General features: G+C 34.2%; 1 protein-coding gene across 1 annotated transcript; it reads left to right on the forward strand.

Moving 5' to 3' along the window:
- The first annotated feature begins 20608 nt into the window (after window positions 1-20608).
- On the forward strand, window positions 20609-86206 carry LOC120593779 (ankyrin repeat domain-containing protein 26-like). The gene is made up of 26 exons (XM_039851708.1): window positions 20609-20908; window positions 24363-24477; window positions 24641-24814; window positions 26517-26623; window positions 30821-30891; window positions 38231-38264; window positions 41613-41685; window positions 46449-46488; window positions 46872-46933; window positions 47353-47446; window positions 49832-49860; window positions 49959-50031; window positions 52285-52542; window positions 54811-54893; window positions 56132-56269; window positions 57676-58632; window positions 66686-66805; window positions 69230-69300; window positions 69621-69714; window positions 71444-71556; window positions 72738-72867; window positions 75659-75949; window positions 76515-76732; window positions 78322-78544; window positions 84907-84952; window positions 86088-86206. Exons 1-26 carry the CDS (start codon window positions 20658-20660, stop codon window positions 86204-86206), a joined length of 3984 nt encoding a protein of 1327 aa, XP_039707642.1. The 5' UTR covers window positions 20609-20657.
- The last annotated feature ends 30520 nt before the right edge of the window (window positions 86207-116726 follow it).

Genomic DNA, 116726 nt, shown 5'->3' on the forward strand with positions numbered 1-116726 from the left:
TTATCTCTTGCTCCTTACCTTATTCTGCTCCTTTGCTCTAGCATCTAGCCAAACTGGACTACTTCTAATTCCACAAATGTTTTCCCTCATCACTCATCTTTGTATCTACCTCTTCCCTCTATCTTACATACTATTTCTTGTCCTTCAGTTATCAACTTATATATCACCTCCACCAAAAAGATGGCACAATACTGGAATGTTTCTTCTGTTTGTTCCAATAGTGTCTTGTTTTATGTTTGTCATGGCATATATAACTCTGAATGAAAATTGTCTGATCATCTGTTTTTTCGGTTTATACTATACGATTGTTTAGGTGTAAACCATGTCATCGTCATCTCGTAACTCCAGTGCTTGTCGTACTACCTTAACACACGGTTGTTGAAAAAATGAATGAAGGTGATGAAACCAGCTCTGACACTTAAGAGCAATTAATTCAGTGTGCAACCATGAGCAAATTATATTTAATAGTAATTTCATACTGTGTATTTTTTATTGTTTTTAACACTTAAACTTAGTCATATTTTAGATAACAAATATAGTCATTTTTCTTTCCAGCAACTGCTGAATTTGGATCTGAGTCCCATAAACCTTCTCCTCTACAATCCACTGGTGATCTACATTTGAAAGCCTCACAAGAACATGTACAAATCTTGATGAAAAATTATATGATCTGAAACATAAATAATAAAAATGTATTTACTGATCTGTTTATATAACTTTTTAATTGTTGCCATTAACCATATGACATGTGAACATTTTTATTAAAGGAAAATATTTGTGTATCATATGTGGATGTTCCAAATTTATATAGTATTTAAAACTGTTTCTTGACATCTACCTAAATTTTCAGCAGATTTTGTGAATGAAAACAAGCCCAAATACCAGCTGTTTAAGCAAGACCCAAATGGCCACATTTTCATGAGTACTTTTATGGTGTTCAGTGATAGCTCTTTCGTATTTTTCAACATTTTAATTTTTCATTGAATTTATTGATGTGACATTGGTTAATAAAAGTATATAGGTTCCAAAAGTAATGTTTAATAATATATCACATATATATTACATTGAGTGTTCATCGCCCAAAGTAAAGTTATCTTCCATCCCTATATATTTGACCCACGTTACCCTTATCTACCTCCCCCCACTCTCTTTTCCTTCTGGTAACTACTAGACTGTCATCTGTGTCCATGAGTCCCTACTTGTTTCTCTTGTTTGTTTAATGCTTTCAATTTTATATCGCATTTATGAGTGACATCCTGTGGTTCTCAATGTTTTCTGTTTGACTTATTTTGCTTAGCATGATCGTCTCAAGATCCAACCATGTTATTGCAAATGGCAGTATTTCATCTTTTCTCATGGCGGAGTGATATTCCATTCTATATATGCCCCACTTCTTCTTTATCCGGTCATCTATTGGAGGACACTTCAGTTGTTTCCAAATCGTGGCCACAGTGAATAATGCTGCTGGAAAGATTGGGGTGCATATATCTTTATGAATGAATGTTTTCAAAATTTTGGGATAAATACCCAGAAGAGAGATTGCTGGGTCATATGGTAGTTCTATTCTTAGATTTCGGTGGTACCTCCATGCTCTTTTCTATAGTTGCCGTACCAATTTACATTCCTAGGATTGTTTGCTTTTATTGTTGTTGACTTGTATGAGTTCTTTGTTTATTTTGGCCATTAGGGCCTTATCAGAGATGTTGATTGCAAATATATTCTTCCATTTAGTTGGTTTCCTCTTTGTCTTGTTGATTTTTTTTTCTTTTTTCTGTGCAAATGCTTTTTTAGATTGATATAGTCCCATTCAGTTATTTTGGCTTTATTTCCCTTGCCTTTGAGGTCAAATTCATAAAATCCTCTCTAAATCCAAGGTCCATGAGTTTAGTACCTATGTTTTTTTCCATGTAATTTATTGTTTCAGGTATTATATTTAAGACTTTGATTCATTTTGAGATCATTTTAGTGTATGGTGACAGAGTCTAGTTTTATTCTTTTGCATGTGACCTCCCAATTTTTTAGCACCATTTATTGAAAAGCCTTTCCTTTATCCATTGTATGTTTTTGACTTCTTTGTCAAATATTACTTGCATACACACACACACACACACACACACACACACATACGTGTGCATGTGTGTGTGTGTGTGTGTGTGTGTGTGTGTGTGGCTTATTTGTGGACTCTCCATTCTTTCCACTGGTCTGTGTCTGTTTTTCTGTCAATACCATGGTATTTTGATTTTTGTCACTTTTTAGTATAAAAAGTCAGGCAGAGTGATACCTCCTGCCTCATTCTTCTTTCTCAAGACTGCTTTCACTATTTGGGGTATTTTTTTAATTCCTTAGAAATCTGATGTTTGTTTGTTCTTTTTCTCTAAAAAATATTAATAGGATTTTGATGGAGATTGCATAAAATCTGTATTTTGCTCTGGGCAATAAGGTTACTTTAACTATTATGATTCCTCCAATCCATGAACACAAAATATCTTTCCATTTTTTGTGTCTTCTTTAATTTATTTTAATAATGTCTTATACTTTTCAGTGTATAGGTCCCTCACATACTTCATTATGTTTATTCCTAGGTATTTTATTCTTTTTGTTGCAATTACAAATGAAATTTGTCTTCAAGCAGCCATGCTTTGTTTGGAATGCAGTAAATACTGTGCAAGCTAACGTAAGCTCCTAGAGGAGAGAAAACTTGTCTTATTCATCTTTTTATATTCTCTCACTACCCTCCTCAATAACTACTTACAGAATTAAGGATTTTTACACCATTATCTAACTATTGATATATTGCATGGGAAAAACAGAAAAGAAAAGAAAGGAGATACCATCAACCATTTGTTTTAATAAATAGGTTTTATTGCTGGCTCTGTCCCTTGCTTATTGTTTGTTGTTGTTTTTGTTAAATCACTTGACCATTTACCCTTGTATAAAATTAGAACTAGAAAACCTCTACTTCTCAAAATGGTTAATATGATCAAACAAAAAATGCATATGCAAAGACTTTGAATATGGCAAGATGCTAAAAGAATGAATCGAAGATTTCATTGTATTTGTAATTTAAGTTGGACATTAGATATCAGAAAGGTATGTTAGTGGATTAAATGCTGACACTGGCCACCCAAGAAGCCTGTAGTTAAAATCAACATTCCTACTATCTTTAAAATAGAGATCATTTTCTCTAGATTCGTATAAATTGAAAAGGGAGCAACTAGATAAGAAACCTTCGTAGGTTTTTGTCAGTAATATAGATTCAAGTAGATTTTAAAAATTAAGCTAGAATCTGTGAATATTCATTTAAAAACAAAACTGCATAGGGCTTTTATAAAAGTAATTAAGGTTACATAAAGTGATCAGAGTAGAGCCCTAATCCAGTGGGATAAATGTCCTTATAAGAAGAAAAGAAACCAGAGTTCTTGCCCTTTCCTTGCTCATGCACCAGAGAAAGGCCATGTGAACATGCAAAGAGAAGGCGGCCATCTACAGGTCAAGAAGAGGGACCTCACCAAAATCCAACCAAGCTGGCATCTGGATATCAGATTTCCAGCCTTCAGAACTGTGTGAAAATAAATTTCTGGGCTTTTTTTTATGGCAACCCAAGTAGGCTTATACAGGGTTTTAAATAATAGAACCTGAGTAATTAGTTTTGAAGGCTTAAATAAAATCTCTAAGGATCACATTAAAGGTGGATATTTTCAACCATTGTAATGCTTTGAAATTAAGTACTCTGTCTGGCTGGCTTATACTTGCCTTTTGTTCTGTTTTGTTCCTCTGCTCTCTCCAAAAAGTTAAGGAATAGCAAAGATATCTGCTCATCTGTGTTCCTTCCTATCCCTTTCTGAACAACACAGCTCTATTACTAGATGGCAAAAATATTTTTCTAAGAATCTTTTACAATCAATGGTAAAGAATTTGAGGGAGGCAGGAGAGACTCTCTGCTTGGAAGTTAGGGGAATAGTAATCCTTATAATCATTGCTACCTTTTATTAAGCATCTACAAAGGAAAAGACACTTTTCTAAAAATTGACACACATCATTTTTTACTTACAAAACAATACAAACTAGATATTTCCTTTCCCTCTTTCTTTTCATTTACTCTAATTTTTGCAATATTGATGTTATTTGTTTTTACATAAGTGGAATGTGATTGTTATTTTAAAATTTGAGAAATTATAATAAGAGAGAAAAAACCATTCTTAATATACTACTCAGAACCAACCTCATTAATGCCATTCTAGTATGCATCTATAGAAATAGATGATAGATATATACACATATATACATGTATACATATTTTATACATACAAACAGAAAAAAGGTAATTATATATATGAATAACATTAAATTGACTAAAATTTAATAGAGAAAAAATGAATTGAAATAGCACTGGAGAAATTCATAAACTTAGATAACATTTCTTCACCAAAAGAGAGAGTAGTTCTTAAATATTCTACATAAAGTCACCTTAAAATAAAAACATTTTTAAAAGAGATTAATAATTTGAAGTCATATTCCTTATTATTGATTTTCCACTTTAGAAATTACCACACTCATACACTTCCTCTCCCTTTTCTTCCCTTGTTTTCTTGGGCATAAAATTCTTTACTTTCTTGCATCGTATTTTCTTTTTTTCAGATCTTTTGTTTTATATTGCTCTACTATCTTCTCATATTAAGTGTTACTGTGGTCAAGTCTGACCCAAATGATTTGCCTGCCTCAAATATAGCCTGTTTCTCTCTCTTTTCCATTTTTATCTCTCTATAATACATCCTTTGCTTAAAAGTTGAAGTGAGCTTTTGAAGATGTAAATCAAATCATGTCTTCCCTGCTTAAAGTTCTTCTATTACATCCCATTTTACTGAGAACATATTCTAAATCTTTTCTAATGGTCTTCAAAGAATCCCATGATTCCATTAGTCTCACCAATCCCTCAAACTTCTATCTCCCTCCCTCTAGTGGCCACATTGTTCTTTCATTTTTTATGCTTCAGCATACCTATCTCTTCTTGTCTAAGGGCCTTCACCATCTTTTAGATCACCTCTTTCTTCCAAGAGGCTTTCTCTGACCACGTTATCTCTCCTACACCACCGACCTCAGACTCATTCATATTGTCCCATTACCCAGTGTCCTTCGTTTTACTCTCCACTCTGCACCCTCTGTCAATGCCCAACTCTGGACTGAAGGCAGGAAATCAATCATGAGTTTGTGATCATCTACCATCATTAGTTCATGCATAAGCTCTCTTTTATTTCATTGTATTTTTTGCCTCCTTTCTCATCCTCAGTTTCTTCAAGGGTACCTGTCCTTATGATATATTATGCCATATATTCTGTTTCTTCCTTTTCTTTTTATTTAACAGTATGCTTTGAGACTTATCTGTAGAGATACACATAGATCTAGTTTATTCATTTTAAGTGCTATGTGGTATTCCATTATTTGCATGTCTCACATATTTATTCTCTCATTGATAAACATGGGATCTTGTTCCAATGTTGTTATTCTAAGCAACATTGTAATGAATATCCACATATATGTCTCTGTGATTGCTGTGAAGACTTTTTGCAGATATTTACTTAAGAATAGAATCACTAGATTGGTGGTGTGTGCATTTGGTGTGTGCATACTCAAATTCATAAAAAACTTTGAAATTGTTCTCTAAAATGCTACACCAGCTTGTGTTCCTACTAGCAAGTGGGCCAAGGTTGTGTCTGTCTTAATTCCATTTTTTTCTCTGTTAACATTTTATATTGTCCAATTTATACATTTTTACCAATCTAATACTTATTGAGTGGACCTCATTGTTGCTTTAATTTATATTTCTCTATTTTATGGTGAGGCCGAGTATCTCATAAGCAATTTGACTTTCCATTTCTATTTGGCTCATTCTCTTTGTTTTGACTTACAGTTTCATGTATGTCCTATTTAATAATCCTTTAACTGTAGTTTAAATTAGAAACATCTTCTCTCAGTTGGTCTCCTATCACCTTTTTTGAATAAAAATTTTTCATATTTCTTCAATGAATTCCATCAATTTTCCTATATAACATAAATTTTACATGTTATTAAAGAAATAATTCCCCAAAACAATGACACAAAAATAACCCCCTATATTGTTTTCTAATAGGTGTATATTTTGCTTTTCATGCTTAAAACTTGAAACTATGTGGAATTAGTTTTGTTATATTTTAATTTTTGTACATATGTTGAACTAATTTCCCCAGTTCAATTGATTTAAATGTTAATATTTCCCAATGGTTTGTAATTTCTATATTGTCATATATTTTATATTTTTTATATATATATATATTTATAATATATTATATATATTATATGATCCATTGCTTTAATTGTTTGATCATTTCTCAACACTAAATTACTTTAATATTATGAATTTGAAATATGTCTTAATATATGATAAAATACGATCCCTATGAAGATCTTTAGAATATTTTTTGCTATTCGTGGGCTTTTATTTATCTACAAAATTTTAAACAGTTGGTCTAATTCTCCTAAAGCTACTACTGGGATATCAATGTGAATAATATTGAATATATACATTAATTTCGGGAATATTAACATAGTTAGAATGTTAAATATTTCCATCTTAAAACATTCTACATTTCTCCATTTGTTTAGGTATTATTTAATAACTTTCAATAGTTAAAAATTTTTTTTCCTTATAAATGTCTTGTGTATTTTTTGTTAGTACTAGAACTATCCTTCCATTGACAATTTAGTTTGCATAATGCTTTTGTTTCATATTTGCAAGACATATATTTTTCTTTATAGTTATAATTCACTTAATCAATAACAAACTTGAAATTTTAATACTTGGCTAATTGCTCATTTTCATTGCTTTTTTTCTTGATTTATTTCTCTTCTTCCTGGTTTAATTCCTCCAAAGCTCTTTCAGAATGTCATTAAACATTTAGAGTTGTAAAATACCTAAAAATTCCTTATTTTACCCTTGCATTTAAATAGCAGTTTAACTAGATTTAAAAAATTCTAGGTTCAAATTTTTTTTTTTTATGCTGCGAAACTATTACCTCATTAACTTCTTTCTTCCAATATGTTCTTAATAAGGATTGCACTTTCCTGTTTCTGTCTGTCTGTTAGTCATCTTGCTCATAGTTTTGTATTATTTTGAACTTTAGGTAGAATGACCCTCTTTAGTAGTACCTGTAATGTAGGCCTTGTGGTGGAAAATTCCCTCAGCATCTGTATGTCTGATAAAGTCTTTATTTCTTCTTCATATCTAAAGAACTTTGCTAGATATATTATTCTTGGCTGGTAATTTCTCTCTTTCAGTTGTATGAATATTTGATTCCACTCCCTCCTAGTTTGTAAGGTCTGTGCTGAAAAGTCAAATGATAATCTTATGGGGTTTCCTTTTTAGGTTGCTGTCTTCTTTTCCCTGGCTGCCTTGAGAATTTTTTCTTTGTCATTCATTTTTGACAGTATTAATATAATGTGTCTTGGAGAAGACTTTTTTAAATTAAGATAATTAGGTGTTCTGCTTGCTTCTTGGATCCAGGGCTTTCCATAGGTTAGGGAAGTTATCACTGACTGTTTGTTTGAATAGGCTCTCTGTTCTTTTCTCCATCCTTCTCTTTCTGGTATAGCCATTATTCTGATATTGCTCTTTCTAATGTTATCAGATAGTTCCTGCAGAGCTCTTTTATTTATTTATTTATTTTCAGTCTCTAATCTCTCTCTTCTTCTATCTGTGTCATTTCCACATTTCTGTCTTTCATGTCACTAACTCCTTCTCCATCTGGTCAGCTCTATTTCTTATCTTGCTATTTTATTTTTCATCTCTTTTACTGCATTCGTCAGATCCAGAAGTTCTATTGGGTTCTTTAGTGTTTTAATTTCCTTGGTAAAGTATTACTTTTGTCACTAATTTTGTTTCTGAGGTCACTGAACTATCGATCAGCATTTTCTTGTATCTCGTTGAGTTTTCTCAAAATACAATCTTGAAATCTGTCATTTAAGTTGTATATTTTTGTATTTATATGTTTATTTTTTGGAAATTTTTCATTTTCTTTCTGAGCTGCCTTGTCACCATGGTTGTTCATGGTGTTTGTTGGATTATTTCTTCGCCTACACATTTATGGAAAAGTACTCTGCTTTTTTTTTTTTTTTAATTATTATTATTTAGCGTGATCTCTCTTTAGCAAGTTGATAAAAAGAGATTTTTTTATTTGTTTTCCAGCAGGAGACTCCCTAGCCTCCTGCACTGTGGAGGCCTCCAGGATTTTTTCTTTGTGGTAGAAAAAAACATGCCCTTTATTCCCTGAAGAAGTGTGTGTCTCTTTTATGTCCAGATAGCTTCATCCCTGTACTCTACCATGACAGCAGAATGTGGAGGAGATAGGGATCCAAGCCTCCGAAGAGCCTCTGAAGAGCCCCTGAAGTCTTGGTAAATTACCCCAACAGCTTGATGCAGTTCTGGGGCCTGCTATCTGTTCTGATATGGAACAGTGAGGTGCACTCTGGCAGGGTGGTAGGAGACGGCCACGCTTTGTGACTCAGCTATTGACTGCAATGGTGGTTGCTAAAACACAGCAGTCCACTTCCAATATTTTGTCTCTGCCCTGTTCTCTGTTCACTGGTCTCTGCTGCATGGAATATGTCAATCACTCAGGCAGGACTCCTCAGAAGCTTTCAAAGACTATAAACCACCACCTAAGTCCTCCTTCCCCTGCATCCTGCAGGGAGTTCAGGGTTGCATTCACAGCACCAGTCTCCAGTGCTGATCTCTGCTCCTGTCCCTTTCTTCTTCCTTTACTCATCCAATTGCTCTCGCTCAGGTGTATTTGTGTGCTGCGCTGGGTATTTTCTTTGGATTGTAGCTGTTCAGTGTGTTGTAATATCAAGGGGAGAAATCAAGGGGGATTCTTTCTTCTGTCATGGTTCTAATGCCACTCCCTGGTAATTCTACTCTTAATTTTTTGAAGAGTATTTATACTATTTTTATGAATATATATGAACCTAAAGGTTTAGACAGACATCATTTTGATGTCTGCTGCTATGGCTACCATCAGTGTTTGGATGTATTACAATTGTCATCTTGCCATAAAATATATTTTATATAATCTGAAACACTGATTCCTTGATATTTCCTTATGGAGAAATAAGATTTGCCTAAAGCTTTTCACTTTTTACATTGATTGATTGATTGAATTTTTGGAAATAGCCTTAAAATTATAGAAAAGTTTCAAGTTTTAATACAAAGAATATTTTCTTTCCATGAGCCATTTGAGAGTAAATTGCTGGCATTAGGCCATTATCCCTGATTCCTTCATTTCCTACAAGCCAGAACATTCCAGTTAGCTACCATACCACCTTCACAATCAGAAAATTAACAGAGATACATTCTATCATTTGTTTCTCATACACTTTTCAAGTTTTGACCCTCATCTATGAAATCTTTTACAGCAAAGAGATCCTGCTGAGATCCATGGATTGTATTTAGTTGTTGTGTCTCTTCATGTCCCAAGTCTGGAACAGTTCCTCATTCCTTCCCTGACTTTCATGACTTTGGATCTTTCAAGGAGTAATTGCCAGTCATAGAGAAAGTCCTCCAATGTTAATTTTTCTGATTTAATAAATTTAATTAAAAAAATTTATCCTAGCTTCTAGGAGAAAAAATAGAAATATTCGGACTTATAAAAAAGTTGCAAGAAGACTATCAAGAATTTCTGGGTACCATTCTCCAAATGTTAACATTTTATTATAGCTGCTTTATGCTCTCTCGCTTCTCCTCTCTTTTTAGATAAATATCAATATAGGTATATAATATATATAATGTATGAACCATTTTAAGTTGCAGACATGATACTTCTTTAGTCCTTTAGTGTGTATTTCCTTAAAAAAAGGAATTATCTTACATAACTGTAGTATAATTATCAAAATTGGGAAATGAAAATTAGCTCAGTATTAATATTTCATTTGTGGACCTTATTTAGATTTTTTCAATTATCTTAAAAGTATCCTTTATAGGGCAAATAAAAAATAAAAAAATAAAAAGATAATGTGTTGCATCCAATTGTCCTTTTTCTTTAGTCTCCATTAACCTGTGACATTTCTTGAATCTTCCTGTGCTATCCATGCAATTTACATGAAGAGTATAGGTTGTAGACTTTCTCTCAGTTTAGGTTTGTGTGATGTTTCCTCATAAGAAGCTTCAGATTATGCCATTTTGTCAGAGGTGCCACCCAAGTGACGCCAAGTTATTCCCAGTGCAGCAAATCTGAAGGCATGTCTTTGGTTCCGTTATTGGCAATGTTGACATTGATCTGGGGTTGAGAAATGTCTGCAGGGTTCATCTACACAGTACAATTACTATTTACATGTTGTATTTCACAAATGTCTCGTGTGGATATACTTTGAGATTCTAAGTATTTTGTTTACTTCTCAAAAATCTAACGCAATAGAATGAGCATCTATTGATGATTCTTTGCTTGAATCAATTATGATAGTGGCTAAATGAAGGAATTCTATCATTCCTTCCACGTTTAAAATTCATAGAAACAAGCCAAACCAACAAATAAATGTAGAAGAAGGGAAAGCTTATTAATTTCATGTTTAAATTGTCCTTCATGGTAGCCGTTTTCAAGTTGACTTCATGTCTATTTAACATGTCTCCATTTTTCTATGAGTACTATGTTCCTCTCTATACAAGATGTTCCAAGTTCATCTTGCAGTTTTCTGCCCCAGCTCTGGAATCAGACATTTTTTCATCGAACCATGATTCCTTTTAGGAGACAGATATTTAGAAACCAAGATCTGGGCACTAGTTGTGGTTTCTGTGCATATTGCTACTGGGGTTGTCATTGCTCATGGGTGCCCTCAGAGAACAGCGGGAAGTTACAAGTGCATACATAAATACACATACAGGCATGCACGCATTCATCTACAGTTCTATATCAAAATCTATTGAAAACCATAAATTTTTAACAATTATTCCAGTTCCAGTCAAATCCCACATGGTTCATTCCAGCTTTGCCCATTCAGTGTTTGTTAACACCTTTTATAGTGGTAAGCTGACTTCCATCTTCACTGTCATTATTTATTCGTTCAACCTCTTTTTATGCAACTAAGCTTTGTTGTTTCCGTCCCTACGCACATATCCTCTTCACTACTACATGGATTCCAACATGCACATTGGGGTGTCTCCACTATTGTCTCCACTGTTGTCCCTCCCAGTATGTGCCCTGTCCACCCCATCCCTTCTCAGATATCCTGTGCCAGGGTACCTCTTCTGCAGATGATTTACCCCCATTGGGCTCTGAAAACCCACACTAGGCTATCCTGCTGCCTCTGTGTGGATGTCTCCTGACCTTGTTGATTCTTTGGTATGTCATCCTCTGATGCTCACCATTCTGGGATGCTCTGACTTGAGCTCCAACACTGTGCCAGGTAGCCTTCCCACACTTTTATCTTCCTCTTTCCATTCAGGCTCCAATACCTCACTCTGGGCCACCACAGCTCCCTGGTTTTGTCCCCACGCTTTTGAACTAAAATGTTTGGGAAGAGAAGAAGAATTTAGAGGACTCTATTAAGTAGTGGGCTTTAGAACATGACTATATTTGGAATAACTGCCCTAGGAGTTTGAGAATTGTTTTATTTTATAAAATGTTTTAATGTGGAAAACAATTGCTCTGTAATTGTTTTGAATCAAAGCTTGCTTGACTCCTTAAAAGTGAGATGCTTAGCTGTGAAAAAAACACAATTTTGATGCCCTGAGCTGCACCTGCTGCTGACTGTGTCTGCTAAGAATGCACACCTGAAAAATTCATCCCACTGAAATAGAGCAGAATGAGAAGTTGGGAGAATGACTTTAGACTTTAAGTTGAGATTTAGGACTTGACCATCTTTGGATTAATAATGCACAAGGAAAGCAGAATTTTCTTTATTTTTTATACTTTGTTGCCTTTTAATTTAGCTGAAACATTTTGGATTTTAATTTTTAAGATTTTAATCTTTAAATTATATCCCTGAGAAATTAATGAGAGGGGATTATATTTAATTTTGGAGTACTACTATATGTTGACATGTGATTCAGGGAATATTTTAATTTAATTTGGAGTATTTACTTTAATTTCACCCTTTGAATTTTGTTATTTAATCTCATTGCAGAAGCTCTGAGAGGCTGTATTGGGCAATGTGGTAGGCAGGACACAATCTGGGACAGGAACGATCTTTCGATTCAGAATGGCTATTGAGATCATTCCGTTAATACACTACTCTGTCCCATTTCAGAGCTTAGAGTAAAATGTAATTTATTCAGCAGAAAGAACTGTTCCAGAATGTCTCCAAAAGACCCACAAATTTGTATGCAAGAGCAGTTATTTTCTTATAACTAGTATTATCTTCAGTATGTTAAATGTAGTTCTATGCTAACAATGCCTCCTGGGGTAATCTTTTGAGGATGTCAAAAGAAACAAGTCCCACATTTAGAATACGATTTTTAAAAGTAGCACAAGACGGACTTGGGGTCATGGGCCTGCTTCTCCTCCTCCTGGCGCTTCTTGTTCTGGTCTTGGCATCTGCTACCCCATTTCCTCTGGCTTCTCCCTCTGCTCCTCATCTTCAGCGAGTTCTCGCTCCTGTTCCTGCCTCTTCTGCCTGCGTTCTTCTTTCAGTTGTCTGTCCCGGGCCTGCACCTTCTTTGCTCTTCTTCTAACCAGCGACCTTGTAGTGGGTTCCCCTTTCCCTCACTCTTGGCGCCCTTCTCTAGTCCCGAGGCCTGGGCCAGAGCTTCATAAGAAGTTTGAGCCACCTTGAAAATGAGCAGGAGGAACTCATCAGCGGCGACAAGCCCATTACAGTCACCATCCTTAAGTTCCAATCAGATCTACCATCTCAGGGTCACATGGTCTTATGAAGAAAGGTGAAAACAAAACTTTTACCATGTCCCATTGACAGGCAGTAAACTTTCACAGACAAGGTACATTTTATGATATGCTGACACAAGATATTACCAGCAATTAGGAAAACCCCAGTGTGTATTGACTTTTGTCCTCCTGTAAAATGCAAACATCATGTTATGGCATGCAATTGTTGGAAAGTTTTGAATCTTGTAATTTAACACCAATCGAAAGAACACAGGTTCTCTTTAGCTGGATGAATATGAATGCACTCATTCTCAAGAGAGAAATGCAGTAGAAATTTATAAAGATTGGAGCAGCCATTTCTACCTGAAATAACCTATGCTCCGATTTGATGTTTATTCCACGTTTGAAAACAGAACAAAATACTTATGATAATACCCTTTTACTAGAGAACAGGCTGATTTTAATGACTGAAATTTGAAAGTACATTTAAGTTTGTTCCAAGCGTAGTTTGCTCTGACATCTTTGGTGATCACCTCCCATGAACAGTTCATCCACGCTGACATCATCATCAGATATGTGAAATACTTGCTAGCAACTTCTTTAGTATTCAGATTACAATGCCAGTTAAGTACCTTCAGAAATAAATGGAGTGCAGAGCTGTCGAGTGTGAAGTGAATATAAAGTCACCAGTCCTGGCTCTGGTCTCTCCTGAGAAGAAAGTTCATAACCCTAAATCAATAGAGAGATTTCCTTCTCTTTTTCTTTCTTACCCAAAGGACAGCTCCAAAGTCCCTTCAAGGAGGTTCTTCAGGTCCTTTGTGGACAGTGCTGCCCCATCACAGTCATTGAAAATGTGTGGTTTGTTGATTGAAAATTTCAGTGATATCGAAGATGCTTTTCAGAAGTAGAACCATTTTATTTCTTCCTTCACGTTCACTTTCAACTAGAACAATAAAATAGTAACCGGAATTAAAACCCTGTTTCTTATCTTGGAGAGGCTACAGCCACACTGTTTCAGGCAGATTCCTAAATAATGTGACCTCACAACAGTATTTTCAGCCTGGGCTTCTAAAGCACTTTATCTGTGAATACTGTACTTCGAACGGGCTAGAGAGAGCCTGAGAAATTTCAGACCAGGGAATCATCTTCAAACTATCTTGTAGGCAACTTTTGACTGTTCATCCTTCTAGATTATCCACATCCTTTCCTTTTCTGTCTTCCTGCTTGCTTGTCTATTTCAGATAGGACATACTATGTAGGAGTTTTTGAATTAAGCATTTAATTTCTGTTATTTAATTTCTATAACTCTGTGAGATATGAATTGTCTACAGTTTATAAATAGGTTCCATAGATGTACAGTTTGATTATTTGCCCAGGGCCATATGATTAGTAAATAATAGGGCCAGAAGAGGAGTCGGACCTCTAAAAGTCCAAAGTCCATGCACATTTACATACAACAGGGACATAACTCATTCCTATGATTTGGGGACTGGTATACATTAGCTGTGCAGATGAGGCGAGGGTGACTTCAGTGACATCAGTGTAGGCATGAAAAAGAAGAAAAAGAACAAGAAAACCCCAAGAATGGGCAAGCCATTTCTTCCAGAAACAAGAAACTGGGCTAGAAAAGTAGAACTGGAGAATTTTCCACAGCAACAATGTCTAATAGAACTTCTTTTGTTGAAGGAAAAGTTCTATGTCTGCCCTGTCTAACTCAGTAGCCAGCAAGCACGTGTAGCTATTGAGCACTGATAGTGGGGCTGGTGTGACAGAGGAACTGTGGTTAGTGGCTACCATTTTGGGCAGGACATTTTTTTTTCCTGAATCTATGCTGAGGTGTCACTTTGCCTCATGATGGCTGTCCCAATGGAAGATTTACTGATTTTTTTCTTTTAATAACAACTTTATAAGTCACACATTTAAAATGTAGAAAGCAATGGTTTCTAGTGTATTTATAGAGATGTGTAACCATTATCACAATAAATTTAGAACATTTTACTTATACCCAAAAGAAACACTATGCCTGTTAGCAGTGACTCCCCATTTCCTCCGAAGCACCACTTTGCCTAACCTCCACTCCCACCTCCAATCCCCCACTTCTGGCAGCCACCAATCTACTTTCTGTCTCTATGGCTCTGCCTACTCTGGACATTTCATATGAATAGAATTATACAATATGTTTTCAAGGTTCATTTATGTTGTAGCATGTAATGGGACTTCGCTGTTTTCATGGGCAAATAATATTCCATTGGATGCGTGTACAAAATTTTAACTGTTCATCATTTGATTCATGTGAATATTACAATTCTATAAACCAACTAATAATAACAGAAAGCTGTTGGTAGTTGGAGCGCCAGAAGAAAAGGAGGGAGACAGTGTGGCATAAAAACATTTGAATTAATGAATTTCACCAAGTATGGTGAAAAATATCAACCAGGATGTACTAAACCTCAAAGATAGTCTAAAAGGTTGAAGAGAAAACCCACCATATACAACCAAATCATAGTCAAATTGCTGTGGACCAATAAGACAGAAAAAAAATCTCAAAAATAGCTAGAGAAAAAGGGCACATTCTATAGAGAAGAACAAGATAACACGGAGTCTGAATTTTAATCCAAACATGGCATCAGGAAGACAATGGAATGACATTTTTAAAATGTCTGAGGGGCCTCCAGAGTTGCTCAACCAGAAAGATTTTTAAAATGTTGAAAGAAACTAACCCTCTCAACCTAGAATTCTATGTCCAGTCAAAGTAGTCTTTAAAGAGGGAGAGAAAATAAAGGCGTTATTTGATCCATGGTGGAAAAGGAAATCACAAGGGAAATGGGAACTTATTTTGAAATGAATGACGATGAACACCTATCATATAAAAATTTGTGGATACACTGAAAACTGTATTTCAGAGGAAATTTATAACATTTAAAACATTCTTAGGAAAAAATTAAAGTCAATCAAGGGCTTAACTTACCACATTAAAATGCATGAAAATGAAGATAAAATTAAAGTAGAAAACAAGAAGAAATAAAGAGTAGAAGTCAATGAATTAGCAGATATTGATAAAATAAAGAATACTAACAAAGCCAAAAAAATGCTTTTGGAAAAATATCATAAAATTGGTAATATCTTGATCGATAAATAACAGGGATATAATACAAATGAACAATATCAAGAATTACACAGGGAACATCACTAGAAAAATTTTTTAAAAGATATAAAATTAACCAATTAGCCACTTAAATAAACAGATAATCTTTTTTAAGACCAAACATACCAAAACTGTCAGGGGAAGAAAAAATCATCTGAATGGCCTTACATTTGTTATAAAAAAAAAAAAAAAGGAATGTAAATTTGAAATTAAAAAACTTCCCAGAAAAACTTCATGCCCAGATGACTTCACTGGTAAATTCTACCAACTATTTAAGGGGAAAATGAAGACATGATCTTAACCATATTATGTATTTCAGAAACTGTAGAGAAGGATTATTTACCAGCTCATTTCTTGAAGGCAGCACAGCCCTGATAGCAAAACCTGAGAACGACATTACAGGAAAAGGGAATTATAGACCAATATCCCTCACAATCATAGGATCAAATATCATTGACAAAATAGTAATGAAGCAAAGAGCATATATTTGAAAATAAAATTATGACATGACCAAATGTGAGTCATCCTAGGAATGCAAGATTGGTGTCATTAAAAAATCATTCAACATAATTTGCCACATTCAGATTAAAATAGAAAAATGACATGATAATCTTAAAAATGCACAAAAACTAAATGACAAAATTTAGTGTCCATTCTTGATAAGGCATCTCGCCTACCTAGGATTAGAAAAAAGTTTCCTCAAGCTGTTCGAAAGAGCTTTGAAACACCTCCAGGTGATTATTATATTTTATGGGATATGAGCATCTTTCCTGTTGACTTAGGAAGGAGGCAGTGATGTCTGCTTTCAGTATGTTTTCCCACATTTTTCTGGATGGTTTCAGCCAGTGCAATCAGAAAAGTAAGAAATAAAGATTATGCAGGAAGAACTAAAATGGCCTTTATGTGACCTTTACATAATTGCATAGTTAAGAAACTACAAAAATCTACAAGAACTAATAAGTGAACTGAACCAGGTTATATGATAGAATGTAAGTATACCAAAATCAATTGTATTTTATGTACTAGAAAAAAAATGTAAAAAAATTATTAGAATAAATATTATTTAAAATGCCATAATAGAATAGTACTTAGAAATAAATGTGCCAAAATGTATATGATATTCTTGACAGAAATTGAAAAAGACATCAATAAATGAAGAGGTAAACCATGTTCACGATTGGAAGATTCCATATTGCTAAAATATCTATTTTCCCCAAATTGATCTGTATGTAGATTCATCATAACTTAATCATAACCCCAGTAGGTGTTTTGTTTGTTTGTTTGTTTGTTTTGATAAATGGACAGGTGATTCTAAAATAAATATTTAAATGCGAGGAACATAAAACAGTAAAATCAATTTGGAAGAGAGAAAAATATTGAACAACTTACACAACCTAATTTCAAAAATGACTATAAAGTGCCAGTAATTATGGCACTGTAATATTGGCTTTAGTATAGACAAACAAATTAATGAACAGAAATCGAGCCACACATAAATTGTCAGATTTTTTGACAAAGGTGCCAAGTTAATACAAGCTAATCCAAGTTAATTAATGAAAGAATTGCTTAAGCACTAACCAAATAAATAAATGAATTGGATTTCAAAACTTTAAAATCTTGAGTAGTACATCAACATACACCATTAAGAAAATGCATAGAAAAGCCCGAGATTACCCTGTAAGTTGAACTTTTACATAATATTGAATATAGAGAGTGCAATGAAAGTAGTATTCCATTAATACTATAATATCCAAAATATTTTAATTCCAAGCATAAACATATAATGATAAAATAAAAGGAAAAACATAACTGGAAAGTTATTCATTATACTTAATCATATAGACCATGATAAAGATGACAACACTTCCTAATTTACTAAAGAAATTTTAATGTAAGAATAATTAATTTTCTCGAATTATTCTATATAACATTTTTAAATGAAATTTCCAAGCCAAGGAAATATGCCTTTAGTTTTAGTTTATTGACTATTCTTAATCATGCATTTTTTTTCAGGTTGAATTGGGACAATCGAGAATTCAATAATTAGTCTTTGATTTGCTAGTGAATATTCACACAAACTTTCTAAAAAAATACTGGAATGTAAATTAGATCATGAACAGCCCCCAAAACATAACAAGACACATAATCTTAATAAACGTGTTGAAGATGCACGCTTTAACTGCAGAGAAAACACACACCCCTATCAGTGTTGAAGTTGCACTTTGTAACACTAGCAGATACACTGTCTCAGTTGCTTTTTAGTTGCCTGAGGGCTTAGAACTGGAAACAAATGCTTAGGAGATGTGTGCAGAAAAACAGAAAGAAAACCCTCTACAAAGGACAAGATTATTCAGGACTATGGAATCAAGATTGACGTTCCAGAATTGCCATGAAACTCATTACTCTTATAGTCACAGAAGCAATAGCAAAAATTACCCCCCAAAAAACACAGTGGATGAAAAATTAGCAATAAAGAAACAACATATCTGATGATGCAACAACGATATTCTGAATAGTGTGTCCTAGTATTGCAGTATACTGATCAAAATCTAGGAATGCCTGTTCGTACCAATAGGGCAATGTCACACTTTTCGACCAAGCCTGGTAACTGGAATAACGTCAACTTCTTATTGGTTGAAGAGGAAGCAACCATGGTCTGAAAGAAAGCCTGGGAAGCAGTGATTTCCTGTGATGATGAAATAGTATCACACATAAAAAGTGGAAAAATCCATAAGACATTGGAATACTGTTTATAAAAGCATTCTGTACATGTTCATCTGGTCTCTTATCTTCCATGTATTGCACATATTCTCATAACCAAAACCCTGCAAGATGTGCATCTACATAGTCTCCCAGACATTTTCCCAGTGTTTGCCTAGCATCTCTATCCCAGTAGGCAAGGGTTTCAGTAACAATAACAGTAGCCCTGGGACCATAATCTGAAAAATGCTCTTCATCTCTATTAAAATATGGTGTCATGTAGGGATCGTCGCTTGCCAAATTTTGAAGGTCTAAACCTTCCTACCCTTGGAAACACTCAGATACACTGCTCAGGCTGTACAAGATGCTTAGAAGCACCTGCAAACACTTGGACTCGGTGCTTGTGAACAAAGGGTCAAAATAGTCTCTTAGAGCATCAGAAACACTTTCTTTTCATGTACATTTCTGAAAACTCGCAAAACAGAATAGCAACAATTGGATTCTTTCTTTCTCAAATGAGAGATTGGAAAGGCAGTGGGTACTCTTTCCACTAGATGGTATGCTTATATTGTTATTAAAGGGAAATGATTCCTAGTTAATAGCATTTTAGATTCAGATGAAAAGTTAAATGTATAAAATGTATGAAATGTATGAAAGTTAAATATATGAAAACCTAGTGGTTGTCTTCACATGTTATAACATAAGAGTTTCATCCCAAGAAAGTTTTCAAAGTTATTTCTAATTGATCTTTAATTTTTAGCTATAATCTTCCATTATTTATTTCTAATGTTTTATATATATTCTTTAATTTGATCCTTCACCAAAGGATTTTGATCAGAATGTCTAATGATGTCCATGTTTAATAATTGTATTATGTCAATATAATCTATGCTACCTGGTGTTGATAAATTCATTTTTATTTTTCCACCCAGTTTTAAAGGGCAAAAATATATTACTCAAATATTGGCAAAACCATTACACAGACAAATGTTGTGACACTGCCAAAAATGAACTATTAGTAAAGTTGTTATTCCTGAACTGATAAACATCATCCAGACTCACCTTTGGAAAAACAATTGAAGGATTTGAGTGACAGATTTAAAGGGAGTTACAAAATAAGTGTCTGAAAAACAAGAATCAGCTGTAATAATGTTACAGTTTTCATAAATAAACAAGTTAATAAAATACCACGTAAAAGAGTAGGCAGATCTGTTTTGGCCATACGGGATTGCATAAATTGGTGAAGTCAAAAGGCAAAAGGAGCAAACTTCCTTTTCCTTTTAACATATGTAGAGCAATAGATTTCTCTGAACTCAGGCCTGATTTAAAAAGCAGATAGATACAAAATATATTTTAATATTTTTAATTTGCATTTGTTCAAAGGTAATCATTATTCTATGTGATAGATTTTGAGGTTAAAAATAGAACGTTTGAACATACGAAAGTTACTTTTGTAATTAAGCTTTTAAATGCTTTTATAATTTAAAATTAAAATGAATAAATTTGGCATTTAAAGTTTTTTTATTAGTTTTCTCATTTATGGTTTTTGCTTCTCTTAAGATTCTGCCTCTTATGTATCTGCTTTTCTATTTCAGGGATCATGTGAAAGAGTAAAAACTCAGCCAAAATTCAGGGACATCTGAAGGGAACCAGGTGCTGCCCACCAGCAACCTCTGAGGTTGGAGATGACTGGGCCTTGCACACGTGCTGTGTGTCCTCTTGGCTGGTGGGCCTCTGTGTGCACACTCAGTGACTTCAACCTCTGACTAGCACATGCTCCCTCCTGTCTAGAAGTGTTGCTTGGTAACAGTTATGGCTGAAAGATTCTAAACCGCCAAACTGCCCTGCTGGAATGTTGTGGCGAGAGGCGGTTGGCTTATCTGGAAGCGCCTTTCGAGCTCAGGGACGGAGAAAAGGAGAGGAGCTGAGGAGTATCTGAAGCTCGTAGACTTGACAAAGACTGGGACATGAAGAAGATTTTTGGATTTGAGAGTTGGAAGGGCAAGTTGCCCTTTGGATCCCTAACCAAATGGCAGAGGAACAGCATCGGCATCAGTCCCAAGGATGGTAATAGTACCACCTCTTGGAACCGGTACCACATCCAAGATAAAGATCTCAGAAAGATCCACAGAGCTGCTAGCGCAGGCAATGCGCAAGAAATGGAGGAGATTCTTTTGACAAGTTTAAGGCACTTAAATGATAGAGACAGGAAGAACAGGTAATGGGGACTGTGAGGCCAGTGGGCAGGGGTGAACCTGGAAGAAGGGCTCGTCTGCCTGGGCGCAGCCAGGTGAAGCCAGCTCTCCCATCATGGAGGATGCTGGGCTGTCTTCCGGCCCTAAATTCAACCCCACAGTGCCTTGGCAGTGGGGACCTTACCTGGGGCCTAGCGCCCAAATCGACTTAATGAGCAGCAATAAGGAAAACTTTAAGACCCACTCGTAATTCTCCTTATCGAGCACTTTACTGATGATTTTAAAGAGATTTAACTTAATATAATAATAGAAAAAAATTAAATATGTATGGCATTTTATTTTTGACGTTCAGGTTTTTATACCATAATGTTGATATACTATAGAAAACTGTATAATGAGGAAAATAGATCCCATAATAGATCAATTTGTGGGCTAAAAACTCTTCAGAAAAAAATCCAATGTCCATTTTATAGCAGTGCACATCTATGGATGTGTGGTCTTTATTGAGGAACTTCAGAAGGGAACTTTGAAGTGGGAAAATGTCTGTGGTCTTGAATAGAAAGACTCATTTTCTCAAAATGTGTGGTCTTTCTACATTTATCATTCTTACATAAACCAACACTATCATGGTGTTAAAATTTTGGGGTTACACACTGTGTTTTTTTGTCTTGATGAAATTAAGACAAATTTTGTATAATAGACAGAGATTTGCCTTTCTAGATACGAACATGTGCTATAGATATCCAGAAATTAATTTGTTTACTAATAGCTGAAAGGACAGAAAAATGATTGGAACAGCCCAGAAAATGCCCAAATACCCAAATATATATATGTAAGTCTTTAGAACTGGTAACATTTCATGTTCGTAGGAAATACCTGGCAATAAATACCTGTTAAGTATTTGGAAAAATCTACGTAGATTTTTAAATCACAAAAATTAGTTCCAGATGGAATATAAGTTAAAATTTTAAACATAGAAAATGAGAAAAGTCCCGAAAGAAAACACAACTGCCTATTGATAACTTTTATGTTGCTAAGACTTCAAAAGCAAGAATTCTGAAGGTTGACTGAGCACTATGAAAAGTCAAAGCCCTCTGTATATCAAAAAAAAAATATATTAACAAAATGAAAGAAAATGTTCTTGCAAAATATTTAAAATGTAAGTGTATCAGAGAAAAGGTATATCTTTATTTCACAGAGAAAGCCTTGAAATCAATAAGAAATTGGAAACTGGACAAAACACTTTTTCTATACCTACAATTGACCAATAATCATAGGAAAAAATATTTAGTGTCACTGGTAAGAAAAGAAATTTAAGTTAAAACAGGAATAAAAAAGATGTCTCCATCCATAACGCTTGCGAAGATGAGGGGCCATGGTACTTAAACAGTTATTTAAAGTTCAAGAAGCTTTTCACTTTTTAAACAGGCAGTTGGGTGATAAGCATCACATTTAAAAACATATATTCTCTTTACCCATCAATTCCATTATTACTAAAGTATCTTCATGAAATAATTAGGTTAATTACATACAATTGATTTTTCTAAGCACTGCTTACCATAGCTATGTATTAAGATGAACTCATAGAAATGAATGATAAATAAATTGCAGTGCATCCACAGGATGAGATATGTGACTATTAAAGGTGGTATAGATCATAGATGTATGTTGTCAAGTAAGATATACTTTGGTAATCAGAAATGGAGAAAAAAATTGGTTTGATTATACTTACATCCAAAAAAGAAAATTTTCACTTATACTACAAATGCTCGGAAATACATTTTATCCCATTTTGCACATATTTTTGGCAAAATGGGATAATATGTGCAAAATGGGATGAAATGCATTTCCGAGTATTTGTAGTATGAGTGAAATTGTTCTTTTTTAAAAGACCTGATTTCTACAATGAACATGTATAGATATCCCAGTAAAAGTTTATTATTAATGAAATGATCCTGGGGAAGGGCAGGAATATGAATCTTGCATGGATGAAAATGATTCCTTTCTATTTTTTGAAGTTTGTTGATGATCAATATCTTTTGACAATTTTAATGTCTTCAGAAATAAAATAAATTCTTTCATCAGTGACTGTGGAGTTTATGTATATATTTCAGCATACACATATATATTTTTTATTATGTGTAGCTTTATTACATATATGTAAAGGATTGTAATCATTTTAGTTGTGTCCTTATGATAGGAAAAAATCAATAAGAGCACATATAAGTGATTACTACTAATGCAGAAGTATTGCTTTACTGTATAAACATTTCTTTATAAATATTGAATTCTGCAACTATAGTTATCCATTCTGTTGATCCATTAATTCATCAAAGATAACCTAGATACCTATTTGTAGTGGACATGGTCTTTTCAGGACCCTTTCAATCTGTCTCTCAGATCTTTTCATCCTTCAAAACTTCATGGTGCTCAGAATAAACCAAATGAGAAATTGAAAATTGTAGTGTTTAAAACTGAAGCTTTTCTCCCTCCTTTGAAAAGTATATCTGAAAGTAGGAAATTGTAAAAGATAACCATTACTGGTCCTTTTTAAAATGTATAATAGTATTAAATGTTAATATCAATCATTGGAAATATCTGATTTTCATATAACATCTATGTCTAACTATTGAATAAAATGAGCCATCACTATTCATTTGAATACTGAGCTCCCTTTCACTTAAAAGTTCTTGACAATCAAACTAAGAATTACTTGAAAAAAATTCTTTTCCTGTTTTGTTGTTTTAGTCATCTTTCCTTATAATACTTCTAAGAACTAAAATTTACTTCAATACCAACCAAATATCCAGAACTGCAATAGGTCTGTTGGATAGACCATTATTTCACTTAGTGTAAGGCACCACGGATTAGAATATGATGCCCACTATTTTAAGCACCAATAAGAGAGTGTTAGAAATGCTGCCAATTATGGGTGAAAAGCACCCAGAATTGTAAATTGCATTTTAGTGGCAGAGATGTTAAAATGTAAGAAAATAAGCATCTTAAGAAGCATTGAAACATTGTGTTCTTTCTAATTTTTAAGACACATTTGCCAATAAAAGCATAATGATAACATGTTACTAAATTGAAATGTTGTCTTTGTAAAGTAGTCATAATAATAATTATAATAATTTAACAATTATAGAGCTGTTTTGTGCTAGGAACTGTAGCAAATACTTTGCATAAGTTCCATTTAAGCAAACAACAATGTCCTGTGAAATAACCACTATTTTTATCCCCATTGTATGGATGGGGAAATTGAGGCACAGAAAGAGTAAGTGATAACTAATAAGTGACAGAGTGAAAATAGAATCAAAACGAAATTGAGCCGATCCCCAGGTCATGCTCTCTCTATTCACATAGGCTGCTCTTTTATTAATGTGGTGAGTAACATGAGCTAATAAATATTGTACATTCTCCAGAAGAAAACTAAATATTTGTTTCTCCAATTTCCTAAAACTCCTCTCACTTTTATAGGACTGCTCTACATTTGGCTTGTGCCAATGGCCATCCGAAAGTGGTAGCTCTCCTAGCAGACAGTAAATGCCAGCTTAACCTTTGTGACAATGAAAACAAGACAGCCCTGATTAAGGTACATACATAGTAGCCAACACTGTCGACATGAGATGGATTTGATTTAACTGGATAATTAGAATCATTTATCTCATTTAAATAGAACTAATTGGTAAAAGTTGTGTAAGGTTTCCTTTGAATTCCTAACACTTCCCATCTGTTTCTGGGCACAATACTGACAGGCCGTACAATGCCAGGAGGAGGAATGTGCAACTATTCTGTTAGAACGTGGTGCCGATCCAAATATAATGGACATCTATGGCAACACGGCTCTGCACTATGCTGTCGCTGGTCAGAATATGGACATAGCAACAAAGCTACTTTCATACAAGGCCAATATTGAAGCAAGAAACAAGGTATAGATCAACTAAATTCATTTATAAAATATTGGAAATACATGTTTTTTTGTTTTTTTTTTTTTTTTTTTTTTTTTTTTTTTTTTTTTTTTTTTTAGCCACAGCATATTTTTTCTAATATATATACTGTAAATTATATATCAGGCACTGACACCATGGAAAGAACTTAAAGCCAAGTCAGGGAGGGCTGGACAGACGTATCCACGGAATGAGCAAAGCTCTGTCTCCTGGTTACTGCCCTTCCACCCCAGAAGGAAGGACTTCCTGATAGTGCCTGGGAGCAGGTGATAGGCTCAGTACTCACAAAATACTGAGAGCCTGGGGAGAGTGAAGTGATGGTGAGGGCTGGCTACTGTGCAGGCAATGGCCTAGGAAGTGGGATCCTCTAGGCATGGGGGAGAGGAGGAATGGAGACCTAGCCCCCAGCAGGGAGAGTTGTGTGAGTACCAGTGGGAAGGGGAAGCAGCAGGCCACAAATCTTGAACAATCCAGAATCCCAATGTTCTAAAGACTGGGGCAAGTGGATCAGGTCATGTCTGGACCTTCGGCAAAGTATGCACTTGTGCTCATAGCCACTCTGCCAGCCAGTGACCAATTTTAAAAAGGTAGATATGCATTTGGGTCCCAAGATTATCACTATAATTTTACTTCTGTTTTAGATTTTGCCTAAAATATAAAATGTTTTGTTAATAGCAATCAAAATGAAACCAGAATAAAGACTAATTTTAATAAAAGTAGATACACATTTGGGTCCCAAGATTATTATTATAATTAAGAATAAAGTTTCAGATTGAGCTTTGTAACAGCTAAAGTAAAAATCTGTCATCTTATAATCTGAGAAAACCCATGGACCATTCAGTAATAAACAATCAAAGTTTATATGAAGTCCATGTCTTTTTAATTTAGAGTCCATTTTCTTCATGACTCTTTTGGAGCAGGGGTGCCTGAAACTGACACTTGAGGTCCTAATAGCATTGATAGAAGAGAATCCAGCAAGTTTGTACAATCTGGAGAAACCTTCTCTTCTGTTGGAAAGCTTTCAAAACTGTATCCCTGAGATAACATTTTCTCAAATGTTAATGTTTGCCACGAAAAAATATTGTCAAATTGGGATTTAGCTAAGTTAAACATTTCCTTAGGACTAGCCATATAAAGCACATTCTGTATTACTTCTCAAACACAGGTAATCCTTCTGGAATCTTTCTATCGGGGCACAGTATTTAACTTCTGGTAGATATTCTTTGGACTATGATTTGTGAAACACTACTCCAGTGATAATCATTTACATTATTAATTTAATAAAAATACTTAAAATGTTTACTGTTGTGATTTAGTGTTTGGAGCTACAGAGATTTAAAAAAAAAAAAAAAAAAAGCCCCTGCCCTCAAGAAGCTCTTGGTTTAGATGGAGAGCAATACAATAACTACTGAATATTACGATAGATACTTTGATAGGAGCCAGGATTCTTGGAGCTGGTGCTGTCAATGTTTGAAGAGAGTTTTGGAGAATGATGTTGCAGTTAATCTGTTGAAGGGTAGAGGAGGGTATTTTAAAGAGAAGGAGCAGCAGGTGACAGCCCAGAAGGATATTTTTAGAATTTCTATATTACAAGCTTAAGATTGCATTATATTTTACAAGTTTTAAAATTTGGGTTTGAGTTATGTAATTTCATAAGTTATTAATGGTTTTTGCTGTTTTACAGAATGAACTCACACCACTTTTACTTGCCGTGAGTGAAAACAAACAGCAAATGGTGGAATTTTTAGTAAAGAGGAATGCAAATGTACATGCAGTCGATAAGGTGAAAAGGTACCGATGTTTGTCTTCTTTTAACCTTATATTGTTCTAGAGTGTTAACAATCACTCGGGTCAGAAAGATAACTTAATAAGAAGAGGATTAACTTATACTTATGTAGTGAAAGTTATCAGGACATCATTCATTAGGGGAAAAAGTAATTCTGACCGGACAACAGGAAGAATAGGATACTGCAGTATTCATATTTGTATTTATTTACAATATTGATTAATGCCATTTGTAACTTGATGTTTTTGGTCATGAGATCTTATATTAGTCAAGGGGTTTCATATTAGTTTTATTCGTCATATATTGTATGGACTCTGACTTTTACTTATGATACAATATTGAAATTAATTTCACTTATAGTATTTTTAAACCTGTACTTCATATATAGTTTTCCTTAAAAGGTGCATATTAAACATAAATCAGAGTTGATTTTGTCTTTTGGATGACTCTTTGCTTTAAATTGTGATTTTTGATTAATACTGATGTTATTAGATTATCCCTATGAATTACTACTCCCAGATACTAAGAGTTCCTCACTTTTTTTCCTTTTTCATTTCAAGTATATTTTGATGTTTTTATTTCTAATTGGTATGGGTAGAAGGAGGAAAGATAACTTTAATGGAATGAATTTTTCCTTTAATGAAAACGAGTCATCGGTAAGTGATAAATTAAAAAAAAAAAAATGGGCTTTCAATTCACACAAGACTGGGTTCAATGCCTAGCTTTCCAACATGCCAGGTGTGTGACCTTGGGAATGTTACTTATCATCACCAAATATGTGTCCTGATATGAAAAGGAGGATAATAATATATCCTGCAATTGTGGACGTAAGAATATCCAGCATTTCATTTAGCGCTAGCACATACTTATCAGCATCATTAACTCTACGACTATTATTATTATAATTATTGTTAATGTTATTGTTTTGAACCTGCAAATAGCTATTATTACCTAACTTCTAGCTGAGTTTTGATACAATAAATATATCAGACCAAGGAAAACACAGGATTTCTTCATTTAAATCTTCAGCTTCTTCAGATAAGGGCCCTCAGCATAGTTTCTTATCTATTTAAGGACTTTAAATTGGCAACTTCCATGTAAACCCCAATTGGAGCAGGAGGCATCTTTTTGTCCCTTCCTTTTAGCCTTGTTGGTAATTTACAAAGATGAACACGTAAACATGTAAATGGTCAATTCTACACAGACAAGGACGATATGAACTCAGTAAAGTATATCAAATTAGCTTAAATAACTTTATTAACATTCTGAAGAGTGAAGTTATCTCTCTGTTATTTTAGAACAGCCCTCATGCTTGCTGCAAATGATCCATCTTCAGATATAGTCAGGCTTCTTCTTCAGCAAGGTGTCGATGTCTTCGCTAAAGATAACAATGGATGGACTGTAGAAGAACATGCTTTGAAGAGAGGTTTTAATTTGTAAGCATTTACATTAAAATGCTAGTTATCACAAAACTGAGGTGTACAATAATTTAACTGTTACATCTTTCACAACAGGTGAGATGTCATAGTATGGTTCAGGCAGTTTGGCAATGGCAGTGAGTTAGTGTCTATCCTCAGACAGAGACCAAACAAAAGGCTGGACTAGGCAGAAGTAACAATGAGCACAGATTCTTTATCCCTAGGGATCCTAGAATGACCTATTTTATTCCCAAAATAACCCCTGTGCCTGGGATACAGATAATGTCTCTTCTCTAATTTTTCCAATTAGGTATTTTGGGTCTGGAAATGTCAATTTAGTAGAAAATTCTGTATGGGGGGGCAGGGGGTAGAGGGGAGCTATCTTCTATACTCTTCCCCTTGAATTTTTCAAAAAACTAAGGAGTTCCCTAAGCCCAAGGGAAACAGTCCTCTCTCCCAAGTCAGATGGAGGGGTAAAGGAGGACATGCTAATCAGTCCGTTGTGTCCATTGATTCTATTGCTGCACAGTGGCTCATTAAAACTGGACCTGGGGTTATGATTGACCTTTGCTCACAGGTTGCCCTTGCTGATCTAGATTCCTCAGTCTTCATGGTGATCCACACTTGGACTTCCAAGTTACAACTTTTTTAGGTTGTATACATATGCGTTTTTGTTCAGCCCTATTCCAAAGGACCAGCACCCCGTTCTGGTAGCTGGACCTCCTAGTCTTAGGTACACACACCCTTTGCCCCACACTCGAAAACCTAGGTGGAATTCCCCTCTTAACCCAGACCTTCAGGGTGAGTTACCCTTTGAACATCTTGTTTGTGTTTTCTGCTAGCAAATGCTAGCTGGAAGCATTCTAAGTTGTCAGAGTGGTTCAAATAATGCTGCAGGAAAAGATCAGGCTTTCTTTTCCCCTTTGTTACCAGATCTGCACCACAAGGCCACTTGATATCCTGCACCTTTTCTTAAGTGATGGAGAGTTCCATAGTGCCCTCCCAGAGTAGCAAACACCAACTTTCCTAAGATTCCAGTATTAAGTTTGGCTCCTCAAGTGATCTGTTTTTTAGAATAATGAAAATCTTCCAATCTACCTCAGGGCTCAAAATAATTACAATTATGCCTCTTGTGGAAGGCAGTCAACAGAAAACTCTGAATCTAAAGTAGGTTATTTGGCATCAGAGTAACAAAGCCCCAACCATGACTCATCAGTATCCATGTGCAAATGTAGTATTAGGTAGGTAGGTAGTCAGGCATGAGCGACAGGAGCAAAGGCCCAGCTCTGTAACCATAGAAACCTCCCTTGAGGACCTTCCTTAGGGACTTCCCAGAAACACCTCCCTTTTAGGGTTATAAATTACCCTAAATCCTAGAGCACAAAGGCCATAAAAGCTGTTGGCTAAATCAGCTACAAACACATGTGCAGAAAATACCACCCATAACTTCAACCTCGTTATACCATCATTATAAAATCATGACTATACCTAGAAGTTCATGAATCTAATTATAACAGACTGAATTCTGGGTGAGCACGAGCGCACTAGGCAAAGTTATGTAGCAGCCAACTGTCAGTCAAAATGACCTCACATAGAGATCATCTAGGCCCTCCCATCATGGCCCAAATATAAACAGACCTTCCCATTTCTGCATTGTTACAGCTTTCCTGGCAGAAATCCACCCCTTCCTTTGGGGTGTAGTATCTTATCTCTTCATCTCCTAAATTCCACAGGGCTGCAGCCTTCCTTAGCATGGCCCTTCTTCTAAAATATATTTTCAATAAATCTTACTTTTTCTCAAACTCATCAATCTGTAATTCTTTGCTGCATCGGTAGGGAAGAACCAAGGGACAACACACATAATGCCACCATCCACTGTCCTCCACCTCCTCCTCCCAGATGTCACCTCACCCCAGCAGTGACAGTAGGGGTATATCTTCTAAATAATAGGGGTATATCTTCTAAATAATAGGGAGATTCAGCATCATTCTAATAAAGATCTGCTGCTTTAATGATTGAGTACTCGGAAAAGGGAAGTAGTAGTCCAAGCCAGGTCTTGACCTCTCTTAGGTTTCTGCCTTTGGTGTGATTAGCTCCAATAACAGAGGACACTTTTGTTATCTGATTTAATGAGGTAATATCTTTATAAATACATTTAGTAAAAATTATATAATAGACAAGATGCCCTGAATTACAAAGTATAAAGAAGGATAGCTAATGATCAAAATTAATAATGTTTTCTGAACACTGTAACATTTGAATATTAGCACCAATAAAAAACACATGGGGTTTATTTGGGATTCTAAAATAGTTTTAGTAAATAAAGTTTAAGAACAGCTCTTTCCATCGTCTTTTTCTTTCTGTGGGCATTTTTTTTGGTGTATGTTCTCATTTAATCTTCCTTGTAAAATAGGGCAGTAAGTTACTCATTTTGTAGTGGAGGACTCATAGCCTCAGAGAAGCATTTTGTCTGACAACAAATAGCTGTTGGTTTTAGATCTAAAACTTCTGAGATCAAAACACTTTCCATTATGTTGAGCTACGTCTAATTAATTAACTGAACTTGTGCCCTCAATTTATGACTGTTTGATCTTCCCTTTTTTTCTTTAATCACTTGCTTACTAATATGTTTGTAGAACTTACACATTTGAAGTGTATAGGGTAATTAAATATTAATGTTACCTCTGATATCATACAAAATACTCTAAGAATTTTATATATTTGGTAAATATTTTCAATTTAGAATAAAGATAGTAATGTTATTTATCACCTGTTTATACACAGCAATTGTAAATTAACCTCTGAGAATAAAGAAGAAAGGAGGTGTAAAGAGTCTTCTCAGAATAGCAATCCAGGTAAGACTTCTGATACTTCCTTACCCTTGGTGGTCCTACCATAGATAAAGTAAAAGAAAGGAAGTTTTGCAAATGACAGTGTGGTGAAAAGAAAAAAAAATGTGGAAATTGCATGCATATTTTATCTTTTTTCATTTCTTAATAGTCTAGTATTGAGAATTACTATGAGATAATTGTATGTATCTTAAAATGAAGACAGTATTGTGTGAAAAGAAATTCGTTTAGTCATGACCCTAGATACCTGTTGATATCATTGTGTAAATAATTAAATGATTTTTAAGTTAGTATGTCATATGTTTCCTCTATAATCACCTTGCAAAAAATTATACTTGTTATAAAACTTGATCTTTTGATGAATTTTTACAGCAAATGCACACATTTAAAAAATGATTACTTGTTATTACACAGTGATTTGTCTCACTAAAAATGTAACTAAAACTAGGACTCAACAATACCTTCCCAGTACCATAAACAGATGGCAAACAATAAGAACCACAAAACTTAGCCAGTATGCAGCAATCCCAAAGAGATTGCTTTTTAAAGATGTCTACTGAGAGAATAGATCAGAAATACAAAAACCTTGTTGAAAGCCTATATATTTTACACATTGTTATTATGCTAACAGAGTCTCGTAAAATTATCATCTTCATTTCTAGTAAGCCAAAACAACATGAGATATGTTAACTTGAAAAAAGATTTTTTTTTTCTTTTGGTTAGATAATTGTCATGATGCTGTAATTTCTTTAGAACAAGATGCTCTGTTGCCATTGGTCCAAAGATAATCCTGATAAATATTCACATAGCCTAAATAGGGACTCAACAAATTGTAAGAAAAGTACAAAAAAGTTTCACGATTACAAAAATGCTACTATGCTAAGTGGACGTGGTACCCATCTAGTGACTGTACAATCTTAACTGTATGAAGACACCTTTAAGTTAGTAGAACTTGATCAAAGAATCTCTTCATTTTACATGTTATAGAAAACACAGAGATGAAATAAAATTTTTGTCTTTAAGGTGCTTATTATAACATAGAGTCATCCCAGGTTTATTTCTGTTTTATTATTATTATTACTAACCCTTTTCCATTTAGAAAAAAAAATGTGCAGCTCACTGCTACTGTTCATTTAACATCACATGTAGGAATGCTATGTTTTCTAGGATTTGACATTTTCAGAGATTGAGAATTACTATGTTTTGTAAATGGAAATGCCATTATAAAACACAGAATACTATAAATAGAATGATGTCATATGTTTCCAAAGACTATCAACATCTGGGTAAGGTTAGGACCGTAATCTGTGAGTTATCTTGAGGTATATGCTGTAACCCCAAGCATGGTCGGGGAATATATCGGGGCAAACAGGAAAAGGGTTAAACAGAATTTTCAAAGAAAGCTCGTATTTCCTTTATTCATTTGTCTGTTTAATGGTTTGCTATTTAACTATCAAATGTCTTTAGATGCTGAGTTATTCTGATATGTTGCTAAATACAAATATTTTAAAAATACAGTCTGAATGATCTCCCAAAACTTGTTATTATTATTGTCATGTTTATTATTTATTATATTTATTCAGTGCTCACTAGGTACAAGAGCCCACTGGGAACTTATAATTATTATCTGTACTTTTTATTAGACTGTAATATATGCCAGGTACTTTAATTTTATAATGAAGAATTACAGTTTCAAAAATGTGGGTAGGATTTAAGGTAAGCATGAAGAGTGAGTAGAAGGTTACCAGGCAAAGTCCAAAGGACAATGTTTGGCAGAAGAACATCTATCAAGATTACACATTTGGCAGAAAGAACAGCAGTGCAGAGCATAGGGCGTACAAGTGAACTTTGCAGGATTTAGGAGCCATTCAGTTTCAATGGTAAAAAAAGTTTACCATGGAAATGGTTGGGAATGAGATGAATGGCTAAGGCATGGTTAAGAGAGTCTTTAGTACCATAGAAAGGAATAGAGCTTATCCTGTAGGCGTTGGAGAATGCATCAGATAGAATGCTTTTAGATACAGATAATAGGTGACCTAAGTAACACTGCGTAAAAACAGCAAGAACCGCAATTGTTTTGGTGATTCAATGCTGTCATCAGGATCCCAGTTGTCATCCTTGTTTCAGCTGTGAGGTTGTCAGTGTTTCATTTCTATCTCTTTTCCTGGCCAGCTAATGAGCTAGGACGCCAAGCATCATATTCTCTCATGATAATATCCAAAGTCTGGAAGGACTGCTTTTCTTTACATGTTTCTTTTTTCTAATTTTTTTTTTATTAAGGTATATTTGGCCTACAATATTATATTAGTTTCAGGTATACAACATACTGACTTGACATTTATATACCTTACAATGTGATCACAAGTCCAGTAACCATCTATCATCGTGCAATGTTATTACAATGTTATTGACATATTTCCTGTGCTGCACAGCACATCCCTGTGGCTGATATAGTTTACAACTGCAAGACTGTACTTTTCATTTACCTTCTTCTTTTTCTTCCATTCCCTCAACTCCCTCTTCTCTGGCAACCATTAATTTGTTCTCTGTAGCTCAAGGTCTATTTCTGTTTTGTCCATGTGTTATTTTCGTGTTTTTTAGATGCTACATATGAGTAATGCCATTCAGTACTTGTCTCTCTGGAGGTTTTTTTTGTTTTGTTTTTTTGTTTTTTTGTTTTGTTTTGTTTTGTTTTGTTTTCACATAACATAATACTCTCTAGGTCCATTACTGTTTTCACGAATGGCAAGATTTAATTGTTTTCTGGCTGAGTCATATTCCATTGTGTGTGTGTATATGTATATACACAATATCTTCTTTATTCATCCATCGAAGGACACCTACATTGCTTCCACATCTTGGCTATTGTAAATGCTGCTGCAGTAAACATAGGCACGCAGATACCTTTTCGAATAGGTCTTTTTGTTTTCTTTGGATAAATACCCAGAAATGGAATTGCTGAGTCTTATAGTAGTTCTATTTCTAAGTTTTTGAGGAATTTTTGTATTATTTTTCATTGGGACTATATCAATTTAAGATCCTAGAAATAGTGCATAGGGATCCCTTTTCTCCACATCCTCACCAACACTTGCTATTTGGTGACATTTTGATGATAGCCATTCTTACCGGTGTGAGGTGGTATCTCATTTTGGCTTTGATTTGTGTTTCCCTGATGATTAGTGCTGTTGGGCTATGAGTGTTTTCTTTCTTTCTTTCTTTCTTTCTTTCTTTCTTTCTTTCTTTCTTTCTTTCTTTCTTCTTTCTTTCTTCTTTCTTTCTTTCTTTCTTTCTTTCTTCTTTCTTTCTTTCTTTCTTTCTTTCTTTCTTTCTGCCTGTCTTTCTGTCTGTCTTTCTTGCTTTCTTTTTCTTTTCTTTTCTTTTTTTTTTAACTAAGAAGAAAACTGAATGGCTTGCAGTAGTCTTTCCCTAACATTTTATGGGCTGGGTTAGGTCACAAGCTCATTCCTACATCAGTTAGGGGTAAACTAGTTACTGTGATTAACTTAGTATAATCATTTCTCTTTTTGGAGCTGGCAACAGTCCACATTCTTTGTGTATTGGGACAATAAATATCCAAATGCAATTGTGGTTCCCTAGTGAGAATGAAGACTAAGGAATGGCCAGTGGGTAGGGAGCCAACACTAGTTACTGCAGGGATTCATTAGAGAGTTTTGAGCAGAAGCATGAGAAGATTACATTTGATTTGGTCACTCTGGTTATGATATAAAGCAGGGATCAGCAAGCTTTTTCTGTAAAGGGCCTGATTTTAGGTCTTCTGGTCTCTGTCATTTCTACTCAAATCTGCCATTAGAATGTGAAAGCAGTCACAGACAATATGTGAGTGGATAGGCATGTCTGTGCTCCAGTCAGACTTTATTTACAAAACAGGATGACAGGTTGGTTGGATATGACCTGTGGGTCACAGTTTGCTGACCTTTCACATAGAGGATAGATTGAAGAAAAATACAAAAAGAGACAGCCAGACGAAGAAAGCTTTTGCTTCCTTCGACTAGTATTGGTGCATTATAAAGTTGTCACCCATCCGTGCAGAATAAAAAAATCAAGAAGCTCAGTTTATTCAATTTAAAATGCTGATATTTTTCTAGAATTATGTCTTTCTCATTTGTGTTGCTGAAAATAATCACATTTATTTAAGAAATAGCAATAATAGTTGGTGGTGGTGTTGTTTTGTTTTGTTTTTTCCCCTGCAAAAGCCGTTGGTTAAGAGCCCATGTTTGACTAGGGTGGTGGCTGTGACAAAATAAAGCAGAGATAGAAAAGAGGTACAGTTAATATGATTTAGGATGATTGAATATAAAAAGTTAGCAGGGAGAGAGAAATCTGTGATAATTCATAAGTACTGAGGTGATTGAGTAGCATTTCACTTGGACATGAAGAATGAGTAGGACTTGTCAGATGAACAGAGAAGAGCAGCAGGTCAACAGGGAAGACAAGGATGCTTTTTAAAATACATGTTGAATTTGATGGAATATCATGGATAACTCATTACACGTTTTGGATAAAATATTTTTGACTCATCTTGTTTTGCCAACTTCTGCCTTTTAATAGATGAGGCATGTTTTTAGTTTTATAGGAAATTGAAAAATATTAGAAGCAAAAAGAATACTACCATTAGTAGTATATTATTATACTATAAATGATAGTTACATGTTTTCCTGTGGTTATCTCATTTACTTGATTGATTCATAACTATTTAAAAATGGAATTAAACCCAGTTTAGCTAGAGAAGATTAACACTGTAATCTCTTTATTTTCTGTTTAGAAAGTTATAGGACATATTGTCATTAATTTTTCAAATACTCATTAAGGTGGTTGCTTGTTTTACATTATTCTCTGGGACAGGTAATCTGTGAAATAATCTTCTGACTTTAATCATGTATAATATGTCAACACAAATAATAAAAACTTGATGTAATTCGATTTTTTTGAGATTTTTAAAACCACACCTAGCTTTCGTTACTCACTAGAAAACTACGAGACTCAGCATATAGTTGTACTCATGCCTGTGATTTATTACAGTGAGAGGATCAGGTTAAAATCAGAAAGAGAATAGGTGTATGGGACAAAGTCTGGAGGAAACCAGGCTCAAACTTTTAGGAGTCCTCTCTCTATGGAGTTCCCAGGATGCGCTTAATTCCTTCCATGTCCAGTTCTGACACCATATGTGAGACTTTGTCTCCCAGTGCCAGAGTCTCACTGGGCTCAGTGATAGGAATGCTACTCACATAGGCATCCTTCCCCTAGCATGGACCAAAATTCCAGACTCCCTGAAGGAAAGCAGATGCTCACATGAACCATCTTGTTTCTACAGACAGTCGAGGCTGAGTGAGCCACTCTTGTCAGTTAGGGACTGGTGGGACCCTTCCCCAACCAGGTTCCCAGACACCAACCATTCGAGCAGAACATTGTGAGGACAGCAGTCTTAGGCCTGCTGTATAAAATCTTCTCTGCACCACAGTAATAGCCCTGACTTAATTTTTGGTGTTGTCTTAACATTTTATTTTAATAACTATAATATGATGGTATAACATGGTGTTGATTTCAGTTACATCATCCATAATAAATTACAGTGCTGGTTACTTTTATGACTTTTGGTGAATATTTAACAAGTATTTTTACATAAATCACTATGGCAATGACTATGGTCATTATAATCTTTCCTTCTCATCTGACGAATCTTCCCATAACATTTTAAAATAAAATCTGCACAATGATTTCTGATTTAAAATTAGAAAAAAAAATTGTCTTTTAATTGTAGGGATGATTCAATTTTGATTCACGTTGCATTAAATCCCTGGTTATAATAATAAAACAAGATGTTCAGTCATATTTCTCAATTAGTTTCTTGCTTATGTATACAATTAAAATGATTTGCTTTTTTATATATTTTTATATGCTTCATTCAATTGAGGGAAAATACCCCTATTCTGATACTTAGGTCTATATCTTAAATTTCGAGGGGACCGTGTCTTTAAAAACAAGTTTAATATGTTAATATATGGTAATAGCAGATTCGTGGACACTTTATATTTGAAAAAAATAATAAGCCTTATTTTTTACAGCAGCTTTAGGTTCACAGTAAAATTGAATGGAAAGTACAGAGTTCCCATAAACCCCATATCATCATACACACAGTCTCCTTCATTGTTGACAGCCTGCATCAGGGATGTACATGTATTCCAATTGATGAACCTTCATTGATTCATCATCATCACCCACAGCCCATAGTTTACATTAAAATTCACTTTTTGGTGTTGCAGAGTCTATGGGTTTTGATAAATGTATCCATCAATACAGTATCTTATCAAATAGTTTCACTGCCCTAGAAATCCCCTGTGCTCTGCTTATTCAGCCCTGTCTTATCCCTAATTCCCTGGAAACCACTGAGCTTTTTACTGTAGTCATAGTTTCGCAATTTCTTCAAAGTCATATAGTTGGAACCATAGAGTGAGTATCTTTATGAAAGTTTAAAAATTAAAATTCTAAGGTAATCGAATGTAGTTGTTCAAGATATTCTTTGTCCATAGTAGATTTCCATTTGTTTATTATTGTTCATCAGCTTAAGATCTGATGACATAGGTCTTACAAGCTGAAAAAGCATGATCTCTATAAACATTTGCCACATAATGGGGGAGCTAAGAAAAATGTCATCACGCACCACTGTGCAGCACTATTTGGACCCTCCTGCTCCACGAGGCAGGACCAGACAGACTCTGTAACAATGAAAGGAAACAGTCCAAAGGGTTTTTAATTTATAAAGCTGAAATCACAAAGTCTTTTATACTTATTTTGCAACTGGAAATGGTCAGAAAGCGTCTGTTCCCTATGTTTTGCCATGCTGCAGAGTATAGTACCTATAGACTGCATTTCCTAAACTGAACAGGCTTGACTGAAGAGGTGGGGAAGGGGTAATGTGTTACAGCATAATATGTATTCTCTCTTCTAACTGCTCTTCGTGGCAGAGTCCAGAGAAATCATGCTACTGAAGTTTGACATTGTTAGTTTATGATACTACTAATAATACCATATTCTGTCAGTTTGCTTCAGTTTGGTTAGGATTACCATCATTGTAAACAGCAGTTCTCTCATAAGTATTGAATTTGAAAAACCCATTCTGTTTTTCTTGCATTCGATATGTATATAAAGAAGGGGAAGTAAAAGTTAATATATTGTCTGTCAACAGTATCATTAATATTTATTCACGTATCATCTTCAGATATGCTCCCAAAGGAATATCTCTTAACACAGCATCAGTCTGATACTTTTATAGTTCTTTATTTTACTATTCTTCATTTCAAATATATTTTAATTTTTTCTTTAATAGTGAATGAGAATTCTGAAGAACACTCTATAAGCAGGTAGGATTTTTATAGATTTTTAAAAATTATACATTTGGGGAAATACAGAGTAAAGGAAGTTACACTTGTTGAGTGTTCTACTGTGGGATAAACACTACATCTGTGCTTAATATTTATTTTCTCATAGTGTCATCACAATGGATTTGCAAAGTGGCAGTGCTATTATAGCCTGCTTTTTATCAATTATGCAACTGTGCTTCAGGACAGTCCATTCATTAACCTGTGATTCCATAGCGAACAAGTGGCAGGTCCCTGATTTGATCTTCAGCCTACTTTGCTCCCAAATCCATCATCTTGTCCCTCAGTCTATACTGATAAGTTCCTGTGCAGCACTGGCATCAATATATATAGATTCAGGTCAGATCAACTCAAAAAGCCTTCAATTTAATTATGTGTTTGGAGAGTCCAATTTAGTTATGTGTTGATGCTGACTTAGAGTTTTCCTACAAAGCCCTGTTAGTCTAAGCATTTATCTTAGTATACTGGACAGCTGCAGTAGTAACTAGTACCTTGTTTTACCATCAAAGAGTTTAGGGCAGATCTCAGTCAGCTATGGCCACAGAACCCTAGGTTTTACATAGCAAGGCCTAATTAGGCAAGCTTTTATCTATAATGATGTCTATTCTTTTTGAGGAGAATTAGTGCACTGTAATTGAAGAGTATCTATGCATAGACCTTACTATGTTAATTAAGTTCAGCATCTATTTAGAGGCTATTTGTAATTGACCTCTACTTACTGCCTTCCCAGTCTAGTTTTTTTTTTCCCCTCAGGCTAGTACCTCTGCCTACTTCAGTAAAGTTTCTTCTCTTTTTTTCTCTAGAATCTTATTTCCTTATTCTGTGAGTTTTCTTTTTTGATTGTGAATAATTATTTATTAGTCATGAGTGAATGAAAATGAGTGGACATCAACTTTTTTATTTATTTGAAAACAAACACCCAACTCCTTACAAAAGACAATTAAAAAAAAAAAGAAGTTATTTTGGCTAAGTAACTTGTCTTTAAGGGTAGAAAGTATTTTTGTTATCTCCTGAGATTTAGAATAATGCAATTGTGCAAGATCTTTTCCCAAATTATTCTTTTCTCAGAAATGACAGCTAGCGAGAAACACTTATTCTGCATTGTCATAGATCATTTTAGATGTTTTTCCTTCAGTAGAGTGAATCCTCGATGAAGGGAATTTACCACGTTGATCTCACTCTTCAACCACCGTCTTTACCAGTGTGGTTTTGGCTACATCTTTGGATGAATTTACTGAGCTTCCTGATCCAGAGCCCTTTGATTTAGAGCATGAGTTTCCATCTCCACCTAACAGGCACAGTAGGTCTCCATTTCATTTTTCAGACGGACCTGGATATCCAGGAGCTGCTCGTAGCCCAGTTTCTGGCCCTCGGTCTCGGTTCTGACCTGGTGCGGCTGCTCCTCCGGGGCCCGGATCTGAGCCCGGATCTGGGGCGACTGTGCACAGTCGTTGCCTAGGTCTCTGACAAGGAGCGCTCCAGGGAGTGTTTCACTGCCAGGAGGGACCGCAGCGCCATCTCCAGGAGCTGTAGAGTGCGCTTCTTTTCTGTCAGCTGTGTCCTGGCAGAGTTGGCTGTGCCAGTGTCCTTGGAGATCTGCCGCTGCATCGTGGGACTCTTCCCGTTGGACCGGGCCTTGAGTCCCATTGGTTCTGCTTTTGATTTTTTACCCTCTCTGCTCGTCTTGTTGTTTCTTTCATTCCGTTATTTTTTCCACTTCTGCCAGCTAAGAATTCTTCATTTTCTACAGACTCAAAAGCACACCGAATTTCAGAAATTTGAGGAATCTTAGCAATTAATTAATCAAAGCACCCTGTAGTACTTCAACCTGTGAGTAATATCCTGGCCAAGTGTTCACATGGCAAATTTGAAACTCAAAGAGATTAAAGTGATTTATTCCAATACAGTAAGTGACGGAAATAAGATTTAAAAACCTCAGGTTTCTAAGCCCAGGATCCTTCCTTCTTTCTCATCCTGCAGGTGAATGTTTTAATATTAGCAAAGTGGGGACAGTGGGTCCAGTGAACACAGTAGAAGAGGGTAGGAACTAAATAGCAGGGAAATCCAAGTTTCCAGAGCAACAGCACTGGGTTAGTATAGGAATAAGGACTTTAGAAAAGACATCAGAGATCAGATTAGGTAAAAGAGGTCAGAATATTGAGATGTATGACAAGTTAAAGATAAATTACAAGGACGGACACAGGATGTAAGGAGTAGCCTAGCAAGGCAGATTAAAATAAAGGGTTTAAGGGAGTCCCAAACTGGTTGCTGCTTTTTGGCTTGTTTTTTGATTTGGAGGAAATAGAAAAATTCATTCCATCAAAAGATATTAAAATAATTTGAGACACTGGAAAAGATTCTCTTTAGAGCACATAGGAATGTGGTATCATCTACCTCGATCCAGTTTACAAAGGGGGCTTAGGTATCCTCGAGTCCTAGGGGATTGGAGGTTGCTGAACTACTCAGATCCACGGACCAAGGCAGGTGTCTCCTCACCTCCACCTCTTTTCCCAATTTACTGACGTCCTTCTCATGTACATGGAGGTTTGGGCAGGGATAGGACTGGCTGTCAAATCAGTAATGGAGGTGAGTAGCTAGAAACATGCTTATGTAAGGGGTGGATGACCAAGACTCTATCAGCTTGTTTTCCAAGAGCAGGGAAATAGAGAGCCCCTATTCTTGGTAATTCGAGCCCATCCTTGTATCAGGCATCTTGCCTTCAGAGGCTGCAAATTTACAGGTTAGAGACTGCCATGGAGCCCTGTGGAAAAGGGACCTAGGAGTGGAAAGGGTAACAGCATATACATTTGTTCTTTGACTTTGTTACATTTAACTTTCCACCATTTCAAACATTTCAGGGAACTTTCTGTACTATCTGAGGGTAAAAGGAAGGAATGGGATTACCTTATGTAGTGGTTGCCATGCTAAAGAACCAAGACTGCTATTTTCGACTGCCATAGATTAGTCTTTGAAACAGGGACAAACAATGTGGAAAGGACAGTATCTTTTACTTTTTTTCGTCAGATTTGTTCTAGTTCAGGTTACAAAAATTACATCAGTCATAATCTTAATTTGCAATTCAGGCTTCAGGACTTTTAGCGAAAACAATGTAATCTCAGGCTTGGAAAATAATTGAATGTCTTTTTGTTACTGGAATTGTGTGTCTTTATAGAATATTTTGTAGATTGGGAGAACTAAAAGTTATTTTTAAAACAGGTTAAATTTAATTATATTGAGAATCTTTAATATACATGTAGCTCTTTTTTGTTGTTGTTCTTTTAAAGAAATGAACTAATTTACTTATTTTTGTTGTATATTTTTACTCTAAAGACTTTCTAGAAAAGCTGGCCTTGATGATTCATGTCCTGAATCAGACAACAAAGACTTTGTTTTTGCTACCAAGGTAAAGTTCTTCTGCGTGAAGTTAATTTTTCTGCTGTGCATTTAGTTTTGTGTAATATTTTTAAAATTTAGTGCTTTTTAGTTTTGTGTAATATTTTTTAAATTTACCTATCATTGTTTTTGATAGATAAAATAGAAAATTGGTCAGAACAAACCATTTTATAAAAATATCACTAATTCTGTGTGTATGTGTGAGTGTTTGTGTTCACTTTAGTAAGTCTTGAAAGCGAGGGCTGAAGATATGAATTGACTAAAAAATATAGTGATAGGAAAATTATATTGGGGAAAGTTTTCCCACAATGGAGGAGATATACGATTTGGTCAGCGATAAGAATTTTGAATGTGATTTTTAAATTATACTATTCTGACCTTTATAATAATTATACCTAAATAAAATCTGATTAAAATTATATTTATTAGTGTGACATTGGTTAAAAATTTTATTATTAAAATTTTTTTAATTTTTATATTAAAAATTGTATTTATATACATTTCAAGTGTACAATTCAACAATACATCATTTGTATATGCATTGTGTGTTTATCACCTAGAGTCAGATCTTTCATGGATCCAACTACTGATTGTAATAATCATAAGAACTTATCCATTCAGCCACCTTATGTCTTTTGATTGGAACATTTACTCCTTTTGCAACTAAAGTAACTATTGATAGTTATTGTCCTTTTGTTATTCATATTTTTGATCTTCTCCTTCTTCAAGACATAGCTTTCAGGTTTCTTGTAAAACTTGTTTAATGGTGAAAAACTCCTTTAGTTTTTTGTTGTTGTTGTTGGAACATCTTTATCTTTCCTTCAATACTAAATGATAGCCTTGCTGGGTACAGTACTCTTGGTTGTAGGTTCTTAATTTCATTATGTTGAAATATTTTCTGCTAATTGCTTCTTGCCTGCAAAGTTTCTATTGAGAGTTCAATTGACAGTTTTATGGGAACTCTTTTGCACATAATTAAATGCTTTTCTTTTGTTGCTTTTAAATTTGGGGTCTTTAACCTTTGGCATTTTAATTATAATGTGTCTAGGAGTGGGCCTCGTTGAGTTTCCTGGTTTGAGACTTCCTGGGTTTGTACATATGTTTCCTTCACCAGGTTAAGGCAGTTTTCTGCCATTATTTCTTGAAATATATTTTCAATTATTGCTCTCACTCTTCTCCTAGTAGTACCCCTATGGAGTAAATGTTGTAACCCTTGATATTATCTCAGAGTCCCTTAAACTATCCTGATATTTTTTATTCTTTTTTCTTTTTGCTGTTTCCATTGGGTGTTTTCTGCTACCTTATCTTCTAAATCTCTGATTAAATCCTCTGCTTCATCTAATCTGCTGTTAATTGCATCTAATGAATTCTTCACGTCAGTTATTGCAGTGCACATTTTTGACTTTTTTTTTATGTTTGCAATATCCTTTTTTAGCGTCACTATCTGTTGTTGTTCACACTGAGTACATCTATTCTTTCTCTAAGTTTATCGAGCATCTTTATAACTGTTTTGAACTCTGTGTCTGGTAGATTGCTTGCCTTCATTTTGTTTAGTTCTTTTTCTAAAGTTTTCCTGTTCTTTCTTTATTTTCTCATTTTGGCTGCCTCTCTGAGTTTGTTTCTTCTATGTATTATGTAGATCTGCTAAGTCTCCCAGTCTTGGCAGGGTCACTTTATGTAGTAAGTGTCCGATGGGGCCCACTGGCATAGCACCCCTTGTGTGAGTTGTTTGTGCTCTCCTGTTGTAGTTGAGTCTTGATTGCTTTTGGCACTTAAGTGTGTGGACTTGATTCTGTTGGACTATGAAGAGTGGCTTTGACTGCAGGCTAACTTTGTGGAGTGAGATTGGATGTAGCAGGCTCTAGTTCCTGTTGAGTCCATTCTTTGGAGCTAATTGAGTGGTGCTTTGGTGTGGACTGAAGCTGATGATTAGGTATGTTGTTTCCTGAGCCTTTTGAGAGAAGCTCTGGTACAGCCCCAGGTCAGCTGCTATTTGTGTTTGGACCAGGGCCACTTAGTAGGACATACAGAGTGATCTGCAGTTGGTAGTAGCCTGTGCTTGGTTTGGAGGTGCTGGAGAGCAACGATGCTGTGAACTGAGGCCAGCTTACACTACTGCCCTGCTGGGGGCTGCTTAGCAAGTAGTACGGGGTACACCAAGTCCAAGTGTTGCTTCTCTGGGGTTTGTGGACCTTGAGAATTTTCAGGAAGTCTGCAGTGTGGGCCAAGGTCAGATGCCTGTTAGTAACAGCTGCTGAACCAAGTTTAGGCCTGTGCATGAGTTGAGTGGAATGGGTTCTGCAGGAATCTCAAGGGTGGGATGAGTTTGATGGACACTCATGTTTGGAGCCTGCCTGGACCTGTAGGCAGGCAGAAGAGTAAATGTGCTCACCTGCCTGCTGTGTGAGAAGAGGCTCAACAATGAAACCATCCTCCTATTGGCACATGAGTTATTTATTTGGTCTACTATGAATAGAGCCAGTTTATTGTTTTGTTTTGTTTTATTTTGTTTTGTTTTGTTTTGTTTTGTTTTCCACTATAAACAATGATTCAGGGAACATCTCTAAGCTTCCTTGAGGGCAGGATGAGACTGAGCAGGGCTGTGAGGGGACACAGATTTTAACAGGTCCCCTCTCCACACACTTATTCTCAGCATGCCTAGCACAGTGCTTCAATTTAGAGTTTGTTCAGCAAGGAGGGACAAAAGGAAGAAACAAACTAGAGAAGGCGTAAAATGGGAGGAGAGAGAGTAAAGAGGACTGAGCAGAATGTGGTTCCAGCCTGGACCTGAGAGGTAGGCAATCTGACTTTGAGCCCACTCTGTGCCATTTCCTAGCTGTAAGACAATGGGCAGCTCCCCTAGCCTCTTCAAGCTAGAGATTCTGATTAATTATTTCTGAATAATATCTGCAATTAATAGACACATATGCACACATCAAATGAAATCACAATTTATGATTTTTTTTCTAATATAAATCAATTGTAATTGTAAAGTTATAAAAAAGGAAAGATTACCAACATAGTATACAAAATTATTGCTGCAAGATTATGTTTTACTTTTTAAAATATCTCCAGCAATGTGTACATTGAATAATATTCTTAAGAAATTTTATTAACTTTGGTATTCATAGTTGTTAAACCTAACATGACAATTCTTTCCTATCTAAAACTCAGACGTCTTGGTGACTTTATTTTTAGTCCATTTCTTCATTGGGTCCTGCTTAACAATCTGGACGTATTTGAAGACTTTTAAATCTTCAACTTGTATGAATATAGTTTTATTAGTTTTTTTAATAGATTTCTTTTCTGAAAAACTTTAACTACCATGCTAAATAGAATAGATAAAAAATTACAACTATTAGTGTGCTTTTCATAGGGGAATAAGAAAACCATGTGATATTAAAAATAGGGATTTGTTTTCTTTTCATACATCACTGAGTACTTAAAAATGTCTCACGATTCTATAGTCACATAAGCATTTCTTTTCTACAATTTAAAACTTACTTTTTAAAGTTAATTTTTAAACAGGACTCTTATTATAACATCGTGATTGCTGTTTAACAATAAAATATTTTCATTGAACTTAAAATGCTTAATGCTACAATATTCCAGAAATAAACATTTGCATATATCCATAAAAGGGTATTTCATATTGTTGAAACAGAATTTGAAAAATATAATTGAAATATATTTTCCCCTACTCTTATTTTTATTTTCAAAATTTCACAAGTTCTGTGTAGCTTTGCATTGCTTAATTTTATCAGTTTAGTACATGTTACAAATATCTATCTTAACATCTTATGCTTTTCCTGAGTAAGGTCACCTAGTCCTACTCCAAATGTATTTATCCAGATCTTTCTTCTAAGTCCCCTGGGTGCCTACAATTTGATATGTTCCAAACTGAATACACTGCCCCGACACTTTCCTTTTTGCTGACCTCTGTTACCTCCTCTGTCATTTGTTTTTCCCCATCCTAGTAAATCCACCACAGAAATACTGAAGCATGAAAAATCCTGGATTTCAACCATCCCTGAAATCACCATATCTAGTCACTCACCAAGTTTAATATTTTCACCTGAATTTAATATCTTATTGTAGTCCCTTTCTCACCTTCAATTTTGAAATACTCTTTTCTAGTTTTGCTGTCTTTATATTCATATTTACATTGCTGCCAGAGTGACTGCTCTAAAATATGCATGTGATGGTGTAACTCCTCTGCGTATTTAGTGGCTCTCCGTTACATGAGGGTAAAACTCATATGCCAGCATGACACTTGCCTTGTTCGCTGTGGCTCTGATTCTGCAGTTTTGTCTCTCCATCCCATTCCTAGTGTTCTAGCCTTACCACAGTACTTTGGTGCCCTCACTTACTGTATTGTCTTTTACTTCTTGTTTTGCTCATGCTGCCCTTTCATGCCCTTCACACTCTCTCTCCATGTATCTTTCACGATACAAACTTTGGAGCATTTCCCGAGCTTCCCAAGTACAAATGACTATTGTCTCTTTTGTACCCTTACTGTACTTTATTCACTTTAGTTATAGAAGTAGCAAATGATACCTTTCTGTTCTTAATTTTTTCATGTATCTCTACCCCTAATACAATAGAGGACAAAGTCTTTTATTTATACATCCAACATCTCTCAGTTTAGTGCCTGTGATTTGATAGATACAGCAAACCTTTGTTGTCTCCCTGACTGATTGTGTGAGTAAGCAAGCAAGTGAATGAATATGATGTTATCCAAAGTTAGGTTTTTGATTTGTTTTGTTTATATAGGAAGAAGCAACAACACCAGCAATTGGGAAGAAAGAAAATGGTATGGATATTATTGAAAGTGTTCCATGAGAGCAAACAAATAAGGACAATTTGACCTATGTTGATGGAGCACATAAAAATAATACAAGTGATAATTTAGTGACTATATATTTTTTCTGCTTACATGCTTGTCTAAACAAATCTAAAGTGAGTAGATACGAATACGAGATCTATTTCCTTAAGTATATATTTTTTGCTTTCTTTCTTCAAAAGTATCCCAAATGCCAATTTTTCTTCTTGCAAAAGCTTCAATACTCTGAAATTCATTTTTGTTATTACTTTTATTTCATCAAAATATTTACGAATGGAGATAGACTTATATATGTATTTAAAATTCATGGTAATAAATGTTCACATTAATGTATCTGTAACTACATTTTATAGTTAAAATGTCAGCATTAGAATTAGGAGAAGAAGAAGATGTAGAATCACATTCGGATCCTGAGGTACTGTCTTTTATTATTATTATTATTATTAATTATTATTAATTTAAATGTCAGCACTGAGTGATGTTAATACATATAAGGTTTGCTTTGACTTTCCTTTCTCATCTCTGCATTTGCCCATAAAATTTATTTTCTTATGTTTTTAAGTTATCATAAGAATAACTATGTTCTAAATATATTAATACTGCATAGTACAATTCTGCTAACTTGCAAGATTCCTTTAATGAAATCAGTGTACTATAATATAAGAAACTAAGGCTTCAAAGTCATAAGGAATCAGTTTGGGTTCTGAAGTTAAGTTATTCTACAAACTAGAGACTTATTTCAGGTCATCCTATGGCCACATGTATGATTTTGTGATATTAATATGGATGTGTAAAATACCTCATGCATCTCATTATTGATATAAATTTTAACAGCGTTTTTCTGCAAGTCTACCGCAGAAGCATGTTGATCACTTCTCTGGAGCTGCAGATCAAAGAGGAAAAAACATACCAAATGGACAAGTCGAAGGTAAGAACTGTATTTTGTAAAAAAGTTATTGGACAGGATGTTGATTTAAAACATGAAGCCTGATAAAGTCTAATAGTGAAAAAAAATCACCTATTACATTCATTGTAAAGAAAAAGTGAAGTGAAAAGAGATCAGTTGTATATCTTATCGGGTCTCAGGAAGAGATTAATTTGAGAAAGCCACTGCAGAAGCTAAATTATTTTGTTTCTTTCCCTAAGAAAAGTCAGGAAATAAAAAAGAGGAAAAGAATAAAAGAGGGAATGAAGAATAAGAAAGGCAGAAATTATAATCAGTAAATGAAGGAAAAAGAAGCAGGTATATATAGTGGAAGGTAGTAAAATCTTTTGAAAAAGGAAGAGCAGAGCATTGGAAATGTGGGAAGAATATAAAGTGAGCTTCCAGTACCAAAACTTGTCAGAGAAGTGCAGCAAAAGGTCCCTACTCTTAGTCTTTTCTCCACTATTAGGAAGGTGTTAGGGACTGAGGTACTTGAACACGTAGAGCTCTGTTTTATCTACCATAGATGCACATAAGTACATGTGGGCAGCTATAAATGTATATACTTTAATGTAAAATGGGATTACTTCATAGGAGAGTATTGTATAGTCAAAAGAAGAGCAGTGGAAAGCAGGAGAAGCAGCATCAGTTATGGGAGATCAGGGAAGCTATTATCTGAAAAAAGTCCATTAGAAGTTTATAACATCTAATGAAGTTTCAATTTTAAAGAAATGATAGCAGCAGGTCTGGTATTCTGCATTTCTCACAAGCTCTCAGGTGACTTCTGTGATTACTGGTCCTCAGACCGTGTTCTGAGTCGAGAGGGTATCTTCAGAGAAATCTGCATGAAGAGCCATTGAATAGTTCAAAACTTGAAAGGATCAAAGAACAGCATTATTTTGTTTTATTTCTGAACATATTTATAGCCACTATAAAGGGAAGCAAGGAGACGAAGCAAGAGAAATTATACATGTAAGATACTATGGCTAAAAAGCAAAGAAAAAGTCATGAGACAATCCCCAAAAAGAATGGAAAAGGGAAGAATCAAGGCCACAGCTCTTGAAATTTTGAAGACTAAGAAGGATAGTGAACAGAAGAAGTGAAAAGAAAGTTGTTAGCTAGATATTTTGGAGTTGATGAGGAAGTCGGGGAGACCTCGCTTTAGATGGCTTTAGTATATTTGCACTGAAACAGAAGATGCAATCATTGCTGCTCCAGAGAATACTGAAAGCAGTAGGAAGTGTAAGATTCGGGGTCAATTGTAGCCACTCATTTAACCTCGTCATGAGAATGTTAGGTTAGAAAGTATTGGGTGAGTTTATAGTTTTATCATCCCTCAGAGATGTATGTTAAATTGGTATTTGTTATTCAAATGGGATTAATTTAAATATAGAAGTATTGGTTGTTTTTTTAAGGTAGCTAATTTTTGATAGGATAGCTAGTTTATAAAACTTTTAACTACTAGCACGATATAACAAGCCAAACTAATTCTGGAAACAAAATAAATTATAGAGTTATTCCCTTAGTGCTAAAATTGTTATTTGCAGAAAATATTACACTGATTTTGAAACATAAAAGATTTGTAATAGCTCATATATCTTTGGCAATTAATTTTCTCTTTTTAGTAACCATATTGCAATATTAAAAGCTCATTATACATTATTTCTTGAATGTGCTTTGTATACTTTGGTGCACGAGTGGATCAAGAAATTTTAAGAGGGCTAAACTAGAGGATACAAGAAATGTAGGCATAGCAGTAGCCCACATTAGTATGGAAAAAAATGAATATTTATACTAACTATTATTCTACAAGTGTATACCTAAGCTGATTAATTCATAACACTTTCTCTATTGATATGAATTATGCATTCAACTGAACTATCATCACACCTGTGTACTCGCTAAATGACAAGACAAAATGAAGACCATGATAAATACTTGAGCATTAATGGTATAAAGGATTCTGATGTGTTACATTAAGGATATACTGTTGGTTTTTATCATCAGCTTTCCCATTGATCCTGTCAGGGACATGATTTGTTCCTCTGATGAATGATCACTGTTCTCTCCATTTATCAGCATGTTGACATTGGTGTATGCACACTTTTCTAGTTCAGTTATAGTCATTTGAAACAATCTTTGGGAATCTCAATGGCATGTATTGTTAGCCCTCTATTCCTGTTTTTTCTTCCATATTTATAGTAGATACATAATACTGTCTTGTTGCTGTTTGCACACTCACTCCCCACTCCCCTAGGAAAAAAACACTAACACATACATAGTCATTTCCAAAGCCCACCATGAGGATGTAGCTTCATACTAATTCTGCAGGAATGTATAGTTGGTTTTCATATTTACATATAATTGCGTATATGTCCCTTTTTTTAGATTCTCCTGAAAAATATCCTCACTTAAAGGTAATAACTTTTGTGTTTTTTATCTTGAATTATTAAGTATAGATTATAAGACATGCACATAATTATTTATTAATTAACTTGTTTTAAAACCCATTCAGCCTACCATTGAAGTGAATTATCCTGTTCTTCTCAAAGCAGTAGGAATGGAAGATATGCAAACATACAGTTCAGGTAAATTTTTAAACAGTTTTAAACCTGGTAATGAATACACAAAAATATTTGACATTCTCATAGTTTTCTTATTCCTAATTTATAATTTTTGCAAATTAATGAAAGATTTTAACATAAATACTGTAGATGTCATTTTTATATTTATCTTTGAGAAAAAGAGATATTTACAAAAGTAAGAAAAAATGTTTAATGTCACTTTTAACTCTGATAGTTCTACTTTTATTTCAGTATGCCTAATTTCCCAGTTTGGAATCCTTGTACTTATTAAAGATACCCAGATTTTAATCATTAGACTCGAAGATTTTTCCAGTGGTTTAAAAAATGCTTATTTGAATTCTGATCTTAACCTAGAATAAGCTTCAGTTGCTAAAATGTTAATCGTGCTTTAAGTTGATATCATTTTAGTGTTGTTACACTGATGAGCTTAAGCCAACTAGATGTTCTTATTAACAGACGTGTGTGTGTGTGTGTATTGGAGAATGTTTCTGGTGACTTTGGTTATTAAAAATAAGGAAGTAATTAATCATAATGAATATTTGGTAGACACAATCTTTTAAAAAGAAATTCTGAAATTTCTGGCCTTAGGATCCTTTTATACTCTTTAAAGTTATTGAGAATTCCAAAGAATTTTGTTTAAGTGGGTAGTACCAATTTTATGAATAATATTAAAAATAAAACTGAAAATTTTAAAACAAAAACACACATAGCCATACATTCCATTAGCCATGAGAACTTTCACCCAATAGAGCTAGGATATGACCACATATCAGGTCTGTGTAAAAATCTACTATTCACTTAAAGTGAGAGTGAAAGTGGTAAAAAACATTTAGTATTCCTGTGAAGAGTTTTGACCTCTAAACCCCTGAACTGATGGATCTTCGGACTCCTGGGATTGTCAGATGACACTTGAGAATCATTGTTTTAAACCATATTTGGGCACATGGATGTGGAGATCAAGGAACCCTTGTATACTCTTGATGGGGTTGCCAATTGGTCCAACCACTATGGAAACAATTTGGAAGATCCTCAAAAATTAAAACTAGAACTACCTTTTGACCCAGCAATTGCACTTCTGAGTATTTATCCAAAGAAAACCAAAAGACTAGTTCGTAAAGATCTATGAACCCCTATGTTCACAGCAGCACTGTTCAAAATAGCCAAGAAATAAAAGCAACCTAAGTGCCCATCAACAGGTGATTGGATAAAGAAGTTGTGGTTCATATGTACAATGGAATATAACTCAGCTATTTTAAAAAAAAATGAAATCTTACCATTTGCAAAGACATAGATGGACTTAGAGGGTATTATGCTGAGTGAAATAAGTCAGAGAGAAAGATAAATACCATATGATAATACTTATATGTGAATCTAAGAAACAAAAGAAACAAACAAACTAAAGGGTAACAGATTCACAGATACAGAGAACAAATTGGTAATTGCCTGAGGTCACCACGGTTGTGGGTCTGGGTGAAAAATGTGAAGAGATGAAGAAGTACAAATTAGTAGTTACAAAACAGTCATGGAGATTTAGTGTATAGCATAAAAACAAACAAACAAACAAACAAACAAACAAGCAAACAGCTTTACTTCTACATGTCAGGCTTTTTTCTTTCGCTTGTCTTAGAAAGTTTAAATCTGAGAATTTTTTCTTAAAAAACAGGAAAATATTTTTGTTACATATTCTTTTTCTGTCTCATGGCACTCTGCACTCTTTGGATCTAGTGTGAACTAAACAGATTTTATTTTTATATGGAAACAATGAGGTCACACAAGGCTGTCATTTCTCACAGAAATTTCTGTTTATGTAGGCCTTAAAAAATGAATTCTAAAGACATTGTTGCATTTAGAAAACACCATTTTACTGTAATTAAGTAGTTTCTTATTAAAAGTTGTACCATTCCCTAAAAGCATTTTTAACCCATGTTTGTCATAGATAGTTAAACACAGAATAAATAGTTAGATGTAAATTTATATACTTTTAGGTACTAACTGTTAATAAAGCAAAGCTCTTATGGAAAACAGCTTATGTAATGAAAATTGCTGAGAGACAATAATTAATTAAACTTACCTATGAGAATGGCAAATATAGGACGCATGAAATAAAGTGGACTATGAGGAAGTAGGTAGTGTGTTTGAGGAACAGGAGGACATTTAAATCTGAGAATTTTGTTTCTGTCTCCAAAGAGAATTTTTACAAATTAGTCAGATCTGTCTTGTGGTTACCATTCTAATCAATGAAAACTTTATTTTCAGATTCTTCAGATTCGGATTCTGCTAGTTTGCCCCTCAATCATGAAACCTGTCAGAGAACCAGGGATTTGAAAGTTGATGATAAATGTCCATTCGTATCACAATCGATGACCCCAAATCAGTCAGCATCCACAGACTTTGGACAGATGACCTTGATACATAAAGACAAGACTAATAGTAGAGCTATGTTTCTGATAAAGGATTATAAACCCTATGACCTGTGCGAATCACAGTTATCAGAAAATGGAGAAAGCAAAGAAGGTAATAGAGAAACAGAGTTCAGCCCTAGACTATCTCTGGATGGCTTCATCATACTTTTGACTTTTGAAAAATCATTTTGTGGCAAGATCCACCTTATGTTTCCTCTGTCTGTGCAACCTACAACCAAACGGAATAGCTTTTAGCAAGATATTGGCATTCTTCCCCATCACCAAAATAACATAGACCTTAATAAGAAGAAGAATTAGGAGAAAGAGAAATTTCATTTAGCATACACTTGGCATTGGGTAGCAAGATTTTATTTAGAATTATAGGACTAAATGGAAAAACTATGTAAAGATCTAAAGATCGCCAACTAAAACAAAATGTGGCTTCTCGTTTTTATTTTTGTATCTTTGAATTCACAGGTATTAGTTATCACTATATTCAGTATAACTGAAAAAGCACCTTTCAAAACCAAATATTAAAATAGTTCTTGTATTTTTCTATGGTTTTATATATTTTAGAATTGGCTTCTCTAACAGCAATGGGAATCATTAAAGATTTGGTACATAAAACTTCCTTCTCAGCTGTGTCCACATAGTCAGTCATATTTAAAAAACATTTTTAAGAAATAAATAGTTCACAAGGTACATTGTTTTTAAGGAGTGCTCTATCATTTAAAAACAACATATGGAAAACTAATTTTTTAATTAAATTTATTGGGGTGATATTGGTTAAAACCAATTTTAATACTGCTAGAATAACCATTCTATTGACTAATTACATCTAATGTGTATTTCGCTTTATGTACCATTATTTGAATGTCCTTTATCAATCATATGATCAGGTCTGTAGTAACAAAACACACAGTATTTTTTCACCCTTATAGTTTTAACGTTTTTACTTTCCTTACCTCTACAATTAACATTGTACGTACAAAAGATTTTCAATTATCTTCAGAGTAGTGACTGCAAGCTATAAATCCAAAGTTATTTACGTACGTATACAAGTATCTTATTTCTTCAGGTGCCAAATAAACACTTACCCTAGCTCCCTCAACACAAAAACATGTGAAACAGAAAAACTACAAAATGAATTCAAGCAACTTAAACAGTTCATGTAATTCATTTCATTTCTTAGTCGATACCTCTTATAAAGCAATGAGCAGAGTGTAGTTCTCCAAGGACCCAGGATTTGGGCATATACTCATTGAGTAAAGATTCATTCTGTAGTGGGCCCTGATGATTTATATCTTAAATATTTCTGTAAATGTTTCCTCAGTTCAGGCCTGCATCATCTTTATTTTGCATTATTGCCTTTCAATTCGTCTACCTCCGTTTATTTGTATGCCCCTTCAATTCATCACTACCATAGCATTTAGAGTGATCAACCTCCAATGCAAATAGGACTGAGACACTCATTAAACCATATCACCATCTGGGCAACTTAAAATTACATCTAAGGCTATTATAATCTGACTTCTTCTAAACCTCCATCTTTAGCCCTTTCTGCTGTCTGCCCTTTTCTTTGGCATGACTAAAATGCTGCAATGCCCACCTCATCATCCCTGTATTTCAAACAAACTTTATTGTATTGTATGCTTTTCTCCCTGTCTTGGTACAGCTTTACATGCTCCTTTCTTTCTCTCTATCCCTTTGATTCTGGCTAACCTCACAGTTTAAGTCTCAGCTGAGGCATCATCTCTAGGAAAGCCATTCCTGACACCTCTTATCTGTGTTCTTCTTTAAATCCCAGTGCTAAGTCCTAAAACGATGAAAAGAAATTTTTCAGAATAATAGAGCAAAAGATTTCAGATATCAGGAAAAGAGTACACCAATAAAAGCATAAAAAGTAACAGTAATTTTGGAAACAGTGAATAATATTGCAGGTGAAGTTTAGGGTGTTGTTAAAAAGGTACTACCATGAGGTAGAGAATAGAATACAGTGTGACTTTTAATTTTTTTGCTTTATTTTCTATTATTTTCTATTAGTTTGAGGTATACAGTACAATGGTAAGACAGATAGTGTGACTTTATATATTGTAGTGTGTTTCTAAATTTTGTATCTGTTTATTTTTTTAATTGATGTTGGGTGAATGAATTTTTGAATTAATTTTTGAGATGTTTATATGTCTCGAACTTCATCTCTTATTTTGCAATTGGTCGTTGAAGTATTAGAAAATTAGAAATATTTCTTAAAGAAGTAAATATTCAGCAAAAGATGAAGATAAATTTAAACTCTCAGTGGTTAAAATGATATTTTTGTGCTTTATAAAGATTATAGCTTTTATCTAACCCTTCTAAGAAGTTCATTTTCACTTAAATATAGATTGGTCAGCAGAACTAAGCGTAAGAATGACATCAGAGGAAGAGCAAGGAAGGCTTGACACAAGTGAAAATAACCACCCACAGGTATGTAAAAATTTAAATTTAAAGTCCTGCTAATAATAGCATTTCCATGCTTTAATAAGGTAACATTGTCCAATTGAAATTACCCTGTCAAGCTAGCTTTTTAGAGTCAATATATCATAGCTGAATATTATTTGTATAACATTTTAACAAGTCACAAAATGTAAAATATTGTTAGAATCTTTAACCATTTATATAGCTGAAGTTTGTTCTTGGCATTGTGACACACACACACACACACACACACACACACACACACACACACACATACACACACACACAAAACCTCAAAACCTCAAAACATCAAAACTTCCTGAGTATTATTTCTTTCATTTTTATACCTGCCTTACATGACAAAGAGGTAACTTTAAAAATTGAATCATATAATTAAATGGTTGAAATTATGAAAAATATAAAAATGATAGCACCAATTTAGATTCATGTGAAAGGAGTAATCAATCTCAGGAGTTTAAAATTTGCAGTTTGATCTTGCTAGTCATTAATGCCATGGTTAAAGATTTATTCTGCCTTGAAATCTCTCTGTATTTGACTTCAGATTCTACGTTCGGAAAGAGAATGGGATCATAAAATCTATTCGATTGCCTGTTTATTAAATCACACCTTGCAGGATAAAATTTTTTGACATTAGAGTACAAACAATAACTTTCTAATTTATTTCATTTCAGTGTAGAAAATTATTAAATATTACTTAAAAATTTACCCACTCTCCTTAGTGGATATTAGAATAAATTAGAATTGTATGCAACAGATAACTCTAGTTATGCATAACATTATTAGTGTATATCATTTGAAATAAAAACTAGGAATTTGCTTTTTTTTCTGATTGATGTCAATGATTTTGGCTCCTAAAAAATTAAAGCTTGCCTCTTGTCCAGCTATTAATCTTTTAAAAAATATTCTTAAGTATAGTGTAGGATCACTATTTAAGATACTGTGAGGGAAACTATTTTAAGTGAGGAAGCCTTTTGTAACATAAAAAATCATCTACTAATTCATTTTTGATGGATTTAACATATGACAAATTGTTTAGTTCAAACAATGAGAAAAGTAGGTTTGCAAGTTCTTGTTTTTTTTGTTTTTTGTTTTTTTAATTTAGACTAAGGCAAGTTATTTTACAGTTCCTAGTTACCATCCAATGATTTGGGAGAAGATAAACATAGATTAAGAAGTTAAATTGTAATTATGTTCTAATTTCTCTTTGTTCACTCTTGATTCTCTAGGTTGTTGAAGGGCGAAATGACCATCAGAAGCAACTTTGTCAAGAACAGAATGCCAGAATATTACAAGATGTACTTCTGACCAATCACCTTTGCAAGCAAAAGAAGATAGAAATAAATCTTAAGAAAATGAAATCTAAGGTATTTTGTTAAGTCATTTTCAAATGAATGTTTGCATGTATTTGTGTCCATATGTATTAGAAAAAGACACAACACTGTAATATGGGAAATAGAGAGGATTTTAAAAACATATATATGTATATATACATACATATATATTTGCATATGTATATGTATTTTAGGAGTGATGTTTTTGGTCCACTAGATAAAATAATATTCTTGATTCAAATAAATGTATCCCCAACAGTAGTGACTTTCACAATAGGCTTTTAATATTTTCCATAGGAATTGAGGAGCTTTCTATATTCTCAAAGCTATTGCTACTAACAACAGATGTCCCAGGTTTTGGCAGTAACTTCCATCCCCTTGGTAAATCAATAGAGAGGTTAGTTTTCACTTCCACTGATGTTAAGGAGAAAAGTATAGGCAGTTCACAGGCCATCTTTTAGATGTGATTCTCCTACTTTTGAGAAAAGGAACCATTTGCTCCAAGTAGTATCCTATTTCATTCCAAGGAGCTTGTGAAAACAATGATATGTCATGATATAGACTTAGTGATAATTTATTAATAAGCATTTTATTCTTAGTAAAATAGATCAGTATATTATTTTCTATTTCACACTTATTACAACTTTAAATATGAAGAGAAATTTAAAGTTATTGCAACAGCAAACAATCTCATGATTTTCTAAGAGGAGCTCTATAAATTTTACCTTATTTACCATGATTTTTTTTGAAATATATGCTCTTTTTGTATTTATATATTTACACTAGAGAAGTAGCTGTGGTTTGGGACAAGAGGCACTAAATGTAGAGTTAGAAGACAAGATAAATTTTAAACTGGCTTATCTTTTTAACTTTTCTATTCCAGATTGTGATAACTAAATGAATTCATTGATATATATAGAAGTGCTTAGTGCAATGCCCAGATTAATCAGTTGTTAAAGATGTAATCTTTATAACTGACTATGAAAATATTAGAAAAGTAGGATATCTATAGAATATTTTTGGAAAAAGTAATTTTAGGAAATTTAATCTGTCCAGATATATGGAGAGTTAATATGCTTACTGTGTGGTAGTTGTAAATTAGACTGTGAACTCCATTTTTACATGTAATCTGACTTATTAATCTTTATTTTATGCTTTCTGGGTTTGTTGCCTTTCCAATTCTGAGGCTCTTAAAAATTCTCTTTTGATTTCTTTTGTACTTTCACAAATTCAGTGTCATATTAAATTTCTGAACTTTTGGGGAACTATGCTTCTATAAAGTTGGAGGTTTAGATACAACTTAATGTTTTTTTCAGTGAGATATCCTCTTATACAACCTTTTCATGATATAGACATAAAGGTTCTTCTTCAGTTTCAGAGGATATCATAATATGTTGTTTTGTTGAGTGCTAGCTACAAATCTCCTTTGTTTTACTTAGGTTTCTGATGCTCAAGAAAAAGAAAAAAATCTGTCGTATGAAAACCACAGGTTACATGAATCAATTGCTATGCTAAACCTGGAAATAGACACAGTAAAAAATCAGAAGCAGGAAAAAGAAAAAAAATATTTTGAGGACATTACAATTTTACAAGAAAAGAATGACAGTCTTCAAAAGACCATTAAATTGAACAAGAAAACACTAAAAAAAACAATATTTCAGTATAATAGACATCTTAATGTTCTGATAGCTGAAAAGACAACACTAAACTCTCAACTGGAGAATGAAAAACAAAGTAAAGAGAGACTGGAAACAGAAGTCGAATCCTACCGTTCTAGACTGGCTACCACTATACACGATCATGAGCAAGGTCAGACATCAAAAAGAGACCTAGAATTTGCTTTCCAAAAAGCAAGAGATGAATGGTTTCATTTTCGAGACAAAATGAATTTCGATATGTCTAACATGAAAGATAAAAATGAGATTCTTTCTCAACAACTTTCTAAAGCCAAAAGAGAATTGAAAAATCTAGAAACTGATCTCCATCACACAAGAGATGCTCTCAGAGAGAAGACTTTGGCTTTAGAACATGTACAAAGAGACCTAAGTCAAACACAGTGTCAAAAGAAGGAAATTGAACACATGTATCAATATGAACGAGGTAAAGTGAATAAATATGTTGGTAAGCAGGAATCCTTAGAGGAGAGGATATCTCGCCTACAAAGTAAAAATATGTTGCTTCGAAAGCAACTGGATGATGCTCTCCCTAAAGCCGAAAATAAAGAAAAGACAATAATTACCATACAAGAACAGTTTCAGGATACGATAAAAAGATTTCAGGCTGAAAGTGAAAATCAAGGTCGTATACTGGAAGAAAAAAATCAGAAGTTAATCAATGAATGTAAAAATTTAAAAGAGCGAATGTATCGATATGAAACTGATAAAGAAGAAAGAGAAGTAAGTATCCAGAAAGATATGTAGTTTTCAAATTTCCAGGAAAATATTTAATTAATATTTGATTACAACTAAATGGTGAATCTACCTTAATATTAAAAATATATAGACTATAAATGTATTTGCTCTTTCAACTTAAAAGCATGCATTGTATCCAGCAAATAAAAATTAACACTGAGAGGTACTTTATTTTGAGTAAAACATTGTGTTGTTTATGAATTTTGTTTATTAAATTAATTTGGTTAATAGAATTATATAGGTTTCAAGTGTACAGTTCAATAACACTTCATATGTATATAGCATTGTGTGTTCACCACCCAAAGTGTTTTCTTTCATCACCTTATATTTGATCTCCATTACCCCTCCCTCCTTTCCCTCTGGTAACTACTAAACTGTAGTTGCGTCCATGACACTCTGTTTGTCTTGTTGTTTGTTGTTTTCAGTTTTACAGTCCGCACATAAGTGAAAGCATATGGTTCTCAGCTTTTTCTGTCTGACTTATTTCGCTCAGCACAATAATCTCAAGATCCATCCATGTTGTCACAAATGGCAGTATTTCATCTTTTCTTATGGCTGAGTAATATTCCATCATATATATGTACCACATCTTCCTTATCCGATCATTTATCCAAGAGCATTTCAGTTGTTTCCATGTCTTTCCCAATATGAATAATGCTGCAATGAACATTGGGATGCATCTATGGTTACAGATAAATGTTTTCAAAATTTGGGAGTAGATACTGAGAAGAGAAATTGATGGGTCACAAAGTAATTCTATTCTTAGTTATTTGAGGAAACTCCATACTGTTTTCCATGTCCTCTCCAACACTCATTCTTATTTGCCCAGTTTGATAGCCTTTTTAACAGGTGTGAGGTGATATCTCATTGTGGTTTTGATTTGCATTTCCCTAATAGCTAGTGAAGATGAGCATCTTTTCATCTGTCTGTTGGCCATTTTTATGTCTCCTTGAAAGACGTATCTGTTTAGTTCCTCTGTCCATTTCTTAATTTAATTGTTTGTTTGTTTGTTTGTTCGCTTGTTTGTTTTATCATTGAGTTGTATGACTTCTTTGTATATTTTGGATATTAGGCCCTTATTGGAGGCTCTGTATACAAATATCTTCTCTCTCAGGATGGTTGTCTCTTTGTCTTGTTGACAGTCTCTTTTGCTGTTCAGAAGCTTTTTAGTTTGATACAGCCCCATTCATGTATTTTTGCTCTTACTTCCCATGCCTTGAGTTCAAACTCATGAAATCCTCTCTAAATCCAAGGTCCATGAGTTTAGTACCTATGTTTTCTTCTATGATTTATTCTTTCAAGCCTTCATATTATATTCAGGTATTATATTCAGGCCTTTGATCCATTTTGAGTTAATTTTGGTATATGGTGACAGCACTTTAGTTTCATTCTTTTGCTTATGCTTCCCAATCTTCCCAGCATCATTTATTAAGGAAGCTCTTCTTTCTCTATTGTATGGTTTCGACCTATTTGTCAAAAATTCTTTGCCCATATATATAAGTGTTTATTTCTGGACACTCAATTCTGTTCCACTGGTTTTTGTTTCTGTTGTTCGTTTGGAAGTTTGGAGGTTTAGGGGGTTTGTTTGTTTGTTTGTTGCCAATACCATGCTGTTTTGATTGCTGTCACTTTATAGTATATTTGGAGGTCAGGCAGAGTCATAACTTTGGACTTGTTTTTTTTTCCTTAGGATTACTTTGGCTGTTCATGTTCTTTTAGGCTTCCATACAAGTCTGATGATTTTTTGTTCTATTTCTTTAAAGAATGCCGCTGGAATTTTAATGGGGATTGCATTAAATCTGTACAAAGCTTTGGGTAATAGGTCATTTTAACTATGCTGATTCTTCCAACCCACAAAAACAAAATATCATTCCATTTTTTATGTCTTCTTTAATTATTTTAATAATGCTTCATTAGGTTTATTCCTAGGTATTTTATTCTTGTTGCAATTTCAAAAGGAATTTTTTTATTGTTTTTTTTAAATTCATTGTTAGTATGTAGGCATGCTATAGATTTTTACACATTGATTTTGTAACTTGAAACTTTAGTGTCTTTGTTTATTGTTTCTAATGGTTTTTTTAGTGGAATGTTTAGTGTTTTCTGTGTAGAGAATCATGTCATATGTGAAAAATGACAACTTAACTTATTCATTCCCAGTCTAGATGCATTTTCTTCCTTTCTCTTGCCTGCTTGTTCCAGTTAGGACTTCCGACACTATATTGAATAGTGGTGATAGCTGAAAGCTTTGTCTTATTCCTGATCTTATAGGGAGAGTTTTTATTTTTTCACCATTAAGTATGATGTCAGCTGAGGTTTTGTTATATATAGCATTTATAATGTTGAGGTACTTTTCTCTATACCCCTTTTATTAAGTGTTTTAATCATAAATGGATGCTTTATCTTGTGAAGTACTTTTTCTGCACCTATTAATATGGTCATACAAATTTAATTTTTCATTTTGTTTCTGTGATATATCACATTAATGTGTTTGCACATGTTAAACCATCCTTGTGCCCCTGGAATGAAGCCCAATTAATCATGATACATAATGTTTTTAATGTATTGTTGTGTTCGATTTGTGAATATTTTGTTTAGGATTTTACATCTGTATTCATCAGAGACTTTGGTCTTTAGTGTGTGTGTGTGTGTGTGTGTGTGTGTGTGTATATCTTTATCAAGTTTTGGTATCAGTAATATTGGCCTCATAAAATAAGTTAGGAACTATTGCCTCTTCTTTAATTTTTTGAAAAGTTAAAGAAGAACAGATTAAATTTTCTTCAAGTGTTTGGTTGAATTCGCTAGTGAAGCCATCTGGTCCTGGACTTTTATTTTGGGGGAGGTTTTTGATGGGTGTTTCAATTTCCATAATGTTGATTGATGTGATTAGATATTCCAGTTCTTCATGATTTCATCTAGGAAAATTGTCTAATTTGTAGAACTTGTCCATTTTTTTCTAAGTTATTGAATTTGGTGGTGTATAATTTTTTATATTATTAGTATATAATTCTTTGTATTCTGGTGGTATTTGTCATAACTTCTCCTCTTTCATTTTTTATTTTCTTTATTTGCATCTTTTCTCTTTTTTTCTTAGTGAGTCTAGCCAGGAGTTTGTCAATTTTATCAGTCTTCTCAAAGAACCAGCTCTTTGTTCCAATAATTTTTTCTATTGTTCTTTTGTTTCCAATTTCATTTAATTCTGCTTATTATTTCCTTTCACTTTCTGACTTTGGGCTTCAATTGTTTTTCTTTTACTAGTTTTTCAAGATGTAATGTTAAGTTGTTTATTTTGGAATCTCTTTTTAATTGAGATACACCTGTAATAATATGAAATTTTCTATTATTCCTCCTTATGCTGTATCCCAAATGTTTTGATATGTTGTATTCACATTCTTATTTGTTTATAAGTATTTCTTGGTCTCTCCATTTATTTCTCCTATTACCCAGTTGTTCTTTCGTATCATATTGTTTAATTTCCATATATTTTCCAACTTTCTTTTTGCAGTTGGTTTCCAGTTTCAAAACATTGTGGTTGGAGAATATGCTTGGTGTGATTTCAGTCTTCTTAAATTTGTTGAGTCTAGTTTTATGTTCTGTCATATGTTCTATCCTTGAGAATGTTCCATGTAAACTAGAGAGGAATTTATAATCTGGTGTTTAGAAATGAAAAGTTCTGAAATGTTGATTATGTTCAATTGGTCTAATGTGTCTTTCAAGGTTGTTATTTCCTTATTTATTTTCTTTTTAAATGATGAATCCATAGCTGTCAGTGGGTATTTAGGTTCCCTATAATAATTACATTTTTATCAATTTCCCCCTTTAGTTCTGTTAGTCATTTCTTTACATATTTTGGTGCTCCCTGATTGGGAGCATGTATGTTGATAAGTGTTATGTCTTCTTGATGTATTGTTCCTTTTGTCATTATGAAGTGTCCTTCTTTGTCTCTCATTAACTTTTTTATCTTGAAGTCTATTTTGTCAAATATAAGTACTGCTACGCCCACTTTTCTCTGGAGGTCATTTGCTTGGAGAATTGTTTTCCACCCTTTCACTTTGAGTTTATATTAGTTCTTGCAGCTTAGATGTGTCTCTTGAAGACAGGATTTTTTTTTTTCTTTTTAGATCCAATATGCTACTCTGTGCTTTTATATGGGCGAGTTCAGTTCATTTGCATTTAGGGTGATAATTGATATATGAGGTTTTCCTGTACCCATTTTATCTTTTGTTTTCTGGTATCATGTTTTCATTGTTTCTTAGCCTTGTATTTCTGTCTGTTATTGTAATTTGGTGATATCCTATGAATTTTTTCCTGTTCCCTCTATTTATGTTATGTGTCTCAGTTCTGGATTTGTATCTGTGTGTGTGTGTGTGTGTGTGTGTGTGTGTGTGTGTGTGTGTGCGGTTATCATTACCTTTATGTAAAAAAATTCATATATGCAGTAGTACTTTTTCTTATGCAGGCATCCTATCTCCATTCCCCTTCGTAAATTTTACTTCCTTCCTTTTTTGTTTTTTTTCCTCAAATTTTCCCTATTTATTCTGTAAATTCATTTCTGAGTTTCAGTAGATGTTGACTTCTTTTTTAATAATGTTTCGACCTTCTTTAACCATTATGTAATATTTATATTCACAATACCCTATTTTGAAGTAGGGTTGCAATTTCCTATTTCTGTCTGTTTGTTAGTCATCTTACTCATAGTTTTGTATCTTTCTGTCTTTTTGTTTCAGGTAGAATAACCCCATTCAGTATTGCTTTTAAAGTAGAACTTGTGGTGGAAAATTTCCTCAGCTTTTTTATGACTGCAAAAGTGTTTCTCCTTTAGATCTAAAGGAGAACTGTGCTGGATATATTCCTCTTGGCTAGTCTCTTTCAATAGTTGGATTTTTTATTCCACTCTCTCCTAGCTTGAAAAGTCTCTGCTTAAAAGTTCGATGATTATCTAATGGTTTTTTTTCCTTAAGAGGTTACCGTCTTATTTTCCATGACTGCCTTGAGATTCTTTCTTTGTCATGAATTTTGGACAGTTTTGATATAATGTGGTGTAGAGGAGGCCTTGCTGTTTAGATAGTTAGGTGTTCTGCTTGTTTCTTGAATTTGAAGATCCAGTTCTTTACATAGGTTTGGGGATTTCTCATCTACTATTTGTTTAATTAGGCTTTTATTCTTTTTCCCCTTGTTCTTCTTCTGATATACCCATTATTCATATGTTGCTCTTTCTGACGGTGTCAGATAATTCTAAAAGAATTCTTTCTTTCTTTTTCTCTCTTCCTTCCTTCCTTCCTTTCTTCCTTCCTTCCTTCCTTCCTTCCTTCATTCCTTCCTTCCTTTCTTTTCTTTCTTTTTTTCTTTTCTTCCTTTTCTTTCTTTTTCCTTTCTTTCTTTCTTTCTTCCTTTCTTCCTTTCTTCCTTTCTTCCTTTCTTCCTTTCTTCCTTTCTTCCTTTTCTTCTTTTTTCTCTCAAGTCTCTCTCTTCTTCCATCAGCATCATTTCCAGATTTCTGTCTTTGATACCACTAATTCTTTCCTCCATCCGGTCATGTTTATTTCCTAAGTTCACTATTTCATTTTTCATATCTTTTATTGAGTTCTTCAGCTCTAGATCTATTTAATTCCTTTTTAGAGATTTGATCACTTTGGTAAAGTATTCCTGTTTTACATTGATTTTGATTCTGAATTCATTGAATTGCTTGTCAGAATTTCCTTACATCTTATTGAAGTTTTTTTCAGAACTGCATTCTTGACTTCTCTGTCATTTAAATTGCATATTTCTATCTCTTTAAATTAATTGTCTGGAGATTTATACTTTCTATCTGAGCTACCTTGTCACTTTGGTTGTTCATGATATTCGATGTATTATTTCTCTGCCTCAGCATTTACAGGAATGTACTTTGCTTTTTCAAAAAATTTATGATTATTTCACAGGTTAATAAGAAGTGGGTTTTTTTTGTTTGTTTTCCAGTAAGTGGTGCACAAGCCTTCTGCACTGCCCAGGCCTGTCGGGTCTCTGCTTTGTGGCAAAAAAAAAAAAAAAAAGCCCCTTAATCCCTGGGAGGTGTGTGTCCACTCTATGATCAGGTTGCTTCAGTCCCACAGCTCTACCACCATGGGAGAATGTGATGGGCAATGGGGTTCTGAGCTTCTGAACTCCCAGTATTGCCCCATTAGCCAGATGTGATGTTTCGCTGCTTGAGGTGTCCCAGTGCCTCTGCTGTGATCAGCCTGAATGGGTAGGTTTGGCGTGGGTTGGGAGAGGCTGCAGGTGTGCCTGTGGCCGTTTTCCTTCCAGTAATGCTCACCGCTGGCTTTAGTCACCTAGCCTCTGTATCTCCACTCCTGTCACCTGGACCAGTCACTTTTTGTGTCTCCTCAGTTGTCGCAGATCCTCTGCTCTGCAGCCTGACACTCACTGCAGTTTTCTTGGTGGGAAACTGCAGGACCCACTGCTAGCGCTTGGAAAATGTGGGGAGGTGGCTAGGCTCCAAGACCTGGCCTTCTGCCTGGCAATGACAGCTACTAGAACACAGAGGTCACAATTCTGTATTGCTTCTCTGCCCTGTTCACTGTGTTCTATCCAGGACCATATGCTGATCACTCAGGCAAAAATGCTTGAGGCTATAGTGAATGTAGGCCTAATCTGGTTCCTTCTTCCTCCCCAAGTGTCACAGGGAGCTTTGGGCTGCATCTGTGGCATCATCTTGGCTCCTCTCCCTTTCCTCTTCTTTTGCTCACCTGATTTTCCCACCTTCAGATGCTCTGATGTGGAGGTCGATCAGATGTGGTTGTGTGTTAGTTAAGCTGGGTGTTTTCTGTTGGATTCTAGCTCTTTAATTTATTGTAATTTCAAGGAGAGAGATTAAGGGGATGCCTCATGCCACCGTGCTTCTGATGTCACTCCTGCCTATGAAATTTTAAGTTATAAATTTTTAACAGATATAGATTGATATTAACAACTTAGACACATAGTACTAAAATCATAATTTTAATATTTCTGTCACCACAGTTCAATACCACTTTTGAAGCAGATAAATGGAAACACTCATACCTAAAATGAGTATTTTTAAATTAAGATTCAGTTAGATTACTTTGACAGTTAATTCCAGATTTCCCAGATGAACTGAGCTGTAGATGCTATATCTCATAGTACTTTATCTTCAGTAGCTTCTTATACATTAACATTGACATAATTTTATTTCTATTCATGTCAAATTTGAATTAAATTTGAAAGTAAGTCTCAAATAATGTATTCATATGACTTGTCAACTCTTTAAAGACAGCTAATTTTCAGGAAATCCTAATTTGGGACAAATGTGGTAAGTTCTAGCCAAACTACATATGATTCAATCTTCCTACTGCTATTCATATTTTTTTTTTGGAATATTTTTACAAATAATTTGCACATATTTTTATTTCAAGAGCCATGACTATTATCTGTATATAAGTTTTTCAATACGAAGGGAATTGTGGCTCTCTGTGCTTCATTATTTTGGCATTAGATCTCCATTTTCAGAAGTGTGACAAATGGCAGGATTCATATGTGACAGAGAGAGAGGTCAAGGCTAGGGTTCCTAGTGCCATGAAGCCCACTGGAATAATTTCACTTTGATTCTAAGGTATAGAAATCCATTGGAAAGATTTGAGCAGAGGGTTGAATATGTGAGAAAGTCGAGTTAATTTAAGCCTCCAAAAAATAGAGGGAAAACATTCCACAATGTAGAATTTACTACCACTAGTCCCACTGACATACATTTTTCTCTGAGACTTTTGTAGATTTTAAAAGCTTTGCAGATTTATCAGGTTAAAATGGGCAATGGGGCTGAACCCATTGCCCAAGTAAGCTAATACTGATTAGGCAGGAGGATACCACCTTCTGTGTCTTTAACCAAATTTACACCAATGCGTCCACATGAGAAAAAGGTGAATTGATGTATGTGCTGATTTTTTTTCAAGTTAGATATTATGTTTAAAAATACATATGATAGTTATCTATCATTAATATAATATTTATGTGAATTGTAAAATCAGTAACAGAAATGTCTTCCTAGGTATTCGTGAGACAACTTCAACAAGAACTGGCCGATACCCTCAAAAAGCAATGTATGTCAGAGACTTCACTGGAGGTTACACAGGATTTGGAAAAGAAATTAAATCAAATAAGAAGTCAAGTATGTATGAAATTTAACATGCAAATAGTTAATTTATAGCTGGTTAAATAACATAAAGTATTTAAGGATACTAATCTTTATGAACAGCTTTCTTTTGTATGTTCATTTCTTATAATTTTATTATCTTTATAATGCACTTATATCTTAAAATCTTGCTCTAATTCTGGCATTTTTAGTATATGTTTTTAATAGTATTTAGCCTTGAAAAAGTTGAGAATTGTGCAACATTTTTAATAATAGTTGAGAGAGAATTTTTTTTCCACTAAATCATATTTTTCTAGTAATAGTTCCATTCCTAAGAAGAGGTAGTCATTTAAAATCAGAAGATATGTTTAATGGAACATTACAGAAAATTATCTTATTATCTTCACTTCTGCTCATAGTTATGGAATCTCTACATATTTTGTAAATTTTGATAACTTGTACAGAAAGGTCATTGTATAAAGCAGTCAAAGTAAGCATTTTCCCTCATTTTCTTTTTATTTTAGAACTGTTATAAAAGCATGGAAATGCTACTTCTACTCACGCACAATAGAAGATTAAGAAAATTGTCTAGATCCACTATCGAATTTTAAAAACCAGCCATATTGGGATATAATGCACATATCATATAACTTATCCATTTAAAATGTACAATTCAACATCTCTTAATATATTCAGAAAACTGTGCAACTATCACTACATTCGAATAGAGAATATTTTTTTCACCCCCACAGATAAACCCCCACATCTCTTAACTGTCACTCTCAGCTTCCCATCTAACCCCAGCCTCAGGGAACCACCTTTCTGTCTCTATAGATTTGTCTATTTAGTGTATTTCATATAAATGGAATCACACAATATGCAGTCCTTTGTGGCTAGCTTTTTTCATTTAACATCACATCTGCAAGATTCAACAGTGTTATCGCACATATCAATATTTTCTTTCTTTCTTCTGATTGCTAAACAATGCTTCATTGTCTGGCTAAACCACTTATCTGTTCATCAGTTGATGGAACTTTGTGTTGTTTCCACATTTTGGCTATTAATTCTACTATGAATATTAGTTTACAAATTATTCTGTTAACATATGATTTTATTTTCCTGCCATTGGATTTTGTCCTCTGAGTGAATTAGGCTGATTTCACCACCTCGTAACATTTATGCATTCTGTTCTTTCTGTCTTTTCAGTTTCTATTACTCTTGCCTAATCTTGTGTCTACTCAGACTGGGCTCCCAATCTCTCCGCCTCCATGAAGCTTTCTCTGAGAGTTCTAACTTTGAATTGAGCTCATTCTCTTCAGCACCTGTCATCTATTCCGTACAGAACAACTTATCCCTTAATTTTACCTTGTTTTAATTTCTTTCATGTGAGATAATCTTATCTTTTTAAGCATAAATTTATCTAAGGTGGAATACTGTTTGATATGCATGTATCAATTTAAAATATTTTAGCTTTACAGTCGTCAGGATAAAATTTAATATTATATACTCCACCAACACTTTGTTCTTGGAATCAATGAAATAATTAAGATTTTATTCTAAATGTATTTTAAGCCATTAAATATAAAATTGAAAGCACTTAACCCAATAGAAAGGTGTTCTATCAAATTTTTTTCTTCTCACTGTAATTTAAAAAAAAAAAAAGACCTTTTTTTACTATGCATCCAGAACTAGGATTTACAGATTTATTGCACTTTACCAACTGTAAAGCTCTGGAGATGGCTTTTCTGACATGCCATACCATATAGCCTAAATCTACTCATCAGGGTACTTGCCTTCACAGCCCTAAATAAAAAGTTTCTGGGAATGAATTGATTCCAGAAATTTGATTTAACAATAATGGTGACACAGAAAGGTGAAGTACTTTGCTCAAGGTTACACACCTAATAACTAGTATACTCTGGGATTCAAACCCAGGCATTCCTATAGAGACTACTACCTATGTAAATACTACCACTATTCCATGAAGTATCTGGTTGTCGCCAAAAGCCTCCTGTGAACTTTTATAATCACTGGAATTGCCATGGTCATTTACATATGTGATCATTTAAAATAGTTTATGTGGTACTTGGATACAAAACTATAAATGTTTATTATAAGATAATTTGCTATTTTTTCCCCAGTTGACCAATATATAAATTTGCATATTTACCTAATGAAACATAAATTTAAAAACATGAATGATAGTGTTGTTTTGGTACTAGAGAAAAGGTTTGTAAACTTTTTTGGAAAGGGCCAGATAGTAAATATTTTAGGCTTTGTGAGCCATAAGGTCTTTGTTGCCAGAACTCATCTCTGCTGTAGCTATAAAAAACAAAAAACAAAAAACAAAAAAATACCAGATGAAAGAGTGCGGCTGTGTTCCAATAATAGCGTAGTTACAAAAATAGGTAGATTTGTAATGGATTGTCAGTAGTAAATGTATTTTTTCCTTCCTTTTAGTTTCAAGAAGCCAGTGATCAATTTGCACAGGCCATAAGATGTGCTGAGAAGACATCAGATGACATGCAAAAGTATAATTAATAGCAGGACACAAAATAACTTGTAAAGTAGATGGGCAGTGTAGTGCGAGAATATGATTAGTTATGATAATAAATACATCAGTGTGAAGCTGAATAAAAATTTCAGCTTTGAACTTATTTAAAATGCATAATTTGTGCACATTGTCTCTCCATTTTGCACATTATCCAGAAAACACAATTGTAAAAATGCCAGCCATCTACTTTTCAAATTTTAAGGTTTTATTCAATGATACTTTGTTGTTTGTTCAGAAATTATGTGGTATGTTTGAAATTTATGTGTGAGAATAATTATTTTAAAACATACATTTTAGGCTCACAATTCAAAATGACGAGTTTAAAGTCACAATCAAAAAACAAGCAGGCAGAATTGAACACCTTCAGACAAATCTGTTAGGTGCAAGTTTGGTAAGTCAATGTCTCAATTTCTGTCATACTGCAGAGGGATTTTTATTTCTCTTGGACAACATGAGCAGTCTCACTGATGAAAGAATTTATCGTATTCCTATTAATACTACTTGTTAGTAGTCATGTAATTTCCCTCTATAGGGGAAGTTGTCTGAATGCCTAAAATTAATTATTTTTGTAGTAGAATTTAATTTAAAAAATCCAATAGTCTAAAAGCAGTATTGATATATATCCCATCTTTTATCCATTTATTGGTCCAATATTTGGGTTATTCCAACGTTAAGCTGTTGTTAATAATGCTGCTGTAAACGTTGGACTATGAAGATCTGTTTGAGTCCAGACATGTTAGCAATGATTTGATCTAGAATTCTGAATTCCCTCTGTAATCTACAACCTTCTGTGAGATTTTGAGAATGAATTACTTTTAATGTTCTAATTTGTTCCCTTCATCAAGAATAATGCAACCATTTCACAGAAAGAATGTATTTTTCTTTTTCTTTTTGGGGGTGAAGGGGGTGTTTAAAAAGAAAAGACATGCTACTGAAAAAGTAGAAATGGCTGCTCAATCAAGGTCTTACATAGTAACAAAGTGTTCTTAGCATTGCAAGTTTAGAAATTAGTTCCACTCACTAAATTAAATCAGACTTTCGGTGATTTCACAATCCAATCTCAGAAAAGATTATTGTGAACTCCAGGATTCTATTTTATTAATATATAGTGAAAATTATGTAACTATTTATTAAGCAGGACAGGATTCCCCTATTGTTCCTACTCTCCTCTGTAGGAGACACTACCTAAGATTTAAGGTTGCATTGTGAACCCTAAGTTGGAGCAATGAGGTAAACGAACCTACCAACTAGTTCCTTTCATTCACAATAGCTCTGTCAATGCAATTTTATAATACAGATACACCCATAAGGGAAAAGTTCAAAGCACTCTGAGAGAATGTGAAGGAGGAATAGAAGGGGTCCAAGAGTGAACATCAGGGCAGCTGTTGGTTAGAAATGACTTGGGGTTAGAGGAGCAGAGACTGGGCGTGTGGTCATTGCTGTCAGTTGCTGCTGAGAAAGTAAAGTGGGGTAAGGATGAAGAAAAAGATGACCTCAAAGAATTTTTAGTGCAATTATAGAACTGATAAATTCTTAGGTAAAAGAAGAGAATAAGTGATGAAAATATGAATATATGGTTGAGATCATGCATTAGAGAATGTTAGAGTCCAATGGAAGGGGAGAAACAGGATGACAGAGAAAACTACAGGAGTCAAAAGAAAGTTATGTGTTTATATAAAAATATAGTGAAGACTTAAACTTATTTTAAGAGAAAAGTGTTTGATAGAAAAGGAGAAATTGACACATGGAAGAATTCTGACAGAGAATGAGAGTCTTTATCTCATCCTAAAGTCAGATTATCATCATAATGTCATAAGAACTGCATGGGGATTTTTTAAACATAATCTTAGTAAGATGTGATTTAATAAAACCTGGAATAACTTGAACTATTGATGAAAATGTTTCTAGAGCATCGTTAGAAACTAAAATGTAAATATAGCCACTCTTTTAAAGTCTTTATCGCTCAGTATTTTACTTGTAGAAGCCTCTGTTTTGAAATAATTTGGCAATTTAAATTCCAGAAAAAATGATAACAATGTAAAATCGACTATGCTATCTTAAGAAAAGTTTTTATGTAAGTCTCTAAATTTTTAGAAATATTTTTTAAATATTTTTTGAAGTCTCAGGTTGAAAAGGAACCACTAAAGAACTGTACTGAGTTAAAACAATCTCTGGAATACCAATTGGATCAAGAAAAGAAGAAAAATGATGAATTAGAAAAAGAGATTACCCGGTAAGATTTTAATATTTTAGATCATTTCAACCATTAATTAAAGTTAAACTATAATTTCACTTAATTAAAAGCTAACTACAAATTTATTTTGTAATTCTCATAATTATCCTGTTTAAAAATTTACTTCAGAAACTCACAGCGCAATCACATTTTTCTGTATACCACAATAATAGATCTACTCTTTAATGATTCCTAAAACAATAATGAATGTGACTTTTGCATATACTGTCAACTGCATTCTTTGTTTACCTTGAGTTTTTGTTTCTGTGAGATGTCTTTGCTCTCTTTTATTAGTGTTCTTTTCTTCAGCATTCCAAAAGATTAATGTCTGAAAACCTGTGTCATTGTTTAACATCAAAAATTATCTTGATTTGGTTTATGTTTTCTTTCAGCTTTTTTTCATTACATCTTACATACAAAAATACATGTATGACTTAAAGAAGAATAAGATAAGTGATCTTGTTTTTACCACTTAGATTAAAAAAAAAGAAGAAGAATCTTTCCCAATGCCTCAGAAGCTCCCACATGGCTTCCTATCTGTTTATTTGCTGAGTACTTGAGTTTGTTCTCTGATTCTCATTTCCTCTCCTTTAACTGTCTTTCTCTAGGTTGTTTTGTATCCCTTTCATTTTGTTAACCTTGTGCTAGCAAAGGCCTGTAGCTTTTCTTTTCCTTTCTCTCTACTCAGACTTCAAAGAGTTTTCTTTCCTGCTGCTCATTCTATTTTGAGTGGTCTCCTTCTGATACTTTCTCTTCTTATAGACTGTCCTCAGTGGGTATCAAATACATTTTTGTGTCTTTTCAAAACTTTCACATAAAATGATTCTTTTCTTCTTCACCTGGGATACTGATCTGTGATGTATAGCTGATATTTAATATAGGTTAATATTCTATATTAACATACTAAAATGGATATTTATAATAACTTGCTTGTAAGAACTCTATATGGCTACCATCTTAATTCTGTTTCCTATATGTCATAAAATTATTTTTTATATTATTTACCTAATATTATAATTTAGTTAGTATGCTTTCACACAATATTAGACTAGAACAAAATGCAAGGGGATCCTCATTTATAGATTTGTTTATTTTATATAATAGAAAATAATAATTGTTTAATAATGATCAAAACTTTGCTCTTAAAGAATTTGACTTGCTCATGTTTTAAATTTCTGCAGGATTCAGAAACTCTTAAAAATTACAAAAAGGAAGTTAAATGAATATGAAAAAGGAGAGCTTAGTTTCTCTGGAGCTTTAAAACCCAGTCACATTGAAATGGATATTCAGATTAATATGTTAAAACAGGAGGTAATTTTTACTCAATTTTGGGACTTGAAATTCACTTAATTTGGGGAAATATAAATCACTCAATGCTTCAAACAGTGTCATAGAGTTTTCTATTAATTTTATAGATGATATTTTTGAAAAAGACCACTTTTTTTTACTATATCATTTTTCTATGAAAAAGACATGTTCTTAACTCTCCTGTGTCTTAAACCTTGGCTAGTGATCTAAAGCCAAGAAGCACACATTTACATCAACCCAAGGCACTGGCACCAATTCTATTTGGGGGGAACAGCTTGATCAAACTATACTGAACACATCATGGAGTTCACTTGTTTAAAGTGTGCCATTCAGTATCTTTTATTATATTTAAAGATTTAAACAGTCATCATTACAATCAATCTTAGAACACGTTCATCACCCTAAAGAGTAACCCTGTGCCCTTTTGCCTTCCCCGTGTGCCAGTTTCCCTTCCCCACTCTTCTTAGCCCTAGGGAACCACTGCTGTACTCTGTCTCTATAGATTGACCTGTTCAGGACATTTCATATCAATGGACTTGCACTATATGTGACAGTCATTCGTGACTGCCTTCTTTTATTTAGGATGATATTTTCAATGTGCATCTATTTTGTAGCGTGTATCATCACTACTTCTGTGTATTGCTAAACAACACTCCATTGTATGGACAGACCACATTTTAGAAAATCTGTTCATCAATTGATGGACCTTTGGCTTGTTTCCAGTTTTTGGCTATTGTCAGTAATGCTGCTATGAACATACATGTTTAAGTTGAGTGGCTTGAATAAACAATATTTATTTATTTCACAAATCGACGCTCTGGTAAAGTGTGACCAGGACAGCTTGTCTCTGTGCCCCTCAGCTTTAATTAGGGCAGCCCACTGGCTGGTACCTGGAATCATTTGGAGGCTTGTTTGCCATCATGTCTGGTGATTGATGCTGACCATTGGTTGGAACTTTGGGGAAGTCAGCCAGAACACCTATGCTGGAACACATGGGCACTCATTGTGGACTGAGTTTCCTCACTACATGGGGGCTGAGTGCCAAGGTTAAGCAGCCTGAAATACAGAGCCAGGCAGCAGCTGTGTTGCTTTTTCTGAACTGGCCTCAGAATTCACACAGGATCACTTTCACCACATTCTGTTCTTTAGGAGCAAGTCACTAAGTTTGACCCATATTCTACCTGTGTATAGAATGAATATTTCAAAAACGTATGGACACATTTAACAATCAGCTTAATCTAACCACTGGCCGTAATTGCTTTTATGCCTCCCATGTGAAAAAATACACCAATCCCTACCTAATACCACTACAAGTCTCAATTATTATGATGTCAGGCTCAGGCCCAAGTCCAAGATTTTACCATCTTAATCAGGTGTAGACACAGATGAGGTGCCTAGGGTGTGGTTGCTGGAGTAAAGCCCCTTGAGAACAATTCCTATCTATATGAAGACTTGAGAACAAAGAGACAAGTTATTTGCCACCCACACACCCAAAAATCAGTTAAATGGCTAAAGACTTCCATTCAGAAAAAGGAAATGGGAGGCATACTCATCCATAGTAATTCTGAAATAAAGCCTGATGCACACCTCCAGTGCTTTGATGAGGACTTAGTCTTAACCTCAAGTTAGCCTATAGGCTAGAATCCTCTAAAGGTTGGTCATACACCTTTGGTAATTGAAGCTGACTCTTGACTGGGATGTTAGCGGAGGTCTTCTCAGTCAGAACATCTATAGGAGGACTGACTGTGTGCCCTGGGCTTCTTCATTCTTCACAACATTGTAGCTGGTTTCTCAGGGTGAGCTTCTCTAGAGATAGAAAGTCAGATGGAAGTTGTGTCACATTTTCTAACCCAGATATAGAAGTCACGCAGCAGATCTGCCATATTCTACTCACTAGAAACCAGTTACTAAGATCATCATGTATTTGATGGGAAGAATTTTTATAGTAGAGGCTTCAGAGGATTTATAAATATATTTTTAAAATACCACATCCGCTAACCCTTTCTTACAAAATAAGCATTGTATCTAAAGGAAAATAGTTCTTCCCTACTCAGTATCACTGAAATTTCAGCAACATTTTGTTTTTGTGGTGGTGTGTTTGTTGTTTAGCATGATCTCTTGTTTTGTGGAAAATAATACAGAATCACATGATCACACTATTGAATTAAGACATATTTTGTTGAAAAGATGTAAGGATCACTGAGAAATGTGATTACACTGGGAAATGTGATTTCTCCTTAACAGTGGGAATCATTTCTTTGTGGAATACAATTCAAATTAGTGTAAAACATTTGTAGTTCAATAAAAGGCTTGTGGCAGTAGAATCCGTATTTCTAAGATTCATTAATTAGAGTCTTATTTTCAAAGTCTTATCTTGAGAGGCATTTATTGACGGAGGCCTAAATTACTCAATTTGATATCTCCAAAACTTCTTTAAAAATTATGGACGGGTAGATGGCAGGGAGGTGAGAGGCCTTCTACTAAAAGCGGTGAGAAGTGACTTATAGTCATTTTATGGAGCACAGACATGAAACAGACAAGGAAGTGCAGAAAATCAAATGTGAATGTTATGTGCAAAGATGATAACAGTAAAGAATATATTTTTGTGACTCCTGGTGGTTTTAACTTTGTTCCTGATCCTGTGTAATTCAAGTTTCCACAATTTAAGACTCCAGCACAGTACAGATCATATGTTATTGCAACTAAATTTATTTCCAAAGTTGATACTGGTTTTGAGTTAGGCTCTTCTCGGTCAACTTCTTTCATCACCAAACTCTATTCTCTTTTCATGCAGATTGCTGATTCTACAGAAAAGCTGGAAACTGCATCTTCAAAATGTCGACATCTGGATGAAGAAAATCAGTTTCTTCGACAGCAGTTATTATCTATGAAAGAAACACAAAAGAAATGTGAAAAACTAGAGAATGAAAACGAGAAGTTGAAACAAGAATTAGTAAATCTCAAGAGTCACATAAAAATGAATATGGTAAAATACAGTGAAGTCGAACACTATAAACAGGAGATTGAAGAAAGAGCAAGACAGAAAATAGTGGAAAAATTAAAAGAAGTTAATCTATTTTTACAGGTTAATTTATTGATTTTGAATGTGCTTTAATTCATTTCCCTGCAAATTACATTTTGGACACATAACATTGTATGTGTTTCTTCTACTTCCCTTAATAGCAATTTGCTTTGTAGATTCCTGGAGGGACGGTGGCATTTGCTTATCCCTTTAAATATTTCGGTTTCCATCATCACCATCCTAAATTGATCACTGAGAATGATTCTTTCTAGAGAATCATTTTATTTTTAAGACCTGTTGATACAAAACAAAATTATTAGGAAGAAAAAGACATTTGTGATTTAGAAATGGTACTATCCTCATGGATTGTTAAGTTCTATTGTTCAATTTTTTAAAGTTTTAAATTGATTCTGTCTTCAAATTACCCAGTGACAGGAGTATTAATATTCAACATTTTCATAATTCATATTTAATTCAGTTGACATTGATGATAAATATTTTATACTTAGGCTTTTTTTACATTTCAAGTTGCTCTTTGAATCACTGACTCAGAACTAGAAGAAATGAATATACTATAATTATTCAGGATATACTTATTTCAAAAATGATTCCTTTTTATTTGCATTAGACACAAGCAGCATCTCAAGAAAACTTACAGCAGTTAAGAGAGAAAAATAATGCTTCAATAAGAAGTCAAATGGAACTCAGAATTAAAGATCTAGAATCTGAACTCTCCAAAGTGAAAACTTCTCAAGAAGATTCTAATAAAATGCAATTGGAAATGTATAAGCAACTCTACCTAGAGGAATTGAAAGTTAGAATGTCATTGGAAAATAAACTAAATGTGTAAGTCAAAGCATAGAATCAGAGAAAATAACTTTAGTTCATTGCCACTAAAGCATAATTTTTATCAAGCCAGGTTCACAAGATTAGTAGGAAGTGAAAGCTAACTAAATATTATAATTTTGGTAAATGATGTCAGGAAATAAATTTACCTTTAAAATGTTATTCCAGTCTATGGCCATGCTACCCTGAAGAAGCCTGATCCCATTTGATCTCAGAAGCTAAGTAGGATCGGGCATGGTTAGAACTTGGATGAGAGACCACCTAAGAAGACCAGATGCTGTAGGCATAAAAAATAAAAAAAATAAGGGATTGTAAGCTGACAAGGTCCTTGCAATCTGTGAGGTCAACCAAGGGTTGCCTCGCTTAAAAAATAAATAGAAAGATAGATAGATAGATAGATAGATAGATAGATAGATAGATAGATAGATAGATGATAGATAGATAGATAGATAGATATGAATTGATGAATAGATAGATAGAGATAGATAGAGATAGATAGATAGATAGATAGATAGATAGATAGATAGATAGATAGATAGATAGATAGATAAAATGTTATTCCAGGACAGTTTGCATATCTCTTTTACTTTTTTTTTGACATGACTATTTCTCCCCTTTTATATTTTCATATAGTAAATGTGATCTACTAGTCATTAAATGTTTTTGAAGCTTTATAATTTAGATGGCAATATTATTATAAAATTTTCTGTTCGAATTTTACTAAATAACAATCTTAATGAGTATAACTGTTTTTTTTGGAAGATAACAACTTAAACCCAAAGGGTTAGGTACTCTGCACTTTGTGGCTCTTGTTAAATGTACTTTTTGGATTGTGATCTTTGTTATTATCACTAGAAGGCACTTTGAGACAAACAATCCTTGCAGTTTTTCTAAGCTACATAAAGGCAAACACATAAAATAGGGAAAGATGAGCACAGGGGTAAAGCGCCACATAATTGACAAAATGTCTAAAAATAATAAGGTGGCCTGCCTGAGGGGGGTGTGGAGGACAGAAAGGGCAAATCCCACTGCCAATTCTTTTGTAAAGATGTTACAAGCTAATTGCTGCCGGAGCTGTTTTGGTTCATTTTGATAACCAACTAAGCTATCTGTTCTCCCCTAAGAGGTGTTGCTCTGAATTATGTCCTGTCTAAATGGTAATTTCTCCAAGGTAATGAGCTTATGGTACAAGGATAGCAAAGCAAGTGCTTGGAAATGTCTTTGAGGCATTATTAACAATCTCTAAACTAGTTTACTAAATATGCTTAATGGCACCTTCAAGAATCTCGTTAAGTATAGCCGTTTCTGAAGGCACCAAGTATCACCTATTAAGCCATCTGTATCATTGATCACCATTTCTCTCCTCTCCCTACTCTGAATTGATCGTTAGTTAGGAATCCTCCTAGAAATGTATATACTTCCTTAGAACAATTGTAAACCTGTGCTGGAACATAGTAGGTCTGTCATATTTTCAGTATTAAAATTCTATTTAATGAGAAGTTTTGTTTACTATTATGGCAACTTGAAAAAATGCAAGTCATTTAGGGAAGAATGAAATACTAAGCCTGTGTTTTTTACAATCTTCACAGGAAAAATGAAAGGCTAGCAGAGATCAGTTCCGAACTGAAGAAACAGCAAAGCAGAACTTTACTCTGCACTGATATTACAGGGCCAGTCCTGGAGCCACCTGGTGTTGGAAGTCTTAATCATAGACTCATAAGCCATAGAAATTTTATTCCAAGAGAAAAGTTGGAGACTCCTGCCTCAACCCCATGGACTTCAAATAATAGCCTAGAGGTTTACTTTATCAAGGTTGGTTATATTATCTTCGTTCCTTTGGGTTTCAGATTTCAGATATAATTCTTAGTGCTAATTTGTTGAAATTCTGAGTTGTTTCATTGACAAATGCACACTAAGTAAACATCATAATTATGTGTTAATAAAGAAAGGAAACAAATTTTGCAAACTTTCTGAAATTCCTGATCTCTCATGTTCAAGAGGTACCTATCATGAACTTTATTCAAGAAATATAGCTTATCAGACATAGTTTAAAAAAGCTGCCTTGAAATTTGGTTTTAGAAATTAAGTCACATTGCCTAATAAACAATGATATACTTTTTAGGTGCATTGGCATACTTCCTAACTGATTTTAGTTTGGCAATTGCTCATAACAATTTTAAAGTTCTGCTGCACCCCAGTTATTCTATCCCTATGCATCAATGAATGATTGACATCCAATCCCTTAACCATAAATGAATGTATATTATTTAAATGAAACTGAGATCAATCCTTTTTTATGAATTTAGGTATCATTGTAACACTAAACAGATCGATTTCTCTTTTTAAGGTAAAATTTGTCATCTGATATGAGAGTACATCCCTAACTGCATTTTACTTATACTATTTTTATTTTATTTCAATTTTTATAATATGGCTTGCTGAGCATTTGTACATTTTTCAGATAGTTAAACAAAGATTTGACTGTTTAAAATAAAGTTCCTTTATGTCTGTATTTCTTGCCATCACTTGAATGATTGATGACTAAGATGGCAATGATAGGGAGTCATTAGACAGCAACTAGTTCTCATTGATTATCATTGTTATTAAAATATCCATTCTTCATCTCATTTATTGAGTTCTTCAGCTCCAAAGTCTCTGTTTGAGTTTTCTTTTTTTTTTTATGGTTTTCAGTTCTTTGGTAAAGTCCAAAAAATTTCATTAATTTTATTCCTGAGCTCGTTGAACAACCATTAGAATTTTCTTGTACCTCATTCATTTCTTCATGACAGCTGTTTCAAATTTTCTATCACTTAGATCACAATCTTCCCTTTCAGTTTGGTTTCTTAAGAACTGTCATGTTCCTTCAGTGTTACCATGTAACCTTGGTTGTTCATGCTACTTAATGGGTTGTTCCTCTGCTGGCACATTTGAAGTGGTGAACACTTCTCTTAATTAGGAACATTTTGGTTTGAACAGTTCAGCAGGTTGATAAATTTGTTTTCCAATAGATGGTGGTTTAGGCCAGATTGTGTTTTCTCTCACCTGTGATACTTGAGCCTCCTGGATTAGGGGTAATGGCTTAGCTGTGGGTTTGGGAGCACTGGCCTGAGTAACCAGGGTGGTGGGTGTCACCACTGTATCCAGGTCCTCAGGGACTTAGGGAACCACTACTGGGGTGTGGTGGTGGGAGATGTAGCCATTTGAGGGGAGATGGTTAGTGAGCCCTCTGAGATGCTACCTGGTTCTCTATGGCCACTGGCAGAGCTGTGGTCTAGCCTGGACACTGGGGACTGGTCTCTGCTTCTACTACTGGTCTCTCTGGTGGTGCAAATGCTACTGCAACTGGAGAAGAATCTGGATTCTTGGGGAGGTGGGAGATGCTACGACTGCCCTTTTTACCCTCTGCTGTGCTATGTTGTTTAGGCAGCACCCTGGCTCCTTCACCAGTATTACCTTTGCTAAGACTGCAGACTCAGCCTTGTGTGCCTGGAACTGCAGTTATGGGCCTGCCCTGTCCTTCTCCCATCCTGCCTCCTACATATTCCAGTAAGCCCACCTTCCCACATACTGATGTGTGGATCTTTTAGGCATCTTAGTGTGCTGAACAGAGGAGCCTTTGTTGGGTTTAAGATGTCTGACTAGTTTTAGATTTAAGGGGAAATGCAAAGGGGTTGTCTCACTTGCATGGTGTTGACGTCACTTTCTAAAATATCCATTTCAATCAATACACATTAGTTTATGGTTTTAATGGTGTTTTTATGGTCTTCTCAATTCAGAGAAAAAGAGCAGAAGCCTGTGCTAAGTGAGACTTCAGCGCTGTTTTTGAATTGGGTTTCATAATGATAATCAAAGAACAGGAAAGTTAAGGGTTTTTTGATAGCCTTTTGACCAAATAGAGTCTACATGCTTCGAAGTAGTGAATCTGGATTGACTACTGGGTACCCCAAAAAATGAATATCTGTAAACCGTTAAGCATGATGTACACTCAAAATGCTCTCATTAGTTCTCACCAGAAAAATCAGATATAGCATCATTTTACAAGATGAAGATGAAAGAGTATGTAAATGTAGAAGCAATGTAAGAAAAAATTTTTGTGGAAATATTTCTTTATTTAATTTTTTGGTCAAAAAGAGGTGTTTATTACTTTTTAAATATGTTTCTAGATAAATCGAAAAATACTTTCTTTTAAACATAATGTTGTAGTACTGAAGGATATATAGTTCCCTTGTGGAGCACTGTTTTGCCAAATCATGCCAGGCTTAATTAGAAAGATAAAAATCAGCACTCTATCAAGATCCAGACATAGGTCTCCAACATCACTACAGAACGCCTAGAAAGATTTCTTATACAGTTGTTCTTTACAGAATTCTTAGTCAGACATGCAGGAAAAAGGTGTCTTTTAGAGTTGCCAGGAGTTTAATGAATGCCACTAGGAAAACATAAAATAATACCCTGAGAGAGGGTAACATCTCATCTAAAATGATAGAAAGGGGTGGGTTTTTAATGGGGCACTGCAAAATGACTGCATTCTGAAGATTTTTAGCTATGATTCTCGAGTCAAATGTTAAAAATAGCATTAATATTGAATGTGTTTATCAATCACCTTTATTTGCAAGGTTTTAACATTTTGGACTATTTTTACTATGAAGTTCTAACTTATTCAGTATTGTATATCTAAATTTAATGACAGTAATTATAATGAAGTATTGCTCTAAGTCTGTGATTTCAGTTGTACTAGTAGTCAAAGCAAGTTTTCTCTGCGTTCATAACTCTTAAGTGTAGGGCCTCTGTCACCAGTGCATGAAGTTCAGTCTTGCCCACACAATGCCATTGTAGTGGGACAGGTCACTACTTATGTATTTTGCTAACTTTTACCTTCATTTTTCACATTCTAGTTAAATCATGGGATGTTTGCCCTATATTTCAGAAATAATTTTACAATTTAATTCAATTGTGTTATTTAATTATATTGTTATAAAAAAAAAAGGAAAGCTAAAATTAGCCTGAACAGACATATCACTAGATTTTTCTTAACACGTAGAACGTTTTTCTAAGAACTGAAAATGTACTCCAGACAATTTTATGACAGATAAATTTCTCAACCTATACTCTCAAATCTAATAGAAAGGTAGCCATTCAATAATTATTATTGAAAAAGCGAACATATATTTGCATTTTATCATGCTTTTCTGCTGTGATTGGCTTTATTTTGTTTCTCTAAAATATTCGTTACAACTTTTTCCCTTTAAAGTGGAAGTTGTTTTGAACAATATTCATTAATTATAAAGTCAAAGAAGAAGAAAACATTTCTATACTTGTTGTGCAGTTATCTTTTTTGTTAGAGCCATGGTGGGGTAGACGGCAAATGATACTCCTCTTCCCCTTCTGAGTCAGAACATAGGAATTGGGCAGGTGGAGATCGCCTTACTCGCTTTGTTACTGACACATACTAAGGACATAGAGGCTGTGGTTTAGATGTGTGGCTGCAGTGGGCTTCCAAACACTAACCCCAAATCAAGATATTCCCCTCACAGTTGTCAGCAGAGGAAACAATGCTTGACACCTGTCTCAGGGGCAGGCTGCTTACTGCGAAGATGAAGGCAGATTCAACTACACATTACTGTGGGAAAACAGATCCTTTCAAAGATGAGATCTGAAAACAAGCAAGCATTTCTTAAAGATTCCTTCTCTCAAATTCAACCATTTGGAAAATCTCTCCTCCTATCTTGAGGAAGGTAGAGAGAGTTTAAGTCCTCATGTGAAAAACTGAGACAGAGAAATGAGGTTCTCCTATGATTTCTGACTGGGTTGAAATTATAGTTGAAATTAAGCTCATGTCTTTTGTACATACCAACTAATGGTGAGAAGTTGGACAAAAGTATGTTAGATGGTGAAGAGAAGTTTCTGTTGTGTTTTCAATTATGCTCTAGATAACCACAACAGGGAAAATTATTTCTTGATTAATTTTGGCAAACCAAGCTCTCTTTGGAGGAAAATGTTCTTTAAAGGATCAAATTCTTCAAATTCAGCTTACCTGGTTTACCAAAAGATTTTCTTTCAAGTTTGCTGTCCCATCGTTTAAAAAAAAAAAGAAAGAAAGAAAGAAAAAAGTGTGCTTTGTAAATTGAGTATATTGACTACTCATACTTAAAGTTTTGGTATTAATTTTTGGTTTGCTATTTTAATTTATGTCTTAAAATTAATAATTTAATTAGAAAGTTATTGTATCTTATGCCTAAACATTAATGAGCTATGTGACAAAGTTTTACATATTTATTTCTCTGAGTTATAGTTTAAAATAGTGCATTTTTCCTGAATATGAGGAATTAGCTGGCATAGAACTTCAGATTCACTAGGAAGACCCAAAGCCCATTCCTGGCTTGCAGCTAATAGGTTTTGTGATCTTAGGCAATATGTAATCTCTCTGAGCTTTTGTTGCTTCTTATGTAAAATTAAGGAGTTTGCCTAAATCAGTGACTATCATTCTTAAATAATTCTTTTTTGAAGATTCGAATCATTCTTTGTTTAAGAAAATATTTTGCATAAAATTGTATTACATAACACAAAGACAAATGGAGCTGCTTAGCTAACGAAAAGATAGAGACTCTGAAGCTGTGCAGTCTTAGAGGTGTCCCCAGTGGAACCTTAGATTTCAGTGGGACATAATTGAGAACAACCAGTTATGAGAAATTCTTCTAATTAAAACTCCTTTGAATTAAAACTTCTGATACATTGTTTTCCTGTGTATATCTTTTTCATCTTTCTACATTCTTGATAAATTGAAAAGTATAACTCAAACTGTAGATGTGTGTCTTATTAATATTGGACTTCTAAGAACTTCCACCATCTAAACACAGTTCTGACCTAGAAGTAAACATAAGAGTCATAGAAGTAAATATTTAGGAAAAAAAACTTATTGGGGAAAAGATAATAACGTTATATTGGTGGTTCCTTAATGTAAGTCATGAAAAATATGATTTACATTTTATATAGTTTTTAAATAGTAACATGAAATTGTTTCAATAAAGGTCTCTCCCTCCATCTGGTATTGAGTTCTTGATTTTACAAGGCCTTTCTACTAATGATGTCACATTATTTATTTTATAAGCCGTATCTTTCATGCCATTGTCAAAAATATTTTATAGAAAACAATCTTTGAAATTATTGGGAAACATGTTAGCCAACAAATTTGTCTTCATACTTAAACTTTGGAGAGGCACTGTCACTGTCACTACAGTGTTTATTTTGTTCAGTGTATATTTTAAACCTTGTTTTGGGGCATTTAGTGAGAGGAAACCTTTTATAAGAAAAGTTTAAAGACGAACACTCTAGATGGGGATACTTGTAATACAGTTTGAAACATTCCCACACATTTCATAATTAAGTAGACTGCAACAACAATTAGTTGAATATTTCAAAAATTAGCCCTAATTTGTAAACAGGAAACAAAGTTACAATTAAAGAATTATTTATTATTTTTGTTGTTACTAACTATAGAGAGTCAATCAGAAACTAAGTTTGAAAATTGACTCTAGCCCATATTTCTCCTTTCTTCAAGCAAAGTTTCTGAAATCTTTGTGTCCTTATGAATAAAGAAATGTTTTAGTTCTATTACACACAGCATAATAGTGTTACATATTTTTTGTGGGTAGAATTATCACATGAAATGACATTACCACTTTTATCATTTTACTTTCAAAAATTAATAGCATAGAACATGCCTTATGATTTTAATTTTCTAAAAGTGTAAGGATGGAAAGCATATTTTAAGAAAACTCCATTAGAACAAAAAACTTTAAAAATTTATAAAGGGAAGTTTTTCTAAGAATTGCAAAAGAATGCATTCAATATAAACTTGACTTGTTTAAACTTCTTTACACCAATCAGATGAAACATCAGCCTTCTGAAATTATGTTTATTCAATAGACCAATGTCAGTTGTATTTTTATCAGATTAATCTAAATATTATACATATGTACCTTCTCTATTATCTAAAATTTAAAGTAGAAATTTATTTTATTTTATTGACATAATAATTTTTCTATGTACGTAATCCCCAGGTTAGGTCTAGTCTCTTAAAGTATTATTTAATAGCCACATTTCATAAGCTATATATCATTCCCACAATAACGTCTATTTAACTTAAATGCTTAATAATATTTGTTTTATTTCAGATGCAGCGAGAGATGGATAAAATGATAACTAAAGAATCAAATGAAGGTATGTTGTAAAAAGTTATTAATTTAATTTAGATATCATTGATTTCTGATATAAGCTGCAAATAGTAAATGGCATCCCAATATGTTTGGACAATAGATACTACGTTAAGTATTTTCTTCCACATAGCAAGTGGAAAATGTGAAAGCATAAACATTCATAATGAAGAATATACTTATTCCTCATTTACTTATCCTGTTCCTTAGCTTGTTAAAAACCTCAAAGGTCCAGGTATTTCTTTTTATTTCTGGCTACCTACTTCCTTTCCTCCACCATCCCTATGGAACTGTCAACCTGCACACTGAAACTACCATCAGAAACTGAGCTTCATCATCTTCTCATGTTTTTCCTAGTGATAGATAAGGCCCCAAACCAGACTCATCAAGTAATACTTAGCCAAGCCATTACAATTCCCATAGCTGTCACCTTCTTGGTGACATTTCCGCCTCCAGTCATTGACTTTGTCTTTGGTTTACCTTTTGCCCTGAGGAGAGAAAATCCAAATTCCTTTGCATGGAATAAAAACACTAAGATCAATTTAGTTCTTCCCTAATAATTCAGCCTTATTATCTCTTGCTCCTTACCTTATTCTGCTCCTTTGCTCTAGCGTCTAGCCAAACTGGACTACTTCTAATTCCACAAGTGTTTTTCCTCATCATTCATCACTCATCTACCTCTTCCCTCTCTCTTGCATGCTTATTTCTTGTCCTTCAGGTATCAACTTATATATCACCTCCACCAAAAAGCTGGCAACATAGACACAAAACTGGGATGTTTCTTCTGTTTGTTCCAATAGTGTCTTGTTTTATATTTGTCATGGTATATATAACTCTGAATGAAAATTGTCTGATCATCTGTTTTTTCAGTTTATACTTTACGATTGTTTAGGTGTAAATCATGTCATCGTTATCTTGTAACTCCAGTGCTTGTCGTACTACGTTAGCACACGATTGTTGAAAAAATGAATGAAGAAGATGAAACCAGAAGCTCTGACACTTAGCCACAAGAGCAATGAATTCAGTGTGCAACCATGAGCAAATTCTATTTAATAGTAATCTCATATTGTGTATTTTTTCATTGATCTTAACACATATTTAGTTGTATTTTAGATAACAAATATAATCATTTTTCTTTCCAGCTGCTGCTGAATTTGAATTTAAGTCCCATAAACCTTCTCCTCTACAATCCACTGGTGATCTACTTTTGAACGCCTCAAAAGAATATGTACAGATTTTGAAGAAAAATTATATGTTGTGAAACTCAAATAATAAAAATGTATTTACTGATCTGTTTATATAACATTTTAATTGTTCCCATTAATCATATGACACGTGAACATCTTCATTAAAAGAAAATATTTGTGTATCATATGTGGATGGTGTAAATTTATACAGTATTTTAAACTGTTTCTTGGCATCTAACTAGCTTTTCAGTAGATTTTGTGAATGAAAACAAACACTATTGAGTTTTAAATACTCAAACTACCCAAACACCTGCTATTTAAACAAGACCCATACAACCAAGTTTTCATTGATGTTAGTGGTGTTCATTGAGAGCTCTTTTTGTATTTTTCAATTTTTAAAGTTTTTTATTAAATTTACTGATGTGAACATTGGTTAATAAAATTATATAGGTTTCAATTGTACAGTTCAATAATATGTCATTCATGTATTGTATTGTGTGTTCATCACCCAAAGTAAAGTTTTCTTCCATACCCTTGTATTTGACCTATGTTACCCTTATCTACCTCCTCCCACTTTCTTTTTTCTCTGGTAACCATTAAACTGTTGTCTGTGTCCATGAGTCCCTGTTTGTTTGTCTTATTTGTTGTTGCTTTTAGTTTTATGTCACACTTAAGAGTGATAGCATATTGTTCTTAAGCTTTTCTTTCTGACCTATTTCACTTAGCATGATAATCTCAAGTTCCATCCAAATGACAGTATTTCATCTTATGGCTGAGTAATATTCCACATCTTTATCCAATCATCTATCAAAGGGCATTTTGATTGTTTTCAGGTCTTGGCCACCACGAATAATGCTGCAATGGACATCAGGGTGCACTGACTTTATGGATAAATATTTTCAAATTTGGGGAGTAGATATTCAGAAGAGGGATTTGCTGGGTCGTGTGGTAGTTCTAATCTTAGATTTTTCAGGAACCTCCTGAAAGTGTTTCCCTAGTAGCTGTACCAATTTACATTCCCACAAGCAGTGTATGAGGGTTCCTTTTTCCCCACAGCCTCTCCAACACTTGTTATTACTTGTCTTGTTGATAATATCCATTCTAACAAGCATGATGTGGTATGTCATTGTGATTTTGATTTGCGTTTCCCTAAAAGCTAGTGAAGTTGAACATCTTTTCATACATCTTTTAGCCATTTGCAGGTCTTTTGTGTGATGTGTCTGTTCAGGTCCTCTGCCCATGTTTTATTGGACTGTTTGTTGTTGTTGTTGTTGTTGTTGAGTTGTATGAGTTCTTTGTATATTTTGGAAATTAGCCTCTTATCAGAGGTATTGTTTGCAAATAACTTCTCTCATTCAGTTGGTTGCCTCTTTGTCTTGTTGGTGGTTTCTTTTGCTGTGCAAATGCTTTTTTAGTTTGATATAGTCCCATTAATTTATTTTGGCTTTACTTCTCTTGCCTTGGAGGTCAAATTCATAAAATTCTCTCTAAATCCAAGGTCTATGTTTTAGTACCTATGTTTTCTTCTATACAATTTACTGTTTCAGATGTTATATTCATATCTTTGATCGATTTTGAGTTAATTTTGGTGTATGGTGACAGATAGCAGTCTAGTTTTATTCTTTTGCATGTGTCTTCCAATTTTGCCTGCACAATTTACTGAAGAGGCTTTCCTTTCCCCATTGTATGTTTTTATTTTTTTATTTATGTTTTTTCCCCTCTTTAATTCCCCTCCCCCAACTTCCACCCCTGACCTATGGATGTTGCCATTTCCCCTTAAGAACTGGATCTCTGAAGGCAGGTCATCCTCTCTCACACACTCACGTCATGCACCCAGGTCCTGGCATACCCAGAGCCTGGTGCACTCAGAGGGCCTGGCGCACTTGGCGGGCCTGGCGCACCTGGGGTATGGTCCATGGCTCCACCTGGGGCATGAACCCAGGACCTTCTGCATGTAAAGCAGACATGCTAACCACTACACTATGGAGCCACCCCTATTGTATGTTTTTAAATCCTTTGTTGGAAATTATTTACCCATGTGGAGGGGTTTACTTTTGGACTCTTAATTCTGTTCCAATGGTCTTTGTGTCTGTTTTTCTGCCGATATCATGCTGTTTTGAATACTGTCACTTTGTATTATACTTTGACGTCGAGCAGAGTGATACCTCCAGCCTTGTTCTTTTTTCTCAATGTTGCTTTGGCTATTCGGGATGTTTTGTGATTCCATACAATTTCGATGTTATTTTGTCCTATTTAAAATATGCTGCTGGGATTTTGATGAGGATTTCATGAAATATGTATATTGCTTTGGGTAATAAGGTCATTTTATCTATGTTGATTTCTCCAATGCATGAACACAAAATGTCTTTCCAGTTCTTTGTGTCTTCTTTGATTTCTTTAATAATGTCTTATAGTTTTCAGTATATAGGTTTCTCACATGCTTTGTTATGTTTATTCCTAGGTATTTTATTCTTTTTGTTGCAATTGCAAATGGAATTTTTTAATTTATTTTTTGAAAAATTTTTGTTAGTGTATAAGAATGCTATGGATTTTACATTGATTTGTATCCTGAAACTTTACTGTATTTGTTTATCATTTTTAATAGTTTTTTAATGGAGTCTTTAGGGTTTTTATATAGATAATCAAGTCAACTGCAAAAAGTGACAACTTGACTTCTTCGTTCCCAATTTTGATGCTCTTTATTTCTTTCTCTTGCCTGATTACTCTAGCTAGGGCTTCCAATGTTATATTGAATAATGGTGATAGCAGACAGCCTTGACTTGTTCCTGGTACTAGAGAGAAGGCTTTTAGTTTTTCACCATTAAGTATGATGTCAGCTGAGGTTTGTTGTATATGTCCTTTATTATGTTGAGCTACTTTGCTTCTATGCCCCTTTTATTAAGTGTTTTAATTATAAATGGATGCTATATCTTTCCAAATGCTTTTTCTGCATCATATGATCATATGATTTTATCCTTCATTTTGTTTATGTGGTGTATCACATTAATTGATTTGTGTATGTTAAATCATTCTCATGCCCCTGGAATGAAGCCCTCTTGATCATGATGTAAAATCTTTTTAATGTATCGTTGTATTTGATTTGCAAGTATTTTGTTTAGGATTTTTGCATCTGTATTTTCAGAGACATTTGTCTATATCCAATCATCTAGTGTGTGTGTGTGTGTGTGTGTGTGTGTGTGTGTGTGTGTGTGTGATCTTTATCAGGTTTTGGTATCAGGATAATATTGGCCTCATAAAATGAGTTATGAAATACTGCTTCTTTAATTTTTTGGAAAAGGTAGAGAAAATTTAAGTTATCTTTGAATGTTTGGTAGAATTTATTAGTGAATCCATCTGCTTCTGGACTTTTTCTTTCTGGGAGGTTTTTGATGATTGTTTCCATTTCCTTACTATTAATCAGTCTATTTAGATTTTCTAATTCTTGATTCAGTCTAGGGAAGTTGTATATTTCTAAAAACTTGTCTATTTCATCTAAGTTAATGAATTTGGTGGCATATCATCTTTCATAGTATTCTTTTTTGATTGTTTGTATTTCGCTGGTATCTGTTGTAACTTTTCTACTTTCATTTCTGATTTGGTTTATTTGTGTTCTTTTTTTTCTTAAAGAGTCTAGCCAGTGGTTTGTTAATTTTATTGATCTTTTCAAAGGACCAGCTCTTTGTTGCATCAATTTTTCTATTGTCTTTCTTTTTGTTCTCAATTTCTTTTAATTCTGCTCTAAGTCTTATTGTTTCCTTCCTTCTGCTGCCTTTGGGCTTCTTTTCTTCTTTCTTTACTAGGGTTATGTTGCTTATTTGTATTTTTCTCATTTCTTGAGATAGGCCTGTAATGATGTGAACTTTTCTCCTGTTACTGCTTTTGCTATATCCCAAAAGTTTTGATATGTTCTATGTTCATCTTGTTTTGTTTCTTTGTATCTTTTCTTCTCTCCTTTTATTTCTTCTTTGACCTAGTTGTTTCTAGTACAATGTTGTTTAATTTCCACATATTTTTTTTCTCTTTATTTTTGCAGTTGATCTTCATTTTCAAAGCATTGTGGTCAGAGAATAGGCAAGGTATGATTTCAGTCTTCTTAAATATGTCAAGGCTAGTTTTGTGTCCCAACATATAGTTTATCCTTGAGAATGTTTTATGTGCACTAGAGAAGTATGTGTGATTTAATGTTTTGAGATGAAAGACTCTGTAAATGTCGATTATGTCCAATTGTTCTAATGTCTCATTTAAGGTTCATATTTTCTTATTGATTTTCTGTTTAGATGATCCATCCATAGCTGACAGTGTGGTGCTTAAGCCTCCTAGTATAATTGTGTTTTCGTCAGTTTCTCCCTTTAGTTCTGTTAGTAGTTGCTGTGTATATTGATACGTGTTCTATTTTCTTGATATATTGTCCCTTTTATCATTATGAAGTGTCCATCTTTGTCTCTTGTTAACTTGATTCTTGAAAACTGTTTCGCCATATATAACTACTCCTGCTTTATTCTGGATGCCATTTGCTTAAGGTATCATTTTCCACCCTTTCACGTTGAGTCTATATTTGTCCTTGCAGATGAGATGTGCCACTTGAAGGCAGCATTTGTTTGGATTTAGTTTTTTGATCCAATCTGCTACTTTGTGCTTTTATATTGGTAAGTTCAGTCCATTTACATGTAGGATGGTTATTGAAATATTTGGTTTTCCTATAGCCATTTTATGTTATGTTTTCTGTTAGCTCAGTGTCTCCAATGTTTTTTTGTTCTTGTTTTTCTGTTTGTTATTTTAATTGGTGGTGTTCAATAATTTTTTTCTCTGTTTCCTATTGCTTCATGTTATGTGTCTACGTGTGGGAATTTTTTGTGTCGTTACTATTAAGTTTACATAAAGGAAAATTTCATATATACAGTAGTCCTTTTTTTGTGTGCATATTATGTTCATTTCCCTTAGCAAATTCCAATCTTTACTTGCTCCCTTTTTCTGCTTTTGTTGTCTCAAATTATTCCTAGTTATGCGGTGTGTTCATTTCTAGGTTGCATTAACCATTGTCTTCTTCATCTCTTTTTAATTTTTTTGACCTTTAATCTTTATGTAATATTTAACTTGTAAAACCATGTTTTAATAAGGGTTGCAATTTCCTGTTTATGTCTGGCTGTTAGTCACCTTACTCATAATTTATTTATTTATTTATTTTTGTCTTTTGTTTTAAGTAGAATGACCCCCTTTAGTATTTCCTGTAATGTAGGCCTTATGTTGGAAAATTCTCTCAGATTTTGTATGTCTAAAAAGATCTTTATTTCTTCTTCATATCTAAAGGAGAACATTGCTGAATGTATTCTTTTTGGCTGACAGTTTCTCTCTTTCAATAGTTGAAATATTGATTGCACTCCCTCCTAGCTTGTAAGTTTGTGCTGAAAAGTCCTATGATAATCAAATAGGTTTTCCTTTTCAGGTTACCGTCTTCTTTTGTCTGGCTGCCTTGAGAATTATCTCTTTGTCATTCATTTTTGACAGTTTTAATATAATGTGTCTTGGAGAAGGCCTATTTGAATTGAGATAATTAGGTGTTCAGTTTGCTTCTTGGATCCAGGTCTTACCATACGTTTGGGAAGTTCTCATTGACTGACAATGCTATCTGTTCTTTACTCCTTCTCTATTCCTTCTGGTATACCCATTATTCTTATAGAGCTCTTTTTGATGGTATCAGATCGTTCCTGTAAGATTTTTTTCACTCTCAAGTTGTTCTCTTCTTCCATCTGTGTCATTTTCAGATTTCTGTCTTTGATACCACTAATTCTTTTCTCCATCTGATCAGCTCTATTTCTCATCTTCTTATTTTATTCTTCATCTCTTCAGCTCCGGAAGTTCCATTTGGTTAGTTTTTAGTGTTTTAATTTTCTTGGTAAACTATTCCTTTTGTTCATTGATTTTTTTTTTAGTTCATTGAACTGTTGATCGGAATTTTCTTGCATCTCATTGAGTTTTTTTCAGAACTATAGTCTTGAAATCTCTCTTATTTAAATTGCATATTTTCATATTTATGACTATTTTCTAAAATTTTTAAATTTTCTTTCTGAGCTGCCTTCTCACCTCAGTTGCTCATGGTATTTGGTGGATTATTTCTTCATCTAGGCATTTATGAGAATGTACTCTACTTTTTAAAAAAAATGATTTGAGTGATCTTTCCTTAGCAGGTTGATAAGAAGAGATTTTTTTGTTTGTTTTCCAGTAGGTGGCACCCAAGCCTCTTGTATTGTCGAGGCCTCTGAAATCTCTGCTTATGGCAGGAAAACAAATGCATTTTATTGCCTGGGAACATGTGTTTCTCTTCTGTCTCCAGGTAGCTTCATCCCAGCACTCTATGCCCCTGGGGGAATGGGGAGGGCAATGGGGATCTTAGCCTCTGAAGAGCTCCTGAAGTCTTGGTACTGTCCCAACAGCTTGATGTAGTTCTGGGTCCTGCTGCTAGCTCTGGGATGGTAAGGGGATGTGAACTCTAGCAGGTAAGGGGAGGCAGGCAGGATTTGTGACCTAGCTATTTGCATGGCGATGGTGCTGGTTAAAACAAAGCTTTTGCCTTTCTGTATTTTGTTCTCTGCCCTGTTCACTGGGCTCTGCCAAATGGAATAAGTTGATCATTCAGGCAGGACTCCTTGGGAGGCTTCAAAGAGTAGAATCTGCCACTTATTTCTTCTCTCCCTCCATCCTGCAAGGGGCTCCAGGCTGCAACCGCAGCACTGCTCTCCAGCATTGGTCTCACCTTCTCTCCTTTACTTTCTCTCTCACTCACCTGATTCATTCTTCTTCATATGCTCTGATGGACGTGTCTCTCAAACTTGTTTGTGCGCTAGGCTGGGTATTTTCTTTGGATTGTAGTGGTTCATTGTGTTGTAATTTCAAGGGGAGAGATCAAGGGGAATTCTTCACTCCATCATGCTTCTATTCTTAATATTTTGAGGAACCTCCATACCATTTTTATCACTATATATGAACCTAAAGATTTAGACAGACATCATTTTCCTATCTGCTGCTTTGATTACCATCAATATTTGGATGTATTACAATTGTTATAGTGCCATAAAAAATATTATAGATAATTTTAAACATTATTCACAGGTCTTTTCTTATGGACAAATAAGATTTGTCTAAAGCTTTTCACCTTTTCTATTGATAGATTTATTTATTTTTTTATTTTTTTATTTTTTGGAAATCTTTTACAGCAAAAAAGCTCCTGTTGAGATTCATGGATTGTATTTAATTGTCACGTCTCTTCATGTCTTGAGTCTGGTAGAGTTCTTTAGTCCTTCCCTGACTTTCATGACCTTGAATCATTTGAGGAATAATTTCCAGTCACGTTGAACATCCTCTAATCTAAATTTTTGTGATGTTTCCTTATGATGAGATACAGATCATATGTTCTTAGCAAGAGTATCACAGAAGTGGTCCTGTACTCTTCTCATTGCATCCTGTGATGTAACCTACAATTTTGATGTGTGCAGTTATTGGTGGTGTAACATTGATCACTGAAGGCCACATCACCTGGGTTTCTCCTCTGTAATGTAACCTTTTCATGAAACAATTGTTTAGTGTTTTATGAGGCAGTATTTTGAGATTACATAAATATCTCTTTCTCATCAAATTTTGATTTATTTATTCATTTACCAATATGAATTAATGTTTTCCCCCCAATGGATCGTAATTTGTTCTTATCATTTATAAATATTTATTTCATTTTTAGAAATATTTTTAAATGTGCATTCGAAACCTATATAATGTTACCCCAATAAATTTAACTTTATAAAGTATATCTAGGTTATAGGAAAAAAAAAAGAAACATTCAGACTTATGGAAAAGTTTCAATAAAACTACAAAGAATTCCGGGATACCATTCCCTAAATGTTAACGTTTTACTATATCTGCTTTATGCTTTCTCCCCTCTCCTCTCTTTCTAAATAAATATCAGCGTAGACATATATATAATATATGAACCTTTTGTAAGTTTCAGACTTGATAACTCTTTACTCCTAAATACTGTAGTGTGTATTTCCTAAGAAAAAGAAAAATCTTACATAATTGCATTATAATTATCAAAATCCAGAAATGAAAATTAGTTCAGTATTAATATTTCATCCTATGGACCTTATCCAGAGTTTTCCAATTGTCTGACTAGTATCCTTTATAAGCAAAGAACAACCAAGATGATGTGTTGGGTCTACTTGTCCTGCTTCTTTAATCTTCTTTAACCCAGGACATTTCTTTGAGTCTTCCTTTACTTTTCATGACATTCACATTTTGAAGAGTATAGATTAGTTATTTGTAGACTTTCCCTCATTTTGGGTTTCTATGATGTTTCTTCATAAGTAGCTTCAGGTCAAGCCATTCAGGCAGAAATGTCACCTAAGTGATGCTGATTTCTTCCCAGTGCAGCAAATCTAGAGGCATGTGCTTGGTTCTGTTACTAGCAATATTGACACTGATCATGTGGGTAAGAAGTGTCTGCCAGGTTTGTCCACAGTAAAATTACTATTTACCCTTTGTATTCACAAATGTCTTGTATGGATATACTTTGAGACTACATATTTAGTTACTCCTCAAAAATATCACCCAATAGACTGAGCAACCATTGATGATTCTTGCTTGAATCAATTGTTATGATGCTGGCCAAATGACGATATTTTTATTCTATCATTCATTCTACATTTAAAATACATAAAACCATGCAAAACCAGCATGCAAATATGGAAGAAGGGAAACCTTATATTTTCATGTTTAAATTGCCCCAGATGTGGCCAGTGGTAGCCTTTTCAAGCTGACTTCATGTTCTTTTGACATGTCCCCATTATTCTCTGAGAAATTTCTTCTTCTCTGAACAAGATGTTCCAAGCTCATCTTGCAGTTTTGTGACCCAGCCCTGGAATCAGACATTTTCCATAGAAGCCCTGATTCCTTTTAGAGAACAGTGATATTTAGAAACCAAGATATGGGCGCTAGTTGTGGTGGGTGTGCATATTGTTATTAGGGTTGTCATTGCTCCTGGGCGCCCTCAGGGAACAGTGAGGAGTTGCATGTACATATATAAATATACATACAGACACGCACACATTAATATATAGTTCTATATCAAAAGCTATTGAAAATTTTGAATTCTTAATAATTACTGCAATTCCAATTGAGTCCCACATAATTCATTCTAGTTTTTCTCTTTCAGGGTTTGTTAACACTCTTTTCTGATAGTAAACTGCCTCCCATCATCAATATCACTACTTATTTTTTCAACTTTCTTATGTAACCAGACTCTGTTGTCCCTGCCCTTACACGCATGTCCTCATCATTGCTTTTTGGATTCCAACATGCACATTGGGGTATCTCCACTGTTGTCTCCACTGTCGTCCCTCCCGATATGTGTCCCCACCCCTTCTCAGATACCCTGTGGCAGGGTAACTCTTCTGCAAATGTTTTACCCCCATCGTGCTCTGAACACCCATGCTGGCTATCCTTCCATCCCTGTATGGATGTCTCCTGACAATGTCTGATCTTTGATACGTCATCCCCTGTCACTCACCTTTCAGGGATGCTCTGACTTGAGCTCCAACACTGTGCTGGGTAGCCTTCTTACACTTACATCTTCCTCTTTCCATCCAGGCTTCAACACCTCCCTCTGGGCCACCACAGCTCCCTGTTACTGTCCCCATGTTTTGGGAAAAGAAAAAGAAATGGAAAGAAGGACTCTGTTATGGCCTTTGACAACACAAAGTACAGGGACATGACTATGTTTGGAATAACTGTACTAGGATTTAAGAATTGCTTTATTTTCTAAAATGTTTAAGTGCGGAAAACAATTACTCTGTATGTAGAGTCAGATGGGTGCTAGAGTAATGAGGGGATTCCTTCATAAACTATATAAATGTCCATACAATGGACTGTATACCTAAAATTAATATAAAATAAAAATTTTTCAAATAGAATACATTTTTTTTAAGTAGTACAAGATAGACTTGAGGTCACAGTGCTGCTCTTCCTCCTCCTGGAGCAGCCGTTGCTCATGCTCCTCCAGAAGGGGCTGGCTGGACCAGTAGGCATTTATTCCATGTTTGAAAACAGAACAAAACACTTATGTTAACACCCTTTTACTAGAGAACCAACTGATTTTAATGATTGAAATTTGGAAGTACAATTAATTCCTTCCAAATCTAGTTTGATCTGATATCTTTGGTGATCATGTCCCATGAACAGTTCATCCACGCTGATATCAAGTACGTGAAATACTTGCTAGCAACTTCTTTACTACTTGGATTACAATACCAATTAGGTACTTTCAGGCTCAGAAATAAATGGAGTGTAGCTGTCATGGTGTGACATGAATATAAAGTCACCATTCCTCGCTCTGTTTTCTCCTGAGAAGAATATTCATAACCCTAAATCGATAGAGAGATTTCGTCCCCTTCTTATTTCTTACCAGAAGGGCAGCTCCAAATTTCCTTTCCTCGAGGAGTTTCTTCAAGTCTTTTATGTATAGTGCTGCCCCATCACAATCATGTGAGGCATATTGATTGAAAATTTCAGTGATATCAAAGATGCTTTTCAGAAGTGGAACCATTTTTTTTCCTACCCTCTCGTTCCAGTAAACCCAGAACAATATAATAGGAATCGGAATCAAAACTCTGGTTCTGATCTTGGAGAGGCTTCAGCCACACTAGTTCAAGCAGATCCCTAAATAATTTGGCTTCACAACAGTAGTTATTTTCAGCCTGTGCTTTCAAAGTACTTTATCTTTGAATATTGTACTTCAAAAGGGGAAGAGAGTGTGAGAAATTTCAAGCCAGGGATTTATCTTCAGACTATCCTGTAGGCAGCTTTTGAATGTTCACCCAATCTGGATTATTAATATCCTTTCCATTTCTCTCTTCCTGCTTTCTAGCCTATTATATCAAATCAGACAGTGAAGAGAAGAAAGTAAGCATTTAAATTAGATATGTTACTACTCATAGCATATCTGAAGTTGAACAAATAGGATAGGTAAAAACCATAGGATAGGTATTTTACATGGAAAAGCATCTTGTTTTAACAAATTTTAGTAATTCAAATTCCAGGGGAAAAAATGATGGCAATGTAAAATCAGTGTGATCTGTTTTAAGAAAAGTCATTGTTTTTAAAGTCTGTCCTTAGTGGCATCAGGTTTACAAACTATATTTTGTAACCCTGTCTACATGTATTACTCATGAAGTCCTGAGGAATAATATTTTAAAGAAAGAAGAGGAAATCTCTAGATATTTAAAATTTATTTTGTTTAAAAATGTTTTTCACAGTCTTAGAATGAAAAGGAACAACTAAAGAACTATATTAAGTTAAAACAATCTCAGGAGTATAGTTTGGATCAAGAAAAGAAGAAAAATGGTGACTTAGAAGAAGAAATTACCAGGTATGATATTATTATTCCAGATCATTTTAACCATGAATTAAGGTTTAACTATAATTTTATTGTATTAAAACCTAAATAAAAATTTATTTTATATCTGTAATTTTTATAAGTAAACAAGTATCCTATTTAAAAAAATTATTTAGAAACTCACAGCACAAACATTTTTGAATGCCGAAATAGTATACTTACTCTTATGATTCCTAAAACAATAAAGACAGTGACTTTTGCATATACTGTCAACCATACTCTTCTTTGAATTAATCTTTGCTTCTTTCAGTAGTGTTCTTCTTTTCAGCATTCTAATAGTTGAATGTCTAAAAACCTATCTGTGTCATGGTTTAACAAGATCAATAATTATCTTGATTTGGCCTATATTTTCTTTCCACTTTTTCAGTTGTAAAATATATTCTACAGACAAATATATGTGTATGACTAAAAGAAGAATAAGATGAGTAATCCTATTTTTATCACTATAAAAAAAATGAAATCTTTCTCAATGTCTGGGAAGCATCTACACGGCTTCCTATTTATCTGCTGAGTACGTAAGTTCATTCTCTGATTCTCATCAAATATTTTTTCCTCTCATTTAACTATCTCTCTGTTGTACTGTATCCTTTTCATTTCATTAACATCATGCTATCAACAATCTCTTGTTCTACAAGCTTGAAAAGACTGTTATATCAGGAGAGAAAACATAAGAATAATGGGAATTACCGAAAGCGAGGAAAAGGAGCAGGGACTAGAAAGCATTTTCAGACAAACAGTGGATGAGAATTTCCCAAATGACTGAGCTGGAGCTTGGAATTCAGGAAGTCAACAGAACACCCAATTCTTCACCAAGGCTTTCACCAAGACACATTGTATTAAAGCTATCAAAAATCAACAACAAAGACAGATTTTCAAGGCAACCAGGGAAAAGAAGACAGTAACTTATAAAGGAAAACCTAGACTTCTTCCGGGACTTCTCAGCACATACCTTATAAGCCAGAAAGGAATGGAATCAAATATTTAAGCTATTAAGTGAAAGGAACTACTAGCCTAGAATAACGTATCCAGCTAAGCTCTCCTTTAGATATGAAGGAGAAATTAAGACCTTTCCAGACATACAAAAATTGAGGGAATTCTCCACCACAAGACCTGCACTACAGGAAATACTGAAAGGGGTCAGCTCATCTAAAACAAAATAACAAAAAAAAAAACAAACAAACACATAATTAGAACTAAAGTGACTATCAGACAAATAAAGGCAGAGGAGTGCAACCCTTACTAAGAACAGGGCACTATAAGCTTAAATAATAAGAGACTTACCATAACAAAATAGTAATGAACGTTCAGCATACATAGGGACAAGTTGAGATAAAATGACTGAAAAGGGGAGGATTCAAAGATCCAAATTCTCAAAGGGGAAAGGAGATAAGGCACACGCAGAAGAAAATAGATGACTGTATAGATAGATAGATAGATAGATAGATAGATAGATAGATAGATATAGATCATTTTCATATTCATAATGGTAACCACACACCAAATATTCAGAAGTGAAATATATAACATAAAACAAGAAGAACCAGAGGCAAAACCTACAAAAGCCAACCAAAATAAAGAAAACAGAAACACAAGGACAAGGAACCAATGAAAACACTGAGCTTCCACAAAGCAAAAGATAAAACGGCTATAAGAAGACCTCATATTTCAATAATCACCCTCGATGTAAAAGGACTGAACTCACCAATAAAAAGGCACAGAGTTGCAGAATGGATCAAAAAACAAAACCCAATGATATGCTGCCTCCAGGAGAAACATCTCAGCTCCAAAGACATATAGACTCAAAGTGAAAGGGTAGAAAATAATATTTCAAGCAAACGGCATTCAGAGAAAAGCAGGAGTAGCAGTACTAATATTGGACAAAATAGATCAAAATAAAAAAGGTAAAGAAAGATACTGAGGGACACTTCATAATGAAAATGGAAATCATGCACCAAGAAGACATAACACTTATTAACATCTATGCTCTCAATCAAGGAGCCCCTGAAATATGTAAAGCAATTACTAACAGAACTAAAGGGAGAGAGAGACCAAAACACTATCATAGTAGGGCACCTAAATACCCCACTGTTGGATATGCACAGATCATCCAAACAGAAAATCAATAAGGAAATAACATCCTTAAATGACACATTAGACCAACTGGACATAATTGACATATATGAAGCTTTCCATCCCAAAACAACTGCTTGTACATTCTTCTCTATTGCACATGAAACTTTCTCAAGTATTGACCACATACTGGGACATAGAGATAACCGCAACAAATATAAGAAGGTTGAAATCATACCAACCATATTCTCTAAACATAATGCTTTGAATCTAGAGATCAACTGCAAAAATAAATCAGGAAGAACCACAAACACATGGAGATTAAACAACATGCTACTGAAGAATAACTGTGTCAGGGAAGAAATAAAAAGAGAGATCAAGAGATACGTAGAAATAAATGATAATGATAGTACAACATATCAAAGCTTTTGAGACACAGCAAAAGTAGTCATAAGAGGAAAGTTCATATCATTACAGGCCTATTTCCAAAAACAAGAATGAGCCCAAATAAATAACCTAATGCTTCATCTTAAAAAATTAGAAAAAGAAGAACAAATAAGGACTAAAGTCAACAGAAGCAAAGAAATCATCAAAATTAGAGCAAAAATGAGTGAAATTGAAAACAGAAAAACAATAGAAAAAATAAATACAACAAGGAGTTAATTCTTTGAGAAGATTAATAAAATTGACAAACTCGTGGCTAGACTCACTAAAGAAAAAAGAACACAAATAAACAAAATCAGGGATGAAAGAGGGAAAATCATGACTGACATCGCAGAAATGCAAAGGATCACGTAAGAATACTATGTAAAAGTATATAACACCAAATTTAATAACCTGGAAGAAATGGACCTGGACCAGTACTTAGAAAAATACAACCTTCCTATAGACTGAATCAAGAACTGGAGAACCTAAATAGACTGATCAGCAGTATGGAAATGGAAACGATCATCAAAAACCTACCAAAAAGTAAAATTCCAGGACCAGATGGCTTCGCCAGTGAATTCTACCAAATATTCAAAGATTTAATACCTATTCTCCTCAAACTCTTCCAAAAAATTGAAGAGGAGGCAATATTTCTCAACTCACTTTATAAGGCCAATATTATTCTGGTAACAAAATCTGCTAAAGATAACACACAAAAAAGAAAACTATAGACCAATATCTCTCACAAACACAGATGCAAAAATCCTAAATAAGGTACTAGTGAGCAGAACACAGTAACATATTAAAAAAATTATACACCACGATCAAGTGGGCTTCATCCCAGGAGCACAGGGATGGTTCAACATACATAAATCAATTATTGTGATACACCACATAAACAAATTAAAAAATAAGAATCATATGATCATATCAATAGATGCAGAAAAAGCCTTTGATAAGATAAAGCAACCATTTGTGATCAAAACACTTAACAAAATTGGTATAGGAGGAAAACTCTTTAACGTAATAAAGGCCATATATGACAACCCTCAGCCAACATTATACTTAATGATGAAAAACTAAAAACCTTCCCTCTAAGATCAGGAAAAAGGCAAGGCTGTCCACTATCGCCATTGTTGTTCAATATAACAATGGAGGTACCTAGCAAGTGCAATCAGGCAAGAGAAATATATAAAAGGCATCCAAATAGGAAACGAAGAAGTCAAACTGTCACTATTTGCAGATGACATGATTCTCTATATGGAAAACCCTAAAGGCTCCACAAGAACACTACTAAAAACAATAAGCAAATACAGTAAAGTCTCTGGATACAAAATCAACATTTAAAAAGCCATAGCAGTCCTTTACTCTAATAATGAAGTGTCAGAAAAAGAAGTGGAAAAAATAATTCCTTTTGCAATTGCAACAAAAAGAATAAAACACCGAGAAATAAATCTAATGTATCATGTGAAGGAGCTATATAATGAAAATTATAAGAACCTATTAAAAGAAATCGAAGAAGATACAACGAAATAGAAAGATATTTCATGTTCTTGCATTGGAAGAATTAACATAGTTAAAATGACCATATTACCTAAAGCATTATACAAATTTAATGCAATCCCCATCAAAATCCCATTGGCATTTTTTAAAGAAATAGAACAAAAAATCATCAGATTTGTATGGAAGCACGAAAGACCCTGAATTGCCAAAGCAATCCTGAGAAAAAAGAATGAGGCTGGAGGCATCACTTTGCTCAACTTCAAATTATACTACAGAGCGACAGTAATCAAAATGGCATGGTATTGGCAGAAAAACAGACACACGGACCAGCAAAACAGATTCAAGAGTCCAGAAGTAAAACTATATTTATATGGGCAAATAATTTTCAACAAAATGCCAAAAACATACAGTGTAGAAAAGAAAGCCTCTTCAATAAATGGTGCTGGGAAAATTGGAAGGCCACCTGCAAAAGAATGAAACTAGACTGTTGTCTATCACCACACACCAAAATAACTCAAAATGGATTAAGGACCTGAATATAAGACCAGAATCAATAAAATGCACAGAAGAAAACATAGGAACTAAACTCAAGGACCTTGGACTTAAGGAGAATTTTATGGGTTTGACCTCAAAGGCAAGGGAAGTAAAAGCTAAAATAAATAAATGGGACTACATCAAACTAAAAAGCTTCTGCTCAGCAAAAGAAATTGTCAACAAGGTAAAGAGACAACTATCCAAGTGGGAACATATATTTGCAAGCAACACCTCAGATAAGGGCCTGATATCCAAAATATACAAAGAACTCATATGACTCAATAACAACAACAAAAAAATGATCCAATAAAAAAAATGGGCAGATGACCTGAACAGACACTTCTCCCTAGGGGACATACAAATGGCCAACAAACATATGAAAAGATGATCAACATTGCTAGCTATTAGAGAAATGCAAATCAAAACCACAATGAGATACCATCTCACCTATTAGAATAGCTATAATCAACAAGACGAATAATAAGAAATGCTGGAGAAAATGCAAAGAAAAGGAACCCTCATACATTGCTGGTGGGACTACAAATTGGTACAGTTATTATGGAAAACAGTATGGAGGTTCTTCTAAAAACTAAGAATTGATCTACCATATGATCCAGCAATCCTTCTACTGGATATTTACCCCAAAGACTTGAAAACTCATATCCAAAAAGATATTTGCACATCGATGTTCATAGCAGCATTATTCACAGTGGCCAGGACATGGAAGCAACCGAAGTGTCCTATGATAGATGATTAGCTAAAGAAGCTGTGGTACATATATACAATGGAATATTACTCAGCCATAAGAAGAGATGAAATACTGCCATTTGCAACAACATGGATGGACCTCAAATTAATCATCTAAGCGAAATAAGCCATACTAAAAAAGTTGAAAATAACATGATACCACTTATATGTGGGATATAAACCTAAAAGCAACAAATGAACAGGACAAACAGAGACTCAGGGACATAGACAATAGTGGTTACCAGAGGGGTAGGGTGGAGGGGAGGAGGGAAGAGGTGAGGTAAAGGGGTCAAAGGGTAAAGGGATTCAAATATAGGGGGGTTGAGGGAAGGTGAAACATATGGTAACTGAAGGAAACTGGACTCTGGGTGGTAATCACACAATAGAATATATAGATGTCAAATTATAATGTACACATGAAAATTATATAATTGTATTAACCAATGTTACCCAATAAACTTAATTTTAAAAAAATAACCTTGTACCCTTTTGTCTTCCCTGAATACCAGTTTCTCTTTCCCCTCTCTTCTTAGTCCTAGGAAACAACTGCTGTACTCTCAGTCACTTTAGAGTTGCCTATTGTGGATATTTCATATCAACAGAATCACACAATGTGTGATCACACACTATGTGACAGTCTTTTGTGACTGCCTTCTTTTATTTAGCATAAAGTTCATAAGGTATGTCTATTTTATAGCATGTGTCATCAGTATTTCATTTCTATTTATTGCTGAATAATGTTCCATCGTATGGACAAACTATAGTTTTAAAAAATTTATTCATTATTTGATGAACCTTTGGGTTGTTTCCATTCTTTGGCTGTTATTAACAATGCTGGTATGAACATTTATGTCCAAATTTTTGTGTGGACATGTGTGTTTTTTTCTTATGAATGAAACATTCTTAGAATCTTTAACCATTGGAAAAATTACCAGACTGTTTTCAGAAGTGGCTGCACATTTTTACATTTTCATCCATAATGTATGAGTGTTACAATTTTTCCACATTACCAACACTTGCCATAAATTGACTTTTGATTATAGTCTTCCTAGTGGATGTGAAGTGGCATCTTATTGTGGTTTGTTTGCATTTTTCTAATGACTAATGATGTACATCATTTCACATTTGTATATGTTAGCCATTTATATTTCTTCTTTGAAGAATTGTCTATTCAGTTCCTTTGCTCATTTTAAGTTGGATTGTCTTTTTATATTTGAATTGTCAGAGTTCTTTATATATCATAGATACTACTCCATTATCAGATATTTTCAAATATTTCAAATATCAGGATTTTCAAATATTTTTCCCATTTAGTAGCTTGCCTATTCTGTTTCTTGGTGGTATCCGTTAAAGCACAGAAGTTTTTAATTTCAATGAAGTCCAGTTCATCAATTTTTATCTTTTGATGTCATATCTAAGAAACAATTGTCAAATCCAGTCATGAAGATATACACCTATACTGTCTTCTAAAAGTTTTATAGTTTTAGCTTATACATTTGAGTTAATTTTTATATATGGTATGAGGTAGAAGTCTAATTTTATTTTTTTTGCACGTGGCTATCCAGTTGACTCATTATTTGTTAAAAAAGATTATTCATGTCCTATTGAATTGTTCAGCACCCTTGTTGGAAATCACTTGGCCATAAATTAAGGGTTAATTTTTGAATTCTCAATTCTAATTTATTACCCTATATGTCTGTCCTTATGCCCATACCAAATCAAATTTTATGAGAACACTTCCCCTGTAATCTTGCATATCATCAGTTGTTTTGTGTAATCATAAAAATTCAGTGTAGTGGAATGTCTTTAACTCCACTTCTGTGGAGATGATTTTCTTCTTGAAGGAGTCTGTGACCAGTTGATGCCTTGCTGAATGTGTGACATGATGGAAAAGTAGGCTTACAAAGGAGGCTTATCCCTTCTGTTTTCCTTCAGTCAAACCTGTCATTCAAACATTTAGTCTCTAAGTCTGTGCCTGCACTTCAACTTAATTTCCATCCAGTTTTGGCAACAAAATTTGCTGACTTAATCAGCCATTTCTTCGTTACGTTTCACTCATAATCCACAGACTCCTCCATAGATTTCACTTTCTGGGAAGGAGAAAATTAAATTGGCACTGTCTACTTTCCTCTTTGAAAATCTCTATAATCCATCATCTCGCAATTCTTAAGTAGATCCACTTTTGACCTGGATCTTTTGTGTAACACTGGTGCCAGTCTTGCTCTTGGCATTGATTCTACATTCTCAGAAACCACAGCTCCCTGTATCAACTTCGTTTACTTAAACAGAGAGGCACAGCTGTCTCTTTGTCTCCTTGTATTACTTTGTAGCATAATTTATAGTTACAGAATCAACATTTCATCTCATTTAAAGAAAAAAAATCAAAATTACAGCTGTTAAAAGCCAAGTAGTAGTCAATCAATTTATCAGACACAAATAATAGATTAGTAATTTGAATTTTGAAATTTCAAAGGCAATTGATGTGATATAGAGAAACATTGTGGTATGACATAAAGATGAGATGGTCTTACCTTCTCATACAAAGAAGCTGGAAGTATGATAAAGGAGAAATTGGATTTAAATAGTGCCTAAAAACCTTCTATCACTTTTACTGCTGAGAATGAAAATGATTCCATAAGGCTATTTCCTCACTGAGAAAAAGAAAATGCAAATTAAAAATTAGATTGATTAATAAATTTTCAAAGCTTCCTTTCTCTTTAGGCATTTCGGTGACTTGATATCAGGTAAAAGATCTCATTTGGGTTGTTAAACTATTTCTAGTTTTTCAAACCATTATACTTTAAATCAGGGATCCCCAAACCCCACGTCACAGACCAATACTAGTCTGTGGCCTGTTAGGAACCAAGCCACACAGCATGAGGTGAGCAGTGGGCCAGGGAGCAAAGCTTCATCTGTATTTGCAGCCACTACCCAACATTAGCATCACCGCCTCAGCTACACAGGCATTAGATTCTCATAGGAGCACCAGTCCCTGATGCCAAAAAGGTTGGGGACCACTGCTTTAAATCATGTCTCCTTGCCAGTCTTCCTTATTCTTTGAGGAAAAATTCTAAAAATTCATACCTGTCTGGATATAATTGAAGGAAACCCTAGAAAATTTTTTATGTCTTTCTTCCAGTTATCTGATTCTTCTCATTAGAATGGTTTATCATCAATATATTAATCTCAACATTTATTAGATACCACTTTAAAGGAGACTACAAGCATAGCTTGTAGGTTTGGATCCAGATTTTGCAGGTTTGGATACAGACTGTTGAAATAAAACAAGTTTCACAATAAAGTGAGTCACAAGAATTTTTTGTTTCCCCATGCACTATAAAAGTTATGTTTACATTATACTGTAGTCTATTAAGTGTGCAGTGGCATTATGTCTAAAAATGTGCATACCTTAATTAAAAATACTTTATAGATCAAAAATGCTAACCATCATCTGAGCCTGTTGGAAAAACAGCTCCAATAGACTTGCTAAACTTTGCTAAATGCAAAGTTTCCATAAGTCTTCGATTTGTAAAAACGGGCATTATGTGTGAAGCACGATAAAGCAGAGCACAATACAAGGTGTGTCAGTAATTTCTACAGTATGAGTTATGTTTCTTATTATCTTTCTTTTAACCCAGAGTTTTACCTGGCGTTCCCTAATGAACTCCCCAAAGTTTAGTGGCTTATGTAAACAATATTTGTTCACAAATCAAAACTTAGGAAAAGTGTGGCCAGGACAGCTTTTCTCTGTTCCCTCAGTTTCAACAGGGACAGTGTTGATTGTTCTGAACTGGCCTTGGAATTCACACCTCATCATTTTCACCATATTCTGTTCATTAGGAGCAAGTCACTAAGGCTAACCCATATTCTCCCTTGTATATGGAAGTAATATTTCAAATCATGTGGACATGTTTAACAACCAGCTTCATCTACCCACTAGCTACAATTGTTTACATTCCTACCACATAAAAAAAGTACACCAATCCATACCCAATACCCCTAGAAGTCTCAAGGACGATGAAGTCAGAATCGAGTCCAATATTTTACCTTCTTAATCAGGTGTAGGTGGGCCCGAGGTGCCTGGGATGTGGTTGCTGGAGTAAAGCCCCTTGAGGACAATTCCTTTCAATATAAAGACTTGGGAAGTAAAGAAACAAGTTTATCCATCACTCACACCCTCCAACATTGTGCTAAAAAGCTAAAGACTCACATTCAGAAATGGAGACTGGGAGGCACACTCGTCCACAGCAGTCCTGAAATGCAGCCTGGTGCGCGCTGCCAGTGCTTTGGTGAGGACCAAGTCCTAACTTTGGGAACACTTCCCCATGGCCCTTTGCTGTACCCTCTGATCACTTTGTTCTGAATTTTTGATAAAAAATACCCTGCACTTGCAGCCCTATTTTCAGTCAGCTTCCTTTGTGTGGAAGGTCTAAAACCCACAGGTTTTATTTTGTATTATCTTGGTCTCCTTTAGTCCAAGCTAGGAAGCAGGTTTTTTGCTACTGCAATTCTGTTGAAAACCTGTGTTGCCTGTGAATTTTATTGGAGTTCATACCATTAGAAGAGCTGCCGCCATATTTCATTGTGAGTTATTCTTTCACCTCGGGCTTCCTGGAGCTATTGTAGGACAATGCCTTTAAAATTCTTATAGTCTTCAGATCCTGAAAGGAATTTGAGGCACCATCTCTTTCCAAGGTCTTAATAGAGGGTTTCACAGTCTTGTCTCCATCCTTAGACTATGTCTTCCTAGTGGCATTGTGGATTTACTCTTAGCCCAGAAGCCATTTCTTTACTTTAGCATGATTTGACAACTGGAATGTGGAAGATGCTATAAACAGGGAACAGATGTTAGAACCCAATAAGTCCTGGTTCCTTTATAGTTCATAGTCTTTCTTTAGCTTACCTTTCTCCTGGATTTGACTTTCAGCTGCTTCATAGCAAAAGTCCCCTCTCAACCAGGTTTCAATGTTATGTTCTTCCCTCACCTAGAAGCCCTTGCTGTCAGCCTCTTCAGAGTCTATCAGGCTTCCACTAACCATCTCTTAGAGGCCCTTTTGGTTTGCATTCTCACACTTCTTTATATTTTTCCAGGTTTCATCTATCTCCTAATTTAAAGTCTCTCCTACACGTTTAATTTTCTTTCCTTAGTAGCAACATTCTGTTTTTAATATCTGTATCTATGCCAGTTATTTTTTGCCGGTCATAGAAAAAAAAGAAATACTTCATAACCTAGTGGATCAAAACAGCATGTATTTTGCTCAAAAATCTGCAGTTAGGCAAGGCTCAGTGAGGCCAGCTCATTTCTTTCCCACTAGACATCAGCTGGGGTGATGTGGAGCTGGGACCTAGAATTATCTAAAGGCTTGTTCATGTGCATATTTGACAGCTGAAACTGGCTTCTGGCTGGGATATTAGCTGAGGCCATCACAACTCAAAAATCTATACTAGAACTGACTGTGGCTTGAGCTTCTTCATTCTTCACAGTTTGGTGGCTAGTTCCTCGAGAGCGAGCTTCCCTAGTGAGATAAAGTCAGATGGAAGCTGTATCACATTTTCCAAACCAGACATTAAAGTCACATAGCAGATCTGCCATATCCTATTCACTAGAAACCAGTTAATTACTAAAGCTAACACATATTTAAGGGGAGGGAAATTCATGGAGAATAAATAATTTGTAGACATTTTAAAAATATCTCATTCACTCACTTTGTCTTCTCAAATAATCATTGTATCTAAAGGAAAGTAGTTCTTCCCAACACATAACACTGAAATTCCAGCAAGATTTTTGTTGTTGTTGTTGGTTTTGTTGTTTAGTATATTCTCTTATTTTGTGGAATGTAATAAAGGATTATGAGTTACCACTATTAAATTTAGTCATTTTTGTGTTCAATAATATGTAGGAATTATCTCACTAAACTTTTATACTGAGGACGTGATTTCTCTTTAACTCTGGGAATCAGTTCTTTTTGGAATGCAATTCAAATTACGTCGAAACACGTATAGTTCGGTAAAAGGTTTATGGCAATAGAAGCCATATTTATAAGATTCATTAATTAGAGTTTTAGTTTCAAAGTCCTATTTGAGAGGCATTTATTGACTGAGGCCTAAATAACTCAATAAGATATCCTTAAAACTTTTTAAAAATGTTATGCAGAGTTAAGATGGAGAAAGAGGTGGAGGACTTTCTACTAAGAGGTCATTTTATGGAGAAAAGACATGAAACAGTCAAACAAGAAAGTTCATATAATCAAATGCAGATGTTGTGTGGCACAGATGATGACAGGAAAGAATGTATTTTTGTGACTCCTGGTGGTTTTAACTGTGTTCTTGATTCCAAGTAATTCAAGCTTCCACATCCTAAGATTGCTACATTACAAATAACATTTTATTGCAACTGAATTTATTTCAGAAGTTGATACTAGTTTTGAATTAGGCTATTCTCAGTCAACTTCCGTCATCGCTAAACTCCATTATTCATGCAGATTGACGATCTTAAGGCAAAACTTGAAACTCTCTTTAAAACATTTATGTCTGAAGGAAATCAGTTTCTTTGACAGCAGTTATTATCTTTGAAAGGAATACAAACAAAATGTGAAGGACTGGAGAAGAAAAATAAAAAGTTGAAACAAAAATTAGTAATCCTTCAAAGTCACATAGAAATGAATATGGTAGAATACAATGAAGTCAAACAGTATCAACGAGAGATTGAAGAAAGAGCAAGACAGGAAATAGCCGAAAAATTAAAAGAAGTCGACCTATTTTTACAGATTATTTTATTGATCTTTAATGTACTTTAACTCATTTCACTGCAAATTACATTTTGGATACATATATTATATGTGTTTCTTCTGCTTATCTTAATAGCAATTTGTTTTGTAGATTTCAGGAAGGAAAATTGCATCTGCTTCTCCCTTTAAATATTTCAGTTTTCATCATATTACCACCAGACGGATCTCTGAGAATGAATTTTCCTAGAGAATTATTTTATTTTTAAGACTCGTTGATATAAAACAAGACTATTAGGAAAAGCAAAACATTCATGATTTAAAAATTGTACCATCCTCTCAGATTATTATGTTTTATTGTTCAGTTTTTAAAATTTCAAATTGATTATGTTATTTGAATTATCAGATGACATGAATACTAACCAGAGTATGATTTAATGTTATTTCAAATTCAGATTTAATTCAGTTGACATTAATACTAAATTTTAAAGTTTCGCATTTAAAGTTTCTTGTGGTATTATTGACTCATAACTAAAGAAATATAATTATTCAGGTCATAATTATTTTTAAAATGTATCCTTATTTGCTTTAGGCACATGCATCATCTCAAGAAAAGTTACTGCATTTACAAGAAAATAATAATACTTCAATAAGAAGTCATATAGAACTCAGAAATGAAGATCTGAAATCTGGACTCTCCAAAGTGAAAGCTTCTCAAGTAGATTCTAATAAAATAGATGTGGAAAAATATAAGCAACTCTGCCTAGAGGAATTACAAGTTAGAACATTATTGGTGAAGAAACTAAACAGTAAACCAAAACATACAATCAGAGAAAATTACTTTAGCTCATGAATTTGCCTCTAAAGGATAATTGTTACCAAGCCAGATTCATGAGATTAGTAGGAAGTGAAAGCTAACTAAATAGTATAATTTTGGAAAATGATGTCAGGAAATGAACCTACCTTTATAATGTTAGTCCAGGACAATTTGCATCTCTCCTTTAGTTTTGGTTTGACATAACCGTATTTTTTCTCACTTAATATTTTCATATAACTAACCTGATCTACTAGTCTTTAAGCAAAGTGTTTCTGAAGCTTTATAATATATATGGCAATATGATCATAAATTTTCTGTCAGAATTCTGGTAAATAGAAATGTTAACAAGTTTAACTATATTTTGGAAGATAACAACTTAAACTCAAAGGGTTAAGAGCTCTGCTCTTTCTGGTACTCGGTAAATGTACTTTTTGGATTGTGATCTTTGTTACTTTCACTAGAGGGCGCCTTGAAACAAACAATCCTTTATAGTTTTTCTAAACTACATAAGGACATTCAAGTTAAATTGGGAAAGATTAACATAGGGGTGAAGGGCCTGTATAATTGATAAAGTGGCAAAAAATAACAAAGTGGTTTGCTTGAGGGTGTGCAAGACAGAAAAGGCAGATCTCACTTCCAATGCCTTGGTAACAGTATTATAAACAAATTGACCATGGTGGTGGGTGTCGCCCCTGTATCCAGGCAGATCTCACTTCCAATGCTTTGGTAACAGTATTATAAACAAATTGACCATGGTGGTGGGTGTCGCCCCTGTATCCAGGTCCCCGGAGTCTTGAGGCACCACCACCACGACAGGTTGAGGGATGCCTGGTTAACAGGAGACAGTTAGTGAGCCTCACCTCCCAGACCTGGTTACCAAAGGCCACTGGCAGAGCTGTGCTCTGGACTGGAGGCTGGAGACCTGTCAGCTGCTGCTACTGGTCTCTCTAGTGGTGAGAGCACTGCTGCAGCTGGGGAGGGATCTGGATTCTTAGGAAAGTGGGTGGATGCCGCAGCTGCTCCTCTCACCCACCAATAGTCTATGTTGGGGGGGCGGCACCCCAACTCCTCCACCACTACTGATTTTGCTGGAACTGCAGGCTCAGCCTTGTCTGCCTGGAACTGCAGTTATGGGCCTGTCCCTGTCCTTTCCCCCCAGCCCGCCTCCCCTACACATTCCAGGAAGCCCACCTTCCCACATACTAATGTGTGGATCTTTTAGGCGTCCTAGCGTGCTGAGCAGAGGAACCTTTGCTGGATTATAGATGTCTGACTAGTTGTAGATTTAAGGGGAGATGCAAAGGTGGTGCTCCACTTGCCATGATGTTGATGTCAGTCCCTAAAATATCCATTTCGATCAATGCATATTGGTTTGTGGTTTTGATGGTGTTTCTATGGTCATTTTATTGAAGAGTAAAATCACATAGGCCTGTGCCAAATGAGGCTTTGACCTTGTTTTTTCATTTGGCTAAATCATAATAATAATAGAAAGCAAATGTAAAGATTTTTAGACAGTCTAAAGTCTAAATGCTTCAAAGTGGTGCAACCGGACTACTGGGTACCAAAGAAAATGAACGTCAGATACTCCTGTAAACTGTTAAGCATGATACACACTTAAAATGTTCTCATTAGTTGACAGCAGAAAGTATCAGTATTTTGCATGGTGAAGATGAAAGAGTATGTACATGCAGAAGCCATGCAAGAGAAGATTTTTGTGGAAATTTTTCCTTTAATTAATTTGTTTGGCAGGAAAGAGGTGTTTATTACCCAGTCTTTCTAGATGAATTGAAAAATAGTTTATTTTAACTTAATGTTGTAGTTCCAAGGAAAACATATTTTTCTTGTGGGGCACTGGTTGGCTAAATCATGCCAGGCTGAATCAGAGAGAGAAAAAAGCAGCACTCTGTCCAAAGATCCAGAGACAGGTCTCCAACATCACTACAGAATGCCTGGAAGGACTTATTACACAGTTGTTATGATGTGAGCTTGGACAGAAATATGGTAGATGGTAAAGAGAAATCATTTTGTGTTTTAAAGTTTGCTATAGCTACCCCACAACATGGACGGTTCATTTGTTGATTGCTCTTGGTAAGCCAAGTTCTATTTGGAAGAAGAAAAGAGTTCTTTTAAGAAAGAATTCGCTCCATTTCAGCTCGTTTGGTTTAACTAAAGATTTTCTCCTTCAACTTCCCTGTCCTATGATTAAAAAAATTTGTGCTTATGAATTAAGTGTGTTGCCTGCTCCTCATAGAGTAACGATATTAATTTCCTGTTACTTTTATTCTGACTTTAAAACTTGTAATATAGTTAGAAAGCTACTATTTTGTGTCTCGTGACTAAACATTACCGAGCTACATGTCAAAATGTTCCACATTTATTTTCTCTGATTTATACTTAAAAATTGATGTATTTCTCCTGAATAGGAGGAAGTCGCTGGCATAGAACTATGCTCAGTAAGAAGACCCAAAGCTCCTTCCTGGCTTACAGCTAATTGTTATTGTGACCTCATACAATCTATCATCTCTCTGAGCCTTTGTTGCCTCTTACGTAAAATTAAGGACTTTGACTAAATCAAAGACTTTCAAATTTTTTTCAAACAGTAGAATAGTTTTATTAAAAAGTTGGCATGAAACTGTATTACATAAAACAAAGACAAACAGAGTTGCCCAGCTACAGGAGAAATGAAGACTGAAGCTGTGCAAACTTTATAAGCCTGTCTCTCATGCCAGTATCAGAAACATGTTATGGAAACAGTCTCTGAAAATGTTGGGAAACATGTTAGCCAATAAATTTGTCTTCACACCTCACATTTGTAAAAGTGTTGGATATCACATTATCATTATCACCACAGTGTTTATTATGTTCAGTATATGATTTTAAACTGTGTTTCGGACACCTAGTGAGAGGATACCTTTTATAAGAAAGGTTTACAGAAGAACACTGTAGATGAAGACACTTGTCATACAGTTTGAAACATTCATGCACATTACATAACTAAGTAGACTATAATTACAATTAGTTGAATGTGTCAAAACTTGGCCCTAATATCTAGAAAGAAAATGAAGTTACAATTCAAGGATTATTTATGGTTTTCGTCATTTCTAATTCTAGAAATTTATGAATCAGAAACAGTTTGAAAACTGGCTGTAGCCCATATTTTTCCTTTGTTTAGGTAGATTATCTGAAATCTATGTCCATATAAAAATGAAATGTTTCAGTCATTATACAGGCAGCAAAATATTTTAATTTCTTTTTGGCAGTAGAATTTTCACATGACATGGCAGTACCACTTTCATCATTTTATGTATTTAAGTTTCTGTGCTGAAAAATTAATAGCCTAGAACATTAAGTTAAGATTTTAATTTGCTAAACATGCAAGAATGGAAAATAAAGAAAACTGATTAAGCTTTTATAAAGGGCAATTTTTCTAAAAATTGCACAGTCATGCATTCAGTGTAAAATATGACTTGACTTGTTTAAAATCCTTGTACCAATCATATCAAACATCACTCTTCTGAAATTATGTTAATTCACTAGACCAATATCAATTGTACTTTTTATCAGATTAATCTAAATAGCCGCATATATTATATAAATTTTATAGCTAATTAAAATAAGTAGAATTTTGTTTTATGTATGTGATTATCTTCATATTTACACAATCTCCAAGTTAAGTCTAATCTCTAAAAGTATTATTTGAAGGCCACATTTCAAAAGCTGTATATAATTTCTACGTAATGTCTATTGTTTAACTTTAATACTATAAACAATATTTGACTTATTTCAGATGCAGCAGAAGTTGGGGAAAATATAAATGGAGAACTAAAAGAAGGTATGTTTCCAAATTTTATTAATTCAATTTAGAGATCATTGATTTTTGAAATAAGCTGTAAATAGTAAATGATATCCCTTTTAACATTTGAATAATAGATACTACGTTAAATATTTTCTTATACATACCAAATGAAAACTGTAAAAACATAGCATTCATGATAAAGTATATATTTATTCCTCATTTATTCCTTATGTTCCACAGCTTGTTAAAAATCTCAAAAGTCCACATACCTCTTTTTATTTCTGGCTCTCCCCGTCCTTTCCTCCGCCATCTCTTTGGAACTGTCAACTACTGTCAGAAACTGGGCTTCATCAACTTCTCATGTTTTTGCTAGTGATGTAAGACCCAATAACCAGACTCATCTAGTAATACTTAGCTAGGCCATTACATTTCCTGTAGCTGTCACCTGCTGGGTGACATTTCCATCTTCAGTCATTGACTTTGTCTTTGGTTTACCTTTTACCCTGAGGAGAGAAACTCCAAATTCCTTTGCATAGAATAAAAACACCCAGATCAATTTAGTTCTTGTCAAATAATGCAGCCTTATCTCTTGCTCCTTACCTGATTCTGCCCCTTTGCTCTAGCATCTAGCCAAACTGGACTAATTCTAATTCCACAAGTGTTTTCCTCATCTCTCATCTTTGCATCTGCTTTTTCCCACTATCCTGCATACTTATTCCTTGTCCTTCGGGTACCAACTTCCATATTACCATGATCAAAAAGCCTACAATATTGACACAAAATTTGACAGTGTTCCAATACTGTCCTGTTTTATATTTGTCATGGTATGTATGACTCTAAATGGAAATTACCTGTTTATCTGTTTTTATTTTCCATTTATACTATATGATTGCTCAGAAATTGTGTCATTTTTTCTTGTTACTCCAGTACCTATTACTCCAGTAGGAACTTAGCACATGGTTGTTGATTAAATAAATGAAAACCAAAAACTCTGACACTTAGCCGTGGTTGCAGTTAATTCAGTGTGCAACCTCGGGAAAATTATATTTAATAGTAATGACGTATTGTATACTGTAGTCATATATAGACTTTTTCATTCTTCTTAACATGTATAATTAGTTGTATTTTAGATGAAGAATTTTTTCTCTCTAGCTGAAGTTGAACTTGAATCTGAATCCTGTAGACCTTCTCCTCTATGATTTATTGATGATTCAAGTCTGTATCAAGATCTAGTTTTGAAAACATCACAAGAATATGTACAGATTTTGAAGAAAATTATATGATCTGAAAAATAAAGAGAAAAGATTTATTTACTGAGCTGTTTACATATCATTTCATTGTTTCCCATTAAGTGTATGACATGCAAAAATCTTTATTAAAGGAAACTATTTGTGTATCATATATGGATGATGCAAATTTATGTGGTATTTTAAACCATAGTTCTTGGCATCTAACTTTTCAGAAGATTTTGTGAATGAAAACGAGCACTATTCAGTTTTACATGCTCAAACTACCCAATACCAGCTGTTTAAACAACACCCCAACAACTATGTTGTCATGAATACTTCAAAAATGTACATTGACAGCTTTTTCCAATTGTTATCACAATCTATGAAACTAAAGATTTAGACAGACAGCATTTTGTTATCTGCTGCTATGGCTACCTTTAATGTTTGGCTGTATTACAATTATTATAGTGCCATAAAATGTATTATATTTCATTGTAAACACAGATTCATAGATCTTTCCTCGTGGAGTAATAAGATTTGCCTAAGTCTTTTTACGGTTCCTATATATTAATTGATTTTTGACTTATTTGGGGAGAACAGTCTTAAAGTTGGAGAAAAGTTCCAGTTTTAAGACAAAAAACTTTTCCACCAGAACTATTGAAAAGCAAATTGCTGACATCATGCCATCATCCCTAAGTATTTTATTTCCTATATGTCAGTACTTTCTCCTTAACTATCATACCACCATCACAATTAGAAGATTAACACCAATACATTCTATCATTTAATTTTCATTCTTTTTCAAGTTTTGCCCCTTGTCTATAGTATCTTTCACAGCAAAAGACCCTGCTCAAATCCATGGATTACATGTAGTTGTCGTGTCCCTTCGTTTCCTTCAGTCTGGGACAATTCCTCAGTCTTTCATGACCTTGAATCTTTTGAAGAGTAAATTTGAGTCATGTAGAATGTCCCTCAATGTGGACTTTTCTGGTGTTCCCTTATTATAAGATTCAGATCATGCTTTTTTATTAAATTTATTGAGGCGTCACTGGTTAATAAAATTATATAGGTTTCAAGTGTACGATTCAATAATATGTCATATGTATATTGCATTATGTGTTCAACACCCAAAGTTAAGTTTCCTTCTGTCACCATATATTTCACTCCCTTTACCATTATCAACCTCTCCTTCCGCCTTTTCCTTCTGATAACCACTAACCTGTTGTTTCTGTCTGAGTTTGTGTTTGTCTTGTTCATTTGTTGCTTTCACTTATATATCCCACATATAAGTAAAATTGTATGGTTCTCTA

The sequence above is a fragment of the Pteropus medius genome, unplaced genomic scaffold (genome assembly GCF_902729225.1).
Source record: "Pteropus medius unplaced genomic scaffold, Ma_sr-lr_union100, whole genome shotgun sequence".
Taxonomy (NCBI): Eukaryota; Metazoa; Chordata; class Mammalia; order Chiroptera; family Pteropodidae; genus Pteropus; species Pteropus medius.

Coding starts and splice junctions, on each gene's coding strand:
- LOC120593779 (XM_039851708.1), top strand. CDS start 20,658: ATGAAGAAGATTTTTGGATTTGAGAGTTGGAAGGGCAAGTTGCCCTTT. Junction 41,686..46,448: donor ACTTTGTTTTTGCTACCAAG/GTAAAGTTCTTC, acceptor TTGTTTATATAG/GAAGAAGCAACAACACCAGC. Junction 71,557..72,737: donor TTAGAAAAAGAGATTACCCG/GTAAGATTTTAA, acceptor AAATTTCTGCAG/GATTCAGAAACTCTTAAAAA.